Source organism: Dipodomys merriami, unplaced genomic scaffold, assembly GCF_024711535.1.
Source record: "Dipodomys merriami isolate MVZ:Mamm:240054 unplaced genomic scaffold, mDipMer1.0.p SCAF_138, whole genome shotgun sequence".
Taxonomy (NCBI): Eukaryota; Metazoa; Chordata; class Mammalia; order Rodentia; family Heteromyidae; genus Dipodomys; species Dipodomys merriami.
The window spans coordinates 418,735-529,209 of NW_027202693.1; the positions used below are offsets into that span (position 1 = coordinate 418,735).

The following is a 110,475-nucleotide window of genomic DNA, read 5'->3' on the forward strand; positions in this document are numbered from 1 at the left end:
GTGCTGGGATTGCAGGTGACACACTAAATCCTCACTTTTCCCTGCCTCATCTCTAACTTCCTACATAATGACGCGTAGCATCTGCCCTTGAGTGTCAGGGGGAATCCAGGAACACAGAGGCACACACAATGGAAAGTCCTCAAGGAAGCAGATGCTAGAGTTACTCCAGGGAGCAGGGAAGGCTGGGGGAGGCTGTGGGCCTCATCTGATCCAAGTTCTGCCTCCTCAAAGGTTGGGTGCTGGTGACACACAGGCTGGCCTGGAGAGATCGGGGTCTGGCTGTGCGGGGGTGGCAGTGTCCTGTTGTCCGTGTGGCCCAGGTGGCAGGGGGATGGTGAAGATCCCCAGGGATCACGGAGGAGGATGTCCTTGAGTCCCTGGGGAGTCCCAGGTGAGGTGGTCAGCGGAGATGACCTCACTTCCTGCAAGAAGAGCCAAACAGTGTGGAACGCTGTATCCTGGCAACCTCATCCAGCTCACTTGTCCGGAGATCTTGCGAGGAGGAGGATGTTCTCTTTCTGTTTCCCCTCTTCCAGAGGCTTCAGGAGAGGCCAGAGAGGAGGCCGCCTGCCCACCTGGAGATACTGGGTCAGTGCTGGCCCATGCCGACTCTGGAGGTTTCCCCAGAGGACCTCAAAGGTGACTCAAACACTCCCCTAGAGAAACCCAGGATGGCTGAAGACAAGCAGCATACCATCGTGTGTGTGTGTGTGTGTGTGTGTGTGTGTGTGTGTGTGTGTGTGTGTATGTGTGTGTGTGTGTGTGAGAGAGAGAGAGAGAGAGAGAGAAAGAGAGAGAGAGAGAGAGAGAGAGAGAGAGAGAGAGAGAGAGAGAGAGAGAGAGAGAGAGAGAGAGAGAGAGAGAGAGAGAGAGAGAGAGAGAGCATGTGTGCAGGAAAATTCATCCTATTTTCACTGAACCCTAAGGCAGCACATTGTTTTCACATCTCAACTTTCCCTCCCTGGTCCGAATCCAGGATGAACATGACTGCATCCCTGTTCTTGGGGAGCTCTGCAGGGTGGGGACCCTCAAGGCAGGCAAACTGGAGAAGTTGGTGGACCACCTGGTGCCGTCCCTACTGCTGGGGGACCCTAACTTCGTCTCCACCTTCCTGTGTGTATACCGGAAGTTTGCCACCACCCAGCAGGTGCTGGACTTGCTGTTTGCTAGGTGAGCATGAGCTCCAGCCCAGGGCCTCCAACACAGAGCCCTGGGGCCTCCAGAGTCTCCCCACCCCCTGGCTGATCCTGGGACTGTCTTGGGCATCTTAGGTAAGATTGGTCATGGGAAAGCTGATTTCCTTTGCAGTCAGCTGCCCACTGTGTGTGCTGAAGAAGCTGTCTGTCTGGGTCCTCCCTAGTCTGAGAACCACCATTTGTAATGGCGGCTCCCTCTGTGTTTTGGGGGCAGAGGTCTTGTCCTGAATGGGGTTAGACTTGGGGCACCAGGATCACTGAGGAAGCTGGGGAGAATCTGCCTGAGCACTTTCCTTGTACAAAGATATCAGAAGCACCTACGTGTGCAGAGGCATTGTCATGCACTCAGCCTGCCTCAGGAGAGGAGCATGCACAGCCCTGCTGTCCTGGCCTGGGCTCCCAGCAAGGGGTCAGCCAGTGACAGGAGAGCCCTGAGCAGGTGCGGGAGAGATGACGCCCTGGCCCCTCCTGTAGGTATGGCTGCATCCTCCCCTTCTCCAGTGACTGCGGGGGGCCGAAGGACCAACTGAGAACGTGAGTGGGCTCTGGTTCAGCAAGGAGTCCAGTGTGGGTCCACATTCAGGAGTGGGTTTGGAGGCAGCCTGGGCAAATGGAGTCCACAGGTCTTGTGAGTGATTCTTGAAGGCTGAGGTATGAGGCACGTATGGGGCAGGGAAGGCAGAGAGCTGGGGTGTCCTGGGTACTGGGGGGCAGTGGGGAGTCTGGGGGGTCAGAGGTGGTTCCTATGAGAATTCCTCCCCACTTCAGACCATACTATGAAAATTTCCCAATACATCCTCCAAACACAGAGGCATAGCTCAGCTCAGGCATATGGTGAGTGGGGGATTGGAGTGAGGGTCCTCGGGTGTGAGTGGGGAGACATCCTCCACACAGCTTGTGGACACTGGACAGCACATGTCATGTGTGGAGGTGCCAGCCAAGCCCAGTCGCTGCCAGGTAGGCAGGCAAGGTTTCTAGAATGGCATCGAGTGGGAAGGGGTACCACGTCAGAGACATCTGGGGTCCAGCATGAAGGAGACAGCAGGCCTCCATCTGTGCCACAGAGCCATCTCCATCATCCTGGCCTCCTGGCTGGACCAGCACGCAGAGGATTTCTGCCAGCCTCCAGATTTCCCGTGCCTCAAGCTTCTGCTGGCTTACTTGAATCTCAACATGCCCGGCTCGGACCTGGACTTGCAGGCTCAACATCTCTTGAACCAGCTGGAGACGCTGCAGCGAAGTGAGGCTGAGCACAGGCCAAATGGAGGGGGAGGGCACTGGTTCCACAGAGAGGAAAGATTCCAAGGCTGGCCTGGTGCTGGGAAAAATGATGGGTCTGGGATGTCTCAGAGGGTAGAATGGGCTTCAGTTCAGAAGAGTTTTGTGGTGGGATTACAGGCTGGGATTACAGGCAGACAGGAGACTGCTCTGCTTCTGGAAAGTCCTAGGACAAGCCAGTCATGTGGAAGTTCTACCTCCTCCCACAGCTCTATCAGAGGTTCCATTGCTGGCTCTAGAGCACATTGGAGAACCAGAATGGAATTCCTGTGACACTCACGAGCTGGATCCCTGTCCAGTGCTGGACCCTTCAGGCAAGCCTTTCAGGCTTTTCTGTGTGGACACAGGACGTGGGTTCAATGAGACTTCTCGCTTCTTGGCTTTCCCTCGGGCCCTGCTGGCAGAGCAGTTGACGCGGATGGATATGGTAAGTGACTCTGCAGGGCAGGGCAGGGCAGGGCAAGGCAGAGAGGGTCTTTCTTGCAATCTTCTGCCCAGTCTTGCCATCCCCTGCTTGGGAAATGGTGCACATCACATGCAAACATCACCCCTTCCCTCCCCACCTCCCTTAGAAGTGCCAAACGTTTGAGAATGCAGAGTAAATTTCCGAACCTCAAACCTCACTTCATCACTAGGCTGTGGGTAAAGGTCTCTGGCCTTATGTGATTGTGAAGGTTCAGGGATGGGGGCAGAGGTGCAGACCACCACCAGCGTTAGCTTCATCAGCCTTCACCAGGCACCAGATGTAAACTGAGCCTACTGCAGAGAGAAGGCAAACTCTGGTTGATGCAGTAGTGCATGGGGTCAGGACACACGAGGGAGGTGTGTTGGAGATGAAGATTGTGTACCTTCTTTGTGCAGGCCTGGGGATTTTGTGGCAAATTGGAAGCTTTATTAGAAGCAAATGCCCTTCACCCTCCCTTTGCCATCTTTGATGATGTCACTGGGAACCCATAGTGACGTCACAATCATCCCACTGCTCTCTTCAAGGCTCAAGGGACACCCAAGCCCAGTGGCTACCACTGGGCTCTGGCCTGGGCCTGGTGGCTGTGTTCTGGTCAGGAGCAGGTCCACTGTTTCTCCCTCTCAGGTGTTTTTCAAAAACATGGCGGCTTACCAGAGCCTGGAATTCATCCAGGACAAGAAGGATCAGGAGCACCCTGCACCCACGATCCATGCCATCATCGCCCAGTCCAACAAAGTGTCATCCTGTGTGGTCACCACCTGTCTTGGGAACCAGAGCATGAAGGCCCCAGACAGGGCCTGCGTGATCGAGCACTGGATCAAAGTGGCCACGGTATGCGTCAGGCCTGTGTCTGTGAATGTCCTCTGAATTCCTCCACTGAAGGGCAGAGACTGAGGCCAGGGACCCTCAGACACCCCAGCTCCCTGCTTCTTGGCTGCCTGTGGCCCGCTCCCTCCTCCCCTCTCCATTCCCCATGGAGGGGAGTGACTGCCCGGGGTGGGACACACAATCCACTGGGGAAGGTTAAACCCTGCTCTGGTCACACATGGGCCCAGTGGTGTCCTGCCTGACCCCAGCATCCATCTCAGGAGTAGCAGCTCCATCCCGGGTGAAGGCAGGCCCGGGGGGAGCTCCCCCGGGGCTCACACAGTTCTCCTTCCAGCACTGTGAAACCCTGAAGAACTTGTCCTCCCTCCACGCCATCATCTCTGCTCTGCAGAGCAAAGCCATCCAGCGCCTAAAGAAGACGTGGAAAGAGGTCTCCAGGTGGGCAGGCTTCTGTCCCCATGAGTGCACGGGGTGCGGGGGCTGGCACTGTCCCTCACTGCCGCACACCCTGAGGGCAGGGGCTGGGGTCAGTGCCAGGCACGCCTGACTCCCTTCTCTGTGAGACACTGATGGAGCCGCTGGAGAGGTTTTCACAATCTCATGCTGTAGTGACAGAAATCTGACCAGATGAAAGCCACACAGTTCTCCTGGTGGTAATGGAGCTGGTTCCTTGTGTTGCCAATTGAAATGCCCATTCTGCACCCGTGCAAACCAAGGGCTCAGTGCAATTGGGCAAACCTCTAGGCCAGGCCCTTGGAGTCCTGATTAGGGCAGAAAATGCAGAGTCTTGTCATTGGCAAACCTTGCCCTTATGCCCTTGTGTGCCCATGTGCAGGGACAGCTTTTACGAATTTGAGAGGCTGTCAAAGAACTTTTCTCCTGGATCAAACCACGCCCTGCACAGAGAACAGCTGCCCCAGGTGGGGGAGCATGGGAAGCGAGGAGGGGAGGCAGCTGGGACTGGCAGTGCCTGCTGGAGGGGTGGGGACACTTCCAGTCCATGGTCTGGGGAGGAAGGGCAGATGGGGTAGTGGGGCAATGTGAAGGGAGAGCATGGCCAAGAGATGGATGCTGTGCGCATGGTCAGTGTGGACACAGCCCAGGAGGAAGCCTCAGACACTGCTTCTCCAGGCAGGGCTTCCTGCCAGGACGTGGCCCTGGCGGGGCTCTGGAGATGTGAAGCATTGGAGGAGGCCTTGAGGCCACCTGGAGACAGTCTCCAAGGAGGAGAGGGGTTGCCAGGGATCTCAGAGCCCCTGTCTCTCTCCCCTTGTGATTCAACTGAGAAAAGAACTCTGGTGCACACAGAGCGTGTAAGAACAGAGGCCTGGTCACTGTCCAGATAGGGGCTGGAGGCCTTGGGCACCTGCAGGGCCTCGCAGACGTCAGTGTGTGTCAGTTTTCCCATTTGGCAAATGGAGGTTTGGTAAACTGAATGCTGACCTGAGGGGAGGGGAGATCACAGGCCAGGGGAGAAAAGAACTGTGTGAGAGCTCTGAGCAGGCCTTTCCGCAGGCCACACCCACGCAGTGGCCCAGAGGCACTGAGTGCTCCCTGGCCCCATGCTTGTCCCCACTGTGCAGATGAGGAGCAGGCAGAGAGGCCAGGCCAGCATGAAGCATCCCCTCCCACCCCCAAGGAGCACTGGAATGTGGAGCTGATGTAAAACTCCTATGATGGGTGGCAGAGGTGTTGGCCCTGACCAGCAAAGGGGGTGGGGGTGTTCCTGAGCCCAATTAGGGCACTGTCAGAGCCAAGGTGTGGGGAGAAAGACTTCTACTCCATCCACACTCCTGCCAGGGGCTCTTCCACATTTGCTGGCCTAGGATCAAGTGCAAGGGAAGGCAGAGAGCAGAGGAGGAGACGATGGGAGATGCTCCCCGAGGCCATGGTGACTCTGTAGAAGCAAGATGGCCAGGACTCTCCTGACCTGCTCTGTTTCCAGATTCACTGAAAAGACTGAGACTGAGCCCCAGGGCTCCCTGTCTGACCATCTGCTGTGCTCCTAGAGCCAGGGCCTGCAGAGGGGATGAGGCAGGGGCTGGGTGGGGCGAGCAGATCTCCAGGCCCTCCCACATGCCAGCCTGAGGCTCAGCAGAGGACAATGAGTGTTGAGGGAGCAGGAGGGCTGCTGTGTACAGAAGTGGACAAAGGTCTCCAGCCCTCTGGGTAGGCAGCTCTGCAGGGCCCTGGGCCAGGCTGAGAAGCCCCGAGTTCACAGATTCTGGGCTGTCCCCCATCACCTGATCTCACATGGATTCCTCCAGGGCACCGTCCCCTACCTGGGCACCTTCCTGGCTGAACTGGAGAAGGTGAACAAGGAGATGCCAGACTTCCAGTGTGTGAGTGTGCCTGGGCTCTGGGTCTGGGTTGTGGTATTTGAAGGGAGAAGCCCTGGGGACCCCCTGAGCGGAAGCTTTCCTGAGAGCCTCACCCAGAGCCTACACCCATCCTGTGGGGTGAGACCAGCAGCTTCCTCCTAGCAGAGCAGCAGGTGAGGCCGGTCCACCACAGGGTGACTGTGGGCTTGCGTGTGGAGCTCCGCCCCGGTCAGGCTGCACATGCGCCCAGGGCCTTCTCAGCAGGGCTCAGTCTGGGATGTCCTCAGGGAGTGTTGGGCTCAAGGCTTCTGAGGCTTTGTGGCCTGTCTTGGATGGGGAAGCCTGCCCTGGCACGGGCTGGGTGTCTCCTTGTCACTTGGTGGGCTCCCTTCGTGGTGCAGGCAGAGGATTTCTGGGCTTGGCCAGGTCCCCTCATGGTGGACGGGTTGCTTTCTAACTGTCTTGGCTTTGGTCTCTAGGGGAGAATCATAAATGTGGAGAAACTGAGGAAGGTGAGCCGAGGCCTCCCTCACCCATCAGGGGGGTGGTGAGGAGCAGATGGGCTGTCCAGTCAGCTCTGTGTTTACTTTAATGCATGGGGATGATGGGCAGAGGGATGTGGACTGGCCCCGGGTGCCGTGGGCCTCAGCTGGGTCTCAGAGAGCTCATGGAGGTGCGGCTTCTTGCCATGGAGGGTTCTGAGTGAGCAGGACAGCACCAGTGAACTGCGGGACCCAGCTGCTGGCCCTGCCCCTCAGGCCGCTCACCATCCTGTCCTTTCTTTGGCTCAGCAATACCAGATTATTTCTGAACTCAAGCGCCTGCAGGCTTCGTGCAACACTGTCAACATGAAGCCTGATGAGCGCTTTCGGGCCTGGTTCGAGGGCCTGCCCCGGCTCAGCGAGACTGAGAGGTGAGGCGGGCAGAGTGGTTGGGGCATGGAGAAGGGCGTGGACCTGGAGTTGGACTCTGAAGACAGACACGTGCCCCAGGATCAGTGTCACCTGATGTCAATTGGCCACTTGGGCTGCGGTTTCCCGGTAAGGCCCTGGGAGGGAGGAAGAGAGTGGGTGCTGGTGTAGTGTTCACTGTTTTGCCCTCCATGGCTTAGCTTCCGCCTGGCTTGTGAACTGGAGCCCCCATCCCACTCGGTTAAGAAGGGCAAGAGCACCAATCCCAGGAGAGGGCTTTTCAAGGGCTGGAGGAAGTAAGTACCATGTGGCCTGGTGGGAAGAGGAGGCTTCTGTGCTGTGGGGTTGGGAGCCCGCAGGCTGCATTGGCTTTCCTAGTCCATCTATCATTAGCCCTGTTCCAGGTCTCTGGGCCTCAGTTACCCATTAGATATGGGGTCAGTCAAAAGCAAGATCTAAGCCTCAAACACGGAATGCATTCAGGATGGGGCCATGGCCTGTGTTTGGGGGACCCCCTAAAGCAAGCCAGCCTGTCCATCCAGCCTTCAGGTTTCCAACCCAGGGTCCAGAGTCAGCAGCAACCAGCCTATGCAGGGGAAAACTTGTGCAATGAAGACTTGTGCATAGGTCAAGGATTCTAGAATATTTTTTTTTTTTTACAAGATGGTGATATAAAAATGTTGATCAGCACAAGTTCTTGGATACTGTTTTGGGGTAAATAGGTAATATTCGACTTAAATTTCATAATTATAACACGGGCTTTGTAATTTTCTATCTCTCTTCGTGATGATAAACCAGGAGGTACTAGAAATTCTCTCCCCTCACCGGACCTGGAGTTTACAACCACAGTCAGGCCACAAAATGGGTATTAGAAATCCCACAACCCATGGAAGTATGGCCCATACTGCTGGGGATTGTCGCCCCAGCTTGAGATGTGTCATTGGTAGGAAACCCCATCTCCTCCAGGGAGAAGGGACTGTTGAGCATGGACATGTCAGGGTCTGACTGCTAAGGTGGAGTTCCGGGCTTGTGGGTGGGGGGCGGGGGAGGGCTGGCCTGAGGGTACAGATTTCTGGTGACAATGATACTAAAAGGAACTCAAGGAAATGATAGGGGAAAGAGAAAATCAGTGAAGCCATACATCCTCAAAATGATACTATTGACAAATGCAATGTGTGAACAAAAACGCCTAAGAAAAAATTGAAAACGAAGACTTATCCATCCACTGAAATTTTCCTTAGCAGAACTCCTTAGAAATGATGAGATTAAAGGTGTCAGTAACTGATCTGAAAAAGAATGCACCAGAGTGTTTCCAATACCCACTTGACCAACGGGGAGCTGCAAATTCTTGGAAAGTCAAATTACTGAAACAGAACTTTAAAAAAAAAAAAAACTAAGTGGAAGAACTCTAACTGGCTTTAGAGAAACTGTGAAGTAAAAACAAAAACAAAAACACCTTATGCACACACAAGACCAAAGGAGGACACTCTTAGGGGAGAAACACAAAGGCACAATGCCTCTGTCTCTCTGATCATAAAACATCCAACTGCAGGAAATGGGAACCAGAATGTTTATTTTATTTTGTCTTATCTTTGGAGGGGTCTAAAGGGCAAAGAAATGGAGGGACAAAGGGTGAACAAGTGCAGCAGTGGTACTCACTGGACACTATGCTGAAAAGAACTATCCAACTTGTGGTGGGTAAGGATGGAAGGGAAAAACTGGGAGAGAGCGAGGGAAGGGGTGACATTGTCCAAAAAGATGTACTCATTCCCTGACTTATGAAATGGTAAGCCCTCTGTACATCACCGTTATGATAATAAAAATAATTTGAAATACCTTATGGGACCCTGTGAGAAGAAAGGAGACAATTGTATTCAATATCACTCAAAATGTCTGATGAGTGCAGAGTCTCAGGGCCAGAAAATTCATGGGAAGAATAAAAGCCCACAAGTATATGCTGAGACACCCAATATGAGAGACACAGAGAACAATAAGATAAATCTGACATTGGTAAACGAGCTTTTTAAATTTTTTTTTTTCACTTTCCTCTCTGTCAACTTCTTCTGCTTTGGAAAAATCAACAAGCAACTTCCTTGTATAAACTTCCTTGTATAAATTTCCCAAAGAATGTACTTGAAAGGAGTATCTCAGGGCTGTTGGACAGATTTTTTTTCAGGAGCAGCCTTTTTACTAAAAGTCAACCAGAAGGGTCACAGTACAAACCACGGCTTTTACGCATTCCATTGGTCACTAATGATCAGAGGCCAGGGTTGAAGGGCTGAAAAATCTGTCACCAATCTGAAGGTGTGTCACCTTTGATTTCCTGAATAGTTCTAATCCTGGCTATTGGTATTAAATAAGGAATATTATATTTACAAAGAGAACAACATCTTTCCGATATAATCACATCCTATCCAATTCCTACCACTAAAGGACGCAAGCCAGGAACTGGTATTAACATCCCAAGTTGGTGGTAAGACAGTCCTGGGGCTTGAGCTCAGGGCCCAGGCATGGTCACTCAGCTTTGTCTCTACCACTTGAGCCACACCTCTGCTTCCAACTTTTGGGTGGTTAATTGGAGATAAGTCTCATGGACTTTCCTTCCTCGACTTGGATTTGAACTGTGAGCCTCAGATCTCAGCCTTCTGAATAGCTAAGATTACAGGCATGAGCCACCCGGGGCCTGGTTAATTCCATCACTCTTATTTTTAAGCATTTTATGGTAAATAATAGAAAAATATTCTATCACAGCCAGAGATGGCAAGAAAACAGCATTTATGGCTGTGAGTTCAAAGAAGATAGAAAAAGCAAAAAATGTAAAAACAACTGTGCACTGGAGTGGAGTGGGAGTAGGAAGAGCCTATTTGTGGGTGCAGCTGGTTCTGTGAGTGTTCCCCTTCAGGATTTGAGGTGTCTGCGAGTACATACAGGTGTGTACCCCAGAATGATGCGCATATGGAAGGGACTCTCTTAGGATGATCTCCTAGAGTTGGGATGGAAAGAGATAGTTTGCTTTTCCCCTCCATCCTCCTCATAGGAAGAGATCTTCCTGTTCTTGTTCTTCTTAGCCATTGGTCTCCCTGGCCTGGCCTGTGTATTGATGGTCCATTCACAGGAGTCTGGGCTGGTAGATGGGGAGGGCTCTGGGTTTCTGTGGCGGGGTAGGGGGTGGGGGTTCTGGAGTAGAAGTCCTGAGCTCCTGAAGAATGAGTGAGTGGAATTGCTTGAACAGAAAGATGGACAGAGCTCCTGGGGCCCTGGGGAGAAAGAGGTGTCTGGGTGTCTGAGGAGGAAAGAGTGGGATTCGGTTTCCACTTAGTTCTCTGCATGGGCCTGGAGGAGACTGGCAGGACTCCTGGGTCTGCAGAGGCTTGGGCCTGGATGCAACCGTGATGGCTTGCAGCTGGAAGACAGCAGCCGCTGCTGGCGCTGCTGGAGCAGAGGCATTATGAAGAGACAAAAAGGCAGAGGGCCATGGAAGGTGGCGGTTCGGACTCTCTGGCATCCACATGTTACTAACTCAGAGCTGACTCCCTGAGCATTGCCTGCATCCTCGGCCTTCTGTAGGCTGTAGGCAGAGACAGGCAGAGGCAGATGGTAGAGTCATACAGACAGTCCATCAGCCATTCTGGCTCTTAGATCTTTAGTGGATACTTGGGGCTCCCTCATTAGTGGATACTTGGGGCTTCTCAAACCTGCCCAGACCCTGGAACCAAGGGGAGAGTCTGGCCTGGGCATAGCTCAGATTGAAGTTTGGGATTATTATTACGGAGGGAAGGCACTTTGTCAAGATGAATTCAGAGATGAACATACAATACAGGGCTGCTCTGGCATTGTGGTCAGTCTTTTATTTATCTGCACATCCCAATCCAAGTGCTGATCAGGACTATCCGAAAGACTATAGGAAATCCAAGAAAAGTAGGGACTCAATGGGAAGGAACAACATTTTGGGGGACCCTTCTAACCAACTCTTGCCAAAGCCCATCTCACCCTGGCCCCATAGCGGGGAAACGAAGGCAGCCATGGATTGGAATTCAGGTCCCAGGGCAAACGGTAGGTTTATTCTTGACTACTTCAGGCCATACTCCTTTCTCCTGAGTTCACTTCGTCTAATTTTCCCAGTGACAGTTTTGGGAAGCTCTGGAACAAACTCCACCTGGTTTAGGAGAAAGTAAATCCACCTTGCCTTGGAAAAATCCACTCTGAGAAGTGTATATACAAGATGCAGGGCATTGACATCAAATACAGTAAAAAGAGGGGTTATACCACAGGGGAGGAACATACAAAGAAACAAAAAAAAATCACATGATACATTATAAATATGTTAGAAACAATAGTAAGCAAGAAAAAAAATTTGTGTCCCTTCATTTCGCTTAACATCATTTTATATGGTCATATTTACATAGTTTTAAACATTTTCTACTTGTCTTACACATGTATTATTATTGCAAATAAGGGAAACCATGGGACCTATGTTTCTTTGGGCCTGGCTTGCTTCACTTAATATAATTTGTTTCCAAGTCTTTCCATTTCCTAACAAATGGGGTGATGTCATTCATTCTGATTCAGGGTGGGAAAGGGAAAAAACAAAATGCTTAAATAGGCATACAGATTGGCCCATTGTAACAATGAGATGTACAAGACACTATGTTGAAAATGAACTTAACAACTTTGGCAGGGTGTGTGTGGGGGGGAGGGGAGGTAGTTGTGGAGGGATGGGATGGTAGGGGAAAAACAGGAAGAGGCAACAATGCTTGATGGGAAATATAATTACCTTGCTCATGTAACTGTAACCTCTCTGTACAGTATTTTTTGCAATAAAAAATGTACAAAAAAATCCACCCAGCTCCACTTTGCCTCTGCACATGACCCCACAGTCCAGGCTGAGAGCCTGCGGTGATCTTAATGGGCTCCACTGGGTATTTGCAGTCCTTTTTCTCACCCCTGAAGGTCGGCTGTGGTCATATGGCTCACTTTGACCAATGGAAGTCTGTTTTCTCCAGGCAGAAGTGACTGCTTGCGTGGACAGTGGGCGTTTTCTCCTCCATTGATTAGAACACCGGGCAGATGTCTAAGAGGTAGCTAGCTACTCCTTTGTCCTGTCCCCAGGATGAGGAAAAGTGGAACAGAGGACCCAGAAAAGCCACAGCAGGCATACAGCGTGAGCCAGTGTCCTTCATGGTCATAAACTTTCACTATCTCCCCTCTCCTGATTGCTCGGATCTGTCACACAGGCGTGGGAGTCACAGCTCTTTCTGCTGTCTGCACACTCAGGCAGTTCACAACTTGTCTCACTATGATCTCTATCACAGTTCTGGTTCTAGGTCCGTTTGTGTCCAAGATTAAATAAAATAATAATGCATGTAGAACACTGAGGGTAGGACCCAGCACATACAGAGAGTATTGAATAACTGTAGGCCAGGCAGCTTGGTAATGAACCCGGGGCTGATAAGATGCACTCTGTCTAATCTATCCTTAAGCCAAACTGCTTGTTTTGCAGAGGAAAAGAGGTTGGCTGTTTAAGCTTGTCTGTTCCCAGTGAGCAGCCCCAGTGCCTGGACCGCTCGGCAGTCCAGATCCTTCCTCCTGCCCCCCGCTTACCTTCCTGGGGTACTTGTAGGGCGCGGTTACCAACTTCACATGCTGCTGGAGCTCCTTGGTGAGCTGTTCCTGGTCGTGGGACTGGAACTTGGGAGTCAGGACCACAAAAGCCTTTACCACCTGTAGGTGAAGTAGGACCAGAGCCTTAGGTATGGGCCAAGCCATGAGATCTAGACCTTAAGAAATAAATGTGAATGCGTGCTTGAGCCTATAATGGTCAAAGGCAGAGGGTCTTCCAGCAAGGAGAGGATCATGGTCAAATCCTTTTCTTTCCCATTGCCAATCTATGACCTAGAAAACATCTTGACTTCTCCTGGGCTCCATTTCCTCTTTGGAGAAATGGGGACAATAAAGTTCATCCCTCCTAGGGGGATCTGAAAATATTCTGTTCACATTTCATGGAAAATGTATCAGAAGCTAGGTGTAATCCTAGCTACTCAGGAGGCTGAAATCTGAGGGTCAGGGTTCAAAGCCAGCCTGAGCAAGAAAGTCTGTGAGACTCATATCTCCAATTAACCACCAAGAAGCCATAAATGGAGCTTGTGGCTCAAGTGGTAGAGCACTAGCCTTGAGCAAAGAGCTCAGGGACAACCCCCAGGCTCTGAATTCAAGCCCCAGGATTGGCACAAACAACAACAAAACCTCACCATCCCCAAATCCCACACTCCCAAACCCCAAAAGCATGCTAAATATCTGAGCTGCTGAAATTAGTACTACTGTCACCATTATCATTATCACTTTGATATTATATCATATATTTATGATATATAAACATAGCTATATATTAATATCACTATATATTATATATTAATTATATATGATACATTGTTTTATTTATAAATTATATATTAGGGATTATATTATATAATAGGCTTATATTATATATGATATAAAATTAGATATAATATAATCATATACAATATATGAATATATTATATAATAATTCATAACATGTATATATTATATTATATATTATCTCCCTCTTTGCTTGCACAAGTTCTCACACATAGAAGGTATGCTACTTGTAGAATCAATGTAGATGCAGTCCTTCTATATTCTATGTTCTGTTAGTCAATTTTTATCCCCTTTTTACTTCCCTTACTTTAAGCATAAGGAAAGGTACAGTTATTGTTGCTTTTTTTTTTTTTTGGTTGTGGGGCTTGAACTCAGGGCCTGGGCACTGTCCCTGAGCTTCTTTTGTTCAAGGCTAGCACTCTACCACTTGAGCCACAGTGCCACTTCCAGCTTTTTCTGCTTATGTGGTGCTGAGGAATCGAACCCAGGGCCTCATACATGCAAAGCAAGCACTGTACCACTGAGCCACCTTCCCAGCCCAGTTATTGGGCTTTGAGCATGGAGAGATTGGATACTGGGGCTTGTGTCTCCTGAACACCAGCCAATTTCACCACCATTCAAAGTCAAAGTCATCACATTCAGAACCGCAGTTGAGCCCACTGCGCCCCCTGGTGACCATATTGTGTAAGTGCACCCTGCCTTTCCTCCACCTGGGGCCCGAAGATGCAAGGAAGGGCAGGGAGCATTTGCATGCCCAGCTCTGGGCATATCAGTCTAGTTCTTCTCACCTCCCCTCGCCTTGGGTCCGGGCTGCTCACTACTGCAGACTCTGCCACCGCTGGGTGCTCAGCCAAAGCATTCTCCACCTCCGACGGTCCAATACGGTACCTGGAGAAGCACGGGCTCTGGGGCAGATGCTGGGGCTGGGGTGCCCCAAGTCTTAATCTCTGCTTGATGCAGAGGATGAGGTGTCAGGGGCTCAAAATGTGAAGATGTGGACATTCTGTGCTAAAAACTCCTGGCTCAGGTTTTTCCTGGTGTGTGGTGTGGTGTGTGTATATATATTTGGCAGTATCAGGTTTTGAACTCAGAGCCTTAAACTTGCTTGTTTAGCCCAGAGCTGGTGTTCTACTATTTGAGCCATGCCTTCAGTCAATGTTTTTGCTTGTTTTTGGAGATAGAGTCTCTTGGACTTGGATTTCTCTGCCCTAGGTCGACTTCTAACCATGATCCTCTGATCTCAGCCTCCTAACTAGGATTACAGGCACGAACTACCAGTGCCTGGTTGGCATCTATATTTTAAGTGTGCAAAGTGATGTTTTAAGTATAATGGTGAAATTATACTGTGGCCAGACAAATGAACATAATCCATCCTCTCACAGAGCGAGGAGCAGTAGATTATGCAGAGTCCTTAAGTATAGAAAGAGCTCTCTGGATCTACTTTCTTAGTGAATTCCCAGCGCAAATGGTAACAGCATATTGGAGATTGAATAGCTAAGAATGGATCCTGTTGTTCAGCTTCAAAGCAGGGCAGACAATAATGTGTTCTGTATTTCAATGTAGCATCTCACTGGCAGGATTAAGAGGTGAGTGCTCAAAGCCCCCAGGAAAAGACTTTCATACCATAAGAGCTCCTTAAAGATGAGCTATTTTTTTTCTTTTTGTGCCAGTCCTGAGGCTTGAACTCAGGGCTGAGTGCTGTCCTGAGGCTGTTTTTCTCAAGGCTAGTGCTGTACCACTTGAGCCACAGCTCCACTTCTGGCTTTTTAGTGGTTAATTGGACTTTCCTGCCCAAGCTTACTTCAAACTGTGATCCTCAGATCTCAGCCTCCCGAGTAGCTAGGATGACAGGCGTGAGCCACCAGCGGCCAGCCAAGGCCAGCTATGCTTATGACTATCATTGTGTCTCTCCTGGAATACAAGCACACTGGAAACTTCCCCAACTCAACAGTCTCCTCCCTCAGTCCTTCTGACTATATCCAGAGCCTTTGAAACTTCATTTTGGTTGATTCTGTTGGACAAGGGGAGGGGACATGGCCAGATACCAAGGGAACAAGGAACCACAGAGCTGACTGCTTAGAGTCAGGCTGAGGGTCTTATCACTAAGGTACAGAGGCAGGTCAGGCTGTCAGAACGCTGGGTGTGAAGACAGGACAGAGGGAAACTTCACCTACCCGGAAGCATTGATGATGTCGTCTCCCCGCCCCTTGAACCAGATGTAGCCCTCGGAATCCATCTTCGCTAGGTCCCCACTATTGTAAAAGTCCCCACATTGCACTTCTGAACTCTTCTCTGGGTTATTCTGCAAAGAGAACAGAATCTCTCTCTCTCATATCTTTAACTAGTTAATTACCCTTCAGTAGTTGCACAAAGGGGTTTCCATTCAACATGACAGCTTGTGAATTCCATGCATCTTGATCCATGCCCCCTCTTCCATCTTCTCCCCACCTCCCAACCCCTCCCCTCCCCTCAAGTGACCTGCTTCCATTTCCGCATATGCATATTGAATATTATGCCTGCATTTGTCTACCTACCCTTCCTCTATTCCTCTGTACCCCTCCCCTTGCTCTCCCCACTTCTGACAACGCATGCTTCAGTCTCCTGGTGCTTGGTGACGCTGTCAGTTGTTTGAAGGTGTTACACCATTGCAATCCTCTGCTGCATAGACTCTACTTTAGTCAATGTGTTTGTGTACATATGCATATGACCCTGTATTTGTTTTCATATGTTTATGAGTCCCTTTTTGTGTGCTGGTCCTGGGGCTTGAACTCAGAGCCTGGGTGCTGTTGCTGAGCTTTGGTTTTTTGCTCAACACTAGCACTCTACCACTTGGAGCCACAACTCTATTTTTTGGCTCTTGGTGGTTACTTGGAGACAAGAGTCTCATAGACTTTCCTGTCTGGGCTGGGCTTTGAACTGTGACCCTCAGATCTCAGCTGTCTGAGTTGCTAGGATTACAGGCATGAGCCACTGGTGCCCAGCAAGAATTTAAAAAAAAAATTTTTTTTTTTGAAGGCAGTGATCTGCCCCTGACGGAACCTGCGCATGTTTTGTAATTCCTTTGAGTCTTCTTTCATTACATGGAAATGTTCCATGTATACCACTGATTGATTAGTGATGGATAATAATTCAACTTTAGCGACATTTGTAATAACAGTTCACTTTTGTCTGCCACTACATGAGAATAAAATTCCCACCGTAGCGGGAGTCTTGTTTGTCACAGCTGCTCCCAGGAATCCTTGGAGCCAGGGTGTCAGTGGATGGGGCGCCCTTACCTCATAGCTTTCAAAGATGCCCACGGGCTTGACAGGCTTTGTCCTGATGCCAATGTATCCTTCGGTGTCGGGAGGCAGGACATTGCCCTTGTCATCGATGATCTGGAGCGAGAAGCTTGTGTGAAGAAATCCCCGCCCCCCATACCTTCTGTGCCACCAGAGCATTGCCTGGCTTGTTCATGAGACACCAGCGGGATCACACCAGGACAATGATAGAGGAATTATGTCAGACTATAGAATGAAATCAGGATTCTGGTAAAGCATAAAAGTCAAAGGTTTACTTGCTTCAATGGGAAGGGGGTAGGAGAGGGATGGTGATGCGTCTATCTTCAAACTGGAAAACACTGATCAAGAAAAGAAGCTGAGATCTGAGGATCGTGGTTCAAAGCCAGCCTGGGCAAGAAAGTTCATGAGACTCTTATCTCCAGTTAACCACCAGAAAATCAAAAATGGCACTGTGGCTCCAAATGGTAGAGAGCAAAAGAGCTCAGGGACCATGCCCAAGCCATGAGTTCAAGCCCCATGACTGACACAAAAAGGCACTATTTGATACAGAAAATTGTCAGTGCCTCTTCCTCCCCATGCTATGATGTCTCTGGCAACCATCTGAGCTGTGTTTGTACCCAAATAGAACAGCTCTCACTCAAAGCTTCCAGAGAAAAAGAAGAAAGAATAGGGAGAGGAAAGGAAGGGAAACTGGCTGGTTCAGCAACCTCATCTCACATAAGAAGGGTTCCAGCTCAGCTGAGCCCTAATTGCTACCTGCCAAGGCCTCCAGGAACAGACCTGGATTTCAAAGGGTGCGATGGCTTTCCCCATGGAACCCAGCTTGGTCTTCATTCCCCGAGAAACGCCACAGGCGATGCCCTGGTTACAAAGAAAAGAGGAATTGGGGTTGGCCAAAGATTCTAGACGGATCACAACATAGTGAGAAGCAGGACTCCCCTCCACCCCAAAAGGAACGGATGGCACTGACTGTTGAATAAAGAAGGCTCAAGACACTGACCCAACTCTATTAAACTGGGCTGGGTTGGGTGTGTGTGTAGGACTGACAGTGTCATATTGCTGGAGGTGAAGGAAGGAGGGACTCATCCTGACTAGTCATGGGGGATATGCAGTGTCCACTATAAGCCAGAGAGGAAGGCCAGGAGATCATTGGACAGTGCTTGTACCTGGCTTCTGAATGATGACCTGAATCTTGCCTCAACTTCTTCTCAAGGCTGGGCTATGACACTATCTGTGTGGCTCCCCTGCTTCCCTCCCTTGTGTCTTCCCCGTGAACTTGAACCTGTCTTTACAGTCTCATTGTTGTCCTTTCTATAGCATACAGGGGACTACCCACCAATTCTGTGTGCTAATGCTAGCTGATCTCCAACTCTGCCAAGGAGGCGATAATAGCAACATTGCTCTGGTATTGTGCACGTGTGTGTGTGTGTGTGTGTGTGTGTTTTGAACTCAGGGCTGTGCTCTTGCTTGGCTTTTTTCCATTCAAGGTTGGTGTCCTACCACTTGAACCACAGCCCCACTTCTAACTTTTTGCTAATTAACTGGAGATAAGAGTCTCACAGACTTCTCTGGTTTTGAACTGTGATTCTCAGCTCTCAACCTCCTGAGTAGCTAGGATGACAGGTGTGAGCCACCGGCACCCTGCTAATGTGTGGCGACTCTGCACACCAAATGATTAGGGAATGAATAATACGAATCCCTCAAAAGTCATTCGAGCATTCTCCTTCTACAGTAATTTTCCTGTCTAGTCCTTCTCTTATAGAATTAAGAACAGGATTGTCCCATATCTGTCTGCCCCGCCAGCACCTAGCACCGTATCTACCAAAAGCAATGGACACCACCATAACTTCACCATGCATGGGTACTGTGGGCTGGACAGTGATTGACATATGTCACTGACCTATCACAGTCCTGAAAGACTGACCTTATGCTCTCCGCTTCAGAGATGGGAACTCTAAGAGTCACCAAGATTGAAAGGTTAGAACGAGAGTTCTGGCTGAAATCTATGATGGACAGGACAAAGACTTAGACCTGAGCTCCTGGGAAAAGAGGCTTTTTCCTTTTTCCTGCAGATATTACTGCAAGGATGAGTGAACAGAAAGAAAGCAGCACATGTCACAAATAGTTGATGCAAAGGGACTGAAGCCTTGGGTAAAGCCTGCTGTTCTCACCAACTTCCTCTTTATCCAAATATAAACAGGAACATTCAACAGGAGGCGTATTATCTTATCACTTCTCAGGCCTGGAAGCAGATCAATTCAGTGAACTAACTTTCCTTCCTTCCTTCCTTCCTTCCTTCCTTCCTTCCTTCCTTCCTTCCTTCCTTCCTTCCTTCCTTCCTTCCTTCCTTCCTTCCTTTCTCTTGTACTGGAGCTTGAAGTCAAGATCCTATGCTTAGCTTTTTCATTCAAGACTGGTGCTCTACCACTTGAGCCACACCTCCACTTCTGGTTAATTTTTGTTGGTTAATTGGAGACAAGAACCACATGGACTTTTCTGCCTGGGCTGGCTTTGAACCATGCTCTTCAAGTCTTAGCCTCTTGAGGAGCTAGGATTAGAGGTGTGAACTGTCAGTTCACTAAACTTTTTGTCTTTGAAAATAACAAGAGCATTCAATTATGTGAACTGGAACTAAAATAGTCCATCTGTTACAGGGTTGGAGATGGCAGACCTCTGTTAACTAGAGGGGTCATGTAAATGTGTGGATAGCCCATTCCTGTAATTCTAGCTACTGAGTAGGCCAAGAGCTGAGGCTCCTCGTTTGAAGCCAGTGCAGGCAGAAAAAACAAGACTTTTAGCTCCAATTTTTCATCAAAAATCCATAAGTAGAAGTATGGCTTGAGTGATTGAGTGCTGGCCTTGAGCAAAGTTGCTCAGGGACAGCATCCAGTCTTGGAGTTCAAGTCCTTGTACCAGTGTGTATGCATGTGCACACACACACACACACACACACACACACACACACACACACACACACACACAAGTTGGGCAAAGTAGGTCTGGACAAAATCAGCAATGGAACCTGGTGTAGGGAGAAGCTTCCTCATCCTGTCACTGATAAAGTCATTCAGATCCAAGACCTGCCTAATCTTCTCATGACCCCCCACCTGGGGGCTCAGTGACGTTCAGGGATCCAGTTGTGTGTATGTGTGCGGGGGCATGTGTGTATGTGTGTTTGCTGTACACAGCTAGCCCATTCCCTCACTTACCCCTAGTATTGTACAGTCAAACTGATGTATTGTCCACTGAACCACCCAGATCCCCAGCTCCCAGCTACCTCTGTGCAGCCACCCTGGGAAGGGACAGTGGGTTGATGGTATCTGTTGGCCTCGTTTCCCTTCTCGGGAGAGAGCTTCCTGTCCCATGAGCCACTGGGCTGACAATCACAGACACAGTGACAAGATCAAAACTGGCATATATGTGTATATATACACACAATATACATGTCACATATAATAAATATAAAATATATTTATAATATAAATTAATATAAACAAACATAAATACATACCATTAAATATTTAATATATAAACACACCCACCCCCCCATATACTGTAAATTATCTTTCTTTCTTTCTTTCTTTCTTTGGTTTACTGATGAACTGTAAATTTTCTCTTTCTTTTTTTTTGGTTTACTGATGAACTGTACATTTTCCCTTTCTTTCTTTCTTTTCTTTCTTTTGTGTCATGGGGCACTGTCCCTGAGCTTCTTTTGCTCAGGGCGAGCACTCTACCAGTTGAGCTACAATGCCACTTCCAGCTTTTTCTGTTTGTGTGGTACTGAGGAATCAAACCCAGGGCTTCATGCATGCTAGGCAAGCACTCTACCACTAAGCCACCTTCCCAGCCACGTGAATCGCCTTTCTGAGAGCTGACTTGGGACAAATGAGCCCTGAACTCTGGTGACCCCTGCTGGCCATGGGCAGTGCTTGTGTGTACACTTGTGTGGTAAGAATGACCCCGGCAGCCATGCTCCCATCAGTCGCCTACCGTTTCGGACTGCCCGTAGATCTCATGCAGCAGAAGGCCGGTGCGGCTCTTCCACTGCTCCTGCTCCTCAGGCAACAGGGTCTCTCCACCGGTAGAGCAGTGCTCCAGGGTTGGAAACTTGAGGCTTGGGGAGGGCGGAGCAAATACGTAAGCTGTGGTTTGAGCGCAGGCAGATGCTCAGGGCTCTGCGGTCGGGTCATTCATCCTCTGCTATCTTTCTTATCACCTTCTGGTCAGTTTACCATTGGTCAAAGTCAAGTGTACGTCCCTCCCTTCCTGTCAGTCTGGGTTAGCGCTTCTGGAAGTGGGTGAGTGAGTGGTAGAGATGGAGATGGGGTTGAATTAAATCAAGGAAGTCTGGATTAAAGTTGGATGTCAATAAGAGAGAAAACTAGGTTTACCCAAACTCAAGGAAGCATCGTATGTGGCTAAGAGGGAATGGTGTGTGTGTGTGTGTGTGTGTGTGTGTGTGTGTGTGTGTGTGTGAACCTCAGGGTCTGGGTGCTGTCTCTGAACTTTTTCTTTTTCCTTTTTGCTCAAATCTGGCTTTGAACTGCAATCCTTAGATTTCAGCCTCCTGAGTAGGTAGGATTACAGGTGTGAGCCGCCAGCATCTGGTTCCAATAGTGCTTTGCATGTAGTTCTTTCATGAGGAAAACATTGGAATCATATATGTTATTTATTTATTAATTAATTTTTGTCTGAGGCTGGGACTCACACTGACTGGTGCTTTACCACCTGAGCCATGTCTCCAACTCTGGAATAATTTTTAGAATAATGCAAGACTCATTGAGTGTCTCTCTGGGTCTCTGGGTTGTGTTTTGATTTACCTACTTAGACTGATAATTATCATACCACACACACATACACACACTTACACAAATACACACACACATATCACTGCCCTTAAAAGATCCAAGGCAAACCAATCAAACCACAACACATCAATTCCTTCACATCCCACCCAGAGATTGCTATCACCAGCCATTGCCACGTACTTGGCTTCTTTCTGCTGAAGAATCATTCGGTACACAGTGGGTGCAGCAAGGCATTGAGTAACAGGATATTTGAATAATGTCTGAAAAGTGAGAGGAGAACTTTGTTATTATAGTTGAAGCTAAAACCCTCACCAATCATTACCATCTCAATCCTGATTTCCCCTCTAGGAGACCACATTTACTCCTGCTTTAATTCATTCAACATCAGCCTACTAAGCTGGCATTTCACAGGGGGCACCAAGTCAGGTTAATGCAGGAAGAGTGAGAGAATGTTCTAGGCCTTACATAGAATAGATTCTAGCAGGAAAAAGATCGTGAAGTCCAATAAAATCCACTTACGTACATAGAGGGAAGAGAATCAAGAGGTAGGCTTAGAAAGACTCCAGTTAGTTGGAGTTTGTCTGGAATTCAGTCCCCAGAATTTCAGATCGGGATGGGGGTAGACTAAAAGAGCGAGAAACAGTAGAGAGGAGAGAATATAGACTTCGGGGTTCATCTGGTCTGCCTTGACATCCCATTGCTTCATTTCTCCGCAAGCCTGTTTCCTGCATTCAAAGCGGAACTATCTGTATATTTTCCATGCAGAGTCGTTCTGGGGCATATTGAGACCCCTGGGTGCATTCTGCTTCCAGTCACCCTGGACCTGGACAGCTTCGAACTTCTGGCTTCAGCCTCAACAACACAAATCCCACATTCATATCCTCATTGTAAATCAGTCCTTTTTTGTGTGTTGCCAGCACAAAATTCAGCTAGAACTCAGGGCCTGGACACTCTCCCTTAGCATTTTTTACTCAAGGCCGATGCTCTCTCACTCTGAGCCACAGCTCTACTTCTGGCTTTTCGGTGGTTAATTGGAGTTCACAGACTCATGGACTTTCTTGCCTGGGCTGGCTTTGGACCATGATCCTCAGATCTCAGCCTCCAGAAGAGTTAGGGTTATAGGCCTGTGCCACTGGCTTTTCCTTGCAACCTTTGGTTTGACCCATAACCCACCTGCAACTCCCACCTGAAGGAGTGCAGTTCCAGATCCTCACACCCCTCTTTCTCCCACACTAGCTGTGCAGGTGTCTCTACCCCAGCCGCTGGCAGATGGGGTGGAATTAATGGCTTGGTAGCAGAGAATTGGCTTAGGCTGTGGCTGTTTAGAATATCTAGTCCATCTCCCTGGTCATGTGGATCTCCACCAGAAATGCTGTGATCACTCTGGTCAGCTTTGTCATGTTAAGACCTAAAAGTAGGGTCTACAAATAGAAAGAAGAGAGCAGAGAGACCCAGAGAAAAGCAGGGGAGGTGCAGAGGTTGCCTGGATTCCTGATAGCTTGCAATTGTTTCAAATACTCACTGAGCTCAGTGTTTTCTTCTTCTTCCAATGGGCATGCCCCACCCCGCCTCACCCCTCCTATACCCTGGTAGTCCCTGGATTATGATGGTATGATTTGATGACTTTTTGTTTTGTTTTGTTTTTCTTACTTGATGGTGGTGAGAAAAATATATAAATTAAATAGCACACTTATAGAAGTTTGCATTTTGATCATTTCCGGGGTGAACCTTGTACTTAAGAACCTGTCTTAACACTGCTGGATAGCACAGGTGAGTCGAGGCTCCCTGTGGCGTGGCAACCAAGGGGAAAACAAAGGATGGGCTGGGTTGCTAAACTAGGTGTTTTAACTGCACTTTCAACTTTGGGTGTTTCTGTTGCTTAATGGGCTTATCAGGACCTAATCTTAAATCAAGGAGGTACTCTAATCCTTTCCTCCTTAAACTCCTTTGAAGTGGATTCCTGTGGTTTACAGCTCTAGAATAAGTTAAGGATTAGAGATCAATTAGAGGTCAACTCCTCTGAGCCTCTCCCAGAGCCTGAGGCTCAGTAGCTCAAGCGGTCTGTAATCTGTGACTCCTCTTGGTGCTTACTGGTTTTGGGGGTGGGGCAGGGCACCCCCTATGAAAAGTCCCTCCCTATGGATCTGTCAAGGAGGACTGAGTAGAGTAGGGTCTAGGATTCAGAAGACTCAAACTTGTTGGAATTGCTTTAATATCTCATAGTGCATATTTTGGGTCTCATAATCACCAAGTCTGAGCTATGAGGTCTAGAGAATGGCCCAGAAATATGCCTTTTCTTCCAAGCTATGGTTTATATTCTTTTATTTTTGGTGCCAGTACTGAGGCTTGAACTCAGGGCCTGGACACTGTCCCTAAACTCTTTTGCTCAAGGCAAGTGCTCTACCACTTGAGCTACAACTCCACTTGTGGATTTTTGTAGTTAGAGATAAGAATCTCATGGACTTTTCCTGCCTGTGCTGGCTTTGAATCATAATCCTCAGATCTCTGCCTTCTGAGTAGTTAAGACTACAGGTGTGAGCCACTGACACAGGGCTCTGTTTTTTTAAAATGTGATTCTGATACTATAATTATTAATTCAGTATCCTACACTGTGAGAATCCCAGAAACAGGATTATTTTAAGCGTATAGATTTCTTTGCTTAACAAAATCTTCTTAGAGGAGGAGTTTGGTTTTTGGCCTGTGAACATGAGTTTCTTCTAGGAGGTTTATTTATTTATTTTGGTGCTAGTACTTGGGCTTGAACTCACAACACTGAACTCTCTTTTACTTTTCCTTTAAAGCGAGATCTCTACCAGTTGAGCCACATCTCTGCAATTGGCTATTTTGGTGGTTCTTTGGAGATAAGAGCCTTTCAGATTTGCCTGCCTGGGTTGGCCTTCAACTAGGATCCTCAGATCTCAGCCTCCTGAGTAGCTAGGATTACAGGCATGAGCCACTGATGCTCAACTTGTGGGAGCTATTTGATACTGGAAGGTTGCTCTTCTTACCTGTATAATGACCTGGGGATCAAATTGAGGCAGGTGGTGGATGAAGACCGTAGACCCCGCTGTCCATGGTTCCAGTAGGCATCCAATGGTAGCCAGAATCCAGCCTGGGTCTGACATGCACCATAAGACATCCGTCGTCCTCAACTGAAATAATTTCCTGCTAACTCCAAGATACAGTGGCCTCAGTGGTGCTACCATGGGAGGGTGTGGGGCAGGGCTGGGGAAACTAGTTTGCAGCTGGGGACCAGCAGCTCCCCCTCAGTGCATGTAATGCCTGCCGTCTCCAGAGGAAAACCCATGGGGTCCCAAAGATGCCCTGCCACTCACTTCCCGGTTATGTGTGACTGAAACAGACTTAGTGCTATTGACCCCGAAGGCCTTTGCTAGGAGAGCCAAGGACAGAGTGTGTGGTTAGTTCTGCAACACCTGTGTCTGTTATGGACTGTTCCAGGCGGGGCAGGCAGCTATTTTGGAGCCCTTCTGAGAACAGAGCTGCAACAGAGCAGAGAGAGGGATGGGCAGATTGGAGTCTAACCTGGAGCCCACAGGTGAAGTCAGACTTCACACGGCTCTAGTTCAACAGCTAGTAGTACATTTCCTTGTTTGCTTTTGGGCTTAAATGGGGTCTGAATGAGCTTTCTGTTGTTTGCAACAAGACAATAGAATGAGGAAGGGAGAGAAGAGATGTAGTTAATATCCCCTGCTTGGCAAGGACACTAACAAGCATAGAGGTCCTGTCTCTTTAGCTTCAGACCCTACTCCCCATTGAACACCATTTCTTGATAGCTCTCGGGCACCCTAAGCCTAGAGATCTTAGTCTTTCTGGCCTCTCTTGAAACCTGTTCCTCTCTAGTGTTCTTTCCTGTGGATGTCATCACTGCCCAAACCTCACAACTGGAAGGTAACCCTACACCCCAGTCCTTATTCCCCACATCTAGCTAGCAGGTCCTTCCTACTCCATCTCCAAGTCTCAAGGTGTTAAACCTCCACATCTCAGTCACCTGTTCCAGAACACCAACTGTCTTGCCCCTGAAGAAGTTATGACACCTGCTGTCCCTTCCTCCATTCTGTCTCTGTCCCTTCCCCATTCTGCAGCCACAATGGTGTGTGTGTGTGTGTGTGTGTGTGTGTGTGTGTGTGTGTGTGTGAGTGTGTTTACTTGGAGCTTGAACTCAGGGCCTGGGGTGCTTTTCCTGAGCACTTTTTTTTTTTTTGCTCAAGGCTAGCACTCTACCCCTTGAGCCACAGCTCCACTTCAAGCTTTTTTTTTCTTTTTTTTTGAGATGAGAGTCACACAGACTTTCCTGCCAGAGCTGGCTTTTGAGCTGTGATCCTCAGATCTCAGCTTGCTGAACTGCTAGGATTACAGAGGTGAACCACGGACGTCCAGCTACCATGATGGCTTTTGAGAAATCCATATCTGGCCATGTTTCCTTCCCTTACTGAAGCCCATACAATATATCCCCAATGTCTTCCTACAAAGGTCCAAACTCTACATCCAGATCTTGTAAAATGTGGCTCAAAATTTTCCTCTTGGTCCTTCATCCTACACCCTCAACACTCTTCTCCAAACTCTATAATTCTATGGCATCACTTAGTATGTCTTTTTTTCCTTTGCATATATCATTGCAATAATTATATAAATATTAGAATACCCTGGCAGAGTCCAGGATCCCTTCTCTTTTCTCACCACCAGGGTTGCTTACTACTCAACTGTGTCCATTAGCACTCATACCTCCTGCCTACAGAAGTCTTTGCTCTTGTTCTGGTTTATAAGTTAGAAAACACATAGAACTTGACCTGTTCTGAACATTCCTAGTTGAACAGGAGGAAGGGTAAGGGGAGGGATGAGAATGTTAACTTATAATTGATTGAAGGATGAATCCAAGGCTTGACGATTAGCCTTCATGTATTCTCTGATCAAGGGTGAGGCAGATTTGGTATAACCCAGTTTCTTCCCTTAGCAGTTCATGATTGGGAAACTCTGAAGTCTTATTTCCCAAGATAATGAAGGGGAAGAGGCCTCATCAAGACTCAGGTTTGCTAGAATATTCTGTCTTTTCCCACCAAAACCTGAGAATCACAGCCAAGGAACACACTGTCATGTATGAGTTTGGGCTGCAGGATGCTCCCTCTTGTGAAGGTGGTCTGGTAGGACCCCCCACCCCAAATATCTGTTTTCTCGAGGCCTCTGTGAGCAAACCTTCGGGATTCCACATCATTAACTCTCAACCCCCTCAGAGGTTGAATCAGAGGGCAGATAGGGGAAAGAGGATGGAGGGACTTCCATTTGGAGCTCTGTTCCCTGCCCTACCATCCTCACACCCAGATCTGGAACCCAACCTCTCAGGCACAGCTGTCTTCCTACCACGAAGGGAGGTAGGATCGCAAGGCAAGTCCTTGATTATGCTTCACCATCTTGGGGAGGCCTGTGGTGCCGCTGGTGAAGAAGATGACCATGGGATCTTCTATCTTTGACTTGACACAGGTATGTTCCGGGGACGCTGATCTACAAAGAGATTCAGGGAACAAGGAAAAAGAAACAAGTCATGCTTGTTGTTTTTCCCTCTTAAGGGAAGGGAAGCAAAGGACAAAATGCTAAGACATAGGATTGGAAATCTGGAGGTTTGTAAGGTGTGTAAGAAGGTTCTCTCAGGATCAGGCTGCACACTGACGGTCAGGGTGAGTGGATTGACATATCTTTAGGATTGGAAAACTGTGGAAATATAATGGATTAAAAAAAACCACCTAAAGATTAGTTAAATCTTTAGATTTAACTTTAACTTAATCTTTCTGGGTGATGCTCTAGGTGATTTACTGACAGGAACTCATTCAGTCCTCAAGATCAACTCCAGGAAGTATGCATACTTTAATCATGCCTGTTTTGCAGATAAAGAAGTTGAGGCTCAGAGATGGTAGGTAATTTACCTGAAGACACCTAGCCTGCAAGGGGCAGAACTAAGATTCAAACCCACACACAGTCTGAGCTATAGTGGTACTTGCCCTTAGTCACATAGTTAAGCTTTTTTGGCTTAGTTGCCCACAAGCTACAGTGAGAAGAATTGAACACTATGGCCTTAGTGTTGAGGGATGATGAGAAAGACAAATCGAGGAAGATTTATATAATCACTACACTTGTTTAGTTTGGTGCTGGTACAGTTTGAACTCAGGGCCTTGGGCTCTTGCTTCACTTTTTCGCTCAAGGCTGGTACTCTACCACTTGAGCCACACTTGCACTTCTGATTTTTTTTTTTTGCTGGTTAATTGGAAATAAGAGTCTCAGGAACTTTTCTTTGGCTCTCAGCCTCTTTTTCTTTTTTCTTTTTTCTTTTTTTGTGTCAGTTGTGGGGCTTGAACTCAGGGTATGGGCACTGACCCTGAGCTCTTTTGCTCTAGGCTAGTGCTCTACTACTTTGAGCCACAATACCACATCTGGTTTTCTAGTGGTTCATTGGAGATAAGAGTCTCATATGGATTTTCCTGCTCGGGGTTGGTCTTGAACTGGGATCCTCAGATCTCAGCGTCCTGAGTAAACCAGGATTACAGTGCCTCAAGTGCCTCAAGTCACAGGTATATTTTTATATAAAAATTATATTCCATATCGAATACATGGTTACTTTACACTTTTTCTTTGTGCCATTTCAGTACTGAGTATATATTAATGACGGAACGCATATGTCCAACGTTCTCAAACGCTAAGAATCAGGGAGGGAAGGAAAATGCCCAGGGTCACACAGCCAGTCAGTGACATAGCCGAGAACCACATTCATCAGAGCAGAAACTCACTTAATCAGAGACCGGAAGTCCAGCCACCCTTCACGGCCTTGGTCTGACACCAGGATCTTGGATTTCAGAGCAGGACACTCAGAAGCTATAGAGTCTACCTCTGGGGCAAGGGTCTCTGTTGTTACGATGGCTTTGGCTTTAGACTCTTGGAGTCGGTAGTGAATGTCCTTGGCTTTCATCTGGCTGGTCCCAGGCATGAAGATGACCCCTGTTGAGGAGAAAGGAAACCTTGTATGTTTTCATATCCTGTTTACAGCCATGGGTTTTGGGCCTGGCTCGCCTGTAGACAAATCCCCTAACCACTTGCTAGCCAAAAGATGCTCCATAGAGGCAGAATCTCACACCCAAGGCCACATCAATCTTGCATCTTAACAAGATTTCCAGGTGATGCCTGTCTATGTTAAAAAATGGAAAGCCCTAAACCAGGCACTGGTGGCTTGGCTCATGCCTGTAACCCTAGCAACTCAGGAGGATGAGAACTGAAGATACTGGTTCAAAGCCAACCTGGGCAGGAAAAGTCTGTAAGACTCTAATTGTCAGGGCTGGAAAGGTGGCTCATTGGTAGAGCATTTGCCTCGCATGCCTGAGGCCCTGGGTTCAATTCCCCAGCACCACATAAGCAAAAAGAAAGAAGCTGGAATGGCGCTTTGGCTCAAGTGGTAGAGCACTAGCCTTTGAGCTGAAGAGCTGAGGGACAGCGCCCAGGCCCAGAGTTCAGGCCCCACGACTGGACACCCCCCCCCAAAAAAAAGACTCTTATTGTCAATAAACTATTCAGCAAAAGCCAGAAGTGGTGCTGTGGCTTACATGGAAAAGCACTAGCCTGGAACAAAGAAGCTCAGGGACAGCATCCAGGCACTGAGTTCAAGCCCCAGGACCAGCACAAAAAAATAAAAAAGGAAAGCCCTAAAAGAAATGTGTTTATTTCCTGACTTATGAAATGGTAACCCCTCTGTACATCACCTTCATAAAAACAATTTTAAAAAATCATTTTAAAAAAGGAAATTCCTGCCTTACCCTTTTCACTTGAGAGACATCCATCTCGAGGACAAATGGGCCCTGCTTTGGCCAAATTTACATAAGATTTGGGAATAGAGCTGGGAGGATGGTGTCATGACTAGATGGAGCCTAGTCCTCCTTTTCCCTCAGCCCCTTGAGGTCGTCTTGAATCTTCTTCTCCTATCAAGGTAAGTCACCATGTTCTCTAAGCTTGCTTCCATTCTGTTCCATCCCCATCACGAACAGTGAGCCCCAGCCCTTGGCAGCCTCCACCATGTCCTCCTCTGAATCCTCCTGCTATCCAAGATTCATCGAGACCAACCTTTCTGCCACAGGAATACATCACACTCCCTAACCTGAAAGTCTAGGATGCCATTCACTTGTTTTCTCCTCCTCTCTCCTTCACAGCTCAAGGGTGCACTTCAAAATGAACACGCCTCACCAAGGGGCTCCTGACTTGGAAGCTTTTGCATATGCCAGGCCTAGGCTTGGATTGCTCTGCCTTTGCTTTGAAGCCTCTCATCCTGCTCATCTCACAGGGATCAGCACACACCATCTCTTAGCTGTATGAGTGACATGGCTTGCTTTCTCTACAGTCCTTTGTCCTTGCTGTTAATGGTTAATTGCACGAGATCTTGTTGAGTCAACTGGCTATTTTGTTAGAGAATATGAAGAGAGATAGAGATAGACAGGTAGGGACATACATGGACAGGCAGATAGTTTAGATATGTAAGTGGATCGCTAGACAGATAGACAGATAATATATAAATAGAGAATGTTGGCATAAAAGAGATGATCAATGGGTGAGTGGACCTAGAAAATGTGATATGCATGTGTGTGTACAAATATGCACACTATATTTGTACCATTTGTAAAGAAATGGAAAGACCTCAATATCTTGTGTGTGGCAATTCCTTATGACTACATAAAGGCAACATCTGGAGTATAACAGGTTCATATGCTCCTGTGTTTATAGGTATTTGTAAATATCACCATGTACATAAAGGAATCTTATTTGAGAGAGAGAGAGAGAGAGAGAGAGAGAGAGAGAGAGAGAGAGAGAGAGAGAGAGAGAGAGAGAGAGAGAGAGAGAGAGAGAGGAGAGAGAGAGAGCTCAAATGCAGGAAAATACTAATGGAAAATCTTTTTAAGAAAATAAAAGTGGAAAGGTTTGAGAATACTGTGCAAGGGAAAGTATGTGTGTGTGTGTGTGTGTGTGTGTGTGTGTGTATGTGTGTGCATGTTAGTGTGAAGGAGAGAAGAAACAGAAGTGTTTATGAGAGCATGAGAAGCAGAAAGACAGAAGGAAGGTATCAGGAAGAAAAAGTGTTCTGAACCAATGTCTCAAAATGGTATCAGTGCCAGGCGGGAGGGCACAGCACCCAACATCACAGGACTGGGTGGGCCAGCTCCAAGGGCCCCTGGGACCCCTTAGTCACTGACCTGTTCGGATACAGCCTATGGTCACCAGCCACCACTCAGGTACTCGAGGTAGCACCAAGGCCAGATGGTCACCCTGCTGCAGGCCACAGTTCTGCGTGAGGATGTTGGCTGTACGTTGAGTTAAGTCTGACATTGCTCTGAAGCTCCACTTTATTTCATTGCCTTGGCCATTCACCCACCAGAGGGCGGGTTCTGGACCTCTCTTGCCTTCCTAGGCAAGAATGCAGACGATGTGTTAGTACCTGTTTCCAAAGAAAGGGCACTTCCCTGAAGGACCCAGGGCCATGCTAATGTTCCAGCAGTGAGCACAGCCCCAGGACTGAGATATCATCGACAACATCTACAGTTTTAAAACAACTTGGGGAGTGAGATGGGGCCCCATCAACATTCCCCCTCCCCCAACCCTATAGGACATGAATAGACTTCATGTCTCTTAAGGGAGACTTCAAGTTCTGTCTTAACTCCATCTAACCCATGGGTTCCTTTCTGTGCCTAAGTCTTCTCATCTGTGAAATGGGGCCATTAATATTACCTAGAAGATAGTAGTGCTTAAAGGGGTTATTTCATGAGCAAAAGCACATACGATAATGTCTTCATCTGCATAGAACAGTTGCTCAAAAATATTAATTAAATATTATAATAATTACTACTGTAATAGTAAAATGAAGAAGACAATAAATAAGTAAATCAAAAAATAAATATAAGTAAAATAAATAGAAACAAAAAGGCTAATATAACTGCTAAACATTTGGTATTTATTTATTTAGTCAGTTAAGGGGTTTGATCTCAGGGCCTGGGCATTGTTCCTGAGCTTTTTCTTTTTCTCTTTCTTTCTTTCTTTCTTTCTTTCTTTCTTTCTTTCTTTCTTTCTTTCTTTCTTTCTTTCTTTCCTTCTTTCTTTCTTTCTTTCTTTCTTTCTTTCTTTCTTTCCTTCCTTCCTTCCTTCCTTCCTTCCTTCCTTCCTTCCTTCCTTCCTTCCTTCCTTCCTTCTTTCCTTCCTTCCTTCTTTCTTCTGCTTTTTTTTTTTTTTTTGTCGGTCGTGGGGCTTGACCTCTGGGCCTGGGCACTGCCCCTGCACTCTTCAGCTCTAGGCGAGCGCTCTACCACTTGAGCCACAGCTCCACCTCCAGTTTTCTAGTGGTTAATTGGAGATAAGAATCTCATGGACTTTCCTGCCCTGGCTGGCTTTGAACCGTGATTCTAAGATCTCAACCTCCTGAGTAGCTAGGATTACAGGCGTGAGCCACCAGCGCCTGGCTCGAGCTTTTTCTTTTATGGCTAGTGCTCTACCACTTTGAGCCACAGCTCTACTTCTGATTTTCTGGTGGTTAATTGTCACTAAGAATCCCATGGACTTTTCTACCCAGCTGGCTTTGAACTGCAATCCTCAGATCTCAGCCTCCTGAGTAGCTAGGGTTACAGGTATGGGCCATTGGCTTGGTTTTAATTTATTATTATTATTTTTTAATGTTTAATTCTTTATTATTATCTTTAAGTAGTTGTGCAAAGGAGTTGCCATTTAACAAAGCAGTCTATGAACACAATATAACTTGATCAGTGTCATCCCTTTCAACATTTAACATTTGGTTTTTAAATTAAGATGATTCTAGAGTTTGGGTTTAGAAATAAATTGGTCTAAGAAGGTCTAGACCCTTATTTACTTCATAAAACATCAAATCTACAACAGAATAATCGAATTGTTGTGGGAACTCTTGACACCAGTAAACAATCTTCTTCAGCAGCAAAGGAAACTGGTATGTGAAAACTCTAGGCTAGGGAAAATAGATTATGAGACAGAAGAACGCAATATAGAATCAGAAGTTCTTCAGAAGAAGGAAGATTGAGGTTTTTAGGAAGATTTATCAGTAGCCATGTAAATAGCACAATTAGGGGAGAGGCGGAGCATGCACACAGGACTATGGAATGAAAAAGCCAGAAAAGGCCCGAGAGAATGTCTAGCCTTCTCCACGACTTACCTTCTCCATTTGAGCCCAGTAGTCTAGCACGTGGCTTGCAAAGTTAAATCCTTCAGGTTTTTCCTGGTCATTCCAACTTGAGGCTCCAACTCCTGATACATGCTGGTAGTGCAATTGCTGAGGGGCAAGATTGAGGCTGTGGTTGGATTTGAAGATGCCCCAGAGAACCCGGCCTCTCCCCAGGCACTGCATAGTGGTCCTGAGGAATTGGACAAAGGGTCACCATTTGCCTTAAGAATGTTGGCCATGCAATAGGTATGTCCTCTGCAGGATGGATGCATGTCCTTCCCTGGTTTCTTATTGTGGTCATGATAGCTTTGTGTCAGCGCACCAGAATCTGAAGGCGTGCCTCATTGGTTTCAATGGTGATTGACCTCCCTCACTAAGGGATTATAGGCACAAAATGCCAGGGGAAAGGAGGGTTTGTAGCTATGACATAAGGTTGGTACACATTCCTGGATATCTCCTCCCACTCTCTCTCATCTAAGTCCAGGATGGCAGGCCTATGGCTATCATACTTGTGCTGGGAATGGATCATTTGGAGGTTCTATGCTCCAAGTTATGCTTACTCTGGAGACGTAGCCCAGCTCTCTTTCTCTCTTTTTTTTGTGTGCCAATATTGGGCCTTGAACTCAGGGCCTGGTCACTATGTCTTAGCTTTTTCATTCAGGGCTAGCGCTCTACCACTTGAACTATAGCTTCACTTCTGATTTTTTTCTTTTTGCTGGTTCACTGGAGATAAGAATCTCACAGATTTTCCTGCCTGGGCTGGCTTCTAACCATGATCCTCAGATCTCAGCCTCCTAAGTAGGTGGGATTACAAGAGTGAGCCATGAATGCCTAGCTTTATTATTATTAATTTTAATGGGCACATAATAAGTTTGTGTATTTATGGGGTACCATGTGATTTTTTTGATGTATACAAGAAAATGTTAGCTGAAGAAAGGCACTTTGTGAACAGGCTTGATGATAGATGTATAGAATAGATCAATAAAACTAATAATAGCCAACATCACTCGGCCTTTACTTTGAATTAGCACGGGACAGCTGGAGCTGATGCCTGTCTACGTCTTATATATGGGATTCCTTCAGCCTGACAGTTTTCACCTCTCCTTATTTTTTCATACCTATGTGCCTTTAATAACTGCTTCTTCCCTGTTGACATTTAAACTAGCAGAGTTCTTCTTGAAGCTTACTACTTGAATTTTCCCAGATCCGTCTCCCTCCATAGTTGATTTTGTGGGAACTCACCAGACTCAGTTGCTAATTTTTTATGTGGGTCTACCTATAATGTTAAGATCTTCCTTAAATAGTTCTCCAAAGGCAGTACAAACAGCCTAATTTTTAAAAGTGACTACGAAAGGCAGAGTGTTGGGGCTCACACCTGTAATCACAGCTATGATTCAGGAGGCTGAGACCTAAAGATCACAGCTTGAAACCAGCCTGGGCAGGAAAGTTCATGAAACTCTTTTTTTTTTTTTTTTTTTGTCGGTCATGGGGCTTGAATTCTGGGCCTGGGCGCTGTCCCTCAGCTCTTCAGCTCAAGGCTAGCACTCTACCACTAGAGCTACAATGCCACTTCCAGTTTTCTGGTGGTTTATTGGAGATAAGAGTTTCATGGACTTTCCTGCCCAGGCTGGCTTTGAACCTCAATCCTCAGATCTCAGCCTCCTGAGTAGCTAGGATTACAGGCGTGAGCCACCGGCGCCTGGCTCATGAAACTCTTATGTTCAATGAACTACCAAAAAATCTGGAAGTGGAGTTGTGGCTCAAGTGGTAGAGTACTAGCCTTGAGCAAAAAAAACTCTGGGATAGCACCCAGGCCCTGAGCTCAAGCTTCAGGATGGGCACACACACACACACACACACACACACACACACACACACACACACACACACACACACAATTGACTAAAAGGATTGGGATGCACACAATGGTACAGCTCTTGCCTAAGCATACAGAAAGCTCTGGATTCAATCCCTGGCACTGAAACAAGTAGCTACAGACCAAAACAGAGGGTTATAATGAAGAAATCTATTAATATTTTAGATTACGTTCTCCTAGGTGCATTGTTTGAAGTCCCAGCCCCCAATACTCTGAATAGGATTTTATTTGGAGATGGGGTCTTTAAAAAGGCAATCGAGTTAAAAAATGAGGTCACTAAGGTTGGCCCTAATGCAATATGACAGTTCTTCCTGTAGAAAGGTAGATTAGAAGCATTGCACTAATGTCATACACCTGTAATCCTAGCTACTCAGGAGGCTGTCTGAGGACCACAGAAGCTGGCCCAGGCAGGAAAAGTCACTGAGACTCTTATCTCCAATTAGCCAGCAAGAATCCAGAAGTGGATCTGTGGCTTAAGTGGGAGAGCACTAGCCTTGAGCAAAAAAGCTCTGTGACAGCAAGCACCCAGGCCCCGAGTTCAAGCCCCAGGAACAGCATTAAAACAAAAAGAAAAAAAAAAAGGAGATTAAGATACTGACTCATGTAGAGGAAAATGCCAGGTCCACATGAACACAGCCAAGACATTACAAGTTGAGGAGAAAGATTTTGGACTTTCAGTCTTCAGGACTGTGAGAAAATGAACTTCTGTGGAAGTTCTGTTCTAATTTTCTTTTTTTTTTTTTTGGTCTGGTTGTGGGGCCTGAACTCTGGGCCTGAGCACTGTCCCTCAGCCAGTGCTCTACCACTTGAGCCACAGCGCCACTTCTGGCTTTTTTCTTTTTGCTTATGTGGTGCTGAGGAATCGAACCCAGGGCCTCAGGCATGCAAGGCAAGCGCTCTACCACTGAGCCAACTTCCCAGCCCCTGTTCTAATTTTCTATGGCAGTCCCAGTGAATTCAGATATCTCTTGTGATCGAATAGGGAAGGAGTGACTATGGAGCAATCTTCTAAATATGTTTGAGTTCTTTCCTGCTCAAGGGGCTGCAGTGCTCAGCCGAGATGGACTCACACAGTGCAAGTTGTGATTCTAGTCCTTTAATTCATCATCTGTGTACCCTGGGGCTATTGACTTAATGTCCCTCTCAAACAGAAACGTTGGCAGCACTGATTGCTTTGGACCTGTGGTAACAGGTAGAAATTATAGAACACCAGCTGAAAACAGATACCTGCTTTAGAAATAGAAGCTATAGGTACTGAACTGTTTTCTTGTGTGGAAACTCTCATTGAGCAATGCAGCCCGACCAGTTGAAATGGTTTTGTAATCTTTGGAATACAGCCTGAAGAGAAGTTGCAACAAATTCCTAGACATGGAAACAACAGGTCTAGTTTTTGCTCTGATATATACAGATGTAGGAACCCCACCTCACCTTTGTTGATATATATCTATATCTATATCTATATCTATACATATGTATATATTCTTAGTATATATATTCCCTATGTATATTTATCTTTATAGCTATATCTGCTTCTGTGTCTATACTAAAAAAACAAATGGAGTGTAATTCTATTGTTAAAGATCAATAAATACCCCTGCATTGTAGCTAAATCTAAATCCATATTTATATCTTCTTCATAGATTTCTGATCCAGTAGGTACTCATCAAAAATAGATTCTTCCCTTTTTTTGTCATAATTTCAGAAAACAGACAGATGAAAATCCAGGAGAAAAAAGGCACCGTGGCCACAGGATATGTGAAGTACAGAAAAACTGATGCTTCATTTCTCAAAAATTGGTTGGAGGGGCTATGTGTGCTTTTAAACAGTATCAGAGAGCAGACTGGAAGATTGTTCGCCTCTCCTGGAGCATAGAGTCCAAGGACTTCCTATGAAAGTGTTTAAAAGTGCACTGTTTTGAGGTGTTTTCAAGTGTCTTCTGAAAGCAAAGCATTATGGGTTTTTGAGTTTGCTGGGGTCAGAACTGCATGCTTGGTACAGGTACATGGGGTCATGAAATGTTCTTGCAGTCAAATTCTGGTCTTTGGACTCAAAGCTATTTGATGGAGCCGCATGAGGATAGTAGAATTATGGACCCAGAGTTTGACTTTTGGTTCCTTGATTTGACAATCTTGGGCAGAGCTCATGTCTGTACAAGGGGACACAACAATAACACCCAGATTCTCATGAGTGAGACAAGTCACATAAGTGACTTGCCAGCATTAAGACTAGTCTACAGCAAGGCTCAATGGATGTCCAGCCATCCCTCAGCCCCCAGCAGTTCCCCCTCCTCATCTGATGGTTTTGTTTTCTTTTCAATTTAATAAAAGACATTGCCAGGTGCTGGTGGCTCATGCCTGTAAGCCTAGCTACTCAGGAGGCTGAGATGTGAAGACTGTGGTTCAAAGCAAGGTGGGGCAGGAAAGTCTGTGAGACTCTTATTTCCAATTAATATCACACACACACACACACACACACACACACACACACACACACACACACACACACACACACACACACACACACACCCCAGAAGTAGAACTGTAGCTCAAGTGGTAGAGCACTAGTTTTGAAAGAAAAGAAAAAGCTTAGGGATAGTGCTCAGGTTCTGAGTCCAAGCCCCAGCATGTGCATGGGTGCACATGTACATACACACACACACACACACACACACACACATACATACACACACACAACTTTACAGAAAGTGCACCAACTTCTTCATGGGAATTTTTTTTTACCTTTGGTATTGTATTTCCTCTACTTTCCACCCACAACCCATTGAGAGTTGTCTAAGTGTGAATCAGTCACCTTTTATGAGTCAACCAATCATACCACCACATGCATGGCATGGCTCTGTCTCAGACATTCTGCACACCTGATAACAATACCCTCACATTGCAGCCAAGAACACGAAGTGTTAGAGAAGGGAAGTGATCTGCTTCTCATAATCTAACTGGTAAATGGCACCGCCACAGCTTGAAACTGGATTACATTTAGAGCTTTTTGTTATTGGTGTTAGATGCACACACACACAACAATCCACAGTCAGACACACTTAAAGAAGCCGACATTTACCTCTGTCTTACCTGATCCTGTTCCAGATATTGTGGGGTAGGATAGAAAGCTTTGCAAAGTCCGTTCTTTGAGCTCGGGTTCTTTCCAGGAATGTGGACAAAGCAGAATTGAGCTTCTGGCTGGGGAAACCTTGGGCAGACAACATGTTAGGAATTGCATGATTAAGCAGGGGGGGAGGAGATGCTTGGTAGAATTGATCAGAAAATTATCATAGGCCTCCAAGGGGAGATTAATCAGTTAAAAAAAAAACCCCAAAACCTAACAAGCTGTCACTATGAAGTCATCTCCAATTCTTTTTTTTTTTTTTTTTTGAGTCCAGTTGTGGGGCCTGAACTCTGGGTCTGGGCGCTGTTCCTCAGCTCTTCAGCTCAAGGTTAGCACTCTACCACTTGAGCCACAGCGCTACTTCCGGCTTTTTTTTTTCTGCTTATGTGGTGCTGAGCAATCGAACCCAGGGCCTCATGCATGCAAGGCAAGTGCTCTACCACTGAGCCACCTTCCCAGCCCTCATCTCCAATTCTTATGAGATGGCTTGGAGTAAAAATCAAATGGGCATGATAAGTGATACTGGACTCTATGCATTCACACACAGTGAGACCAAAGAAAGATATTCTTAGGAGGGGAACACAAAGGCATAATGCCTATGTGCATCTGATCAGATAAAATAATATTTATTGAAATGGACTCCGGGAAATGGAAATGAGGGATTTTCTTTCTTTTTTTCTTTTTTTCTTTTTCTTTTGTCTTGTCTGTTTATCTGTCTTTGGGAGGGTAAGGGAGGACACAGAAATGGAGGGACAAAGGGTGAACAAATGCAGCAGTGGTGCTCAGTAGATACTATGTTGACAGTGAACTATACAACTTGTGAGAGGGGACGGGAAGGAAAAACCGAGAGAGAGAGCCAGGGAAGGGGCGGCATCATTATGTAACTGTAACCCCTCTGTATATCACCTTTATAACAACAATAAAAATGCACAAAGAAAGAAACAAATCCAACGGTGTGCCTTCACTAGTTCTCTGTGACTATGCTGCTCCCCATTTTCCAGAACTTCACTACAATATACTCACCTACAGCTGAAAGGCAGCCTAGCTGAATCACTGTGACCTGAACTCTTATAGACGAAAGAACTCCCCATCCTCCTGCCTCAGCCTCCTACAGGCTAGGAGTACAGTTAGGTAGCAATGGTGACCCCCACAAGAATAATGCACTGGGATAAAGAGAACTGGGTGAATGAGAGGAGAGGTTTTGAGTGTTAATTAGGAGCATATGCTGTTAGTTTCAATAGGGAATAATAAAAGAGAAGAAGGAAAGGATGAGTCAGACATTTGGCTTCTTCAGTGAAATGCGTGGTAGATCACAATTTATGTTATATAAAGAAAATGATGCGGAAGAGACTCTAGAACATTCCCAAGTCACAGAGGCAACATAAAGCAGGGACAGGATTTGAATCTGGGTTCTATTTGCTCATCTCCCCATAGCAAGTCATCTACCAAGAAAACTCACGACTCTGATGTCGGAATTAGTAGACTAGGGTAAGTATTCTATACCTACAATGATTATGTTTGAAGACCAAAGGAAAAATAAACTCTAATTAAACAAATAGTGACATGAAGCAGGGAAAAACAAAGGATTAATTGGGAATCATTAACTGAAAAATCCTTTGCCTTAAGTTAAAAATTAATTGAATAGACTTTTTTTTTTTTGCACATTGGACATGATCAAAGAAAGTCAGTGAACTTGAAATTAGAGCAAAAGAGCCGAGTCAGAAGAACAGAGGGAACACATGGAAAAATAGTAAAGGGAAACTCAGGTGAACAGTGAAACAGAAAGAACACAAAAAATGAGCAGAAGTTTTCAAGAGTTTGGTGAAGAACATAAATTCACAGCTCTTAGAATATCAGAATCTTAGAATATCTTAGAATATCAGAAAGTCTCAAACAGGAGAAATACAAAAAAGAGAATCATAATAGTTAGACATATCATAAACAAATTTGCTTAGGTCAAAAAAAAATGAAGAGAAAATTGTGAAAGCAGACAGGTTAGAGAAGATATCTGAAAGACAAACGGAGAGAAGAGTAAGTTTAGCAAGGTGACAATAATTTCTCAGCCACCCACAGACCACAGATCAAAAAAATCCTTTGTGGAAATCTTGGTATTCAAGAGGAGTTTATGAAACCCAGAGATCCTAAGATATAAGAGTTTTTGTTTGTTATTTTGGTGTGTGTGTGTGTGTGTGTGTCTTGGTTGTGGGGTTTGAACTCAGGGCCTTGGTGTTGTCTTTGAGCTTTTTTACTCAAGGCTAGTGTTCTACCACTTGAGCCACAGCTCCACTTTGACTTTTTTTGGTGTTTAATTGGAAAGAGGAGATAGGAGTTGCATGGAGTTTCTTGCCCGGGTTGGTTGTGGACCACTATCCTCAGATCTCAGCCTCCTGAGTAGTTAGGATTACAGGTGTGAGCCACCAGTGCCCTGTGGAAGGGTTGTTCTGAGAAAATGATCCTGTGCTCCAAGGCCAGATTTCTTACCTATGACCCAGATTCCAGATCTAGAAAGAGCCAGTTCCCCTTCTCCAAGAGGATTGGGCTGTCCCACCCATGAGTACTTTAGGAAACAAGGCCTACCCTTCTTGGTTTCAATCACAGACCCTCGAACTCACCTCCAGTCTATCTTACCCACAGGGCTGCATTAGTCATAGCTATACATAGACCACCCCCCCCCCCCCGCCCCAAAGAGAGGTTACCGGTCTCAGTTCCTATGGCGGGGATGTCAACCTCAGCACCGTGGTAGATTCTGAAAGGCTCCTGGATTTCCTTCCCAGCTCCAGAACAAAGCCTTCCTGTGCAGGGAATTGCTGGGAGACTGGCTTATTTGTGACTCGAAGACACATTCACAAAACTCAGTTGCACTGGAGATTATAAAGGCACCCCTGAATCTCAACTCCCAAACTATGGTTAGTCTGGGAGGAACATTCTGCTTAGGGATAAGCTGAGAGAAATAGCCATCAAGAGTCCTCAGGAAAGAGTTGACAGACTTGGTTGCACAAGGGAACTGGAACAGCCCTGAATCTCAGCTTGACTCTCTGTCACCTGTGGGGAGTGAGAAAGAGCTGCCTGGCCAGGGGCCCGTAAGAAGACCTGGTGCCACAGACAGGTCATTGCCTTAGGCATAGAAGCAACAACCCCTCAACTTGGTTCCAACCCCTGTCAGACTCAGACTGTGTCAATCCTTAGACAAAAATTCCTTCCCAGTGACCTAGAAGAAGGTGCATGCATCTGCAAATGAGGGAACAGACCTGCGCTCTGTGTGCCTCCAAGTGGGCCTTTATCCCACCCTCACCCCCTGCCCCTTCCATCCTGGCTTTGGTCTTAGGAACCAGATAGGATTCACCCCACTTGGAGCCCCTGGCCACAGGTTTATCAACTGTGATCCCCAGGTGGGTCTCGAAGCAGACCTAATGGATGACCTTAACCAGAAAAAAAAATCAGTTTGTACTAGCTCTGTCGAATGCACAGAGATCAGTGCAAGGCTGCACAAATAATCAAGAATCAGACTAACTGGACACCACCAAAGACAATTAATGAGGCACAAGCAAGCTAGCACTGAAGAATTGGAGACACACGAATCAATCACCTGAAGGAGAATTTGAAGACTCATCTTCAGTGAGAAGCACGAAAACCCACCAGATGACATGGCCCGAAGCAAACAAGCTGTGAAAACTTCTTTTCTAGGACTGAAACAAAGATGCCTATTCTCATGGCTCCTGCTTAACAGAGGAGTGGAAATCCTAGCCAAAGTAAGAGAAGGGGGGGTAGGGGGAGAGAGAGGGAACAATAAAAGGTGACTTGATTGGTTTTATGGAAAACCTTAAAGACTTCAACACACATCCACACATACGGACAGACAGACAGACAGACAGACAGACAGTCAGACAGACACACACACACACACACACACACACACACACACACACACACTCCTGTTAGAACTGATAAGACAAATTTAGTAAACTGTAGCTGCAGGATGCAAAACTAACCTATAAAAACCAGTAGCATTTCTATATACAATTAGCTATTAAAAAAAAAAAAGAGAGATCCAGGAATGTATTCCCATACACAATAGTTAAAAACTAAAATCATACCAAAATGAATTCCAGGAAATGGAAACATGTTATTTTTTGTTGTTGTTGATACTGTTGGAGTTTGTTTGTTTGTTTCTTTTTAGGGAGGTCAGTGGGGGGCGCGGAAAGGGAGGGAGTAGGGGTGAACAAATACAATCATGCTATTCAGTATACACTACGTAGAACACGAACTGTGTAACTTGTGAGCAGTAACGGGAGGGCAGAACTGAGAGGAAATGAAGGAAGGGGTGACATTGTCCACAAAACAAACACACTCCTTACCTGACTTATGAAATGATAACCTTTCTGTACAACACCCTCATAACCATGAAATTATGCTAAAAATCAGATAAATTAGGAATACATTTAACTATGGAGGAGAAGACATGTATAGCAAAAGCTATAAACCACTAATGAAAGACATGAAAGAAGACACAAGTGAATAGAAATGGTCACTTGATTCATGTAGAATCAGTATTGTTAAACTTTTCATAATATACCCTTTTTTCCCCTACCAATATTCTAGGATGCTTCTCTTTCTTTCCCCACTGCACAGGCTCTTCTAAGGCGACTCACCTCCCTGATTAACTATTTGTACTCCAGTCAGTGCATCCATCAGCTTGCATGCGTACCTGGTGAGTCGCGTATGGCTGCGGTGATGGACACATGTGGGCCCCAGCACACAGTCTGAGTGGAGTGGACCCCTTAGGCTTTGAAAGTGGTAGAGACAGAGCTGAGTGAGAAGAGCTGAATGTGGCAGAGATCTCTGCTCCAGTCAGTCAAAGTCCATGATGGGAACAGAGAAAACCACAGCAACTCCTTCAAAGCCCCCGTCCCCCACCCTGCCCCCAGGAGACAAGAAAGAGACCCCTGAGTATGGCAGGATTTTACTACTGGTCACAGCTCCTTTCGGAAAGTCTCTGTGGTGTGAATCTAAATGGCACAGCCCAGCTCACACCTGTGATCCTCATTACTCAGGAGGCTGAGATCTGAGGATCGAGGCTGAAGCCAGCCTGGGGAAGGAAAGTCTGTGAGACTCTTATCTCCCATCACTGAGAAAATAGTGCTGTGGCTCCAGTGGTAGAGCACAGAAGCTCAGGGATGTTGCTCAGGCCCTGAATTCAAGCCCCAGTGCCAGCACACACACACACACACACACACACACACACATACACACACACACACACACACACACACATACAATGACACAAGCCAGAGGGGTGCCAGCAGATTCAGAGCACAGCACAGTAGTTTCTAAACTGGGAACAGAAAGGCACCCGCATACATAACAATAGACTGAGAGTGGACAAGATCCTGCGAGGGGGACACATGAGAAGTAGGTAGTTGTTGGGAACTGTGGAGTTCATTTACACTCTCTATAATTAGAATTTAAGTTGATATGCCTGTGAACCAGCCTGGGCTCCAAACTAGAGGAACCAGTTAAGATTTAGAGGTGGGGGGGCGAGGGAGGGAGGAAGGGAGAGGGAGAGAGAGAAATATATGAATAAATGTCTCCTGAGAGCAAATAAGTTATTTTTTCTTTTTGCCTTTGTCTATTTTTTTTGCATATATGTTTTAGGTATTTTTGTTCCTCTTGCTTTTTTATTTATTTGACACTTTTTCTCCTTTCCTTCTCCCCATTAGTATAGTATATGTGAGCCACAACAACCACTTTTCAACAATCGATCTTTAGGCTTTTCTTTTCCTCCCCCACAGTTGTTTATTCTTTTTTTCCTCCATCTATAGTTTGACTTTGGCTTTCCTGCTATTGAGCTATGTGCCCTGAGGAGTTTCTTTCCTTATCTCCAGCCTCCTCATCTAGAACGTGGCAGAAGATTCTAAGATACCTCTTCTTCCGGTAAGCATTGAACTTGATGCTATGTATAAAAACACCAGTCACAAAGATGCCTATAATAGCTCTATATGATGTTCTCCAAACCACTAACCTCAGGGCTGGGTTGTAGCTAGTTATACAACACTTGCCTAGCATGCATGAGGCCCTGAGTTTGATTCCCAACAGTAAAAAACAAAACAAACAAAACAAAAAACTCGAGAAAAACAAAACAAAACAACAAAACCCAAATAAGTTGGGGCCTGTGGCTCACACCTATAAACCTAGCTATTCAGGGGCCTGAGATCTGAGAATCCAGGTTTGAAGCCAGCCTGGGGAAGAAAAGTCTGTGAGACTCTTCAATTAACTACCAAAAAGTTGAAAGTGGAGCGGTGGCTTGAGTGATATAGTACTAGCTTTTGGTTAAAAAAAAAAAAAAAAAGAGCTCAGGGACAGCACCCAGGCTCTGAGTTCAAACCCCAGGACTAACACATGAGCCCCCACCACATATAGCAAAAAACCAAAGCAAAACAACCCCCCAAGCCTCTGTAGTACCCAGAGTCTTGGAGCCCCCCGTAGACCACCAGAGACCTTGGACAATGCAAGCAGCAAAGAGTCGTTTATTAACGAACTTGCGAGCACGGACCTCATGCACACCGTTGTAGGGGTGTTAACAAGAGGCCCTGAACAAAGGGTTACAGCACCTTTTATACATTTTAAGGTAGGGGCAGGGCCCCAGTAGACACTCACAGCAAATCACTATGCCACGTGGGAAATTTTGTAACACTCTTTGTAAAATGATTGGCGCGGGGTGACTCAAGGGGGATGGTTGCTTTGGATGATAAGGGTTAGGGGGAATTCTCATAGGTGGTCATTATCTCGGGGTCCAGTTCCCGGAGGAGGATCAGGAATATGTGTTAGCCATTGTTCCGGGCTCTGGGAATGTCTGGGGCTTGAGGTGAGCAGTTAGTTATCTATCATGGCGGTTACACTCTTTAGAGTTTATTGACACAGACCTATCTTTATACTTTAACGTTAGCAAAAGCAAGTTACAGAAGCGAAGTCAGCAGTTAGTGACTGCAAAATGGTGACTATAATTCTCAGTTCTTCACCTCAAATCCCTGCTAAGCTCAAATGTTTATGCAGAGAGAAGCTAGTTCAACTTTGACCTAGTCCAAAGTATTTTTTTCTTTTAAACTTAACAACTCAAACCCAAGTTGTTCATTTTAAGAGTAAATGAGTGAAGATTTAAAACAAGTGCCTGACACCTTGCCAACCCTCAATCGCTGATATGAATAGTTTCAAATGGGAGAGTGTCGGAGGGATCCTGACTCACACATGGGTGTGAAGCCCGGATAGACTAGGGAAAATGAGGAATGGGAAAACTTACAGCAAATACAGAAGATATCCCTTCATGTACTCCCCTTAAGATTTAAGGGAACAAAGTCATTTAAGGGAAAATGAAACAGGATAACCTGAGGAAAATGAAGCCTGGTGAAGACAACTCAGAAATATGGTATTTAGAAACATAGGAGTGCCCGCTTGACTTTAAAGAAAGACAACAGGATACATTGCATCCTGAGGGATGTGTTCCTCACTCCGAGAATGAACACGTGTCTGACAGAATGTATGCATTCCTGAGGGGAAAGAAAACCATGCTTCCCCAAACTTAAGCTACCTCTTCTTATCTCGAGGATAAGGATGTTTTGTGGCAGGGTGTATCCTTATCTGCAAACTCAGACAGTAACACCAGGTGTGATTCCAGCAAAGACAAAGCACCTAACTATCTTTACCTAACTTTGAAGCCAGATCCCCCTGCCTTTACCCTATAAATACTCCAACAGCCCAAGGAGCTGTATTTTCTGTTTCTCTACCTCTCTCCCTCCCTCCCTCCCTCCTTCCCTCCCTCCCTCCCTTCCTCCCTCCATCCCTCTCTCCCTCCCTCTCTCTCTCTCTCTCTCTCTCCTCCTGTGAGACCAACCACCCACACTCTGCTAGAGTGTACCCCTACCCTTCTGTGTGTTTGTCTGCTTTTCGTCTGTTTGTCTGCTTGCCTGCTTGCTTGCTTGTTTATTTAATAAAGCTCCGCCAAGTTTTCTTATCATGGTGATTTGTCCAGAAATTCTCATTCTGAGATCAAAGTCAAGGACCCTAAGTGAAGAGTTCCTATTTGTAAAGGGGACCATCACTAAACCTCACCTCTATCTGGTGACAAGTGGGTGCAGGCCCAAGGCTCACTCTGACTTGTGGAGTGATTTCAAGGTTGCACAATGGAAGGAGGCTCAGGGAGAAATCAGTTGTCTTCTCAGAAATAGGGAGAAGAGGACAACCAGACCCACTTGGTCTGGGGCTTCTTCTAGAACAAGCTCCAGAAGACAAGCTTTGGAGCCTTACCCATTCAGGAAATGTCTGTCTTCAACCATCAATTAGCAAAATAGGAGCACCTTCTTCTTGGAGAAGGATCAGGGGGGAATACAGAGACACCATAAACCCAGGCTGACCCCATGAGGAAACATAACACTCCCCTGCCCCCCCCCACTTTCCCCCTACCTCCACCCCCCTCTTCTATTCCAAGCTGCTGGCTTCCAAGAAGCAAGGCAAAATAGGAGGGAATCTCTGACTCTCTAATCCATCCTCTCCCTCCCTCCTTCCCCATCCTCCTTTCCCTTCCCTTCCCTCTCCTTTTCCCTCTTTCTCTTCCCCCTCTTCCTCCCCCTCCTCTTCCTCCTCCCCCTCTCCCTCTTTTGGGGATGACTCAGGAATCCTAGCTCCATTCATTCGAGATCACCTGCATCTCACTCCATTCCCTCTGGCTCCCCCTGCTGTTGGCTCTTGAGGCAAATCATCAAAACCTAAGTCTAACCTTTAAAAATAGAAAAAGAGAATTTGCCCAGCCCAAATGAAGGCTAGAAAGCTAAAGTGTATAAAGAAAAAGAAAAACAGCCACCACCACATTGCTTTGGTAGATGTGATTTTCCTAAAGGAATGTTTAAACATTCGGTTTATGGGTGGACAACATTTACCAGCGGGGCCATCCTGAGTTATTTGGGAGGAGGAGAGTGCGCAGCCATGCTGCGGGCTGCCCCGGTTGGATTCTGGGTGAGTCCCTAGCAGCATGAATTCCAGCTTTGAGGACCCATGTGTGAAGTTGAGGGCCCAGATACAGAGCTGAGCATGCGCGTGGCCTTGGCTGGTGCTACCAGAGGGTGAGCTGTTCTGAGACTGGTCTGTTCTGTCACCTCCAGAATCCAGACAATACACCCCTCTCTTTCAGCTAAGCCCACTTCCCTTCAACCCAAGCTTACCAGAGACTTCTTATAGAGACATCTTCCCTGACACCCCGAGATCCTCTCAGACCCCCACAATCTTTCCTTTGTGACATTTATCACATTCATTTCCATTTTCTTGTATTCTGTGATGAATAATATCCTTAGTCTCTCTACTGGGTTAATTATGGTAGTAATTGTGTCACACCCTCATCATAAACCAAATGTTTATGTTGGAGTTCTGTGTGTGTGTGTGTGTGTGTGTGTGTGTGTGTGTGTGTGTGTGTGTGTGCCAGTACTGGTGTGGGAACTCAGGACCTGAGTGCTATATCTTAGTTTTTTGGTTTTGTTTTTTTTCAAGGTTGCTACTTATACCACATCTCCACTTCCAGCCTTTTGGTGGTCAATTATAGGTAAGAATCTCCCAGGCTTTCCTTCCCTGGGCTGGCTTTGGCCTGCAATCCTGAAATCTCAGCCTCTGGATTAGCTAGGATTACAGGCGTGAGCTACCAGTGTCCAGCCATTTGTTGAAGTGTTGGATTCCAAGACCTCAGTGTAAGAACCAAACTAAAGCCGTTTTGTGACAGCTTCTAACAGTTAACTTGTGTCAATCCCTAATTCTTGTTCTGAGTTAATGTTGCAAAGGTTGCAAAAATGAGTTAAACAATAACATCTTTTCCTTTATTTTTCACAGTTCTGTGCAAATCATTTCATACTAGTTTTTGAACATAAAAATAGCTTGTTTTTTTAAAAATTCTAAGACATGATAAACTTCCCTTACACATTTTTATAGTTGTATAATATGAATGCTATTGAGTTAGTTCACTTGGTTAGTCTTTTTCTTATTGTGTTGACATTGATTTTTTTAAAAAGAAATTTAAACAATGCTGCAGTGAATTTTTTTTTCTGGTCCTGAGCTTGAACTCTGGGCCTGGATGCTGCCCTTCAGCTCTTTTGCTCAAAGCTAGCACTCTGCCACTTGAACCACAGCACCATCTGGCTGTTTCTGTGATTAATTGGAGACTAGAGGCTCATGGACTTTCCTGCCTGGGCTGGCTTTGAACCTTGATCTTCAGATCTCAGCCTCCTGAGTAGCTAGGATTATAGGCATGAGCTACCAACATCTGGCTAATACAGTGAATGTTTTTGTGCACCATTTTTTACAGTTTGAATCATTTCTTTTGAGGTGATTTTCAGAGAGGGTATGTCTAAGCTAAAGAATATTGCCAATTTTACAGCCTGGATGTCATAACCCAATGATTTCATTCCCAGGAGTCAAGCTTTGAATCGTCCAGTGCTAGTAAGGGGCACCAGGGTTATGGCGCCTTGTTTTTCTTAGAAACAGCTGAAAGCTCTTAATAGAACCCAAAGGAAGACACTGAGGACACCTCTAGACAGCATTTTCTAGACTGCAGTTGTCTGTGTGCCCTGAGTCCACCATGCTCTTCCAGAACTTTCCAGGGTCATCCTGTGACTCTGGAGATGTGAATTTGGAAGCGATGTCTGTGGGCTCCTTCTCTTAGACTCTTCAGGGCACGATGGAGCCTTCCTAGGGTTGTTCTTCATCTCCCCCATTCTTGGTTTCTCAGTTTACCCCTTTGGATCTTTCCAGAAACTGTCTTGGGCAGTTCTGAAATAAACTCCACCTAATGACCACAAAAGCAAAAACACTTAGAAACCATCATTTCCCAGAAAGACTTTTTCCTCCCTTCGGTCTTGACAGACTCACTACCTTGGCCCACTTAATTGGACAGTTTCCATGATTCTAGGGTTTTCCATAAGAGAAGACAAAAAAAAAAATCAAGACAGCCAGAGCCTGGAGCATGTGGTCCAACTACCTTTGCCCATCAACTCTCTGTCACTTCTAACAGTCAGAACAAAATGAGCTATGGGGAAAGCCTGGTGAAGAAACAGAAGACTTAAGCAACAACGGAGTGGGTAGGGTTGGTGTGGGTCTCCATCTCCCCAGGATCTGGCACAGAGCCTGGCCCTTTAGGAGGGCGTAGGTAGCATGTACCCAACTGTTTTCCTCAGGTTCTATGTCCCAGAATTCCAGATGTTTACCTTCCTGGGGTATTTGTATGGGGCAGTTGTCTTTTTCACATGCTCCTGGAGTTCCCTTGTCAGCGCCTCTGGTTCGTGTGAGCTATAGGCAGGAGTAAGGACTATAAACGCCTTCACCACCTGCAGAGAGAAAAGCCCAGAAAGACTCAAACCTTTGGTAGCCATGCATTGATTTTCCTTTTAGCTAGCTCAGTGAGTAAGTGTTCACATTTACCAGTCTGTCATGAACATCTACCAGGTTCTTGGGTCTAATCGATGAAGTGGACAACATTAGTTTTTCTCTTGTCTGTCCAGGACCAACAACTGGAAACATTAGCCTCTCTCTCTTTCTCCCTCTCTCTGTCTCTCTCTTTCTCTCTGTATATGAGGTGTGTGTTTGTGTGTGTGTGTGTGTGTGCGTGCGCACACACGCACACGCGTACATGCCAGTTGTGGGGCTTGAGCTCTGGGCTTGAGTGCTGACCCCGAGCCTTTGTGCTCAAGGCTAGTACTCTACCACTTAAGCCACATCTCCACTTTTGGCTTCTTTCGATAATTAATTGGACACAAGAATCTTGCAGACTTTCCTGCTTGGGGTTGATTTGAATTATGATCCTCATATCTTAGCCTTCTGAGTAGCTAGGATTATGGCTGTGAGCCACTGGTACCTGGCAAAACATTGGCTTTTTAATGGAATGATTTAAGAGCCTGACCTATTTCCCACTCTATTCCCTATACCTGCTCTGTCACTTTTTTTTTGGTGGGGGAGGAAGTCAAAGTTGTTTGTCTTAACAAGTAAGCACATTGGAGAAAGGAGATTCACACACTCCACTGACCATTTCCTTCTGTTTTTTCCAGATTGGGTGTGGGTTCAGAGAGACAAGATTGAGGACAACACCGCCACTTCTGAGGGCAGCTGGGTCTTTCAAAGTAATGTTTGCAGTTAGCAAGCATCGAGTGGCTTTCTTCTGTCCTAGGCATCCTAGGGACATTCTGCACCTTTTTCTGCCTATGCTCCTTTTGCAGGCTGCCCCTGCCTTGGAAGAAGAGTCCTAGACTCATTTTCAACAGAAGATACCTTCTGATAGATATCAAAAGTCAGCATGGAGGTACAAACCTACAATCCCAGCTTCTGAGGTGGGAAAAGGAGGATCACTGTTTGAGGCCAATTTGGACAAAGTTAGCAAGACTTGTATTTCAAAGGCAAGCCAGGGGTTGATTTGTTATTCAAGTTCCATAGGAGGTGGAAGAAGGAGAATCTTGTTTTGAGGCTAGTGAGTAGGAGACCCTATCTGAAAAAGCCAACTCAAGTTGAAAGGATTGGGGACATGGTTCAAGTGATAGAGCACTTATGGGTCTAGTAATCTAGTAATCTGAGTTCAACCCCCAGTAGCACCAACACACAAGGGGCTTGTTTGGTTGTTGGTTCATACTGACAGTAAAACTTGCCCACAAGATCTTGTTCAGATGTAGTTCACTGTCCTTGTATACTTTTCAGAAGTGAGAGGGTCACTATCTCATTGTGAGTTTGTGTTCACACGAGGGTCACTATCTCATTGTGAGTTTGTGTTCACACGAATCTAGTTTTCAGGAAGCTATTTCTTGACTGTGAAAATCCCTAGATGTTTATTGAGTACTCATTATGTGACAGGCTGTCTGCTTTAAGCAGAGAGCAGGTGGTCATGGCTCCAACTCTGGTTAATTCAGTTGCACTTCCCCTGGTGTGATTTCTCTAACACACAGATGAGCATCATACCACTTTGTTCTATCATAGTTCACTCAATTTTTACCAGAGTAAAACCTCCTCAGCAAGAGGCTGCTGGATAAGAGTTTAGTGCCCATTGCTGTACCCTCATAATCTGGTCTGATTCAGCAGCTCTGACTTCAAGTCTACCAACCTACAATGTAGGCTGATACAGCTAAGAACAGCCCAGGGACCAGATTCTGAGAATCTATGCATACAAAATGTATGTGGCCCTAACTTCCACAAGATAACAACTTCATGTTTTTGGATTATGTTGTATGTACAGCCAGAGAAAAATGTAGAGGTCTCTCTAGAAGTAGAACTTCCTCTTGTGTGTCCTCCACTGAAATATCTTCTATAAAAACTCGACGTGTTACATTTGGTCCCTTTTTTCCCAGGCATTTCCAGGTCATTTCATAAGGGGGCGGGTAGATTTACATAGTTGGCAATTCCCTTAGATTAACTATCCCTCCTCAGTTAGAACCATGAGTGACCATGACTAGTGAGCTCCTTATATCTCCCCTGCAAGTTAGCAAGGACTTAGACTGGACAGAATGTATGGCAGAGCATCTGCATCTGCATCTGTATCTTTATCTGCATCCATGTCTGTATCTACATCTGTATCTGTACATTTATATCTGCATCTTTGTCTGTATCTGCATCTGCTTCTGTGTCTATATCTGTATCTGTGTCTGTCACTGAGATCTCCTACCCATTGGGCAGCTTCCTGAGGATCATTTAAAGTTTGTTATTTGTCCATTACGTGCCTCTAGAGAACATTCATACCTTGCAAGGCAGGCGAATAGAGTGTAACGAAAAGAAATGTGTGTTCATTGTGGCAGTCCAACTTGGTAGCACTGGAGAAGAGGGAGACATACGGGGATTCTGGAGCTTCCTATTGGATCTGGTGGTTGCTAATAGGCATAGCCCTGGGCTGGACTGGTTACCTCTCCCCGGATGGGGTCTGGGCTGCTGACCACAGCACACTCCAGGACAGCTGGGTGCTCGGCAAGGGCACTCTCTACCTCGACGGGCCCGATCCGGTAGCTGGAAAAGAAAACCAGATTCTTTCAGGTGTCTTTCTTCCCCCTCTCCTGTCCTCCTGAGAACTTCAAAGGGAAGAAGAGCTCGAGGTCTTGACCTGGAGGAGTTGATCACATCGTCACTCCTCCCCAAGAACCAAAAGTAGCCATCCTTGTCCATGAAGGCTCGGTCCCCCGTGATGTAAAAGTCTCCTTGTTCTGACGCAGCTGTCTTCTCAGGATTGTCCTGAAAGACACAGAAAGCCTGAGAAGGAACAGCTGGGAACAGCTGTGGGCTGGTCACTGTCTAGGGAGTGTCATACAGGAGGCTGGAGAAGCCTCTACACGATGTCTTCTCTGTCTTCCCGGCTGAACAGGCAGCCACAGTCTTGTACGTTTGTGCTTAATTAGAAAGGAAATGACAGAATGAATCAGGGTGGCCACCCACGCCCATCCTTAGAAGGGCTCCTAGGAAGGAAGGCTGAATGGGAAAGTGGGGTCATGTGGGGGGCATTGGCTCTGGATAAAAAGAAGGCACTGACCTCAGAAGGTAGAAATTGAGGGGTACTGAAAGGCCCATTGGTGTCAGGCGAGGAATAGAGGAAAAATGAAAACAAAACAAAACACAAAACAAAAACACAACCCAAAGGTCAAACTGTGAGGCTAAACAATTTAAAGATGGGAAAAGAGCGAGAGAAGGGGTGACATTGTCCAAAAAGAAATGTATCGATTACCTGACTTTACATAACGGTAACTATTCTGTACCTTTCTAATAACAATGAAAGATAAATAAATTTAAAGGTGCCCCTATCCAGATGACTGCCAAGCCCATGCATGGGAAAGTGGGTATTTATGTTCCATTTACATGAAGTTGTTTTTGGAAGAAAGCAATCAACAGATAGTGGGAAAATTTGATCAATTTGTTTGGGGGGGGGTCTGTGGTAGTAGAGTTGGCTACCAGGGGGTACAGAGATCTCTTGGGGGGGTGATAGCAATGTTCTCTCTTTTAATGGTGGTGTATACATTTGTCAAAAATTGCTGACCTATGCATTTAGCAGGGGTGTGATTTAGTGGGGGAAATCGTCTTTCCATTAAAAAAATACATTCAGAGGAACAAACAAAAGTAAAAAGAAAAGGTAAGCTCTTAGTGCCTGGTAGTATATCTAACACAAAATCTGTAAGCTATGTACCCAGAAAACAGACATGCCACTCTTAGAATATTAACAAATATAAAAATAAATGGAAAAAGAGGATGACTAAGAAGGTTGATTCTGTCTGAGTTGATTTATAGATGCAGTAGAGCTCCAATTGAAATGTGAAAACAAAAAGTTCTTGTGGAACTGGCCACATCGATTCCAAAAATGTATATGAACAAGAAACAAAAGACTAAGAACATGGATAACTGGAAAGAATGGGAAACTTGGGGGAGGCACCTGCTCTATCAAGCACAAAAAGTCTGTCTTTCTGATCTGTGTACAAAGAATGCTGCAGTCCACATCCATGCATTTGTTTGATAGTTCACTTCTCTAAGAGAAGACATGAAATCTTACATTGGCTATAAAGTTGGCATGGGTAGATTAATTTAATTGGCAGGTGAGGTTTCAGCTGTTTTGGAAATGCCCCGATGTGAATGTGAAACATGCCTACTTATTGTCAGGGGAGGGGGGGTGTGGGGAACAACACGAGTTTATCACATCTCCTGACCAATCATCTTCCACAGATGGCTCTATTAACTTTCCTACATCCCATAATCTTCACACAGTGATCTGATATTTTTCTCTTGATACTGGTGTTCTTGTCCAGCAAATAACTTCACAAATTACTTTAGTACCGGCTAGTTGGAATAATCAGACCCCCAAGGAGGTCTGATGCAAGTTCCAGGAGTTATGCTATATACCTAGAATTATGTCAATTATTGCTTATCTTATTAGAAGGAAATACATTTATTTATTTATGTTTGGTGCTGGTCATGGGGCTTGAACTCAGGGCCTGGGCCTTGCTTTTAAGCTTTTTTTGTTCAAGGCTAGCACTCTACCACTTGAGCCACAGTTCCACTTGCAGCTTTTTGGTGGTTAATTGGAGATAAGAGTCTCATGGGCTTTCCTGCTTTAGCTGGCTTTGAACAGGAATTCTGAGATCTCAGTCTTCTGAGTAGTTAGGATTCTAGCACGAGCCACCAGCACCTGGCTAAATAAACTAAAAATTTTAACAGTATTCTTGCTTAGTGTGATTTCTGTGTTGTTGATGGTGGTGGTGGTGGGGTTCTCATAGGTTTTGTTACAGTGTTTGTGAATTTAAATAAAATAAAACAAAAGATTAGTTCTCTGCTAAAATACACCATTCCAAATCCAAATGGGCTGGTTTTTTATCTGCTATTTCCCATAGTGTGGCAGACGATAGCTTAGAACACATATGATGCAGAATTTCTACAAATCAGCGTTTCTTACTTGAGGAGTAAACCTGCATCACCTTAAATTCTGGTTTAATGAGACAGAGGTAGGATGAAAGCATTAGTAACGGTTGCTAATCATTGACCAATAATAGCACCTTACCAATAATAGCACCAACCAACCTCATGCAGCCACTGCAAAGGCTACTCACATAGACTTTGCATGCCAAGACTTGGTATGTAAGAAGGCCTGTGAAAGCAGCCACGCTCTGCCACTTACCACATAGCGATTGAAGAAACAGAATGGCCGGGTGGGTTTGATGCGCACAGCAACATTCCCCTCTTCTCCAGGAGGCAGGACATTGCCCTGATCGTCCACAATCTGATGAACAGATCACAGGATGACATTGGAGCCACTAGCCATGCTGTGCTCACTCACAGTGGTACCGACAACGATACCCACCGCCTCCTACCTGCACATCATAAGGTGGAAATGCTTTCCCCATGGATCCGGTCTTGATCATCATGCCTTTTTGGTTGGCACAGATTACAACCTGGAGAAAAACAAGTACCAATTAGGAGAAGCCTCTTCCTTGTAGCTGCTTTCCTGGTCCACTCCTTTCCCTCACTTGCTATTGGATGCTTTCTTCTCTTTACTCCCCTTTCTTCCTTTCTAATGGCTTTCTTCTTTTCTTTCTTCATCATTCTCTTCTTTTTCTTTTCTTTTTTATTCTTTATTTTATTTTTTTATTCTCTTCTTTTTCTACTTCCCCTTGTTCTCCTTCCCTCCCTCCCTCCCTCCCTCCCTCCCTCTCTTCCTCCCTCCCTCCCTTCCTCTCTCTTCCTTCCTTCCTTCCTTCCTTCCTTCCTTCCTTCCTTCCTTCCTTCCTTCCTTCCTTCCTCCTCCTTCTTTACCTTGCTTCTTCTCTGCTTCCTACAGTCAGTAAACATTTGTGAGCACACTAATGGAGACATACATAGTCAGCAGAACATATCACTAAGCCAAAAGACGCAGTTGATCCCCACATCTCTACTCAGATAGCTATAAGGGACACTGCTTAAGATTTGGGGTTCTACTAGGAATAGATCTGTGTTGTTCTGGTAGAGGAAAACAGCCTCTTTAGCCAAGAGAGCTGCTTTGCTAGTCATAATGTGATTGTGAAATTACTGAACTACTTTGTGTGTGTGTGGTGGTGGTGGTGGGGGGGTCATAGGGCTTCAACTTCAGGGCTGGGCACTGTCCCAGAGTTCTGTGCTCAAGGCTAGCACTCTACCATGTGAGCCACAGCATCCCTCCTGGTTTTCTGGTAGTTAATTAGAGATAAGACTCTCATGAACTTTCCTACCCAGGCTGGCCTTGAACCATGATCCTCAGATCTCAGGATTACAGGTGTGAGCCTGGTGCCTGGCTGCTAAACTACTTTTAAGTCAAAAGGAAGAAAGACTGGTGGAGTTTCATGATCAGCATTTCCCCTTTGGGGCAGGGAGATCCTTCACAGGTGTCAGGGACTGGGAAGTCTGAAAGGCCAGAGGCGCCAGCAGGGGATAGGGTAGGGTGGTCAATGACTCTCTCTGCAGGGCGGAGGGCTCAGGTGTAGTGTCCCTGGACACAGCACTCACAGTTTCTGACTGCCCATAGCCTTCATGCAGCTCCAGGCCGGTCTGGCTCTTCCACCGTTCCCTCACATCAGGGTTGAGGGCCTCTCCTCCCGTCACACAGTGCCTCAGGCTGGGGAACTCATACCTTTCTCAGGTGAGAAGACAAGAGCACCTGAGATAGGGCCCCAACCCTACTCACTCTGCACTGCTGCTGCCTGGGTCCAGACCCTCCAGACAGCAGCAGAGAATGCACTTCCTGCTTCCCAGTCTGCCCTGGGCTCCTCCTCCTCTGACTTCGCAGGTACGATCCTTAGGGGCAGACCAGAGGGTTTGTTAAAAATAACCAGTCCTGTCTGAATTTGAAATAAAATTGAACCTCATGTAGTAGGTTTTGGCCTGACCTGGTAAGTTCCAGGTCAGTTGATCCAAATAATTTATCTGGAAACTGACTGATTGATTATACATTTGTGGAGATCGTGATCGGATTGAAAAAGAAGATGATTAAAAAATTTGAGACAATTTGATTAGCCCTCTAAGAATTTCCATATAAGATGATGTTAAGTGAAATGAGCCCCAAGATAGGGACACAAGTAGTTTTTTTTTCTTTCTTGCTATTGTTTTTAATGTATTTAAAATGCACTATGTGATTTTTTTTTTTTTTTTGTTTCTCTTGTATGTTCTTTTCCAAAGGTATAACCCGTGTTTTCACTGTATTTGATTCTGGTGCCCTGTATCTTGTATATACATTTTTTCTAATTTGGGGAGGGGAAGGGAAATAACAAAATGCTGAACTAAGGATACAGGTTGACCCATTGTAACAATGACATATACAAGACACTATGTTGCAAACTTTACAACTTGGGGGGGGGGGGAAGGGAGGAGTAAGGGAGGTGGGAAGGGAAGAAGGTAGGGGAAAAACAAAGGAGGAGGTAACAATGCTCCATAGGAAATGCACTCACTACCTTACTCATGTAGCTGTAACTCCTCTGTACAGTATTTTTACAATAAAAAAATCATATAAAAGAATTTCCAGTTCTAACAAATTGTCCAACAAAATTCCTAAAGATATTAAATAAGCAAAACTGTGTTGTCTCTACAAGCTATTCAAATTATTTTGTTGAACTTTGGGGGTGACAAATTATTCAAGGTGTAAAAGAAAAAAAAATCAGTGAGTGCAAATTTACTTTTAATCATTTTTTTCTGTACCTTGGGATCAAATTGGTTGGACTGAGTTACTGTATGGACAAGTACCATTGAACGAATTATTCAGAGATGGTTACAGGAAGGGGGATGAATGGAATTTCTTCCTACAGAGTAATTTAATCCCTTGAGTCATGTAAGAAGTCCCTCTTTTAAAAAAGGCACTCCATGGTCAAAGACAGCTTAGAAAAGATGAGGCGTATGAGGACAACTTCCCTATGCTTTGGGAAAGGACAGAAAAGGGCCTAGTTTAGGGTCCATAGACTCCTGAGCCATGTTGACAATCATTCCAGGACCTGCGCAGCTAGCAGAAGACTTTGGCTCATAGAGATAAGTCATCCAATGTGACATCACCTTCTCATTCATCCCCAAAGGCAAGCACACAGAGATTGGCTGGCTCAGGTTAGTCTGAGGTAGGAGATGGCACATCTGTTGTGGCAGGCTTGTTAGTCCTACGGGTGATGAATTCCCTTTTGTAACTGGCTAGCTGCAATCCCATGGTTTCTCATTTCACAATTTCATAGATGCAATCGTCACATTTTTGTGGGGCTAGCCCAGGGGTGTGTGGCAGGGAGAAAGCCCACTTCAGTGTTGACACTGCAGATGGCCTTAAGTCAAATCTATGCAATGAAAGTGAAGTGTGAATTCTTAGGGGCCTGAAAACCATCTTTGATGGTACAAGTATATGTACGTTTTTTGTGCATGTGTAGGAGACACCAGACAGACAGACATAAAGACGGAGAGAGCTGGGCAGAGAAAGAAACGCATAAGAATACAGAGACAAACCAGGTGCCAATGGCTCATGCCTGTAATCCTAGCTACTCAAGAGGCTGAGATCTGAAGATCATGGTTTAACACCAACTCAGGCAGGAAAGTCCGTGAGATTCTTATGCCAATTAATCACCAAAAGAAGCCAGTAGTGGAGATACAGCTTAAGTGGTAGAGCACTAGCCTTGAGCAAAAGAAGCTCAGGGACAGAGCTTAGGCCCTGAGTTCAAGCCCCAGGACTGGTGTGTGTACACCCATGTGCATGTATGTATGCATGCTCATGCGAGCCCGCACACACAGACAAAAGCAGAGAGGCAGAGAGATCAAGTTGTAGTTAGAGAGTGGGTCTGCATGTGGGATCCCAGAGCACACATTCACACACATGGGCCCTCAAAGCACAAAATGGATGAGTGGTACCTGGTCAGGTCCTCCTGCACCAGCAGCCGGAAGAGGGTAGGGACACAGCAGAGTGAGGTTATTGGGAACCTGGAGAGAGTCTACAGACAACAAAAGAAATTTAGTTAGAGTCTTTGGGATGGGATTTCATGGAAATAATGTGAACTGAGTCCATTTTCAAAGGAGGGAAGTGGAAGACAATGCATGGATGGTATTCAGCCTCCAAGATGGGGTCCAGTGATCTCCATCTCCTGGTACATTAGTGCCCTTATGGGGGTCCACTGCCTCACTGCACCATGGTTAGTTCCTGTTTCATAGTGTGGGGGTGAAGGTGATGCTCTCATTTGTGAGATTAGGTTAGATGGAGATGATGACTCTTGACTTTTCTCCCTCTCTTGCTCTACTCACTCTGGGAGGAGGCAAGTGGCCATATTGTGAGGACACTCAAGCCGTCCTCTTGATGAGTGTACCCATGAAGGACTGGAACTCTGGCCAAAAGTTGATGAACAATTGACTGTGAAAGCTGCACCTCAGATTTGAGGCAGGAACTAGATTATGGGAAGCTCTGGTGCCTTTTGGGTTGGTATAAGTATGGAGGGAGCTAAGGATTACCAATCCATGCCTTTTCTCCTGCAGCCTTGGAGCCTCTGCACCATTCATCTCATTCACACCCAACCTGGGAGAGGCGTTTTAGTCTCTTACATTCAGGATAAGTTTGGTATCCACTCGAGGAAGCTCATGAACAAAAACACAAGATCCATTGGACCAGGCAGAGAAGAAAGTCCAGGCTGCCTTCACCCAACCAGTGTCAGTTGTGTTCCAGAAGATCGATGATTCAGTCAAGGCTACCCAGTGCCTGCCCCCAAAAATGAGAGAAAAGAACACCTCTAACTTTAAGAAGGATCATATTGTCGGTGCCCCTTACCTTCAACTCTGACCACATGGAGTACTCCCTTAATACCTGTCTAAATGACACAAGACCTATCAACTCAACTACTCTCCAAGGCATTTATTGATTATAGGTTTAAAGCTTTTGTTGTTGTTGGCCCTGGGGCTTGAACTTGGGGCCTTTAGCTTTTTCACTCAAGGGAAATAGAGAGAGAGCCAGAGAGTTATTGTGTCATGGGTTCTATTTCTGTTTGGGAAGATTTCTTTTTCCCCCTAAAGTTCAAGAGATAACGGCAGCGCTGGTTGTAGGACAATGACAATAGTAATGAAAAGATACTGGATGATGCACTTAAGAATGGTTTACATAGAGGAGGAACAGAGAAATGGAGAGAGGGAAGGTGGGTGAATGGTCACTGTAATCAAGGTCCACGTGTGAAACTGGAAGCAGGCAACTAAACAGTGTAGGTAGGGTTGGAAAAGATGGGGGTGGGGAGAGGGAGGATGATGGGAGGGGTGACATTTGATCAGGATGCATTGCACTCATTAATTGATATGTAGACTTGAAACCATTTTGTGTAATTATTCAAAGGTAATAAAAAGTAAATAAAATTTATAGTAACAATAACAATGTATAAATGGTTACACATAGTGCTTAGCTTTGTGAGATTGGTTTTTGTCACTCAGCATGATTCTAGAATATCTATCTATCTATCATCTATCTATCTATCTATCCCATAAGTTCATTCCTTCTCAGACATGGGGCTTGAACTTGGGGCCTGGGTGCTGTGCTGTCCCTGATTTTTTTCAGTCAAGGCTAGTGCTCTACCATTTTGAGACACAGCTCCATTTCCAGTTTTCTAGTGGTCAATTGGAGAGAACAGTCTCATAGACTTTCCTGTCCTGTCTAGCTTTGAACTGTGATCCTCAGATCTCAGCCTCCTGAATAGCTAGGATTATAGGCATGTGAGCCACTAGTGCCCGGGTAGTTTATTCCTTCTTTACTGCTCTACTCCAGGTTTGTCTCTCTCCTAGACAAGTGTCCCCAGTACCTTCCACTGGCCACAAAACCCAGCCCATAGCTGCTGTGGGAATGCTCCACCATCTTGGGGTTCCCTGTAGTTCCACTAGTGAAGTATATGGACAGGGGATCTTGGCTCTTGGTCCTTACACAGTTGTGCTCTGAAGATGCCTTTCTGGAAAATGCAGAAACAAAACAAAACAAAAGCAACAACTAAGCTGGTAACAACTCTTAGTAGCAAAACCAGTGAATACTACCAGTAGTATTTTTTTTTTCTTTTGTTGGTCATGGGGCTTGAACTCTGGGCCTCAGCACTGTCCCTCAGCTCTTCAGCTCAAGGAGAGCACTCTACCACTTAAGCTACAGGGCCACTTCTGGTTTGCTGGTGGTTCATTGGAGATAAGAGTTTCACAGCCTTTCCTGCTTGAGCTGGCTTTGAACTGCAATCCTCAGACCTCAGACTCCTGAGTAGCTAGGATGACAGGCGTGAACCACCGGCGCCTGGCCAACCAGTAGTATTTTAGCAACAAAGTTCCTAGAATTTCAACACATGCCTAAGATGCCATTGGGAAGAGTTCCTACTATGTATTAAATGCCTTCTATAGGTTATCTCACATAGCCTGGTTAATAGCCATAATAACAAGCTGGGTGCCGGTGACTCATGCCTATAATTCTTAGCTACTCAGGTGGCTGAGATCTGAGGATTGTGGTTTTAAGCCAGCTTAGACAGGAAAGTCTGTGAGATTCATCTCTCCGGTGAACTATTCAGAAAAAGGCAGAAGTGGAGTTGTGGCTCACATGGTAGAGCACTATCCTTGAACAAAAGAAGCTCAAGGCCAGGGCCCAGGCCCAGAGTTCAAGCCCCAGGACTGACAACAAAACAAAACATATAACAAATGCCATCATTATAGAGACCAGTGGGGCACCCAGAAGAGAGTGACACATCCCATCTTGAATGAATGAGTGACTGTGAGCATGGAGGAGTCTTGGGGACCCCAGGCCAGCCTAGCTCCCACAGTGAGTATTACTCTCCTATTACCATTTTCCCCCATGAGCAACCCAAAATGCATTGCATAGCTTGTTCCCTAAAGGGGAGAAGGCCCTGACTTCCTTCTTGTTATGATTGTCCTGGAGAACTTCAACTCACTGCAGGAGTTCCCTGAAGTTCATCCAGCCTGGATGACTGTTGTCCGACACCAGTAGCTTGGTTTGGAGGGAGGGGCAGTCATGGCAGATGGCATCAACCTGTGGAACCAGGGCATCACTGGTGATGATGGACTTGGCCCTGGATGCCTGCAGTCGGTACTTGAGGTCCTTCTCTGTCAGCTGGGAGATACCTGGGATCATGATGATGCCTGAGGTGAATGCAGAGAGGGCAGACATCGGATCTGAGCGTGAGCTGGAGAGAGCTGGACGGCTGGGTCTGAAAGACGCATTGCTCATGAAATTGAGAACATACATGGGAAGAATGTACACACATTAGGCTCTGTTTCATTTCATCCTAACGCCCTGGGGTCTAGTTCTGTCTGTTACATCACTGATGGGCCCCTGAGGTACAACCGACCTTGTAAGTTCTGGGCACAAGGGATGAAGCGAAAATGGCATCCAGGATTCACTTCGTTTGGTCCTCTGAACCTCATGGAAATCGCAAAGCTCCCTAACTAGGAACTCCAGCCCCGACTCACTGACCTGCCCGCATACAAGCCACGGTGACCAGCCACCACTCCGGAAGCCGTGGCAGTACCACCATCATTCTGTCCCCAGACTGTAGGCCGCACGCGCTCTCCAGGACATTGGCTGCCTTCCTGGATTGTTTGCCCAGCTCTTCAAAGCTCCACTTGATCTCCTTTCCCGTGCCACCTACCCACCAGAAAGCTGGGTTCGAGGGACGGTGCCCAGCCTAGACAGATGGGGAGGCAGAAAAGAAATAGAAACCACTTGTGGAGGATTTTTTGCTTGCTGATTTTTAAAATACTGTTTTTCACAATAGTTAATATGCTGGTGTAAATTCATAGTGTTTGAAAATGAGATTGATAAAGAAAGCTGTTCATTAAGAAGATTTGAGTCATGCCTTGACTCTTCACCTGACTTGCCTAAGCGACTAGTAATTTCATTAGTTTCCTGCATATCCTCCTTCAGGTCCCTTAAACAAACGTAAGTCTATTTTACATGTCACTGTTTGTATGTTGTTTGTCTAATCCAGCAGCTCATGTAGCCACAAAGTTAAAACAATGACATAAAATGGTTTTTGGCTGGGTTGCTGGTAGCTCACGCCTGTCATCCTAGATACTCAGGAGGCTGAGATCTGAGGATCACAGTTCAAAGCCAGCCCTGGCAGACAAGTCTGTGAGACTCTTACCTCCCAACTAACCACCAAAAAGCTGGAAGCGGGACTGTGGCTCAAGTGGTAGAGCTCCAAACTTGAGCAAAACAGCTAAGGGCCAGCACTGAGGCCCTGAGTTCAAGCCCTAGTATTGGCATACACAGCTCTTAGAGAAATGACGGGGGGCCATTCGGTTACTTACTGATTAAGTTCTGAGTTAGGCCACATCCATATAACTTATAAATGGGGTCACAATCAAATCATAACTGCTTGAAAATAAGGCTTTGCAAAGGCTCCATTGTGTTCCCTCTGTGGCCACCAGCTTCAGTGGGAAGGAATGAGGGGGTACTGTTTCCCAAGGCTGTGGGGTATCTGGGAACTGGGCACTGGAACCAAAGATGTTAACATGTCACCAACCTCTTTGTACTTACTGAGATCCTACCAGTTATGCTAATTAAACCCTTTCTAGGTTACTATAGCCTCTGAGTAGTTTCCAGAGTTCTAAAAACAGCAGCAGCAGCAACAACAAAATTAACAAAACTACTCATAACTTTTACGGGGTTGTTGCTGTCATTGTTGCTTTTACGAAGCAGAAAAAAAGGGTGATAATCTTTAACCCATCATTTTTTGCTGATGAGGAGAAGCTTTCTGAAAAATGTTCCTTAGGCCTACTGTGGTGGTTCATGCCTGTAATTCCATCACTTGGGAGGCTTAGTCTACACAGGGAGACTCCAAGGCTCAGCTCAGTGGAACATCTTGCTGGCACTAACTTTTCTTTTGGAGCTGGTCTAGTACATATGAGTCCTTGGCTTCCATTCTTACTGCTGCAAAACAAAAGAAAAAAAAAAGAAAAAGAAAAAGAAAAAAGAAAATAAAAGGTCCCCTTGTATGGCAAAAAGAACTTAGGTTTTGTGAATAGTTGAAGAATGAAGCATCCTGACTCTACATCTACACACTTCCACCCATCTCTCACAGTTCCACATGGCAGACAGATGTTGGATCACCCAGCATCTGAGATCTAGGACACTTGGGACCAATGTACATTGTCAAGGCTGCTTTAAGACTTCTTCCTCCTCACATAAACTTCATTGGCTTTGTAGGTTATTACTGTAGCTACTGGCAATAGTAGACAACTTTTTAAACAACTTTATCATCAGGTTGACATAATTAAGTGCATTTGAAATAGGACTTCGCATTCCCTTATTATTAACAAAAGAGGACTATCATGTCACATGGATACAACACACATGTGTATGCACGCACACACACAGAAGGCATAGTTAAAGGAGGGAAAAAAACCACACAGAGACATAGAAAAATCAGACTTAGTTTGTTCAGTGCCAACCTGTTTATCCACTGTGACCTGTGAAGCTTTGCTCGGGGCTCTGCTCCCTCCTTGTTTAGAAGTAAAATACATGAGCACCACTAAAGTAGTGCAGACAGGATAGCAGCAAAAAACAATTTTTTTCCCCTGCATTTAAGGGGATGGGTTGAGAGGGAATGAAGAGAGGGCTTCATATTTTGTGGTGAGGTTGGGGCTTAGGATAAGAGACACCTCACAATCCCGCAAGATATGCATGCCACCTAGCACTAGATCCTAGCCACGCCTCCACCAGTCTTTAATGCTAACATGCAAAGTTCCCCGGTAAAAATGCTCAAATGTTGTCTTTTTTTTTCTGATATCAGTCATAGGGCTTCAACTCAGGGCCTACGTGTGCAGTCCCTGAGTTTTTTTTCTCTCTCTCAAGCTAGCACTCTACTACACAAACCACAGCTCCACTTTCAATTTATTGGTGGTTAATTGGAAATAAGAGTCTCACGAACTTTACTGCCCAGGCTGGCTTCAAACTGTGATCCTCAGATCTCAAGCCTTCTGAGTGGCCAGGATTTACAGGTGTGAGCCACCAGCACCCAGCCAAATAAGTTGTCTATAGTCTCCAGTCTCTCTGTGACGCCCAAGTAGGCTGGTTCAACTTTACCTTTTCCAGCTGACTCCACACATCCAGCACATCATGTGCGAAGTTGAAGTACTCAGGCACAGGCTGCCTCCCAAGGTTGATGGCCTCCCAGGTGGCCGTAATCTCAGGGGCAAGTGGAGGTGGGGGCTGCCCATGAACCCCACAGACACCCCAGGCACTCCTCAGTGCCCGCAGGGCCAGGCCTTTCAACCACAGCTTCATGGTGTTCACTGCCTGTTCCCTGTCACCAAACAGAGAAGAGAGGCCGCTGTCCTGAAGGCTGGGTTTTGGGGGATTGGGAAGAACCCCCAAGGTGGCTGGAGTCCCTATGGACTCAGCTCTGCCTGGTGGCACCTGAGGTCCAGCTCTCCCAACTCTCCCTGCCAAGGTACCCATCCTTGAAATATAATCCCTCCAGCATCACTAATTTTCTTGTTACATTTTAAAGAATTAAAAAATACATTTCAGGGGTCGGAAGCAGGACATAGATGGTAGAATGCCAGCCAGTGAATAAAAGTGTCAGTTATGAGTTTGAGTCCTGTTCTCAGTCAAAACAAAACAAAAACAAAGAAAAGAAAAGAAAAAGAATTGAATATGATTGCTATAAGGCAGGGGTTGTGGGAGAAACTGGAAGGGAGGAAAGGAGAGAATAATGAGAAATGAATATGGTACAAATATCTATCTATCTATCTATCTATCTATCTATCTATCTATCTATCTATCTGTCATCTACCTACCATAATGAAACCTGCTAAAATGATTAAAAAGTAGGAGGAGAAAAGTCAGGTTAAAGAAAGAGTAATATAGAAAGAGTGAATGTAGCCAAAGTATATTATATGCATATGTATAAATATCATGGTGAAACCCATAAGTTACGCTATAACTTTTTTTTTAAAGGAAAGGGGGTTGAATTTGAAGGGGAACAAGGCAATGATGTGGGATTGAGTGCACCTGCTGCAGGGGGCAGGCCTGTCTCATGCCATTGTCACAGGCATACAATAAATCTCAGTGAAGAAAATCCATGTCAGTTGACAGTAGACTTAGTTATGTAAGCATTTTCAGTAGACTGGATTATTTTTTTCTGAGAATCTTGTCATTTCAATTTGATTTTATGATCTTATGTGAGTAGAAGGCATGTTAATCATTTCAAGAAAAGTAAAGTAAAATACTTATTTGAATCTTTAACTAACCCATGGGAATTGTCTATATTTCTGGGAGTGGAGAGGTATGCCATTTTGGCACTTGTAGTGATGTGTCGTGATAGGATCAGGGTAATTAAATATCTGCCACCTCCAACACATCACTTGTGTCTGTTCGCAACACTCAAAATTCTGTCTGCTAAATGATTTTGATCAATTCTGAACTGTCCTGGTGAAACAGGGATGAAGTCCTTGGGTATCCCTGACCTGTGCAATCAAAATGTGAGCTATATATGCAGCTTAGAATTTTCTCACATCTTCATGCAGAAAAGAAAAAACAAACAAGAAGCAATGACTGACTTTAATGATAACAACACATCTTATTTAACCAGTATGCAAATAGCACTATCATTTCAACATGGATTCCATAGGGAAAGAAATGATTGAAGAGACAACTGGGCACTGTTTTTTTTTTTTTTGTTGTTGTTTTGCACTAAGTCCTTGAAACAAGATGAGACTTTTAGGATCCTGTGTCAAGTTGGACCTATTGCTGATTTGGTATCTTGCTGCTCAGAGTTGTGACCTAGGGACGGGAAGCAGAATTTGTGCAGAACATGAGACGCTTTACATGATCCTACATGTCCATCAAGTTCAAGAGTAGTGATCTAAGAGCTGCCGCTAAGTAAAGCTCCCTTGGCCAAACAGTAACAATAACAACAATAATAAATGCGATGGTGATAATAAAGTCTTGCCACAAGAAACAACCCAAAACATCATAACTCCTGTCTTTCTGAAGGGTTACTGGGTAACAACATGTGGAAAGCACTGTAGCAACATGATTTCATTAAAGCTATATGACTTCTCCATGTCGTCAATGCTATTTTCTCCAGTTTGCTAATAGACGCAGGAAGGCCTATGGCAGGGGGAAGTCGCTTCTGTGTTTCATCTCCCAGGCATGTCTAGGCCCTGGCTGTGGCTGTGATCTCCCTCCCCCAATTCCTCTCTCTCCTCCTCATCGCCCACAAACTCTGCTCGAGCCTTTTCCTTGCCCTCCCACGCCTGGATCTCTTGACATCCATTAACTAGATTCCCCAGCATTTTTTCTCTTTGTCTCCCAGGACCATTTCATACCCTCCTAATCAGCGGCACCTGCCACTGAAAGATTTTACCCCCCCTCCCCCTTCCCCTTACCTTGTTCTTAAAGCCAGGAAATGTAAAAAGGCATCTGTCTTCTGCTTCAGCACAAGAGTTGTCTGGGTTTCCTCAGGACACTGAGGAGGGGAAGCTGTTGATTCCAGCTCTCAGAGGGAACTTTGGCCCCAATCACTGCCAAAACAGATCATTGCCAGAGACCATCGTAATCTTTCCACTGGTCAGGGAACTCTTGCATAAGCAAGAGTGCCTGCCTGCCAAGATATCCTTCCTCCTTCTTTTCTTCTCTCTTCTTTTTTTCTTCTTTCCTTTTTCCTTCTTCTTTGTCTTCCTTCCTTCCTTCCTTCCTTCCTTCCTTCCTTTATTTTTCTTTTCTCTCTTTTTCTTTCTTCTTTCCTTCCTTCCTTCCTTCCTTCCTTCCTTCCTTCCTTCCTTCCTTCCTTCCTTCCTTCCTTCCTTCATCTCTCTCTTCCTTTCTCTTTCTTTCTTTCTTTCTTCCTTCTTCCTTCCTTCTTTCCTTTATTTTTCTTTTCTCTTTTTCTTTCTTCTTTCCTTTCTTTCTCCCTTCTCCCTTCTCCTTCCTTCCTTCCTTCCTCTCTCTCTTTCTCTTTCTTTCTTTCTTTCTTTCTTTCTTTCTTCCTACCCTCCTTCCTTCTTTCCTTTATTTTCTTTTCTCTCTTTTTCTTTCTTCTTTCCTTTCTTTCTCCCTTCTCCTTCCTTCCTTCCTTCCTTCCTTCATCTCTCTCTTCCTTTCTCTTTCTTTCTTTCTTTTTTCTTCTTCCTTCCTTCTTTCTTTTATTTTTCTTTTCTCTCTTTTTCTTTCTTCTTTCCTTTCTTTCTCCCTTCTCCCTTCTCCCTCCTTCCTTCCTTCCTTCCTTCCTTCCTTCCTTCCTTCCTTCCTTCCTTCCTTCCTTCCTCTCTCCCTCCCTTCTTCCCTCCCTTCTTTCTTCCCTCTATCCCTCCTTCCCTCCCTCCCTCCCTCCCTCCCTCCCTCCTGTCCTTCTTTTCATGCTGACCCTGGAACTTGAACTCAGGGCATGGGTACTGTCCCTGAGCTTTTTCATTCAAGGCTGGGCTCTATCACATGAGTCACTGCTCTTCTGTTTTCTTTTTCTGGTTAATTAGAGATAAGAGTCTCATGCACTTTCCTGCCCAGGCTGACTTTCCTCAGATCTCAACCTTCTGAATAGCTAGAGTTGCAGGTGTGAGCCGCTGGGCCAGGCTTTTCTTTAGCTCACAGAACTTGTAGGATTAAACCCCAGTTCTTGTGCTAGACACGGCAGCTCCCACTGGATGGAAGTGTTTCCTGGAAATGTGGATGAAAGAGAATGGGTGCTTTATTCTGACCTAACAGGAGGAATTTTATAGTGAAACAAATGTAAGGCAGATATTGTCTATTTCATACTCAAATTTCTTCTATTATATAAAGTTACAAAGTGAACAAATGGTTGTTGGTGAGCCAAGAGTGACCTTGGAAAGTCACAAGGTATCCTTGCGGAGATGGAATTGTTCTACATGTAAATGGTGTCTCTGGTGGTGTCACTCTGTAAATGTGCTGAAAATAATTATAACCATAGCCATTGTACCCTGTCTAAATAGCAGTTGAAACAGAAATTCTTTCTACAGCTTCCCATTGCTGAGTCAAGGCCAAAGTCAGGACAATAGCATGAAAGATGGCACACAGCATTTCTGTCATCTCTGTTCTCCTCCCACCTTCCAGCTCATTCTGTTCCAGCCACACTGGTCTCCTGGTTGTTTCCTCTGGGGTTTGGGTTCACAGGATGCTGTTGGGAAATGATTGCAGTAAAAGACATGCTGGTGAATAGCTTTTGTCAATGTATTTGTAAGTGTTGACTATTGTCATGAGCAATCTTCAAGCTGGTGAGGCTTTTTTTTTTTTTTTGGTTGGTTGTAGGGTTTGGACTTGGGGCCTAGGCACTGTCCCTGAGCCCTTTTTGCTTAAGGCTAGCACTCTACCACAGCACCACTTCTGGTTTTCTGGTGGTTAATTGGAGCTCATAGAGTTTCCTGCCTGGGCTTGCTTTGAACTGTGATCCTCAGATCTCCGCCTCCTGAGTAGCTAGGATTACAGGCCTGAGCCACCAGGGCTGAAAGCTTATGAAGTTTTAACCTGCCTGCTTCCTTGCGAGAGGTCATCTCCAGGGCTCTAGTGCTTCCTGACCTATGGCACTCAGAGCATTGAGAACAGTACTTTGCTTTGGGAGGGTTGGGTATTTGTTGAATCTATGCCAAGTAAATATTTATTCAATGTTCTCTATCTGTCAGGCACTGTGCTGGGTACAAAGTGGTTCCTGGTACAAAGTGTGTGTGTGTGTGTTTGTGTGTGTGTGTGTGTGTGTGTGTGTGTGTGTATGTGTGTGTGTGTGTGTAGATGTGTTCTTTGCTTTTGGAATACCTCCCCCCTCTCCCCGAGTTGATATAAAAAAATCTGGTGACATTCCCAATTTGCGGGGACCTGTGGGAACTTCATTTTCCTGATTCCTAAGATTGAAGCAGTCCTGTCAGATGAGAAGGGCGATGGGTGCTCTTTTAAAAAATATTTTTTGGGGGGTTGGGAAGGTAGCTCAGTGGTGGAGTGTTTGCCTTGCATTCATGAGGCTCTGGGTTCAACTCCTCAGCACCATATAAGCAGAAAAAAGCCGGAAGTGGCGCTGTGGCTCAAGTAGTAGAGCACTAGCCTTGAGCTGAAGAGCTGAGGGACAGCACCCAGGCCCAGAGTTTAGGCCCCATGACTGAATGTGTGTGTGTGTGTGTGTGTGTGTGTGTGTGTGTGTGTGTGTGTGTGTGTGTGTGTATGTGTGTATGATTTATGTGGTATCAAGGAATCGAACCCAGGGCCTCCTGCATGATAGCCATGCATTCTCCCACAGAGCCACCTTCCCAGCCCCAGCCATGGGTCCTCTTGTTGAGAGAAAGTCAGGAATGGCTGCCAGCCTCATACTGAGGATCTACCCCTCCCTGTGTCCAACTCCCCTGTGCCTCTTGTCTCCAGTTCCTGTTCAGGTTAGTGGGAGCTCTCTCCTTCTTCCCCATCAAGGTTTTCTGCTGAGCCATTGACAAGGTCCTTGTCTCTGAATCTCCGGTCGTATGGAAAGACACAATCTCTGTTCTCAAGTGGATGGATGCACTTTCCTCAAGCAATCTGATGTGAATATTACTAACCACGCCCTCCATTCACGTTTGGTAAAAGGTGGGAGGCAAAAAGCTGAGGGATGCAAACTGGTCATAATAATCATGATACTAACATTAGTAGCTGTTCATTCGTTCACCCAACCAATATTTATTGGACACCTATTATCTGCTAGGCAAAGGAAATGAGAAGAAATTTACAAGGTGATTAATGTCTAAGAGGGGGATGGGGTTGTTATTCCTTTGAACAAAGTAGTCAGGAAAAGGCTGATGGAGGAAAAGATGATGTGTGAGCAAAGACCTGAAGGATCCAGGAAGATGAACATTGATTACACGTGGCTGAAGAGCTTCCTGGCAGAAACTGCAAGTGCAAAGGCCCTGAGGTAGGTGTATGACTGCTTTATTTGAGGTCTGGCAGAGGCCAATGTGTGAGCAAAGAGAGTCCTCAATGGTAGAGTGCTTGCTTAGCATGTGTTAGGACCTGTGTTTGATTCCCAGAATGGTGGGAAAAGAAGAAAGAGAGAAAGAGAAGGTGGGGAGGAGGAGAGAAAGAAAGAGAAGAAGAAAGAGAGAGAGGAAAAGGAAGGAAGGGGGAGAGAGAAGGAAGGAAGGAGAGGAGGGAGGGAAGGAGGGAAGAAGGAAGAAAGGAAGGATAGGAGAGAGGGAGGGAGGGAGGGAGGAAGTAAGGAAGGAAGGAGGGAGGACAGGAAGGAAGGAAGAGAAATGACACTAAGCAACAGCAGTACTACTGCCTTCCAGTTTCTCCATTTCTCCCTCTGCCCCTACCACCTTGTCTAGCCCTTACACACCCATGAGAGTTGTGTGTCTTTGTACAGGAGATGAAACTGTGCCCCCGAACAAAGTAATTGACAGCTCAAGGTCACACGGGTCAGGACAGAGCTGGGCTCCAGACTCTGAGCCACAGCCACCCTGTGCCCCACAGTACATTTTGCTTCTGTCCCCACTCCTCCGCCCTGTCAACTCTGCTCCTGGTGCCCACTGGCAGGGCCTCTTGGGAGGGGCCCCCTCTTACTCAACAATGGCCCATTCTTCTGTAGGACCCCCCAGGCCCTCCAGAGCCCCAGAACTCAGAACATTGCTGTGGTGGCTGCAGTGGCCTCTGTGTGCCTAGGAAAGGGGCCGTGTTTCTGCCACTTTCGGTGTCATTGGAAAACCCAGGAGCAGCCCAGAGGCTGCTGTTCAGGTCACTACAGTGGTGCAGTTTTCTGTCTCACCAGCTCGGTCCTCCAGGTAAATTCCAGGTCTGCCCTCGCAGCCTTTCCTCTATCCAGCACCATTAACTGAAGATGGCTACTTACATTAGCACTAACCACAGGGCCTTAAGGAAAAAAAAATATGGCGCTCAAACTAACCCTGCCCAAACCAGTGAAATTACAGCCTACTAGGTTTGGGATCAAGAATCAGTCTTAATTTTTACCAAACAAGAGATTTGATTCCCAATTCAGATCTGCAGACTATTCTAGGAGCTACAGATAATCATGCTTATGTTTAAAACTTTAACAGGCAGGCTTGGGGCTACTCACTTTTGTACGCTTAGTGCTCGTGACAGAGGCAGGAGAGTCATGGGTTTGAGGCCAGCCCAGGCGACATAGTAAGAGCTGGTCTTTACATACATGTAAGGTAGAAACAACAATACAGAAGAGGAAGCAGACATTCGTGGCAAAGCAGAATGTTCTGAGCAGACTGGGTAAAGCCAAGGAGTCAGAGAAGATCCCTCTGATGACCACAGAGATGAAGACATAGAGAAAACACGAAGTAGGCAGAGGCAAAAAGAAGGGAAGGAGCCCAGGATGGGCTGTCCAGAGCTTATGAGGGGAGAGAGAGAGAAGGAGGGTGAAGGAGGATGGGTATTAGGATGAGGACCTGTGAGTTCACAGTTAGGGCTTGCAAGATGGGAGACCTTTTGGTAAGAGGAGAAACAGGATGGAATTCGTGTTTGCAAAGAGGATCTCTAGTGCCATGGGGGAAGAGTAGAGACAGAGGGAACTGCCAGGAGTTCACAGATTTGGATGGCGGTCTTGGTGGGATATGGGAAGAGAGGACTCAGCCCAAACTGGGCTGATGATATGGCAACTTGTCAGCTACTGTTATGGCGGAAGTTTCCCATCAAAGCTACTTTCAGCCTGGCGCCAGTGGCTCACGCCTGTAATCCTAGCTACTCAGAAGGCTGAGATCTGAGGATTGCGGTTCAAAGCCAGCCCAGGCAGGAAAGACTGTGAGACTCCTTTCTCCAATAAACCACCAGAAAACCGCAAGTGGTGCTGTAGCTCAAGTTGGTAGAGCTCTCGCCTTGAGCTGAAGAGCTGAGGGACAGCGCCCAGGGCCTGCTAGCCAGAGGAGCAAGCGTGGAGATGAGGTGATTCCCTTCCAGATGACAGAGAGGGCTGGTGGGTGTACCAAGGCTAAGACAGCATTGGGATCAAGACAGCCAGGAGGCTGGACACTAGTGACTCATGCCTGTAATCTCAGGAGGCTGAGATCTGAGGATCACAGTTCAAAGTTGGCCTAGGCAAGGAAGTCCATGAGCTTCTTACCTCCAATCAACTGCCAAAGGCCAGAAGTGAAACTGTGGCTCAAGTGGTACAGTGCTTAGCTCAGGACAGTGCCCAGGCTTTGAATTTAAGGGACCAGCACAAAGAAAGGGAGGGAAGGAGGAAAGGAGGGAAGGAGAGAAGGAGATCATCTGCCTAACAGAAAGCCTTGCAGGTACAAGATCCAAGCCTGGGCAGATTAACAGGGGTCCTGAGACCTCACAGATGGATTGAGAATCCTTCAGTGAGGCCTTGTCAAAGATCCCTGAAGGGAGACCATGGGATAAGCCCTTCCCTGCCCGCTCCCTGCTTCCTATCTTGAGCATTGAACCAGGGCTCTGTCTTCTCTGCTGCCCTCTGCAGGACATCCATGACACTGTGCCAGATGCCCTCACTGGGGCTGCTGTTGCTGGCTGCTAGGGTCTGGGTGGTCCACAGTCACTGGGAGATGGATGCCAGCGACACCAACATCAACTTTTCCAAGCCTTTGCACATCGTACAAGAGGGCAACCTGATGGTGCTGACCCCAGCCGGCCTGACCCAGGCGCTGAACCAGACCCGCTTTCTCATGGTGCTTTTCTGTGAGTGTCTGGCTTGGGGGGGGATGGGAGTGGGGAGAAGGGGGGAGGGTGGGAGAAGAACACCCCCCTCCTTCATCGACTGCTAAACACATGAGAACATGTGATGGATGTTAAAAGTGTATTAATGTCGATGGGGTGTTGCTCCCAAATTCAAGGAATCTCAGGTTTCACTTGGTGCCAGGTGCTGGCGGGGCTGGCACACTGTCTCGGCTTTGTAGGGTGTCATGAAATGTCTCCCCAATTCAGGCTCAAGGGGCTGATCCTTCCTTGCAATTCTGACATTCCTCCCTTTGGTTTTGTGTGTGTGTGTGTGTTCCCCGAGCTGTGGTATCCTATAAGTATGGAAGTTGTTTTGGATTTTTCAAGGAACCCTGGCTCTTGAATGATGTAGGGATCTGGGATGAAAGATGGAGCCAACTGATTTGTCCTCTTCCCCGCTTTCTTGAGTGGTTGCTAGAGATTGAACTCTAAGGCTGAGCGACATCCCCAGCCCTGGTTTTATATTCCTTAATTGCCCTGGATAACATGCCATTTGAAAGTGCAGGCGTGCTGTCTCTCCACACTGGCTGAGATTAGAAAAGACACTCAATTAAACTCATCACTTGGCAGTCATTGATTCCTGCCAGCACCCAGTTGAATTCAAAAGGAGTTCCCAAACACTGGCAGGCCTCCTAAAGTGACCTTCAGAGATATAAATGCATAGACTGTTATAAGAGCAGAATTTTTACAAGAGTAGTAGCAATTATGAAGTGTTATTTATTCACCTAAACCAGGCATTAAATCACTTTGATTGCATGCACCCAGAGAAGAACAGAGGGAAGAGACTCTCTAATCTCTATCCTGGCAATGACTCTCACTGACATAAGACCATGAACAAGTGGGTCATTTTATTGTGCCTCAGTTTCCCTATGTATGAAATTGACATCGTCATAATAAAATCTACCCCCATGGTGAAAAATCACGCCCAGATCCTAGAAAGTGTGAGTGTGAACTCTTACAAGACAATAAACAGTATGGAATTAACTGGCAAATCTCCTTTCACTCCATGAAGTGGCTGCTATCAGTTCTATAAGGAAAAAAGCACAGCTTAGAAAGATTAAGTTGCATGTTGTCAGTGTTACTGAGCCCAAAGGGCCTTTTTTGAGTACGTCTCTTCAACAGCCCCATTTCACGACTCATTGGGTTACGTCCTGGTGTAACCCAGGATGTAATCTTGTGCTCACTCCTTCTGAGCATAAAGCTAGCCAGGAACTCAGCAGTCTACCTTGGGCAGGACAGAGAGAGGCCCTGGCTAGTTCTGTTTTCGTGTCTGTTCTTTCTAGACAATTCCATGTCAAAGCAATCCAGGAGTTTGGCCAAGGAGCTGGGCAAAGCTGTGGACATCCTGGGCAAAGGCAAAAATGGGATTGGCTTCGGCAAGGTTGACGTCTCTGTGGAGAAGGAGCTGAAGCAGGAGTTTAACATCAAGAAGACTCCAGACTTGAAGCTGTTCTTTGAGGGCAACAGGTCAGAGCCCATCGCCTGCAAAGGTAATGGGGCTGGGGTGATGTGATGATTTTGTGCGCAGGTAAAGTAAAGCGCTGAGATGATTTTTGTGCGCATTTGGTAGCCCGAGGTGTGAGGCTTTGATGTGTCAGCTCTTTCTAACTTATGATGCCCCCCTTCCACTCCTGCTTTCCCTTAAAATCTTGGAGCAACCTGCTCTTTCCTCTGTACCCAGCCGGCAGCCAGAGTGAGGAGGCAGGAGATGGCCCGAGGTGGTGTTCACAGAAGTGGCAAACATCACTTCTAGTTGTAGAGTCGTATTGTGAGTGCAAACACTCTCAGTTGCATCCATGAGGAAACTAGGTTTCCATAGCTTTTCGGTACCTCTACTTCAGATTGCGTATCAGCAAAAGGGGCCCAGGAGAGACAAGAGACAGAGTGTGGATGCGGGGCTGGTAAACTAACACACCAGAGACTAAGTTCTTAATTCCACTCTTTACTCTTTTGGTGTTCTACTTTAGATTGATTTTGACAGGGTCCCTAGTTTCAAGGAGTATTTGTAAGAAAAAAAAAAAAAAGAAGCCCAGAAAATGATGGGTCAAAAGAGGGTTGGAATGGAGTGTCTATCAGATGCTATTATTTATTTGTGGATTCGTTGGTGGTCTGAGATCACACTCACACTTTCTAGGAAAAGACACTGTGTTTGTTTGTTTTTTCCATAACAGAATTTGAACTTGGGGACTCACATTCTTCCTTGAATCTTTTTTTACTCAAGCCTGATGCTCTACCACTTGAGCCATGCCTCCACTTCTGGCTTTTTTTTTGCTGATTAAGTGGAGATTAGTCTTTTGGATTTATCTGCCTGGGCTGGCTTTCAATCATGATTCTCAGATCTCAGCCACTTGAGTAGCTAGGATTATAGGCGTGAGCTACCAGCCCCTGTCCTGGCACTGAACTTTTGAGCCATGCTCCCTAGCCCCTTTTTGGGGGGTTTACTTATATGTTTTTTTTTTCTAGGCTGGCCTAGTACTGCAGTCATCTTACTTACGCTTCCTTTGTGTAGGTTAGATTATAGGAATGACCCACCATGCCCCGTATATTTGTGGAGGTGGCAGGGTGGTGGTCTCATTAATTTCTTTTGCTCAGGCAGACCCCTGAACCATAATCCTGACTTCTACCTTCTAAGGCGCTGGGATTGCAAATGTGTACCACTGTGCCCAGATCTTATTTAATTTATTCATGGACTCATTCATTTAGGCAACATTTCTGACCCCCCCTTTGACAACCTGTAATGCATCAACTTTTATCTTTTTTTTTTTTTTTTTTTTTTTGGGTCCGGTCATGGGGCCTGAACTCTGGGTCTGGGCGCTGTGTCTCAGCTCTTCAGCTCAAGGCTAGTGCTCTACCACTTGAGCCACAGTGCCACTTCCAGCTTTTTTTTGTTTATTTGGTGCTGAGGAATCAAACCCAAGGCCTCATGAATGCAAGGCAAGCGCTCTACCACTGAGCCACCTTCCTAGCCCCTCAAATTTTATCTTGACATTGAAGATGCTTGAATAATTTTGAGCTTTGGAATAGCATGCAAGCACATTTTTTTAAACGAAAGAGTTACACATGTGAATGGATAAATGGACACAGAGTGGAGTGGTGGAGAGGATGGATGGATGGATGGACAGACAGATGCATGTAATGAAGCTGATCAACAGGCAGCCCTGCAATGCTTGCAGAAGACTCAGGCAAATGAGACTGCCTTTCGTTGGGTCTGACACATCTGTGCGGTGAGCACAAGAAAGTCCTAGGAGCTCAGCAGGCCAAAGAATCTTCCTGCAGGGGTGCAGTAGGGAGGGGAAGAGACTGTTTCTAGCCAGACCAAGGTAGGTAGGGAGGGGAGAAGGAGGACTCTCAGACCTGGATTGCAAGATGCACTGTAGTTCCGGGAATGGCCACTAGGGGGCCAGGAGAAACACAGGATGGCTGATAGGGCAGACAGAGTTCAGTTACCTAACAGCTGGCAAGGGCAGTGGAAGGGGTGGGCCTGGCAAAAGGAGAAAGGGGAGTGAGAAAAGGGGAGGGTGGGAGGGAAAGTCTGAGGACTGACTCTCAACAGTGGGATCTACGGATCCCAAGTAAGAAGCTCCTGGTGGTGTGCTGTCTTCAGGGCAAAACAAAACCAAAACACAACACAAAAACAAAAACCGAGAGGCTATTTCTGCTCATGGACTGGCCAGCAGCTGGCTTGCTTCCCTCCTGAAGGACATGAGACACTGAGTCCACAGAGCACCAACAAGGTCACCACGTGGCACAATCATGTGAGGTTGTCACATGATTCTCCCCAGACTCCTTCTAGAAAGTCTGTCCAGGACTGTCTGGGGTAGAGAGTCCCATCCTCTTTCTGTGTTTCCAGAGTACCCCCCCCCCCCCACCCAACCCCTCTACTTGCAGGAAGAGCAGCACAACAGCAAGAGCCAAAGCCACCTCCATTACTGGGCCTAGCAAAGAGGCAGCAGAACCTAAATCCTCACTACTGCCTGGGGAACAATGGCTTCCTCTTATCCAACCTCAGTTTCCTCATCTGATAGCTAGAGCTACCTCCTGGGGCTGCAGTGAACATAAAACAAGGTTTGTAAGGAACACACACACATCCCTTCTGGAACTGACTAGATCCTTCTTATATGGAACATGGAGAAACTGAGGCACAGAAATGTGGAATAATTTCCTCAAAGCACCTCAGCTAGCAAGCGGTAGAGTCACCACAAAGCTTTGGGCAAAGAGCTACATGATAGATACCTTAGGCCTTAAAAGCCAGGAATTCTGTCATAACCACCCAGTCTGTGGGTACACTGTAAAAGCAGCCGTATGGCAACGAATGGGTGTGGCTGTGTTCCAATAAAACTTTATTTATACAAATCAAACAGCGGGCCAGATTTAGTTTGTTGAGCCCTGGCTCTCCATTGTGTCATTCACTAAATGCATGGCAGATGGGGCTTTTGTATGATGATCAGACTTGGTTCCCTGGCCCTAGACCAGTGCTTGGAATTTAGAATTAAAAAAAATGTTTTTGAGTTTGAATGGAAGAAACTTAGGACACCTGAAGTTTAGGACATGCATGAAGTACAGAGACTTGAGCAAGTCTTGCAGACCTGGGTGTCCTATTTTTCATTTTCTAGACAGGATGAGTAATGGCAGGGGACGGAGCTGGGCACACGTCTTGCAATATGGCTGTTATAAAACTCCTCTTCAGAGACAGGTGGAAAGTTCGTCCTTGCTGGACCAAAGTTCAGACCCACCGTCCTCTAATCTCCAAGGATTGGTGGTAGTAGATGGCCTTGGCCACCTCCCCAGAGAAGGAGACTCAGATTTGTCTCGAGGTATTAATGAGATCACAATTTGTGCCTGGAAACAGGCAGCCTGGAGCCAGGCCCAGTCAATCATTGACACAGCGTTCACACCTCAGCTGTCACCTTGCCGCCTGGATCAGAGCCCAGCACCACGGTGGCCAGCAAGGGCAGTTCTCTCAAGGCAGGCAGTCAACGTGGCCAAACTCACAGCTACCTTGGTTCAACTGGATCCTAAGGTGGAAAAACTGTGTGCAAAGATGGGCTGCGATCAAGTTCCTGATGGCTCATTTGCTTTCGTCTTTCATCTTGGATATAGATCCACAAAAAATTGTAGCAATTTCACAAAGTGCTAAATGTAGTGAGAAAAGCAGTTCATATATCACCATCTCCAGGAAGGCCTGGCCGGCCCTTAGCACATTGCTTTTCAACACATGTTTGAACAATGATTTGGTGATCATCTTCCTCAATACAAAGAGAGCTGTGAAGTGGTGGGAAGGCATGTGCTTCTACTCCACATTATACTTCCAGGACTAAAGGACAGCGCTTGATTACCTAACAGACATGCAGGATGCATTGGTCAAGCATGTGAAAGAGGGAAGGAAGGGAGGAAAGAGCAGTCTAGGAGGGGCTTCCCAAGCTATCCAACAACCAATGTCGAGTTATCTCATAAGAAAGTTCCCATCTCTCCCATTCACAGTCATCAAGAGAAAAAAAATCATAATTGATGTCACTGACCATTATGTGAAATGGCTCTTCCTAGAAAAAACATGTCTCATTCCTAGGTAACCTTGTGTATATTCTGACACACCATTGCATCTCTCCAGGGAAGGGGATGCATGCCCTCAGTTTAGAAGTAAAGACTTTTGTGTAACTGAGAAATGGAGATCAGGATTTTATGATTCTTAGAGGATTGGTGTGTGTGTGTGTGTGGGGGGGATTTAAGGTCACAGAGACATAACTGGGATTTCCTCTCAGGTTACAGAATGATCTGGTCTTTTAATTGATCATTTAACAAGATCACATCTGTTTGTTGTCACCTTGGAGGGTGCCTAAGGAAAGAAGGTTGGGACTGCTTCTGCCTCCTAAACTGAATCCTCAGATCTGCTTGCTGATTGGTTGGGAGCAAATTAAATATTGGTGTCTTTGTTCCTCCAATGGGAAGAATAAGCATATCTTATAGGCCTTTGATGTGCAGATTTCATGGAAATGCAACTCTCAGTACAGCATCTTTCTTGACCTTGGTTCAGTGATGGAATGAACTGCTATGAGCATTCATAGTTTAGAGCTTGGCGACGGGTGGGGGAAATGGTGACCTTGGTCTTTCAAGGCTGGGTACCAAGACAAGACAGGGTTGACTGCTAGTTCAGGAGGAAACCTTTGTTAGGTATATTTAACTCTCTCTCAAACTCTCTCTGGCTCTCTCTCTCTCTCCAGGAGTGGTTGAATCTGCAGCTTTGGTAGTTTGGTTGAGAAGACAAATTAGCCAGAAAGCATTTTTGTTCAACAGCAGCCAGCAGGTGGCAGACTTCGTGAAATCGAGGCCCCTGGTCATCGTGGGTTTCTTCCAGGTATGGGGGTGTGGGAGGGGTGTGTGTGTGGAGGAGGTGGAGGTAGGGATGGGGATGGGGGAGGGGCTGTGGGGAGGCTGGAGGTGGGAGATGATTTTTCCAGTTGAGGAGTGCTCTGTCTAAAAGTGGGTGGGGTTGTTCTGAGCCCCATTTTCCCTATCCAGTCAGCTGGTTTTACTTGAGGTCAAAAGAACAACGGAGCTATGAGAGTTGAACTGTTAAGAGATGGTAGAATGGTAGGTGGGAAAGGAAGAATGAAGAGATAGATGTATTTATTCAATTGGTCTTGGGGATTTTCATTTAGAACATCATAGAATGGAGGAATGCCTTCATTTTCGAGTTTGGGAACCACAGCTTTCTATGAATCTGAATAGCAGCTGCCAGCCTGCTTTGGCCAAGCCAAGCTCCATCCTGAAGACTTTCCAAGCATCTTTAGAAAGGAAAACCTTTAGGGCTTTATAAACATGCACCCATTTGAAAACTACCCCAGCCCTCATCACAGGTGGAGTGAGGGCAGATGTTGGTGAAAGTGTATGGAGAACCTCAATATGACTATGAAATGACCTGGGGTAACAGTCTAGTGATTTCATTGTTTTTTTTTTTAATATTTAGAATTTATAGTTTTTATATTTAGAAAGACAAAAATTCATTTGCTTTTTAGAAAAATGAGCTTCTCATAAATCTTAACTAATTTAAATGGATGACCACCCCCTCTCCAGTAGGTCAGAATTTTAACATCTTATGTGAAAAGAAAATGGGGAGAAAATGTGCTTCTTCTCTTCCCCCTCCTCATCCCCACTTTTATCCTCCTAGACTACTTTTGGCCCCAATTTTCTCTCAAGCTAATGAACGAAAGCAGAAATTCTAGCTGTATCTTGAATGGCAAGTTCATATTTGGTTTTCTATCTGTTCAAACCCATTGCATCTTCTGAAAGTAATTAAGGATTAAGGAATTAATGTTAAAACTCAATCCTTGGGTTAGGACAGGCTTTAATTATATATGAATCTCATCTATTTTATTGATGATTCTCAAAAAACCTTTATTGTTAATAATTGGAAAAGATGAAGATAGCTCTTTCCACTGGTCTCTGAGAATTTGCCTGTGTGGGCTTTATCCATAGGTAGAGAAGCATTTAGAATAGGAAGTAGAATCCATATGTTTTTGGGAGACAACAGAAGGAAACCCCAGGATTTGGAAAAAGGAAGGTTACAGATTGTCTACCATTTCTATCTTCTTAATTCAACCAGATAAGCTTAAATAAAAGCTAGGCACCAGTAGTTCATGCCTGTAATCCTAGCTACTTAGGAGGTTGAGATCTGAGGATCACAGTTCAAAGCCAGCATGGTAAGAAAGTCTGTGAGACTCTTATTTTTGATTAACCATCAGAAAATCGGAAGTGAAGCTGTGGCTCAAAGTGATAGAACCCTAGCCTTGAGTGAAAGAGCTCAGGGACAGTGCCCAGGCTCTGTATTGAAGACCCACAACTGACAAAGAAACAAGCAAAAGAAACCAAAACAAGCTTAAATAAGCTTTTTACCAAAGCATTACCCAACATGCTTTTCCCAACAGGACTTAGAGGAAGAAGTAGCAGAATTGTTCTACGATGTGATCAAGGACTTCCCAGAGCTGACGTTTGGGGTGATAGCGATCCGGAATGCCTTTGGACGTTTTCATGTTGTCTTGGACAGCGTCCTGGTGTTCAAAAAGGTAGGACAGTCCTGCAGCTGGTGGAGGATGAGGTAGGGCGGTGTGCTCTGGTTCAAAGTTAGTAGGAAGAGGTATGAGCTCTGAACAAACTGGCTCTTAACCACTCACGTGCCACTCAACTCGTGTAAAATCTGTTTCCTGGTGGGTTTTTATTGTTTATTTTTTGGTCCGGTCATGGGGCCTGAACTCTGGGCCTGGGTGCTGTCCCTCAGCTCTTCAGCTCAAGGCTAGCACTCTACCACTTGAGCCACAGCACCACTTCCAGCTTTTTTCTTTTTGCTTATGTGGTGCTGAGGAATCAAACCCAGGGCCTCATGCATGCAAGGCAAGCGCTCTACTACTGAGCCACCTTCCCAGCCCTTATTGCTTATTATTACTATTTCCAGCTGTCTGCCTTTGGGAGCGCCTCCTCCTTTCTTTAGCCAATTATCGTCATTCACTGAGGCTCACCTCCAAGTAGCTCTTTCCTGCTGGCCCATGTTTCCCTAAGCCCCTACCACCAACCACCACCGTCGTACATCAATGACGTAGCTCTCATCTCCCATCTTAGAGTGGCTATCCCAGTCCTATTGATTATATCTCCAAAAGGCCCCGTAAGCCATCCCTTTCTCCCTGTCTCCTATTATTCTGCAGAATAAGCCCTACCCTAAAAACCAAAGAGCAAATGTGGAGAACAGGTATTTAAGATACCTGAATTATTTATTGCCCCCACCATCAAGAAAAGTACACATATTGTGCTGGACTTGGGGCTTGAACTCAGGGTCTGGATGAGTTTTCTCTTGCTCAAGGTGCACTTGAGTCACACCTCTGCTTCCAGCTTTTGTAGTACTTAATTAGAGATAAGAGTCTCATGGACTTCCTGCCCAGGGCTGGCTTTGAACTAGGATCCTCAGATCTCAGCCTCCTGAGTAGTTAGGATTACAGGCACCAGCCACCAGCACCCTGCAGGAATGTAGTGTAGGAGGTGGGTTGGAAGGGAAGCCAGGGGAAATGGGAAGACTGTGGAAGAACATTGCAAGAGTCCAGATGAGAGATGGGTGGACCAATGTGGGATGGTTGAGGGTCGGGGAGAAGATGGGCTAGAAATGAAAAGATAACTTCTTCTCTTCCTTACAGATTTTGCCATAAGAATCCTTTCATTCTCTTGGGCAATCCACATCCCTCTGAGAAGCAGTTACCTAGCAAGATTTAAGGATAGCAAGAATATTTATTAGGGGAAATGTCTCAGAAAGGAAGCAAAGAGGTTGAGAAGACTTAGAGAGCCGTTAGACCATGATGATGTGTTGGGAAGAAGGGAGATGGATGGATGGCACTTCAATTGTAGTTCATTTTGAAGGAAGTCCATCAGCGTTGCCTATCGGAGAGGTTCTGAATCTCCCAGAAAGGGGCTTGCCTTGGTTTCCCTGATACCCTCAGCCATTGGGTGACAGACATGTGACACAACCTCAGCATAAATATGTCAGTATGTTTTAGAGCACAGATGTTGGTCAATTAAGAGATGACCATGGCATTCGAAATCTGAGCTTTCACAGTTACCACATATCCATAATTACCCATATGATCATTTGCTCAGAGTTTATAATGACCAGGTACCTGGACTATGGTTTACATCTGTCAGCGTCCTTACTGTTTTACTTTCCTCCAGGGAAAAATTGTGCTATTTATATTTATTGTACATTCTATTTATTGTATGTGCTGCTTATGCTTATTGTACGTATTGCCGAAGCTTCCCTTCAATGCCTTTCTTTCTTTTTGTCCAAGGGAAATTTGGTGAAACGCCGAGAGCTTATCAATGACAGTACCAACAAATATGACCTCAATCAAGTCATCAAGCAGCACCTTACTGATTTTGTGATTGAGTACAATGCTGAGGTGGGCAGGCCAGAGGTTCCCGGGAGGACAGCTGGGGCGGTGGCATGTGCGCTCTCAGGATGACCTGTTTTCCTTGTAATTGCAGAACCGGGATCTAATTTACGAATTACGCATCTTAAGCCACATGTTGCTCTTTGTCTCCAGAAAGTCTGAGTCATTTGAGATCATAACTCAGCATTATAGACTGGCATCAAAGGAATTCCAAAATAAGGTTTGTGGAGTGTGCCATCGCTCTTGGGGGATCCTGGTTGGGGGGGGGCACAAGTCCTGCAGACCCAAAGGCCATTTATCCTGCTCTGCTTATTTGCATGTATATAATACGATATATGATATACACAGTAAATCCTCCTCCTCCTTCTTCTTTTTTGTTGGTCATGGGGCCTGAACTCTGAGCCTGGGCACTGTCCCTCAGCTCTTCAGCTCAAGGCTAGTGCCTACCCCTTAAGCCCTAGTGCCACTTCTGGCTTTTTCTGCTTATGTGGTGCTGAGGAATTGAACCCAGGGCCTCATGCATGCAAGGCAAGCGCTCTACCACTGAGCCACCTCCCCAGCCTCAAGTTTGCCTTCCTTTTACAAACTATATGGAGAGCTTCTTGACCTCAAGGCTCCAGACTGCTCATGCACAAAACAGAGCATTGTTGTAAGAACTAGAAAATCTAAATCCTGCCACCCTGGAGACCAAGTTAGGACTGATTGTTAATTCAGACCAGTCTGGGCTATGTAGTAGTAGTAGTATTATTAGTCATAGAAAGAAGAAGAATATCTTCACATACAGCAATGAGCAAAAGCAAATTCATAAGGTTTATGGATATCACTGACATTATCATCATTAGAAACAAATCTGTTTTTTTCCTAAGCCTATATGTAGTGTCCTGACACCACTGGCACTATCAGGCTATTCCCTTCTTATTCTCTTTATTTTTATTTATCAATTTATTTATTTATTTGTGTGTGTGTGTGTGTGTGTGTGTGTGTGTGTGTACGTGTGCATGTGTGTGCCAGTAATGGTGCTCACACTTGGGACCTGGGTTCTATCCCTTAGTTTTTTCACTCAAAGATAACACTCTATGGCTTGAGCCACAGCTCCACTTCTGACTTTTTGGTGATTAATTAGAGTCTTCAGGACTTTCCTGCCTTGGCTGGCTTTGAACCTCCGTCCTCAGATCTCCACCTCCTGAGTAGTTAGGATTACAGGTGTGAGCCACCAGAGTCTGACCCCTCTTTATTTCTCTAAGAACTATGACAGCCAAGTACTAATGGCTGCTGCCCGCCTAGGAGTTTGGGCAAGAAACCTTCATTAAGTCAGGAGTGCTCCATAGACCCTATGCTTTGCATCTTGTTAGTTACAACTCTTCTCCCTCCACAAAAGGTCCTGAAAGACAAATTTTTTTTTTTGACTTGGCAGATCCTTTTTATCCTTGTGGATTCAGATGAACCCAAAAACAAATTTGTCTTTGAGTACTTCCGGATCACAGAAGTCGACACTCCATCTGTCCAAATCCTAAACTTAAGCTCTGATGCCAGGTACAAAATGCCTACAGATGACATAACCTATGAAAACCTCAAGAAATTTGGCCGCAGTTTCCTGAATAAAAATGCCAAGGTAAGCTTGTTCTTAGTTAAGTTTTATACAGAACTTCAAGATTATTCCTTGTATTTTTTTTTAAACTAGCTTTGGTCAGATGTAGCATATAGCTCATGGCTTAATGTGGGGAAATTCTTTCTAGTTCTTCATCTTGATTCTGTCCAGCTTTTTGGCTTCTCCTGAGCCTATCCTATCAACATTATGTCTTTAGTTGTAATAATGGCTTTTTTTTTTTTTTTTTGGGTCCGGTCGTGGGGCCTGAACTCTGGGTCTGGGCGCTGTCCCTCAGCTCTTCAGCTCAAGGCTAGCACTCTACCACTTGAGCCACAGCGCCACTTCCGGCTTTTTTCTTTTTGCTTATGTGGTGCTGAGGAATCGAACCCAGGGCCTCATGCATGCAAGGCAAGAGCTCTACTACTGAGCCACCTTCCCAGCCCAATAATGGCTTTTTTGTGTGTGTGCTGGTACTGAGGCTTGAACTCAGAACCTGAGTGTTATCCCTTAACTCCCCTCTCTTCTGGCTGGTGCTCTATTACTTGAGTCACAACTCTACTTCTGGCCTTTTCTGATTTATTGGAGATAAAGGACTAGAACTGCAGACATTCTGTAGAACTAATTAATCTGGATGGAGTCTCTAACCCCTCTCTTCCCCTCCCCCCACGCCTCTAACCTAAAAGACTTACTTGGCCCAAGGGTAGATGTTTGGATTGGGGAGGTGAAAGGTTAATGCCCACGGAACAATCATGATTTGCCTCCAAGGCCTTAGAGACAACTGATGGTGACAAACAGACTCTGTTGCAAAGAGGAGGGAAAGCCCCAGGCAAGCTAGTCACCCACTGTTGGTTCAGCACTGCTCTCCTGAGCAAGGGACCCATATTATTTATATTCCAAACTGGGATGCCTTTGGGAAAAAAAGCAGGGCTGTTCTTCATAGTATTATTCACTCAGACTCTATGGCGACCTCTGGAGTGTTTCCATTCCCTTCTGTCTCGCCCCTCCTCCCCATCTCCCAGGACACTGTGGCCTTGTCAAATGGAAGGTGTTCTCCGATGCACCTGTCTTCCTCTGCCATTCTGCTGGGGGTCTAGCTGGGCTGGGAGGAGGGATGGCTGATAAATGTAAAGCTGGGAAGTTACAACAGAGGCCCAAATTGCAAGGACTCCATAAATGTGCACCTTAAGGTGGATTGGGCATGCTATGCCCCCACAGGAAGCCAGACCTGCCTGATTCCAAAGAAAGCCCCTTTGTGTAGAAAATATGGTGAGGATTGGTAGCGTTGTGAAGAGAAAACTGGGAATCTGCTCCAGGGCCCTTTTGGGACTGATGGGAACCACCAGGGCTGTGGGGAGCTAGGGGGCCAATGGCAGGAAAGGAGTGGATGTAGGAGATAGTGAGGAGGCAGTGGGAGGAGAGAAAAAAACATGTTCTGAGACTTTCAACTCTTGCTTTGAACAGAAGAGCTGAGTTCATTCTCTCATTTATTCATCGGCAAAGCATTTATTGAGGTCCTATTATGTACTGGGTAGTGGATTCTCAATGATTGAAGTCCTTTGTGACATTCCATCTCATGGGATCGAGTCACTCTGAATGAGATGGACAGAAAAGCAACTCTACATGATAAACGAACAGGACCTCAGCTGCCCTGGGTAGGGGCTGGAGAGCATCAAAGACATTTTCTCTTGAGATCATTCTCAAGGGTAAATTTGGATTAACTGGGCCAGGAAGGGTGAGTGGATCTGGGGTGGCCTTTCAGGTGTAAGTCTCTGTCTCTAGAATAATGGGACATGTGGTGTTGGTTCTCTGATGAGATATGCTTGGGCCTTGTGGGGTTTGCTTCCTAGAAACACGAACCCAGTGAAAACATCCCGAAATATTGGAACCAGGGCCCGGTGAAGCAGTTAGTGGGGAAGAACTTCAACATCGTTGTCTTCGACAAGGAGAGGGACGTGTTCGTGATGTTCTGTGAGCATCGGGTCCCAGGGGCGGTGGAGAGTACAGGGTCCCCAAGCTGACTTTGGGTTCAAGTGTCATTCCTGAGTTCTTAAGCAATGCCATCTCCCCAATCCACCATGTACCACTGTAACAATGGTCCCAGGGGGAAGGGGGGGGGCAGAACCCACAATCCCAAGAGGTTGGATCACAATGCTATTTTCCAGTACCCCGCTTCCTCTGGCCAAGTGAGTTCTTAGAATACAATGGCATGCTGCCCAGATAATCCAGGTCTGTGGCAATTTATAAACATAGTAATGTTGGAGAGCTCATATTGGAAGCTTTGCCTATCTTCTGTCATTTCATCATCTTGATGCTGTCTCCTCCCTTCTATGGACCACTCATTACACAGAATCTCCTGGAGCAGAAGGTTCTAGTATGACACAGCTCATAAGTGCTGGAGGGAGGATTTAAAACTACTCTTGTGTCTAGAGTTCCTTTAGCCTTGGTCTTTTTATATAACTTAGCCAGTGGCCCAGTTGATGTGTGGACCTTCCCATTTACCACATTTACACTTGTCAAACAACAGCTATTTATCATCATCATCATCATCATTACTACTACTATGACTATTACTATTAGAATTATTTCTAGAGCTCACCTAAGGGCCATTACCCTTTCCTACAGTTTCTGCTTGGCTGATGAAGAGCCAGTGAGAATAGAGAAGATGACTCTGAAATAATTTCAACTGTCATCTTTTATTTTGTCAGGGAGAGTTACTGAATGGTCACTGACCAATGCATCAGGCAGGTGCTTGGCAAAATGTTTGTGGTTAGTCAGTGCCTGGGGACGGTGGCTTTCTTCGTGACACAGCCTCAGGGAGGTTCATCACCTTACCCAAAGTCACACCGGAAGGAGGAAGGGTAAAGGTCCAGCAGGAGGGCTGTGCTGCCACTGGACTGATTGGGTCTGATGGACCCTTTACAATCATGCCCCATAGTCTTGTCCACAGAGCTGGGTGTTTGAGGTCTGTGCAGTTAACTCAGGGTAATTTACTGCCTTTCAGTGACAGTCCAGGGCGGCCTTTCTCTACTTCCTGATACCTGGAGTTCTGAGAACCTTCATTGTTTCTCTAAAAGGCAAAGTACCTTCATTTTCTTGGAAGCAAGCCTGTCAGGCTGGCTCCCTGGGGCAGTAGCTATTATGCCCCCTTCCTGTTCCCACCCAGGGCATGTGGAGTTCCAGGGGTGCTGCTGGCAGAGAGCCTGGCCATGGAGGCATTTAGATCAGAAATAGGGAAATGATGATGTAGTGTGGGGGCTTTGGGGACCATTCCTCTGACACAACCAGAAACCTGGAGCTTTAAAAGAAGGATGGAGGTTTGTTGTTGTTGTTTTTTTTCCAATGCACTCTCCCCTCCCCACCCCATGCAGAGATTAAAGGACTTTCCACAAGTAAGTCCAGAGGCTTGAACTCAGGGCCTCTCTCCTGTTCTTGCTTGGCTTTTTCATTCAAAGCTGGTACTCTACCATTTGAGCCACTCCTCCACTTCTGGCTTTTGTTGGTTATAAGTGGAGAGGAGAATCTCATGGACTTTTCTACCCAGGCTGTCTTCAAGCCATGATCCTCAGATCTCAAGTCTCTTGAATAGCTAGGATGATAAGCATGATCACCATACCCAGCTGTAGTAAATCTTTCTAAGTTGAAGTGACATGGCTTCAAAATCCTCTAACTATAGGATGATCTTGGCTAAGTAGCTTAGCCTCTGTCTGAAAAATCTCTGTGTTGTACCACACACACACACACACACACATACACACACATATACTTTATGGCAGAAGGTACAATATAAATATTTTCCTTGTTTTTCTCCTCCAACTGGAGTGGAACACTAGAAAAGAAGGAATTTTGAAAACATAACAAAGAAGAAAACGTTAACACATGTGAAGTGTTGATACCTTGGGTGGAGAAGGTACTAGGGTCATTTTTCCCCCTTCAGTTTATTTGATAATGATTAATACCTGAGCTGTAAAAATAATGTGCTATATGAGAAAAAAATGCAATTTGCATAGCATCCCCATCGTAAAAAGAACACAGTAATGGCATAGTTATAGGGCTTGAACTCAGCACATGGGCACTATCCCTGAGCTCTTTTGCTAAAGGGTAGAGCTTTACCACCTTGAGCCACAGTTCCGCTTCCAGAGATAAGAGTCTCATGGACTTTCCTGCCAAGACTGGATTCAAACCACAATCCTCAGATCTTAGCCTCCTGAATAGCTAGGATTACAAGGCCTGGTTAGCAACCTTTCTTTTCTTTTCTAGATGCGCCCTGGTCTACGAAGTGCAGAGCTCTGTTCCCGCTGCTGGAGACGTTGGGCATCAAGTATCAAAACCACACCACAATCACCATTGCCAAGATCGACATCACAGCCAATGATATCCAACTCTCCAACCCGGACCGGTACCCATTCTTCAGGCTCTTCCCCACCAACTCTGAACAGGTGAAAGGCCCTGGAGGACCTCCCACCCAACGTAATGGGAAATGCTTCCCTGTTTATCATCAGGGGGTTGACTTCTCTTTCTCTCCAGCTCTGCCTTCTACCATACCAGCTCCTTTCTCAGCTCCAGTCCCCAGGAAGCTGTCATGTTCAAGTTTATTTTCAAGTAGCTGCAGTTCCAAGACATGCTATCATTACATATAACTCAAGACAAATTACTCATTGACTTCATCATTATACCAAATGGGGATCTGGACTGTAGTCTCCCAGACTGCACAGAATATTGAGGATGGGGTGGTATCCCATGAGACACATAATGATGACGATCCATCACCAGGACTGACAATGCTCTGCACACTGCCCTGGCCTATGGGGAACAGTGTCAATCAAAAAAGCTTGAGCCCAGGTCCCTACTCCTGAGAAGAGTGTGTGTGGGACCATCTCTAAAGGCAGTGGGAATTGAGGGGAGGATAACACTGAATTCAGATTCAAGGAAGGTCCATGATCTGTAGGTAGGACACATGGTATGAATGAAGAGAGGGGCAGGAAGGTAACCTGAACACCTGTCATGATGATGCCCTTCTGGTGCAGATGATGAAAGTGGGGAAATCGTGGCAAATGTGTCTGGGTGGAGAGTGTGAGACTAAGAGTCAACGAACGATCTGAGTTACCTGAAAGAGAATACAGTCAACCAGTGGCAGGGAATGGCTTCTTGACCTTCTTAAAGACTAAAAGAGGGCCGGGAACCAGCGGTTCATGCTTGTAATCCTAGCTACTCAGGAGGCTGAGGCCTAAGGATCATGGTTTGAAGTAACCTTGGGCAGGAAAGTCCATGAGACTCTTATCTCCAATTAACCACTAAAAAGCCAGAAGTGGAGCTGTGGCTCAAGTTGTCAAGCACTAACTAGTCTTGAAAAAAAATTTCACAGACAGCACCCTGGCCTTGAATTCAAGCTCTAGGACTAACACACACACACACACACACACACACACACACACACACACACACACACACACACACACACACACACACACATCTGTGCTGTGTGACCCACCATGCTACTGTGACAACATGGAGAAATACTACTTCTCTTTGAGAGACTCATGTGAATGAAGGCACCCATTCAACATCATGTAGACTGTTAGGAACTTGAACCCGGGTGACTCAGGAGCAATTCATACACAACTGGCTGAGGAAGTGGTATCCATGCTTTCACTCTTGCTTTGTTCTCTTCCCAGGCTGTTCTGTATCAAGGAGAGCATACTCTGGAAGGATTTTCTGACTTCCTGGAAAGCCAAGTCAAGGTTCAGATTGAGGATGAGGTACAGGGAAAACAGCAATTGTCTCCCACTCTCAAAATTATTAAGAACTCCACAGGGGAAAAAAGTGTGTCCAGAGTTCCATGTTCTTGTGCTCTCTGGAGATGGCTGAGACAACCCCCCCCCCCCCCAGTTTAAGGGAACTTTCTGGGCTTCCTTTCAAGGGTGTTGGTGGCATGGGAGTGGCAATGGGAGACTTTAGAAATGCTAGGAAGAATGAAACCTTCCAGGTAACAAAACTCCCAAGGCTGCTACCCAGAGTCCACTTTCCAGAAACGGTAAACAAACCAGGTACCTGGATGGGGTTTCCACCTTCTGCCTTTATTCTCCAGGAACCACAAGCTCTTTGTCCCCTCAGGGTGTCTCATGAGACTATCTTCTGGAAGGTTCCATTTGTATGAATTCTCTTTGGATTGTAAAGGTCAAAGACACTATTCCACTGTTTCAGCAACGATGGAAATTCATTCCATGTAGCTGGTAGAATGTCTGGCATGTATACTCCCTGGAGGCCCAAGATGACCCTACAGCTCCAAACTACTACTTAGCATTTGCAGAAAATATCCTGGACAAGGATCTCAGTAGCTGAGCCTGTAGTTGGGGATTTAACAGCCACTCCTGTGGACTTAGAAGAGAAGAATGGTCCCATAGCAGTGTCATAGTTAGGCACTATTGTACCACCTTGCTTTATCTATGAAGACCGTCTCTCTAGACACATCTAGAAAAAGAGTCTGACAGTGCACAATTAGGACACCTAATTATGTGATATGTTTCCCCTCTTGCTCTCTCTTCCCTTTACCCTTTTCCTTAATAGCTATTACCCTTTGAACAAAATGAAGAGCTGGAAGAGGAGGTGATAGTGGAGGACCAGGAGGAGGAAGAGTTACCTGAGCAAACATTGCCTGAGCAGAAAGTCCCTGAGCTGAAGAACATGACCAAGCTGGAAATATCAGCAGGACAACAGAAAACAGCTAAGGAGGAGAAGGAGGAGGTAGCTAAGCCAAAGGGACCTCCAAGACAGGAGAAGAAACCGAAAGTCAAGGAAGAACTTTAGCTTCTTCAAAGCCAGGAGAGAAGGGGGCCCATCTCCTAGGCCTTTTCATTCCCTGCATGGATTTATTCCAATAATACTATATATTGTTGTGGTGGGGTGAGTGGGGGTAGGCTAATAAACCCCGTGAATGTCTCCTACCTTGTTTTCCTCCCATGAGCTCCTTTTCCTGCTTGGTGTTGCCTTAGGAGAGCTGTTTGGCCTGGAATTCAGCCAAGGCTGCTGTGGAGGTCATGATGGCGACCTTGAATGAGTGTTTACTCTCTGTAGGGTCTTCCTCTAGTTCTGTAACATGACTGGTGGCTGCATTTTGGTTTTTATTTTGCTTTGTTTTTGTTCCCATGTACGGGTAGGGAAATCAAGGTACACTGAGGTTAAACTGTGATCACCCAGCTGGAGCTGTTGAGCTACATCCTTTGCAGTGTTGGCTTGAGCTTCATGTACTGTCTCCTTCTAGGTTGTGGTGACCCAGGTTTGGCTAAACCTTTCAAATCAGGTTGAATGGATTGGCTTATGCTGCATATTGGCATAGAAAGACATCCATCCCCAAAGCTGTCCCCAGCATGCTACACTGCAGTAAGTCAATGAAGACACGCGGCCAAAGTGATCTCCCAGGACTGAGCCACAAGCCAAGTTGGCCACGTGTCTTCATTGTCACCTCTCAAGCTCCTCACCTTCGCCACACCTGCGCAGTCCTTTTTGTTCTATAAGGTACTGGTCATGGGTTCCAGGGACTAGCCATAGGGGATAGGCATACTTGGGGGGGGGTCCCTTATGGTCACACTACTGATTTATCAGCTGTGTTTCAAGCAGGTGCTCCTGGGACTTGGGACAAAGGGCTTTTAAATAAATTTTTAGGACTATTCCCTATGCCACACATCACATAAGGCCAACATTGTGCTTTCTCAGCTCTCTGGTTCCCCCACCCTGCCTTCCCTGGGGCCCTGGAACTCACGGGAGCTCAATGGCTCAGCAAGGGGCCAGGAGTTAGTATTCAAGACACGTGTGCAAGGCTCACCTGCTTCCACCTCAAGGTGGGAGGTAGGGTTGGGGGGGTGCTGAGAATCACATGGAACAAAGCCATAGTCTAGGGAACAGCTAGGCCTCCTACAAAATCTCCAGGGGAAGGGGTGTGAGTGGGGAAGGGAGCCCCAGGAGACCGGCCGAGTGATAGCCCTCTACAGGGGAGGGTCTTCTGCAACTTTCCAACGAATCTGATTTCCCCCCAATAACCCCATCCCTTAGTTCTATCCCCACCCTCCCCACTTCCCCCGAAACCTTGGAATGCTCTATACCTCAAGTACATTGGAGGGGCAAATCTGAGCAAGACTTGGGTCTTCAATCTGGAGTTAGCCCTCGCGGAGCAGTGTGTGATCTTGAGGAAGTTCCTCAACCTCTCTGAACTTGTCTTCTCCCTTGTTGCCATGGTTTCCCTGTTTTGACACAGTGGAGGTGAAAACGCAGATGCGGTATGTGAAAGCTCTCTTGTCTCCTGCCTTTGTCAGGAGTGAAGACAGACGGTCTTTTCAAGTGACTGAGTGTCCTTTAAAAAAAAAAAAAAGGACCGACAAAACCAAATATTGATTGCCATGAAGCTAGATAAGGAAAGTCTCAAAATGTCTTTGGGAACAGGAGCGCCTTTGAAAGTCATGATGAACAGCTCCAGCCCTAGCCTGGCTATTCTAAAGGCATGCCCGGCAGAGAGATTTCCCCCACCCCACTGCCCTTCACCCCAAGAAATTTGGTTCTGAAATGATGAGGAGAAATGTTGACATTGGGTTCATAGTTATTTTTGCAGCCCAGTCTAAATTCACATGCACTTTGGTTTTTTTGGGGGGTTGGTTGCAGGGCTTAAACTCTGGGCCTGGGCACTGTCCTTCAGCTCTTCAGCTCAAGGCGAGCGCTCTACCACTTGAGCCACAGCGCCATTTCCAGTTTTCTGAATGGTTTATTGGAGATAAAAGTCTCACGGACTTTTCCTGCCTGGGCTGGCTTTGAACCATGATCCTCAGATCTCAGCCTCCTGAGTAGCTAGGATGACAGGCATGAGCCACCAGCGCCTGGCTACACACATTTTTCCCCCCACATGGCTTCGAACTTGGCCTCTGACATTTCCTTGCCTCAATGTGACTGGACAGCAACCAAGCAGCGTTTGCAAAATTCCTCCAAATAAAATCGCCCCTGAGTGTGTGTCTTTTCTCCCATCTTCTCTGTTGAATGGTCACAGTCTCTCAGGGAGAGGAGCAATTTTGTTCTGCAGTTGAGGAAGATGGCATCGGGAAGGTGAAGAGAGGAGTCCACTGGGCACAATATGTCAGGGTCAGGATTCAGATTCGCCGACGGCCAAGCCAGATGATTCAATCACAGAGTCATTCAACCCTCTAAGGGTCTTGAGCCTAGCAAACCTCAGATGGGTTTGGCTGAGTAGATTGAATTCCCCATGTCTGCATGCTTGGCCTCTGGCCCTGCTCAGTTCCCCTCTAGCTTGTGTCTGGGGATAGAAAGAAGGGGGCGCTCCCATGGTGAGGACAGGGTGCTTCAAAGGGTACACTCCAAGATAGATGACCCCCCCCCCAGGGTCAACAGGTACCTCCTTTTTATTTTACTGCAGCCTACCTATAGATACTAGCTGCTCCCTGGCCCCATGGGCCCACCTCATCCTCCTCAGTGACGAAGAAAAAGACCCAGCACCTTGGCACCACTTTGCCAGTTAATGCCTAACTAAGGAATCTCTTGCTGCCCAAGAGTGCAAAACAGAGACCTTGCATTTCCGGGCACAGGTGTGACCCACAATATCAATGATTTGGTGTCTCTCTTGGTGGTGGCAGAGGGAGAGGGGGTGGTGTAGGGGAAGGAGCAACAAACTCACAGCTTGGAAAAGGCAAACATTATGCAAAAAAAAAAAAGTAAAAGAAAATATCTGCCCGCCCCCCTCTAAGGAAACAATCTCAAGACACAGGAAATAATTGGGGGTGAGTTTGGCAGCCAGGGGCTCGAGTGCGTGTATTTATAAGAGGCACGTACTTGGGAGGGAAGCAGTCTTCTGCGCTGGTTTCAGGTAATGTCTATCCTGGGGTGTTTTTCCCTATTCCTCCTCCTCTGTCTAGTCTTCTTCTGGCTCTTGATCTACCAGAGGGAGGTGGGAGAGGAAGTTAGGTGTTTGCACGCTGGAGTCAGAGTTACCCATGAGTCACTACTCTGGTCTGATGATTCTTGGCTTCACGAGTCTTGGCAAGCCAGCTTCCTAGTCATGGATCCCAAGCTTTCCTAATAATAGCTATAGTATCCTCATGCATCCAATCACTCTCCATCATCTACTGTGTCCAAGGCTATCTCCAGGAAGATACTTCTCTATCTTCCTACTTCCTGCTGCCAAAGGAGAGACTTGGCAGAATATGCTGTGTCCTGAGATGTGGAGTCATGAGTGGGAATAACTGTTGCCTAGAAGAGAGAAGCCCACCGCCTGAAGAGCCTCAGTATTGCATGGGTTTTTCACCCCAGCTGTACTGCCATGGGGCAGTGTGCAACCCCAACCATCCTTCCCCATGGGGAGGGGAGTTAGAGCATGCGTCTTCCCCTCCCTGTTTCTGTTCTCAGGACTTTAGGCCCCCAACGCAGCAGGGAGGGAATCACACTTGTCTTGGAGCAGGTATTCGCAGAAGAGCAGAAGAGCAGAGAGGATGGGGCGGCTGCTGCTCTCCCTGCCCTGGATGCTGTTGGTAATGGCCATGACCTCGTGGTTCATCGTAGTGGCAGCCAATGACTCCTCTTTGGAAGCTAGTAAGTGTGATGCTTACATGCGAGTGCTTGTGTATATGTGTCCTTTGTAGAGACTGTCTTAACCCTTTTTCTATTACACTTAGGATTTACAAAGTGTTTATTCTAAGCCTTTTTTTTTTCTTTGGCAATCCTGGGGCTTTAACTCAGGGCCCAGAAGCTGTCCCTGAGCTGTTTTTCTCAAGGTTACTGCTCTACCATTCAAGCCACAGCTCTACTTCTGGCTTTTTGGTAGTTAATTGGAGATAAAAGTCTCATAGACTTTTCTGCCTGGGCTGGCTTTGAACTGCAATCCTCAGATCACAGCCCTTTGAGTAGCTAGGATTACAGCCATAAACTAGCTGTGTGGGCAAACAAAAAGGTGGCCTTGGGGAAGTTTTCAGAGAGCAGGTGACACCATGCATGATATTGATGAAGGCTCAACCAGGTATGGGAAGGGACCTGGACACAGAAACCACAAAATAGACAAAGGTGGCTGAGAGTGTGGCTTAGTGGTAGAGCACTTACCTAGCATGCATGAAGCCCTGGGTTCGATTCCTCAGTACCACATAAATAGAAAAAGCTGGAAGTGGCACTGTGGTTCAAGTGGTAGAATGCTAGCCTTGAGCAAAAGCAGCTCAGGGACAGTGCCCAGGTCCTGAGTTCAAGCCCCTGGACTGGCACACACACGCACACACACACACACACACACACACACACACACACACACACACACACACACACACACACACATACACACACACAGAGGCTGGGAAGGGAGGGGTCACAGGTTCACCATAAATCCTAACAAAGAATCAAGAATCTGGGAATTATTCTTCTGGATGGGAGAATATTGAATTAAAAAAACAACAACCAAAAAAGATAAAACTTAAAGGCAATGCTTACCAAGGAATACATGTCAGAAGCGTGGCCTTCGGCGGGGGGGAGGGGGGTCAGGGCCTTGGTTGGCTTGTGCTGGATGGAATGGACTACAGAGCTGAGTCTTAGGTCCCTCCTTTAGGGAAGTGGGAGGATTTTGCGAAGCTATTGGCCTGACTGCCCACGTTCTGGGTTGGGCTGGCTTGTCTGCAGGAAGATGCTCAGAATGTCACAGCAATGCCACTTGCATGATGGATGGGGTTGTCACCACATGCTCCTGCCGGGAGGGCTTCACCGGCGACGGGCTGGTGTGTGAGGATGTAGACGAGTGTGCCATTCCCAAGGCGTACAACTGCTCGTCCAACACCAGCTGCGTGAACACACTGGGCTCCTACGAGTGCGTCTGTCCCGATGGCTTCTACCTGGTGCCCGGGTTGGGCTGCCTCGATGTGGATGAGTGCCTGGAGCCAGAGGGGACCCTCTGCCACTCCCTGGCCACCTGTGTCAACGTGGAGGGCAACTACTCCTGTGTGTGTCCCCAGGGCTATGTGGGGGATGGATGGCACTGCGAGTGTACCCCCGGATCCTGTGGGCCAGGACTGGACTGCCTGCCCCAGGGTCACGGTGGTGAGCTCGTGTGTGCCGACCCGTGCCAGGCGTACCACACGCTGGATGAGTACTGGCGCAGTGCTCAGTATGGCTCTGGCTACTCCTGTGATACCAACTTGCGAGGCTGGTACCGTTTCGTGGGCCAGGGTGGCGTCCGCATGGCAGAGACCTGTGTGCCAGTCCTGCGCTGTAACACGGCCGCGCCCTTGTGGCTCAACGGCACGCACCCCTCCAGCGACGAGGGCATCGTGAGCCGCACGGCCTGCGCGCACTGGAGCGGCCACTGCTGCCTGTGGGACACACCTGTCCAGGTAAAGGCCTGTGCCAGAGGCTACTACGTCTACAACCTGACAGCGCCCCCTGAGTGCAATCTGGCGTACTGCACAGGTGAGCTGGGGGCCACCCCCTCCTTCCCACGCCCCCTGGTGGGCACCATGCAGGGTGGGGGTGGGTGGGTCAAGGCCGATCCATGGTGACTGAACTTCTGCCTCTGCAGATCCCACCTCGGTGGAGGGGACGTGTGAGGAGTGTGGAATTGACGAGGACTGCATATCAGATAATGGCATGTGGCGGTGCCAATGCAAACAGGACATCAATGTCACCGGTGAGGGGGGTAGAAGGGGATCAGTGGAGGGGAATTGATTTGTTTGTTGACAAAGTGGTCAGTGGCAGGGAAAGCACATTCTCTCTCTCTCTCTCTCTCTCTCTCTCTCTCTCTCTCTCTCTCTCTCTCTCTCTCTCTCTCTCTCTCTCTCTCTCAGGTCAAAGTAAGTACAATGGAAAGATGATCATCATACTTCCAGGCTCTATGCCCTAAAAACATTAAAATCATAAATAACTACAAACTAGAAACTTAAAATCTGAGAGAGAGAGAGAGAGAGAGAGAGAGAGATGCAGACATGACAGGACGAGAAAGACACTCAGGAATACAAAGCCCCCCGCAGTTGGAAGGTTCACTAGCACCTCCTTTAGTCATGAAGAACTCTGGGGGGGGTGTTCCTGGTTCTCCCCTTAGTTGACTCCAAAACTCCTGGTGATCAGGGGTCAACTTTATGCCCAGAACTTACTTTAACACTCCCCGCCCTACACTGCAGTGGGTACACAGAATAATGCCAGCATGAGACTATGGAACACTACTCCCTTCTCCCCCCAATCTGCTGAATTACTGATCCGCTGTAGATGCAAGGCAGGGCACTGGCCGTCTCTGAGCCTAGGTTTGCCCCTGTCTACACTCATTGGAGGTGGATAGTGTTTTCTAGACTTCAGTTACAATTTCAGTCATCTTCTGCCACTTGGACAACGTTGCTATATTCAAGCCCCTCCTCTAATTTGAACTGTACAATTAACTGGTTGCTCTCTGAATTGACTGAATTCCCTTCTGTGATTGGTACTTGTTGGTTGATTGATTTTGGCTATACTAGGGTTTGAACTCAAGGCCTCTGGGTTGCTAGGAAAGTGCTCTGCCACTTGAGCCACACCTCCAGCCCCAAATCTCTTCTTTCAGGTTAATTTGAGATGTTGATGTTCACTGCTGGGTTTGTCTGCAGCAAGCTAACACATATCTTAGAAGGTCACAGTAAATACAGCAGAAACATTATTATAATAATCCTAGTAGCTATGTCCTAAAAACATTAAAATAATAAGTACTAAAAAATAACTTTAAAAAATCCTTTTACAAAAATAAATCTAGTTGTTGACATCTGCCCCAAATTCTCTGTTTAAGAGGAAAGAATAAGCATGTGTGGCCTTAAAGACGTTAAAGACAAATTAGGTCTGTCATCCCACAATAGATGAAAAGAAATTGTAGTTAATTTTCCTTTTTTTGGTTGTTGTTGGATATGGGGCTTGAAATCAGGGCCTGGGTGCTGTCCCTTAGATATTTTTGCTCAAGGCTAGCACTCTATCACTTTGAACCACAGCTTGATTCTAGTTTTCTGGTGGTAAATTGGAGATAAGTGCCTCATAGACTTTCTTGCCTGGGCTGGCTTTGAACCACAATTCTCAGATCTCAGCCTCCCTCAGTAGCTAGAATTACAGGTGTGAGCTACCAGTACCTGGCTTCCTTTCCCTTTATAAAATTGGGATTCCATACTATTTAATTCTGGGCTAGTGAAAGATCCAAACACTGCCATGAAATTGGGGTAGAGTTGGTTCTTAGGGGTCTGTGGGGGGGCTCTGGAAGGTTGGCTAGTGGATCCATCCTGCAATGTGTACAATCCATTCTTGTGCTCCCCTCTTCTGAGAGTTGAGAACCCCCAGCTAGTGGCCAGTCTGGAGAATTCCCCCTGTTTTCTGATTGTGGGGTGCATACTGAGCTCTTGAGGTTCAGACAGGCTCCACATTGTGCCCTTTTCTTGCTTATTTCAGATGTTTCACTTTTGGATCAAAGGCTGATCTGTGGGGCCAATGACATCAAGATGTCCCTGAGCAAGTGCCAGCTACAGAGCCTGGGCTTCAAGAAGGTCTTCATGTACCTGCGGGACAGCCACTGCTCAGGCTTCAGTGAGAGACGGGAGCAGGACTGGATGTCTGTGGTGACTCCGACCCGAGATGGTCCCTGTGGGACAGTGCTGACAGTATGTCCGGGCAGCTGGAGGGCAGGGGTCAGAGCGCTCACAGGTTCGGCCCCAGGTTCTACAGAAATTGTATGGGGTTGCATGAGTTATTTCACCTGTTTCCGAATTACTGATGTTTGGAGCAGTAGTTTGCCTGTAAAGGCCTCTGCAGAAGGGACCATATTTATTTTAGGGAACCCCAAATGTTTGTGTAAGGGAAGCATTGTGCCCCCTCTTTTGTCCTGGTACTGGGGCTTGAACTCAGAGCCTTGTGCCTTTACTTGGTTTTTCTTTTTCGCTCAAGATTGGTGTCTATCACTTTTCTATTTTTTTTTTTTGTTGTTGTTGTTGTTGTGTTGATTGTGGGGCTTGAACTCTGGGCTCAGGCACTGTCCCTGAACTCTTCAGCTCAAGGTGAGTGCTCTACCACTTGAGCCACAGTGCCACTTCTGGTTTTCTAGTGGTTTTATTGGAGAGAAGACTCTCACAGACTTTCCTGCCTGGGCTGGTTTTGAACAGCGATCCTCAGATCTCAGCCTCCTGAGTAGCTAGGATTACAGATGTGAACTACCAGCGCCCGCCCCGGCTTGGCTTTTTTTTTTCTTTTGGTAGTAAATTGGAGGTTTTTCTACCCAGCTGGTTTCCAATTGCCATCCTTAGACCTCAGCCTCCTGAGTAGCTAAGATGACAAGTGGTAAGTCTCAGCACCCAGCCTTCCTGCCCCTCTTATGCCAGGAAATAAAAAGAAAAGATTCAAAAGAAAGGAAGATATTGTGGGATTCTGATCTTTGGGACCCCCTTTCTACAGAGATTCTATTTCCCTACTTTCCTTTCTCTTTTAAATAAACTTACTCTGTCTACTTTTGCCAAGAAGAAGAAGAAGAAATGATTATTTTCTAAGGCTAGAGCATGAAATCTCCTGAGTGGAGACTTAGCATGTGGACGAGAGTCTTTTAAAAAGGAAGAATGTGGTGATAGAAAAGACCCATGCTTCTTAGCTTCCAGGCAGCAGAGAGAATCAGTCAGTCATTCCCCTCCAGGAAGCAAGAATGTAACAGCCTTGCCTTTTAGCGTCATTGAAGGAAGGACGTCTGCAATGAGGTAGGAGGAGCATTTAGCTCAGCTACATGACACCTGCTCAGAGATGGCTCTTGCTACTGACAATTTGTCCTCATGGAGGCCAGGAAGTCAGTGTGTGTGTGTGTGTGTGTGTGTGTGTGTGTGTGCGCGCGCGCGCGCGCGCGTGTGCGTGTGCACATACAGGTGGCCAGAGACAAACAGCTCTGGTTTCATTGTCCTTCACAGATTCTTATTCTCCATTTTTCCCTCTGCTCCCTCCAACACAGAGGAACGAAACCCACGCCACATACAGCAACACCCTCTACCTCGCCAATGAGATTATCATCCGTGATGTTAACATCAAAATCAACTTTGCCTGCTCCTACCCGCTGGACATGAAAGTCAGCCTGAAAACCTCCCTGCAGCCAATGGTCAGGTGCGGTCAGCAAGGATCTCCAGGGCTCCCAGGCAGCTCTGCCTTGCAGTTCCATAATCGCGAGGTCTCCAGCTTCCCTGTCACCTGCCTCCCATAGGGAGCTAAGTGTGGCATCTGAGAGCTAGGATGGCTCACTGGAGAAACTGAGCTAGGGGATCTTGGAACCCAGGATCCAGGCTCCGTCCCACGCTAGTTAGAGGGGTTTGGGAGATGGCCAACATTTCTCTGGCTGTTAGTCTTCTGCATGTGGCAGCTGTGTTCTGCAGGTGTGAATGAACGTGTGAGAGTTTCAGTGGCTTTTCAGAGGGGCAGGATAGGAAAGAGGGACTGAAAGATGAGAGGCCTTAAATTTATTCATTCAATGAGGAATTTAAAAACTCCTCTTGTCAACGGGAAGAGGTCTGATTATAGAGTTTGCAGGGATGGGGTGGGTACTTGCCTGCAGGGATGCATTGGAGAAGTTCTCCCCATCCTTGGTACCACATGAGATTTGTATGACATTTTAAAATAAAGGACACTGTTGTTAAAGACCGCAGAAAAAGTCTTTGAATAGGATGTCACAGGCCAGTGATGCTGGCATTGGACAGAATGGTAGACCGTAATCCTGACTAGCAGTTTATTGAGTGTGTGGTGGGCATTTCACAAAGTGATTTGCATGGAATATCTCACTAAAAATCTTCACAGTTATGCCCCAGGAGATTTATGATCACCATTCCCTTTAGACAAAGGTGGAAACTGAGGCTCAGAGAAGCTTGAGGAACTTACTCCTTGGTTTGTATTTTGTTTACAAACAGAATACAATAGACTCCAACAAGGGACTGTAATAGACATTACTAAAGGTCTATTGAAGTGGCAGTGCTGGGATTCTAACACCTCCCCCTGCTCCCAGGTTCTATCATGACTTCCACCAGACTTAGCCAAGGGGCTCCGTGTGTTGGCTGCTGATTGGACAGCATGGAGGAAGAGGTTGCTCATGGCAGGTGTTTGGTTGGAATATTACTTGGCCAAGCAGTGCTCTGGCGTCTGGTGGCCCTCCCTTAGGTCAGAAAGCAATTGTCTGTGAGCAGATCTCTCAGGTTGAGCTGGAAACCTCACTCCTGTCAGAGCTGAGGATCCGGGTCTCACCTCTGAAGTCTCTGAAGTGGATGTCCGCGTCGCTGGGGTTTCTGATGGGTTTTATTTCATGTGATCTCATCCTTGTGAGGTCCTGTGAGGGGTCAGCCAAGGGCAGTTCTCACCGTGTAGCTGCTTTAATTATGCTTTTAAACAATCCAGTTACAAAGTCTTTTCTAACGTGGACTGGATTAGTTTTCTAACATAGACTACTGTGCTGGTCTACGGGGTCCACAACTTGTCCCCTTTTAACCTTTTGAAGGAGGAAGGAATTAACCTTGAGAAGGAAGAAGGAATTGAGGTGACTCTATTAAGAATCTGTTCATTTCATGGCTGGGGATGTAGCTCAGTGTTTGTGTAGTTGATTCTCAAAACAAACACACACACACACACACACACACACACACACACACACACACACACACACATGCACACACACACACACACACACACACACCTCACTCAGGCACACAAATCTCAAGCTCTGTCCAGGAGCATGAAGCAGAAAAAGGTCCCTCTTTTGGCATGTTCTCCATTTGGTCCTCTCACCAGCCCTTTCCCCCCTGCAGTGTCTTGAACATCAGTGTGGGGGGGACCGGCATGTTCACCTTGCGGATGGCGCTTTTCCAGAGCCCTTCCTACACGCAACCCTACCAAGGCCCCTCAGTGGCCCTGTCCACGGAGGCCTTCCTCTACGTGGGTACCATATTGGATGGCGGAGACCTGTCCCGGTTTGCAGTACTGATGACCAACTGCTATGCCACCCCCAGCGGCAATGCCACAGACCCAGTGAAATACTTCATCATCCAGGACAGGTAAGGCAGCAATCTCTAAGTGGGGGACCATGGAGGGATTTGGGAGGTGGGGGAGAGGAGGATTGTCTTTCAGCTTGGATGGAGGAAATTTAGCACTCATCATGAGTATACAGCAAAAATCTACAGGAGCACCTGGCAGTGACTCATGCCTGTCATCCTAGCTGCTCAGGAAATTGAGTAGCTAGGAAGTCCATGGGACTCTTATTAATTAAGACTTACCAAGTAATACTAAAAAACCAGAAGTGGAGCTGTGGCTCAAGTGGTAGAATGTTAGCCTTGAGCAGAAGAGCTCAGGGACAGTGCCCAGGCCCTGAGTTTAAGTCCCAGGATTGTGCATGCAAGCACATGCATGTGTGTACACACGCACACACACACACATACACACACACACACACACACACACACACACACACACACACACACACACACACCACAAAGTGAAATAGCTGAGCAATGTCCACTTCACCTGCCCAGAGATCCTGGGTCTCCAGACGCAGTCCAGCATGCATGTGGGTCTCTGCATGTGCTGTTCTAAGTTTCTCTTTGTGTTGTGCGTTGGTGCTGTTGGGTGCATGTACACAACCACACAACAGAGGTCCCCATTTCTGTTGTTACAACAAGGTAACACAGGTCTCTGATGATCCATAGGAGTTAGCATATGGTGGCTAATTTTTTGACTCCTGCATGCATTTCCTGGGTATCCCAAATGTTCTTTCATCCACTCTGCCTTGATGATTTTTTTTCTTTTTCTTGCTTTAGCATCAACTGTGGTTGCCACAGGCAATGTTTCAATTTTTTTTTAGTTTAAAACTTAAGCTGGGAATAGTGGGGTATGTCTGTGACCATAGCTATTAGAGAAAAAAAAATCTCTAATCTCAGACCAGCCTGGGAAAAATTAGCAAGTGCTTATAGCAAAAATCAAGTACAAACAGAAGAGTTGGGAGCATGGTTCAAGCCATAAAGCACTTGCCTGCCATGCTAGACCCTGAGTTCAGTTCCTAGGACTGCTAAACACGCACACACACACTAATAATATCCTTCCAACTATCTTTTCTCTGTGTGTGTGTGTGTGTGTGTGTGTGTGTGTGTGTGTGTGTGTGTGTGTGTGTGTGTGTCTCCTGGGGCTTTAACTCGGGGCCTGTCCCTTTTTTTTTTTTTTTTTGCTCAACACTGTCACTCTACCACCTGAGACACACCTCCACTTCTAGCTTTTTGATGGTTAATTGGAGAGTCTCCAGGACTTTCCTCCTGGGACTGGCTTCAAACCATGATCCTCAGATCTCAGCCTCCTGAGCAGCTAAGGTGACAGGCGTGAGCCACCAGTGCCCAGCTTCATAGCTTTCTTTTCTCATGGGCTCTAGTAATGAGCCTTGGAGCAGCTACCCACCCCCAACATACACACACACACACACACACACACACACACACATACACACACACACACACACCATCACATTGCCAACAAGTGTGGTGTGGTGTGGTTTTAATCCCAGACTCTGTCTCTAGAGTCTTTATGTAACTCACCACAACCTGTTGCATACCCTGCTTTCCCACCAGATGTCCACAAACGGAGGACCAAACCATTCAAGTGCTGGAGAACGGGGAATCCCCTCAGAGCCGGTTTTCCGTGCAGATGTTCCGGTTTGCTGGGAACTATGACCTGGTCTACCTGCACTGTGAGGTGTACCTGTGTGACATGGTGAAGGAGAAGTGCAAACCGGTGAGTCTCCACCCCTCCCATAGCCCTTCCCATCACCAGATGACCCCAGCCAGGTATGACCAGAGCCAGGAAACAAAGGGAGGGGTGGGTGGGGTCAGATGGGACACCTGAGCTGTGGGGAAATCCACAGGGCCCAGTGACCTGAGAACACCTGGTTTGTAAGCTCTGTGGTTTATGAAGGAGTCTTTTAATAAGAGGCTGGTGTGTGTGTGTGTGTGTGTGTGTGTGTGCGCGCGTGCCAGTTCTGGGACTGGAGTTCAGGACCTGGGCACTGTCCCTGAGTATTTTGTTTTTTTGTTTTTGTTTTTCTTTTGCTCAAAGCTAGAGTTTTACCACTTGAGCCACAGCTCCCTGCTGGCTTTATTGGTGTTAATTGGAGATAAGAGGAGTCTTATGGACTTTCCTGTTCACACTGAATTCAAACCTCCATCCTCAAAGCTCAGCCTCCTGAGTAGCTAGGATTCCAGGCGTGAGCCACTGGTGTCCTGAAGAAGCTGGCACTCTTAAAATTCTGTGCCCATGTTGTATTTTTCTTTTTTTTTAACTTAATGTTCCACAGACATTCTGTGTGTGTGTGTGTGGGGGGAGTTACCAGTCAGAGAGATCAAGTGAATTTGCTGCTGTCATAAGGAGTGGTAGGCCAAGACCTGATCTTCCGGCTCCTGCCCTAGTCAGGAGATGCGCCCTCAGGGTGCAGCCCTCTCCACCCCCAGCACCACGGCTGCACCCTCCTTCATGGAAACTTCTCTCTGTTTTCCTCTCTCCGCAGACCTGTACTGGGACCAGATACCGAAGTGGGGGCTTCATAGACAAATCCCGTGTACTGAACTTGGGCCCCATCACAAGACAAAGTAAGAGAGCCACTTAGTCCTTGTGGTTTGTAGCTGGGAATTCCCTCTCGAGAGGATGGTGGGGTGGGGAGCGGGGCTTGCACCTCAGATCTCACTGGGGACCCAAGAATGAGAGGGACTGTTTCTCCAGCCAGGACAGCCAGGACTGACACAAGCTCTCTTCTCTTTAGAGCACTGCCCCCTCCTTTCCCCCTCCTTTCTTCTCTCTCTTCCTCCCTCCCTCTCTTCTTCCTTCTCTCTCTTCTTTCCTTCCTTTTCTTTCCCTTTCCCTTCCCTTCCTTTCCTTCTTTCCTCTCTCCTTCCTTGTTCTTTCCCCCTTCTCCCCCCCATTTCCCTTCCTTTCCTCTGTCCCTCCTTCCTCTTTCCCTTTTCCCTCCCTCCTTCCCTTCATCCCTCCCTCCTTCCCTTCCTCCTTCCCATCATTGAGCAGGTGTCCTTTGGCCACCTGAGGAAGGTGTCTGAAATGGAGAAATCACATGATCCGATTAGGCTTTAGCTGGCTGTGAGAAGAACTGGCCGAAGAGGCTTGGGTCAGGTTGCTCACCAGACTCCTCTTTCTTTTCTTTTTCCCTACAGGTGTCCAGGCCTCCATCTCGAGGGCTGCTGCCAGCAGCTTCGGTAAGTTCAGGTCCTTTCTGCACAGCAGCCAGTTTCAAAAGGCTCCTGTAGAGCTGCCTGCCCGACTCTGGGGTTGTATGTGAATGCACACTCACACCACCTCGCAGAGGCATGCAGAGACACAGGCTCACCATGCACACACAAGGCCACATGCACAATTCAGGTCTGCACTCTCAGGCACACGCGGCGGCAGTTGCACACATATAAGTTCAGATGAGCACACTAAGTGCATATCTGTGTCCCCAAGGTATACCACACACACACACACACACACACACACACACACACACACACACACACACACACACACACACACCTTGGCTGTTCTCTTGGGTGCTTCCTGTAGCACTGACGTCCCATTTTTCTTTACCTACCTGTTCAGGAGCTGCTCAGTTGCTGAATTGCTGACAAATATTTGCTGAAAATCATTAGGTTCCAGAAGGCATGCTGGGTGTTGGGGTGAACACCAGAGGCAGAGTCCTGGGGTTTCTTCACAGCTCAGATCACAAAGGACAGGAAATGGTGGCGCTTTTTTTTTTTTTTTTGCCTTTGATTTTTCGCAGGTATTGAGTTGTCTGAAGAGTCTAGAAATGCACAGAATCTGTCTGGCCTTTGCCTGTCTTGGTTTTAGTGTCTGGATCCAAGGGGGTTGTGACACTAGTCTAGTGTTCTACCTGGACTTGTTCAATCCAGCCCCGGTGAACTTGGAACTGAGGAGTCAGGATGCTCCATATAGGGTTTGCTCTCTGCAAATATCCCATGTGGTCACCAAGGATGGATGTATAGGGTGGGCACTGTGCAAGAGCACCCCACCTTGTTGAGGAGATATCAATCTGGGGGCCAGAAGAGAGACATTGTCAATAAGTCCACTCAGGAGGGTACCTTTTTCTATTTTTAAAAAATTCAGAATGGACAGATGGAGATTTTCTTGTTTTGAATTGAATTTTAGGTCAGAGACAGAAAAAGAAAAGGCACTGGGGGCCAGTGGCTCATGTTTATAATCCTAGTTACTAGGGAGGCTGAGATCTGAGGATTGTGGTTTGAAGCCAACCAGGGCAGAAAAGTCCATGAGACTCTGATCTCCAAATAAGCCCCCCCCAAAAATAACCCTGGAAGTAGAGCTGTGGCTTAATTGGTGGAGTGTTAGCCTTGAGCAAAAAAACAAAAGAGCTCAGGGACAGACCCTGAGTTCAAACCCCAGTACTGGCAGAAGGAGAGAAAGAAAGAAAGAAAGAAAAGAAAAAGAAAGAAAAAAAGAAAGAAAGAAAGAAAGAAAGAAAGAAAGAAAGAAAGAAAGAAAGAAAGAAAGGAAGGAAGGAAGGAAGAAAGAAAGAAAGAGAAAGGAAGGAAGGAAGGAAGGAAGGAAGGAAGGAAGGAAGGAAGGAAGGAAGGAAGGAAAAAAGAAAAAGAAAAACAACAAAGCTTCCTTTCTCTAACCAGTCACCCCAGAGGTGATATCCTTTCCTAATTGGTCCATCTGCAGGAAGCCCTTGCTAATTTGCATAAAAGCACATTAGTGCTAGTGGTGGTCCTACCATTGCTTTCCTTTCAGGGTTCCTGAAGGTCCTGCCGCCTCTGCTTCTCTCGGCCGCCTTGACCCTGTCATTTCAGTGATGGGCAGCAGAAAACCCTGGTTCCCAGCCCACTTCCTGCCGGCCAGGATGGCAGAGGCAGCCAGTGCTCAGCCACAGAGGAGAGGCGGAGGCTCCTGCGTGCCGGCTCTGTGCCCTCCCTAACCCTCACTGCGGAAAACCAGCCCTGCTTTTAACTGATGCTCTTTCTCCTAATGGGACTTGTGACATGTCTGTACTTGAGGTCCCTGTCTCCTGAAGAGTGCAGCAGAATAATAATGGTAGAAGACTGGCCTTTGGAGTCATTCATTCATTCAAGAAATATTTGCTGTGGGTGGAAAAATCAAACAAATAGATCCCATATCTATTCTTAGGTAGTTTGTATCTGCTCAGAGAATCAAAGGCAACCCACATTCTGCTGTGTGACCTTAAATAAGAAACACAATGTTTCTGAGCCTCATCTATATATCCATTCATACATCCACCCACCCATCGACTTATCCATCCATCTACGCATTCATCTATCCACCCACCCACCTAGCTATCCATCCACTCACCCATTCACCTAACCATTTCTCCATCTGTTCATTTATCCATCCATCCATCCAAAATATCTTTACTTAACTGTTACTTTGCTAGGTGCTGGGATATAGTTGTTATCACAGAGAACAACTCAGACACAGCCCTGGCCACCCCATTTCTTCTGATTGAAAAGAGAGAACTTGAACAAGTAACTCCAAGGCACAGATGTTTGTAAGTGCAGTGTTTCATAGGCAATGGCTGCTTTTATAAAAAACAAAAACACAAAACAAAAAAATACCCACTCCTTGTAGGGCTCATTGAATTTTCCAGACACATTTCTGAGGACCGCGTATGTGTCAGGCTCTGTGCTGGGAACTGGGAAAGCAGAGATGGAAAAGCAGACAAAGCCCTGCATGTGGGGGCTTCTCATGATTAGCAGAGAGAAGGGGTGAGCTTACAGTGTTGGGATTCCTTCCATCCATTGCACATCTCCCTCCCAGTCTGGAAGCTGAGGGTCTATTTTCAGGGAAACACCAACAGTGGAGATTTAGTCCAATCTCCTCATGGGTAGAGGCCTTGCTGGCAGCCCTCCAGGATGGACAAAAGCAGAAGCAATGGAGTTTCTGAGTCCAGGAGACCCAAGGGTCTTTGGACGTCTTTGTCGAACAGGTGGAAAGAGATGAAGCTAGATGGGAACTCTCTGTCCTGGTCCAGCTGCTTCCCTGGACTCTGGGCTTCCAGGAGAGGCCAAGGCCTCGCTGGGATCCTGGGGAAAACCACATGTGTGTATCTGCAAAAGAGAACAGGCCGGCAGCCCATCTCATAATCAGGGCTTCTTATCACACTCACTGTGCACAATTGCTGCCTCTCCATAAAAGCTTTACATAAGAGGCCTCCAGGCTGGTTCTAGCCAGATCCATGGTCAGTCTGTGGTCAGCTGGGCTTAGCTGATGAGGTATCCTCTCATCTGACTTTGACTTAGGCACAACTGAACTGAAAGGAAAAGAATCTAGGCCAAGAAAAAGAAAGCTGAAGGCCAAAAAAACAACTGCTGTGGGTGAGGGTGGGGTGGGGGGAAGAAAACACATCAGAATTATTTTGTCTCTTTGTTCCTGATCCTTTCTTTTCCTCTCTTGTTTTCTGTCTGTTAGTATTCAGCTCAGTTTATCTAACAGAGATTTGAAGCATAAGTTCAATGCCAGTCTGTGTGTGTGCACACACATGCACACACACTGGTACTGGGGCTTGAACTCAGGATTCTTTGTTCTTCCTTAGATTTTTTTTTTTTTGCTCAAGGCTGGTGCTGTTACCATTTGAACCATACCTCCACTTCCTGCTTTATAATGGCGAATGTAAATAAGAGTCTCACAGACTTTCCTTTCCTGAGGCTGGTTCCAAACCTTGATCCTCAGAGCTCAGCTTCCCAAGTAGCTAGGATTACAGGTGTGAGCTGCTGGCTTCACCAGGCATTTTTATAGGTAGCAAGGAAACAGCACGTAATTAAAATAGAGTCTTTTCTGGTAAGGAACTTACATGTAAAAGAGGAAAGACATTTATACAATACCCATGTGCAATGTGAAAGATGGTGGAAAATACTGTTTTTTTTAAAAAAACAACCAAGAAAAAATCATAATGCAGAGATGGTGCTGTTTGATATAAGGTGATCATGTGTGGGTGGAAGCAAATCTCTATAAGATAATAGGAGAAGGAACAAAGTCAGGGGGTGGACTGAGAGGCCATGATCGCCACAAATCCTATGTATAAGGAGAGAGAAGGTTAAGACTGACTGTTGGGGAGACTGGGTGGGACCTGGACAAATGGAATGGAGTAATGGACTACGTCATAGATCTAGTGGTCCTAAGCTCACATTTTGGGGGGGGGATTCTTCAACAGCCCAAGGCATAGAGAAGTGTCTTATTGTACCTTTTCCTCTTCTGGATTGAGATTTGGCTAGAAGGTATTGCCAAAGTCAAGAGCCCTCAATAACCTTGGCTCCGTAAGAGTCCTGGAGAAAGCCCAGCCTTGGTGGTTCACTTCTGTAATCCCAGCTACTCAGGGGGCTGAGGATCCAGAATTGGAGTTTGAAAGCAGCTTAGGCAGGCACGTCTGTGAGACTCTGATCTTCAGTTAACCACCAAAAAGCTAAGTGGGTCAAGTGGTAGAGCATCAGTCTTGAGTTAAAGAAAAGAAAAGAAAAGCTAAAAACAGAGCCCAGGTCTTGAGTTCAAACCTGAATACAACACACACACACACACACACACACACACACACACACACGCGCGCGCGCACACACACACACATACACACACACACAGATCCCAGAGAAACAGAGAAGAGACAGAGGCTATTGGTTGTATACCAAAGCTCTAACTCCTTTATTAACTCCACAAGTTCAACCCTAGGGTCAGGCCTGCAGATTCACATTCTCAGATCAGTTCTATGTCTTCCACTGCGTGCAGGGATTGGAGGAAAGCTTAGGAAGTTCAGGGGCTTCCCATTTTCCTTTGCACAAATCACCATGGACCAAATGGACCCTTTGCAGATGTCTCCATACTAAAGATCTGGGTAGACTCTGTGAGCCAAGTCTAAGAAACACTCATCCATCCATTCTTCCTCCTTTTTATCCCTTGCCCTCATGGGCCTCCAAGCTAATAAAGGCCAGAATGGCTGTTGGGTCATTAACTTGGCACACAAGATCCTTCTGAAAGCTTATTGTGCAAACAAGTACTTGTTTATTTTTTTCACCGCTTTCCTTTACATATTGCAACTTCCTTTTCATTAGTATTTGGGTTGCGGGTGGCAGGTGGCAGAGGTGGAGGGATAAAT

At 46.4% G+C, this 110,475-nt stretch overlaps 5 protein-coding genes across 10 annotated transcripts; 3 read left to right on the forward strand and 2 right to left on the reverse strand.

The window, feature by feature from the left end:
* The first annotated feature begins 507 nt into the window (after positions 1-507).
* On the forward strand, positions 508-7,711 carry LOC138825549 (ral guanine nucleotide dissociation stimulator-like). Its single transcript, XM_070020180.1, has 13 exons — positions 508-639; positions 977-1,170; positions 1,671-1,730; positions 2,261-2,436; positions 2,684-2,901; positions 3,565-3,771; positions 4,103-4,206; positions 4,604-4,688; positions 6,036-6,110; positions 6,569-6,601; positions 6,881-7,002; positions 7,201-7,296; positions 7,543-7,711. Exons 1-13 carry the CDS (start codon positions 508-510, stop codon positions 7,625-7,627), a joined length of 1,587 nt encoding a protein of 528 aa, XP_069876281.1. The 3' UTR covers positions 7,628-7,711.
* A 3,122-nt stretch (positions 7,712-10,833) lies between these two features.
* On the reverse strand, positions 10,834-37,867 carry LOC138825577 (acyl-coenzyme A synthetase ACSM1, mitochondrial-like). 3 transcript variants are annotated; one of them, XM_070020225.1, is made up of 14 exons: positions 37,658-37,867; positions 32,698-32,814; positions 30,722-30,932; positions 28,280-28,487; positions 26,862-27,002; positions 24,494-24,653; positions 21,666-21,745; positions 20,668-20,791; positions 17,458-17,538; positions 16,672-16,773; positions 15,571-15,698; positions 14,185-14,284; positions 12,602-12,721; positions 10,834-11,156 (listed from the first exon to the last, which is right to left on the reverse strand). In XM_070020225.1, exons 1-14 carry the CDS (start codon positions 37,814-37,816, stop codon positions 11,070-11,072), a joined length of 1,818 nt encoding a protein of 605 aa, XP_069876326.1. In that variant the 5' UTR covers positions 37,817-37,867; the 3' UTR covers positions 10,834-11,069. The 3 variants fall into 3 exon arrangements, with proteins under 3 accessions (XP_069876326.1, XP_069876325.1, XP_069876327.1); XM_070020224.1 differs by having other exon boundaries at positions 32,698-32,896; positions 37,669-37,864; XM_070020226.1 differs by having other exon boundaries at positions 32,698-32,896; positions 37,658-37,761.
* Positions 37,868-46,778: 8,911 nt separating this feature from the next.
* Positions 46,779-66,780, reverse strand: LOC138825578 (acyl-coenzyme A synthetase ACSM5, mitochondrial-like). The gene is made up of 14 exons (XM_070020227.1): positions 66,551-66,780; positions 64,242-64,461; positions 61,629-61,839; positions 61,087-61,294; positions 59,971-60,114; positions 58,736-58,889; positions 58,055-58,134; positions 55,691-55,814; positions 54,544-54,624; positions 54,351-54,452; positions 51,801-51,928; positions 51,607-51,706; positions 48,937-49,056; positions 46,779-48,518 (listed from the first exon to the last, which is right to left on the reverse strand). The coding sequence occupies exons 2-14, from the start codon at positions 64,440-64,442 to the stop codon at positions 48,435-48,437; spliced, it is 1,737 nt and encodes a 578-aa protein (XP_069876328.1). The 5' UTR covers positions 64,443-64,461; positions 66,551-66,780; the 3' UTR covers positions 46,779-48,434.
* Positions 66,781-67,796: 1,016 nt separating this feature from the next.
* Positions 67,797-91,275, forward strand: LOC138825579 (protein disulfide-isomerase-like protein of the testis). 3 transcript variants are annotated; one of them, XM_070020228.1, is made up of 13 exons: positions 67,797-67,889; positions 69,570-70,044; positions 72,577-72,794; positions 74,117-74,323; positions 79,052-79,185; positions 80,756-80,893; positions 82,655-82,765; positions 82,851-82,976; positions 84,171-84,368; positions 86,192-86,312; positions 88,602-88,780; positions 90,017-90,100; positions 90,909-91,275. In XM_070020228.1, the coding sequence occupies exons 2-13, from the start codon at positions 69,932-69,934 to the stop codon at positions 91,146-91,148; spliced, it is 1,869 nt and encodes a 622-aa protein (XP_069876329.1). In that variant the 5' UTR covers positions 67,797-67,889; positions 69,570-69,931; the 3' UTR covers positions 91,149-91,275. The 3 variants fall into 3 exon arrangements, with proteins under 3 accessions (XP_069876329.1, XP_069876330.1, XP_069876332.1); XM_070020229.1 differs by lacking the exon at positions 67,797-67,889 and adding an exon at positions 69,412-69,535 and having other exon boundaries at positions 69,918-70,044; XM_070020231.1 differs by lacking the exons at positions 67,797-67,889; positions 69,570-70,044 and adding an exon at positions 70,748-70,912.
* A 2,687-nt stretch (positions 91,276-93,962) lies between these two features.
* On the forward strand, positions 93,963-107,421 carry LOC138825580 (uromodulin-like). 2 transcript variants are annotated; one of them, XM_070020232.1, is made up of 11 exons: positions 93,963-94,117; positions 94,743-94,925; positions 95,994-96,776; positions 96,886-96,993; positions 98,757-98,965; positions 100,291-100,439; positions 102,122-102,367; positions 103,925-104,087; positions 104,857-104,938; positions 105,515-105,556; positions 107,109-107,421. In XM_070020232.1, exons 2-11 carry the CDS (start codon positions 94,826-94,828, stop codon positions 107,168-107,170), a joined length of 1,944 nt encoding a protein of 647 aa, XP_069876333.1. In that variant the 5' UTR covers positions 93,963-94,117; positions 94,743-94,825; the 3' UTR covers positions 107,171-107,421. The 2 variants fall into 2 exon arrangements, with proteins under 2 accessions (XP_069876333.1, XP_069876334.1); XM_070020233.1 differs by having other exon boundaries at positions 94,117-94,203.
* Positions 107,422-110,475: the final 3,054 nt, after the last annotated feature.

Excerpts from the sequence above, each read along its gene's own strand:
- LOC138825580 (XM_070020232.1), top strand. The coding sequence starts at position 94,826 with ATGGGGCGGCTGCTGCTCTCCCTGCCCTGGATGCTGTTGGTAATGGCC. Across the intron at positions 94,926-95,993 it reads TGACTCCTCTTTGGAAGCTA|GAAGATGCTCAGAATGTCAC; the intron begins GTAAGTGTGATG and ends GCTTGTCTGCAG. Across the intron at positions 105,557-107,108 it reads GGCTGCTGCCAGCAGCTTCG|GGTTCCTGAAGGTCCTGCCG; the intron begins GTAAGTTCAGGT and ends CTTTCCTTTCAG.
- LOC138825579 (XM_070020228.1), top strand. The coding sequence starts at position 69,932 with ATGGAGGAAAAGATGATGTGTGAGCAAAGACCTGAAGGATCCAGGAAG. Across the intron at positions 74,324-79,051 it reads AGAGCCCATCGCCTGCAAAG|GAGTGGTTGAATCTGCAGCT; the intron begins GTAATGGGGCTG and ends CTCTCTCTCCAG. Across the intron at positions 86,313-88,601 it reads GGACGTGTTCGTGATGTTCT|ATGCGCCCTGGTCTACGAAG; the intron begins GTGAGCATCGGG and ends TTTCTTTTCTAG.
- LOC138825578 (XM_070020227.1), bottom strand. The coding sequence starts at position 64,442 with ATGAAGCTGTGGTTGAAAGGCCTGGCCCTGCGGGCACTGAGGAGTGCC. Across the intron at positions 61,840-64,241 it reads TGTGGAGTCAGCTGGAAAAG|GCTGGGCACCGTCCCTCGAA; the intron begins GTAAAGTTGAAC and ends CCATCTGTCTAG. Across the intron at positions 61,295-61,628 it reads CGTGGCTTGTATGCGGGCAG|GCATCATCATGATCCCAGGT; the intron begins GTCAGTGAGTCG and ends CATTCACCTCAG.
- LOC138825577 (XM_070020224.1), bottom strand. The coding sequence starts at position 37,802 with ATGTTGTCTGCCCAAGGTTTCCCCAGCCAGAAGCTCAATTCTGCTTTG. Across the intron at positions 28,488-30,721 it reads CATAGGCTGTATCCGAACAG|GGGTCATCTTCATGCCTGGG; the intron begins GTCAGTGACTAA and ends TCTCCTCAACAG. Across the intron at positions 24,654-26,861 it reads CGATCCTACCTCCCTTCGTG|CAGGAAATTATTTCAGTTGA; the intron begins GTAGGAAGACAG and ends TCTTGGAGTTAG.
- LOC138825549 (XM_070020180.1), top strand. The coding sequence starts at position 508 with ATGTTCTCTTTCTGTTTCCCCTCTTCCAGAGGCTTCAGGAGAGGCCAG. Across the intron at positions 1,171-1,670 it reads CTGGACTTGCTGTTTGCTAG|GTATGGCTGCATCCTCCCCT; the intron begins GTGAGCATGAGC and ends CCCCTCCTGTAG. Across the intron at positions 4,207-4,603 it reads ACGTGGAAAGAGGTCTCCAG|GGACAGCTTTTACGAATTTG; the intron begins GTGGGCAGGCTT and ends GCCCATGTGCAG.